Source organism: Mytilus trossulus, chromosome 10, assembly GCF_036588685.1.
Source record: "Mytilus trossulus isolate FHL-02 chromosome 10, PNRI_Mtr1.1.1.hap1, whole genome shotgun sequence".
Lineage (NCBI taxonomy): Eukaryota > Metazoa > Mollusca > Bivalvia > Mytilida > Mytilidae > Mytilus > Mytilus trossulus.
Window position 1 is genome coordinate 59,251,986 of NC_086382.1, and position 144,179 is coordinate 59,396,164.

General features: G+C 31.4%; 3 protein-coding genes and 1 long non-coding RNA gene across 7 annotated transcripts in view; 1 reads left to right on the top strand and 3 right to left on the bottom strand.

Moving 5' to 3' along the window:
- The first annotated feature begins 12,048 nt into the window (after positions 1-12,048).
- Positions 12,049-88,141, top strand: LOC134688280 (transient receptor potential cation channel subfamily M member-like 2). The gene is made up of 33 exons (XM_063548830.1): positions 12,049-12,404; positions 25,696-25,839; positions 26,834-27,148; positions 31,218-31,400; positions 32,169-32,390; positions 33,724-33,916; positions 35,318-35,516; positions 36,281-36,422; positions 36,987-37,080; positions 37,754-37,881; positions 39,316-39,510; positions 42,402-42,557; positions 43,306-43,484; positions 43,955-44,207; positions 44,944-45,040; positions 46,460-46,563; positions 52,240-52,368; positions 65,159-65,302; positions 65,983-66,216; positions 66,623-66,797; positions 67,546-67,602; positions 68,019-68,057; positions 69,679-69,799; positions 70,867-71,071; positions 74,311-74,456; positions 75,200-75,458; positions 75,837-75,931; positions 76,457-76,666; positions 79,393-79,609; positions 79,938-80,057; positions 81,184-81,501; positions 82,339-84,134; positions 85,589-88,141. Exons 1-32 carry the CDS (start codon positions 12,402-12,404, stop codon positions 82,444-82,446), a joined length of 5,184 nt encoding a protein of 1,727 aa, XP_063404900.1. The 5' UTR covers positions 12,049-12,401; the 3' UTR covers positions 82,447-84,134; positions 85,589-88,141.
- On the bottom strand, positions 84,133-85,489 carry LOC134688281 (uncharacterized). Its single transcript, XR_010101800.1, has 3 exons — positions 85,230-85,489; positions 84,715-84,796; positions 84,133-84,221 (listed from the first exon to the last, which is right to left on the bottom strand). It is a non-coding gene; the product is annotated as an uncharacterized LOC134688281 (long non-coding RNA).
- A 39,202-nt stretch (positions 88,142-127,343) lies between the features above and the next one.
- On the bottom strand, positions 127,344-136,157 carry LOC134688282 (uncharacterized). 3 transcript variants are annotated; one of them, XM_063548832.1, is made up of 5 exons: positions 135,997-136,155; positions 134,456-134,765; positions 133,750-133,841; positions 129,205-129,493; positions 127,344-128,679 (listed from the first exon to the last, which is right to left on the bottom strand). In XM_063548832.1, exons 1-5 carry the CDS (start codon positions 136,039-136,041, stop codon positions 128,006-128,008), a joined length of 1,410 nt encoding a protein of 469 aa, XP_063404902.1. In that variant the 5' UTR covers positions 136,042-136,155; the 3' UTR covers positions 127,344-128,005. The 3 variants fall into 3 exon arrangements, with proteins under 3 accessions (XP_063404902.1, XP_063404903.1, XP_063404904.1); XM_063548833.1 differs by having other exon boundaries at positions 134,456-134,776; positions 135,997-136,149; XM_063548834.1 differs by lacking the exon at positions 129,205-129,493 and having other exon boundaries at positions 135,997-136,157.
- Positions 136,158-140,896: 4,739 nt separating this feature from the next.
- Positions 140,897-144,179, bottom strand: part of LOC134688285 (uncharacterized) — a 10,084-nt gene continuing 6,801 nt past the window's right edge. For both annotated transcript variants that reach the window (XM_063548842.1, XM_063548841.1), the window contains exons 4-5: positions 142,495-142,783; positions 140,897-141,594 (exon numbers count right to left, since the gene is read on the bottom strand). In XM_063548842.1, coding sequence (XP_063404912.1) covers positions 140,921-141,594; positions 142,495-142,783 — 963 coding nt within the window. In that variant the 3' untranslated portion in view covers positions 140,897-140,920. The remainder of the gene's footprint in view (positions 141,595-142,494; positions 142,784-144,179) is intronic.

Here is a 144,179-nt window from a genome sequence, read left to right on the forward strand (position 1 = left end):
TTACGCTCTTGGGTATTAAATATTCAGTAGACTTACAAGAAATGGAAACACTAAATTTTGAACCCAAATTTAAAGAGATAGAAAGAACTATGAAAAGCTGGTCTAACAAATACTTATCCCCAATTGGAAAAATTACAATAATTAAAAGTCTTATAATTTCAAAGCTCAATCACCTATTTTTAACTTTACCAAATCTTAATAATGGATTACTAAATCAATTCATAAAAAAAAATATTTGATTTTATTTGGGATGGTAAACCAGACAAAATTAAAAGGGAAACAATTGCTCAAATATATGAACTGGGTGGACTTAACATGTTAAATCTAAAACAATAAATCAAAGGATTAAAACTTACTTGGATAAGAAGAATAATCAAACTAACTAATAACAATTGTAAGTTACTAACTTGTACTGAAAAAATTGAATTAAATGAATTATTCTTGGTAGGTCCAAGAACACAAGTGAGAACTTCTTTTTGGTTGGAGGTTTTTAATGCTTGGACTGAACTACAAACCAAAGTAGCTATTAAGAACGAATATGATTTTATCGCATCTTTGGAATAATAAAGAAATTAAAATTGGTAATCAAATCCCTCTGTATAAAAAATTGGCTGAAAAGGGCGTCTGGCTAATAAATGATTTAATTGATAATGATGGACATTTAATGATTTGGCAGGAATTTGAAAAAACCCATATGATATTGATACCAACTTTCTTATATTTTAAGGAGTAATGTCAGCTGTTTATTCCTATATGAAAAGTCTTAATATTAAAAATAATCAGCTTATAAGGCCTTATGGGTCAATTATACCAACTACTATTTCTTTATTTATGAAATCTACAAAAGGATCAAAAGACATGTATAATGTTTTAAATAAAAAAAAATAACAAATACTCATCACAGGAGAAGTGGTCCTTAATCCTAAATAGACATAATATTATTTGGAATAAAATATACAGACTTCCATTTTACATTACTAAAAACCCAAAATTACAGTGGCTCCAATACAGGATTAATCACAGAATTTTGGGAAACTAATAAATTTCTCTACAAAATTAAAGTCTCACAAAACAATAAATTCACTTTCTGTACGGACTCAATAGAAACTATTGAACACATAAACTGGACATGTCCAAAAGTTTTTGATGTTTGGGAAGAACTTAATAAATGGATATTTTCAAATTGAACTACCACTAAATTTAGATATTGTCTTATTTGGGATATTAAAAAAACAGAAAAAAACTACATAAGAAATCTCATAATACTATTAACCAAATATTATATATACAAAACAAAAATGCAATGTGGACAGGTAAATAGTGTAGCCTTAAAAAAATATTTTAAAGAAAATTTGTTTATTGAAAAAGTAATATTTATAAAAATAAACCATTGCAAAGAGCGTACACCTGCTGGAACCCCTGGCTTCAACTAATAGAATGATTTTATAATCTAACTCTCACGTAATAAAAATATCTACCCAACCCATGCTACCTTAGATTTAGATTTTCTATTCTTTTTTAAAATTATTAGTAATATTGTTATACGTTTATAGAAGGATTCAAAATATCAACTTTATGTACTTGTTTCGATTTTGCTGATGTACTATGAACTTATTTACTATAATTATATTATATATGAAGTTCGTTGACAATAAACACATTACAAAAAAAAAAAAAAAAAAAATTAACAGGATTGTAAAGTGACGTTAATGCAACAGGAACAGCTGAAGCTTTCAGAGCACAAAATTCTCATTGGTTATTGGCTAGAGCCTTGTTGACGTGGTATAACTTTTTAAAATGATTAGCCTGTTTTCTGTTTAGCTATGCTTTTGATTTTCAGCAAACAAGAAATTTTAAATGTTATACAAAAACATTAGATCTGAAAGGTTAACAAAATAAAATGTCACTATTTCTATCAAAAAATCACAAAGTGTTTATTCTAATCAAAGAAGAAATGTCTGTTGAATAAAAAAAAACATAACAGAATTGACTATTGCTGGAAATTTAGCGACAGTTACACAATTCAAAAACTCATTTACAATCATTTCTATTTATTTTCCAAAAAAAAGGGTTAGATTAAAGACATTTTGCCTTCAGAAATCAAACGGATTAAGCATTGCTGAAAAATTTAGTGTTACTTACATAATTCAACAACTGATTTACAAATATTTAATTAAAGACCTTTCGCTTTGAATCGTTCAAAAATTACTCAGTTTGTATTCAGAATACGATGAATTAAAAGTTAAGTCCTATAGAAATGACGGATTGTAGATGTTCGTGGTGGAACAGAGTGTATTTGAATGATTCTGAATATATTATATTTTAAACGGGTAAATATGTCAATAAGACAACATCATGACAGAGAATTGGAATATTATCTTAAATGATCAGGTTTATAACATGGGTTAAATGGACCCTATTTTATGGGACACAATTATCTTTGGCTAGAGATGCATCGATCTTACACCAAGGGAAGTTTATGACAGTCAAAAATGTGTTCAATATCTCATCGTACGAAATTTATATGTTTGCCCGAACAATTACAGTATCTAAATATCACTGTACTTCCTTTAATGCATTCGTTATGCTATGTTGTATTAGTGTACTTTTAATCCATAAACTCAACTCTTAGGATGTGTTGCAAGATTTATAACTAAAAATAATAATTGAGAATTCATGAATTAAATTTATAAAGGAAAGGGGATACATAATTTCGATAAGGTAAGAAAATAATGTTTCTGATGTAATTAAAACGTACATTTCAGTTAATCAAACAAAGTAAAATTAGGAGATGGTATACGATTGCTAATGAAACAAAAGTACAAAGTGTTTTTTTAAACAACTTATTTTTAGTTCTTTTATCCTGACAAATGCCCGACTCGAAATATTTTTAACCAAAACAAAAAATATAAATCCTGGAATTTAGCACCCAATTCAGTACATTCAATGATTGAAGCGTTCAAAAGTCGTGGTATGTATGTATCCATTCTTTGTTGATATTGAATAAGCTATTAACCTATTTTGCACTTACAGGGAAAAGAGTAGAAAAAATATTTTTTGAAAAAACTTTTAAACTTTTGATGATGATCTTTGATTTTTTTACATTACGAAAATATGTAACAGAGGGCGAGAGGATATTTATTTATTCACCACCAAATTCAGTTTAAATTTTTCTTCTATGTTACACTTCAAACTGTAGCAACGTCCTTAGGTTACCTTTACCTTTATATCAATGCAAATGATATTGTTAGCATCTAAATTACATTCATTAAGATTTGAAGATAGCTTTGGTAATTTAAGCTTTAAAGAGGCTGACAATAGAAACCATCGCATAATAGACCTGAGGTAACCTAAATTCACAAATTTACGAGCATATCAAAACCAGTATCTCAGACTTCATTCTTTTTAAAAGTCACATTTAAATAACAACTTCAACATCCATCTTTTGAGAATATATAAACAATGATGCTTTTCAATTAGTAAATTTACAATTTGTGTCTATTACCATTAATATCCGTCATGTTTGATCATACAGCACCTTATCAAAAACATAGAAATAGATCAATTTGAAATGTCTTGACTTCTTTATAATATGTTACATGCTACTATTCTTTAAGTTCATTTTCAATACACCAAATAGAGACATTGTCGGTATATCAGAAAGAGATATTGTCAATTCATCAGAAAAAGGCATTGGCAATACATCAGGAGACATTGGCAAAACGTCAAAAAGAGGCATTGGCAATACATCAGAAAGAGGCATTGGCAATACATTAAAAAGAGGCATTGGCAAAACACCAGAAAGAGGCATTGGCAATACATTAGAAAGAGACATTGACAATATATCAAAAAGAGGCATTGGCAATAAACCAGAAAGAGACATTGTAAATATATCAAAAAGAGACATTGACAATATATCAAAAAGAGACATTGACAATATATCAAAAAGAGACATTATCGGTATATCAGAAAGAGATATTGTCAATACATCAGAGAGAGGCATTTGCAATACATCAGGAGACATTGGCAATACATCAGAAAGAGGCATTGGCAATACACCAGAAAGAGGCATTGGCAATACACCAGAAAGAGGCATTGGCAATACATCAGAAAGAGGCATTGGCAATACATCAAAAAGAGGCATTGGCAATACACCAGAAAGAGGCATTTGCAATACTTCAGGAGGCATTGGCAATATATCAGGAGACATTGGCAAAACATCAGAAAGAGGCATTTGCAAAACACCAGAAAGAGGCATTGGCAATACATCAGAAAGAGGCATTGGCAATACATCAAAAAGAGGCATTGGCAATACATCAGAAAGAGGCATTGGCAATAAACCAGAAAGAGGCATTGACAATACATCAGAAAGAGACATTGACAATATATCAAAAAGAGACATTGACAATATATCAAAAAGAGACATTATCGGTATATCAGAAAGAGATATTGTCAATACATCAGAGAGAGGCATTGGCAATACATCAGGAGACATTGGCAATACATCAGAAAGAGGCATTGGAAATACACCAGAAAGAGGCATTGGCAATACTTCAGGAGGCATTGGCAATACATCAGGAGACATTGGCAATACATCAAAAAGAGGCATTGGCAATACACCAGAAAGAGGCATTGGCAATACATCAGAAAAAGGCATTGGCAATACATCAAAAAGAGGCATTGGCAATACATCAGAAAGAGGCATTGGCAATACATCAGGAGACATTGGCAATACATTAGAAAGATGCATTGCCACTACACCAGAAAGACACATTGTCCATACACCAGAAAGATACATTGTCCATACATCAGAAAGAGACATTAACAATACATCAGAAAGACACATTGTCCATACACCAGAAAGAGACATTAACAAAACATCAGAAAGACACATTGTCCATACACCAAAAAGAGACATTGTCAATACACCAGAAAGACACATTGTCCATACATCAGAAAGAGACATGGTCAATACACCAGAAAGACACACTGTCAATACACCAGAAAGAGACATAGTCAATACACCAGAAAGACACATTGTCAATACATCAGAAAGACACATTGTCCATACATCAGAAAGATGCACTGTCAATACATCAGAAAGATACATTGTCCATACATCAGAAAGATGCACTGTCAATACATCAGAAAGATACATTGTCCATACATCAGAAAGATACATTGTCCATACATCAGAAAGATGCACTGTCAATACATCAGAAAGATGCACTGTCAATACATCAGAAAGATACATGGTCAATACACTAGAAAGACACATTGTCCGTACATCAGAAAGAGACATAGTCAATACACCAGAAAGTGACATAGTCAATACACCAGAAAGTGACATTGTCCGTACATCAGAAAGTGACATTGTCAATACACCAGAAAGACACATTGTCCATACATCAGAAAGAGACATGGAGTGTCAAGAACTCGTTGGAAGTACTTGATAAATTGCATGCTAATATTGGTGATTTTGAATCTGTTCAAAGTTGTGATTTTTCTACCCTGTATACCACATTGCCTCACATTCTCATTAAGAAAAAATTCACACACTTAATTAAATGGGCATTCAAATAATCAGAATGTGAATATATATGTTCAAACTCTTTTAGGTCATTTTTTAGTAGCAATAAACAAAAAAACTATGTCAATCGTACATGCTTTGATACTATATATGCCCTTGAATTTTTACTAGATAACATTTTTGTTCGTTTTGGGGATTCCGTATATCGTCAGATTATCGGAATTCCAATGGGGACTAACAGTGCACCACTTATTGCGGACCTCTTTTTGTATTGTTATGAGTTACAATTTATGACAAAAATAAGCAAAGACCCATCAAAACAACATCTGATAAACAAATTTAATAATAATTTAAGATATTTGGATGATATTTTGGCTCTCAATAATGACGACTTCAGTATGTATATTAATGAAATTTATCCTGCTGAACTTACTTTAAATAAAGCTAATACTAACAACGACCACTGCCCTTTCCTCGATCTTGATATCTATATCGCAAACGGAAAGCTGAATACTAAAATTTATGATAAAAGGGATGATTTTTCATTTCCCATCGTTAATTATCCGTTTTTAGATGGTGACGTTCCCTTGTCACCATCTTGCGGTGTTTATATATCTCAACTTGTACGATTCGCTCATGTATGTAACAATGTTTTAGATTTTAACGAGAGAAATTTATGTATTACTGAAAAATTATTACACCAGGGTTTTCGATATCACACACTGGTCAAAACATTTACTAAATTTTATCATCGGTATAAAGACATCATTCGTAAATATAGCTCAACATGCAGACTTCTTATACGTTCAGGTATTTCACATCCATTTTTTTATGGAAATATTCTTTATAAAGCACAAAGGTGTCAGTATTCACATCAGAAACTTACAAAACCTTTGAATAGACTTATTAAGAAGGGATATAATTACGATACTGTTGTCAAGTAATTAAAGATTGCATATTTTGGTGTTAATATCGAGTCACTGATAAGGTCTTTGCGTCGGAACTAAACACATTTATTCTAAAAACAGTTGTTGGCATGACACGGGTTATGTTCTTCTCATATATGTTATGATGGTATGATACTAAACCCCTAACGGGAAGGATTGTGCCTGATGTTCATATGATGAAATCATAATCTTTCAGTCAGTTTAATTGAAGTCTAGCTGGAGCTGGCATGTCAGTTAACTGCTAGTAGTCTGTTGTTATTTATGTATTATTGTCATTTTGTTTATTTTCTTTGGTTACATCTTCTGACATCAGACTCGGACTTCTCTTGAACTGAATTTTAATGTGCGTATTGTTATCCGTTTACTTTTCTACATTGGTTAGAGGTATAGGGGGAGGGTTGAGATCTCACAAACATGTTTAACCCCGCCGCATTTTTGCGCCTGTCCCAAGTCAGGAGCCTCTGGCCTTTGATAGTCTTGTATTATTTTAATTTTAGTTTCTTGTGTACAATTTGGAAATTAGTATGGCGTTCATTATCACTGAACTAGTATATATTTGTTTAGGGGCCAGCTGAAGGACGCCTCCGGGTGCGGGAATTTCTCGCTACATTGAAGACCTGTTGGTGACCTTCTGCTGTTTTTTATTTGGTAGGGTTGTTGTCTCTTTGACACATTCCCCATTTCCATTCTCAAATTTAAGGTCAATACACCAGAAAGTGACATAGTCAATACACAAGAAAGAGACATTGTCAATACACCAAAAAGAGACATAGTCAATTCATCAGAAAGAAACATTGTCAATACACCAGAAAGAGACATTGTCAATACACCAGAAAGTGACAATGTCAATACACCAGAAAGACACATTGTCCATACATCAGAAAGAGACATAGCCCATACACCAGAAAGTGACATAATCAATACATCAGAAAGAGGCATTGGCAATACATCAGAAAGAGACATAGTCAATACACCAGAAAGTGACATAGTCAATACACCAGAAAGAGACATTGTCGGTACATCAGAAAAACACATTTTCAATGAAAGAAACATTGTCAATACACCAGAAAGGGGCATTATCAATAGATTAGAAAAAGACAACACGAAGATTTACTTTAATTCAGATAACTGGTATACCTACTTTGATCATAACCACGCTAGTATACCTAGGTATATCATTACGACACTATTATACATCTTTCGTAATAGTGTTCACTATAATAAGGACAGTGTTCAATACTACTTACTAATGCCTTTCAAGCTTGCTGTACGGTGTGAGCCAAGTCTCCGTGTTGAAGACAGTCTCCGTATTGAAGACCGTACCTTGACCTATAATGGTTTACCTTTATAAACTTGGATGGAGAGTTGTCTCATTGGCACTTAGAAACATCTTCCTATATCTATCATTAGGAACTAGTTAAGAAAATGTCTCATTGTAAGATTGGATATTCGAAGATATGTTTTATAAATTATAAGATTTAGCTGTATATTGATATTATTTCATCCCTTCTCTCATAAAAGAAAGGCACAAATACCAAAGGGATATTCAAACTCATAAGTTGGAAACAAGAGGGGCGAAAGATATTGGAGGGACATTGAAACTGATGAATCGAAAACAAAACTATAAACGTGACTAAAAAAGAAAAAGACTAACAGACAGACAATAGTACACAAAACACATTATAGAAAACTCAAGAATCACTAAGCCAACACTAACTCTACCAAATTCTGGGGGATCTCAGATGCTCCGGAAGGGTAAGCAGATCCTGTGCCACATTTGGTACCCGCCGTGTTGCTCATGCTAGTACAAACCCGGTAACAATTCTTATTCGGAAGGTCACTTTTGTGGAAAGAGAACGAGCTTATGGTTACGACAATTAGAACATATTCGAGGTTATCTGTGAAACAGTTATTCCATAAAGGTCAACAAACTATCGGTGGCGTCCGTAACAGTTTGCAACTTGATCACTTGTATTTCTATATGTAACTCAATATATGAAAGAGATGTATCTGTATCTGTTGTATCCTGTACTTCAAGTCCGATTGAATACATGAAGATGCATTTAACTTTAAATTATATATTGAGGAAACATCATCTTTATAGCGGATCGTGAAGTTCAAGAAATAAATAAAAGAAGCCCCTGTAGGAAGTCAGCCTCATAATGAAGTCGTCAAGAAGAGTAGCACTGTAAAGAGGTCTCTCCACTGAAGCGTTCCTTTGCAATATTTTCGATTTCATCCCAAGTCTTTCCCATGCTCTTCAATTCACTATCAATTGGTCTGTTCCATGTTTCTTTTTGTCTTTAAAGTGTGTGTTTCAAGTCACGTGGGGCGGGTGAGATGTATAGTTATAATTAATTATTGAACAAATATCAGTCACTCTGGTTTTCTTAAAAGTGATTCAACAGTTTACCCACCGGTCACAGATTATCTACTATGAACAGTTCTTAAATTTTTGTGATATTGAATGAAATATGTTTGGGAGACTTTGGCACAATACAAGGCCATTCTGCGAAAGAAATTTCAATATCATGGATTTTTTAACGATTTGTTGAATTTTCTTACGGATTATGTGAGTAACTCGAAATAAAATGTTCATGTCATAGTAAATTTCTAATTTAAATCTTGTATATAGGGCTTGGGTAGTTTTGGGGTTCTTTTCTGAGTTTTCTGAGGGGGATATGCCTTTTATGGACTCATTGAAAACTCCATTCAAGTTAAGTTCAGATAAGAAGAACAGAGGGAATGGTTCTAACTAAGAATAAAATCTTAACAATTGAGCCGGGTGCAGCACGGTAAAATAAAAATAAAAGTCACATCATTTTTATTATAGGTGAAAATCGTTGCAAGTTGGTTGCATCGCCAGGTCTTAAAAATAAAAATAAAAATATAATATTTTAAAGACGTGTATAAAATGTACCGTTTGGCACCGATGCAGTTATGATCTTAAACATGCTGAAATCGGGCTATATGATGAGTCATGTGTTTTACTGTTAATCATGACAATCATGTACGGAAACAGCTGTTAGTATTACCAGTGTTTTGTTATTATGGAAAACAGTATAATAAGAAAATCTGCACAAACTAAGACATCAAACATTAATCCCTGTTATTGGAGTCAAATTTTCATGTCCAGATAAACTTATTCAGATTCTGATTCAGTGTAGTCATCAAATCTATGGATAAAGAAATTGATGTCCCTATTTCAAGTATCAACAAAATTGGATATCCTTTATCGTTCCGAAAATCGTTAGTCAGCCTCATTTCTTTCCAACCTTAGTCAGGTGAGTTTTGGCTGAAATGTTTCCCTTTTGGGCTGGTCTCCGATCTATTTAGCCCATTATTGCAGCACATAACGGTTCTTTTCTTGCTACATTTGTACATCATGAATCCCCCTTTTTATATTTATGTCATCTAAGATATTTTCCATGATAGGATTTCTGAAGTTCATTTTTATACGATTGAATTTTGTATAGCATTTCATAGTCCTGAATATACATGAATCATTTGCCACAGAACGTTATCATTTCATAGTCTTGAATATACATGAAACATTTGCCATTGGACGTTATCATTTCATAGTCTTGAATATACATGAAACATTTACCACTGGACGTTATCATCATTTCATTGTCTTGAATATACATGAATCATTTGCCACTGGACGTTATCATTTCATTGTCTTGAATATACATGAAACATTTGGCACTGGACGTTATTGTTATTTCATAGTCTTAAATATACATGAAACATTTACCACTGGACGTTATCATCATTTCATTGTCTTGAATATACATGAATCATTTGCCACTGGACGTTATCATTTCATTGTCTTGAATATACATGAAACATTTGGCACTGGACGTTTTTATCATTTCATTGTCTTGCGAAATGAACATGAAACATTTGCCACTGGACGTTATTGTTATTTCAAAGTCTTGAATATACATGAAACATTTGCCATTGGAAGTTTTTATCATTTCATTGTCGTTCGGAATAAACATGAAACATTTGCCACTGGACGTTGTTGTTATTTCATAGTCTTGCATATACATGAAACATTTGGCACTGGACGTTTTTATCATTTCATTAGCTTGCGAAATAAACATGAAACATTTGCCACTGGACGTTATTGTTATTTCAAACTCTTGAGTATACATGAAACATTTGCAACTGGACGTTATTGTCATTTTATAATTTTGAATATACTTGAAACATTTGTAACTGGAAGTTTTTATCATTTCATTGTCTTGCGGAATAAAAATGAAACATTTGCCACTGGGCGTTATTGTTATTTCATAGTCTTGAATATACATGAAACATTTGGCACTGGACGTTTTTATCATTTCATTGTCTTGCGGAATATACATGAAACATTTGCCACTGGACGTTATTGTTATTTCATAGTCTTAAATATTTGCCACTGTACGTTATCATTTCATTGTTTTGAATATACATGAAACATTTGGCCCTAGACATTATTATCATTTCATAGTTTTGAATATACATGAAACATTTGGCACTGGACGTTAAATCATTTTATAGTCTTGAATATACATGAAACATTTGGCACTGGACGTTTTTATCATTGCATTGTCTTGCGGAATAAACATGAAACAGTTGCCACTGGACGTTGTTGTTATTTCATAGTCTTTAATAAACATGAAACATTTGGCACTGGACGTTTTTATTATTTCATTGTCTTGCGAAATAAACATGAAACATTTGCCACTGGACGTAATTGTTATTTCAAACTATTGAATATACATGAAACATTTGCCACTGGACGTTATTGTCATTTTATAATTTTGAATATACATGAAACATTTGCCACTTGAAGTTTTTTATCATTTCATTGTCTTGCTGAATAAACATGAAACATTTGCAAATGGACGTTATTGTTATTTCATAGTCTTGAATATACATGAAACATTTGGCACTGGACGTTTTTATCATTTCATTGTCTTGCAGAATGTACATGAAACATTTGCCACTGGACGTTATTTTCATTTTGTAATTTTGAATATACATGAAACATTTGCCACTGGAAGTTTTTATCATTTCATTGTCTTGCGGAATAAACATGAAACATTTGCCACTGGACGTTATTGCTATTTCATAGTCTTGAATGTACATGAAACATTTGCCACTGGACGTTATTATCATTTTATAATTTTGAATATACATGAAACATTTGCCACTCGGAAAGTTTTTATCATTTCATTGTCTTGTGGAATAAAAATGAAACATTTGCCACTGGACGTTATTGTTATTTCATAGTCTTGGATATACTTTTTGCCACTGAATGTTAAGCCACCCTCAATAAATCAAAACTATTATAATATGAGTTTATTTTCCAGCTGTTCTAGCTCATGTATACAAATTGTCTAATAAACAAAACTTTTATTGGCTTATGAATTATTTACAATGATCTACAGTGTTTTTCGCTTGCTATTTTCTACACTTGATTTATTCATAAATATATTAGATACATTCATAAATACGTATACAATAGGAATATGCATCACTGTTTGGAGCTTAATGTCCATACTGGATTTAAGCCAATCAAACGTTGGACATTATAAATTAAATGTAAACAAAAAGCACGTGCTTGGAAATTGTTTATTTGCACTGACCGATCGGGTTTGGTTATTGACCTGTTCTGCCGTAGATTAAGCTATTAACTTTCTTACACTTATAGCGTTAACATTTGCTTACAAATATATAAGTAACTATCATCATGACAATTTAATTTGCAGTAGAATGGACTCGTGAACCTTAGATGACCCCCATCACAAGGTCGATGTTCCAGCTGGCGGTACTTCGACAAAGGATAGTGAACTGATTAGAAGTCGATTCCATAATTAGCACGGTTGATTTGTATCATGATTAAGATGTAATATATAAAAAGGACAGTTCCCAAAATGGTAAGCCTTTTAGTTTACTTTTGGTGATTGGCAATATACTGCTATTTTTTACTGTTCCAATATTTCTTTTGAAGTAATTGCATAATCGATTCGTTACATAATAGAATGTTTATACCACAGTGGAAATGAAAACACTAAAAATATATGGTTATCAATTTATATTATATCTGAACTAGTGTTTTATACAGATTTTATACTTTGGTATGACATCGCAAGGAACTTTAATTTATTTTCCATTGTTTGATATTTTGTGTGTTGAATGATATCTACAGCTCTATTTATTTTTAACCTTGCAAACAAAAGTACTGTGTTGATATAGGTTTTATGTCAAGGCTACAGTTTCAAGGCCGTTTTAAAAGGCCTCATAGTGAAATGAAATTGGTATCTTTTAGCTGATTAATGCATAAAATTTAAAATTACACAGCAACAAAAACATATTTAGCTTATTTTAGCATAATAAGTATTTTATCCTTGACATATTTGTGATTCACCCAGCTAGAAAATAGATATTTGAAAGGCATAATCAAAGATAAAAATACATTATTTATTAAATACTACACTCTTAGATCAAAACAGGTTCACCATTCAGGAACTCTCTTATGTCTTTCATGTAAAACTAAAATAGTAAAATAACAAAAGTAAACAGTAGTTATTTTACAAATAAATGTCTTTAAAGTATATAACATAAATGTATTCTATTGTGTGCAAGAAACTGCAAACATTTCTGTATCTAAGGGAAAAAAACTTTATTCAATTCAAACAAAGAATAACAATTAAAAGTAGAATTTTTATTAAAAATGTGTTTCATATATGAATTATATGCTTTATGATATATGATTTATAACTAAAACATATTTAATGTGTTTAACGCATAAGATTTTAGGTCTTGGTTCTTGTGCAAAACAATGATTATATAGATACAAGCCCCTTATAATAAAAATAATTTGAACTGAACAAATATTTGCTTAGTTTAAACATTAGTTAAATGATGTATAACTACATGTAGGTTAACTTTAAATAATTTGTAATACATGTAGTCTATAAGTACACATACCGTAGATTAAGTAGTTAAAACCTGATTAGTGAAGAGTTAATTAAACAATTAAGAAATTAGAAATTATTATAACAAGTGATTATAAAAGATTATTATAACCACAAGATTTAATATATATGTTTAATGAAATATGATTAAATCTTGATTTTTTGACATGTCAGAATTGAAAGTTTAAGTGTTGGATACATTGTACATAGAGGAGAAAAATGAACATACAAATATTTGTTAAGATCAGTGATACCTGTGTATCATTAGTTTATGAAACATTTATACACCTACCTCTCCATTTTCTGCCTTCATTTTCCCCCATTTATTGAAACTACTTTAATTTTCATAACAGAAAGAGTTTAAATATTATATTATATATTAACTTTCTATTCACACGATTTATAAAGAGCCTTCTGTGGGAAATTTTATTTTAGGAATAGGCTTTTGGGTACAGATATGTACCTTGAATCTCCCCCCCCCCCCCCCCCATTATTCATATTGAGATCATGAAAACCAAATACAATGCATTCATATCTTTCATTTCTCTTTGTGTCCTTCATCTTGATTTACATAAAGACCTTGTTGAATGAAATTGGATACCCTGCATTTATCAAATGGTCAAATCCCCCTCCTAAATTGTTAAAAACTGTCATTGTATTGACAAGGATATTTTGGGGTAAACTAAGTACACACATTCTGGTTATTGCCCTTATAAAGGTGAATCTAATACTAATTAATAGTTGATGTTTATAAAAGTCTCAGTAGTTAGAGGTGTTTACCAATCCACCTTGGTCATTCATATCAACAAGAAATAAGTACTGATGCACTAAATATAGACTCTAATTTCGAAGATAAAATTATAATGACCCATTGACATATTATATCTTTGTGAAATAACAATTCAATGTTGTATTTGTTATATATAAATGAAAGACTCCCCTTGTGAGCAATACATTTACAGCTATTACATTAATGCTAGCAAGACAAATCTTTGTTTGGCTTGCTTGCTTTGCTTGTATCAATGTTTGCTCAAGCATGGCAATTAAGATAGGCGGGGCTTCAGATTGTACACATCATACTTGAATTTTATTGGACGAAGAACCAAATAGCTATTCGAACACACCGGCCTACTCTGATGTTGTGATTCATTATACATAGGTATTTCATTTGACCCATATATTTCATCTTTTAGTACTGTGCTTTTTTTATGTTATAAAGTCAACCTGTAGCTTTGCTATATGAAAATGATAGAATCTGAAGCGAGATGATGTATCAAATATTCTTGCTTTTTACGTTTTCAAGACAAAATATTCACCTCAAACACACCCTAAAATATTAGAAGGTGCACTCGATTTTCTAATAAAAGGGATAAATTAAGTAGGGAGAAATGACTTAATTCATCCCTTTTATTTATTATGTCCATTGTAATTGAATATTGCGCACTTTGGATTAATTTTTGCTTGTAAACCTTCAAACTGATTATTTTTATTATGTTGGATGAAGAAAATTCATAACCTTTGATTTTTTTTTAAATCACTACGGACGGAGAACATTTCAATCTATAAGTTCAATTATTTCCATGTCTGTCCTTCAAATATGTGACTCAAGAAAAAAAATTACAAAAATTGGTTACAATCGTTACTAAAAGAGAAAATCGGGTGCATCTTTTTATGTTAGTGTGTGTTTGAGATGAATTATTTGTCTTGAAAACCTACAAATCAATACATCATCTCGCTTCAGATTCTATCATTTTTATATAGCAAAGCTACGGGTTGACTTTATAACATAAAACAAACACAGTACTAAAAGATGAAATATATATGTCAAATGAAATACCTATGCAATGAATCACAAAATCAGAGTAGATGTGTTCGAATAGCTATTTTGTTTTACTACAAGTACTTGATGGCAGTCTTTTAAGATGGATGATGAAAATGCATATCTTAAAGGAAAAAAAATGCAATTTTTTGGCTGCCATTTCTACTATTGCACTTTATATTTGTCATCCTGTGATGTTTTAAAATTTAGTGTCCTTAACCTCAAACATAACTTCCAATAAATTAAGGTATGATGTAAACAAGCTGAAGACCTGCCTATCTTAATTGACATGCTTGAGCAAACATTGATACAAGCAAAGCAAGCAAGCCAAACAAAGATTTGTCTTGCTAGCATTAATGTAAAAGCTGTAAGAGTAGAATGATTATAACACTTTGAAACTGGAAATATATAGAAATTTATATCTATGCTTATCTCACCACTAATTTCAAGTACCTTGTATTTCTGTATGACTTAGGTCAAACAAAATAGGACAAACAAAACAATACATGTTTTCTGCTAATGCTACTTTAGTCCTACCCTATTTTTTATAATTGTTAGTGTCTACCCTTTTATGCCATTTTGGAACAAGCACTGTTAAAGTCAGACTGATTCCCTAGTAGTAACCAACTGACAAATGTTTGTTAAATAAAATGATATTGCCTACCTGCTTACCCTATTTTTCACCATAGCAGAACACGTGTATTATTATTTTTTGCCTTATTAATAGGCAGGATCACAATAATGTTCAAGTTTATCATTAAAGGGGCATACTCTGTCAAACTCTCATATTTGATTTATAACATACTAAAATGTATATGTATAGTTAAATTGAAGGTCACATGAATACAGATTGAATTATTCACTTGCAAGTGAATAAAACATCAGCAATGTTTTGAAGCTTATATATTGACAAAATTGAACAAAATTGGCTGCAAGAAGTGATTTTTCATTTCATTATTGAAAGGACAAACCTGAAGTATTTCTATTTTACAGTCAACATTAAAAAAGTTAATTGAAGGTAAAATTACATCCAAAATAAGGAATAACTCAAGGTCCTCTAATTCCTTATTTGTAGGAGTATCCCCGTGGTGGATCAAGAGGGGGGGGTTAACTCCCCTTTTTGGGGGAATCAATGCATTTCAATAGGGACATATGTTTGAATGGTTGAAACCCCCTTTTATCCTAGGTTGGGCCCCCTTTTGAATATGACTAGGTCCACCCCTGCATCCCCACCTTCTAACATCAAATCTTGGCTCCTGACTTGCTTTGTTATACATGTACATTGCATTTTCCTCTACAGAAAAAGACTAACATGTAGCTTTCTTTGTCTGATCTCACAGGTGGCTTTTATTTTATCACTATCAGTGATAGGTACAAGGTAGTTAATCTGTATGAATAGGTAATTAACCTGTCTCCCTGTGCTATTGTTATAATCAATTAGGCAATTATTCTGCCATGTTGTATTATGATATCAAACAATATTATTTGTAGTGATAACACTAAGAGTAATGTATATGTAAATGTAAGATATAAAAAAAACTTTAAAAAAAACTCTTTCATGACTCTTCCATGACATAATGTACAAGGTGACTGGGTGATCTTCATAATAAGTGGGGTTTAGTTTTTTTGTTTTTTTTTTAGGAGGGGTGGGGGGGGGGGGGGGTGGGGGAGGATGGAACAGGGTGTATCAGTCAACATTTGGTTGATTTACCTGGTTTAAAATAAATATTCTTGGTACATCGGTTACTATAAAACTGCCAGTCATTGTTTTCTGCAGTATACTGATTGAAAAATCTTTCTAATAAGTCTTTCTTTTGAACCCCTACATTTACTTGTGTTTATGTATATAAACATACTATTAACCGGGAGGGTTTCGGTTGAAGTCTCAATGATTATTCATATTGATTAATACAGCCAATAGATGTAGGAAGATGTGGTATGAGTGCCAATGAGACAACTCTCCATCCATGTCATAATTTAGAAAGTAAACCATTATAGGTCAAGGTACAGCCTTCAACACAGAGCCTTGACTCACACTGAAAAACAAGCTTTAAAGGGCCCCAAAACATTACTAATGTAAAACCATTCAAAGTCTAATCTATATAAAAAAAACGTGAAGCGAGAATCACTTATAAACCATGTCAACAAATGACAACTACTGAACATTAGATTCCTGACTTAAGACAGGTGCAAATAATTGTGCAGGGTTTAAAGTTTTAATGCTACCAAACCTTCACCCTTATCTGAAACAATAGTGTAACATCAGAACTTAAAAATATACACTTTAAAGTATCAATTGGAATAACTTAACTCAATTAAAAGACGTAGTAACACAAATAAACAAACATGTACTAAAGTCAACATGTAACTTTAAACCCACAATTTGTTCCGTTATTGTAAGTCCAATATTGCTCAAATATGTAATCACACTGCAACATGTGAACATAATCATATTTGAGTCATGAACTATCCACCACTGTGAATAAAGTTTAATCACAGATTTATAGGAAAACAAAAATATAAACCATACTACTTTATAATGCCTATTTACAAATGGAAAAATTGCTGCCCTTTTGTTACTGTTTTACCTTTAAAGGTTAGCTTCAACCAAATGTTATGAAACTTATACACAATGCTTATTACCTCAAAATACAGATCAAGGTTGAATTTTGGTGTTGTCCCTTTCAATTTTTCTCAAGTTATGTGGCAAGTTATGCCCCTTTACAAATGGAAAAATTACTGAATTCGTTTGTTATCTAACTGAAGTTTGCTGCAACCAAATATTATGACACTTATACACAATACTTATTACCACAAAACTCATATCAAGTACAAATTTGGATATTTTCTGACACGTTAACCCTTCTTCTGAATTATGTCCCTTTATATCTACTAGTGTATAAGTTGGGGCATCATCTGTGTCCCAATTTATTTACTTTTTTTTTTGTAAAGGATAAGCTAAAACATTACATATAAATTTTAATCATTACTGATACAAATGTATATATAAACAATATTATTACTTGATGATTTTCTATTGAGTTTTATCTTTTTGTTATCATATTTTTTTCATGGTTGAAATACCAAAAATCTTCAAAAAAAGAATTGACTTTCATATAAAGAGTTTTCTTTCATGGTATGATGCAAGCGATGTGATTTACTCTGTTTACATAGCCATACAGTGTATTCCTCAAGAAGATTTTATTTAATTTCCCTTGGCTTTATAGCTGATTTCATTGCTTTAAAAGGAAACATTAAACATCTTTATATGTTTATTATTACATTTAAAGGATGTTAACTTGTATGATTTAGTTTTACATTATTATTATTCCTTTTAAACCCTCAAGGCATTAAGGTCAAGGCAGATTTAAGTAAACTGTAATATTATTTTAATTTCTCAAGCGAATTATGTAGGTGTTGCTGTCCATCTATGGGAGTTAATTCAATACCTGGTCAATTTGCTATTTGTTCCATCAAATCTAACTGTTATCATGGTTATACTGATTATAAATTTGAGCAAACAGCTGTAGTTGAACCCCAGTCAAGTCATCAAATTCATGAAATCAATGCAATGGGATAAAATAAAGCATGACTGATTCTTATAAATTCGTATAGAAGACTTTTTAATTAAGGAATTATGAAGCAATTGGTTAAAATGTCTTTACCAACTGAATAGTTTGATTTGATAAAACAAATTGCATTTTGGTCAGAAGTTTTTTTTTAACTGCCATAGGTGGGCAGTAACATGTTCATTTTAGCTGGTGAAGTAAGCAAATAAAATCACAAATCAATCAAACAAATTCCACAGACTTAAATTTCCTGTTAGACAAACCTTTACAAGTTCACTTTACACCATATGATCAAAGACTGCAATGGGATTTTTGATGATTTTATTACAATCTTGTGCTGAAGCCATTGTTCATGCAAATTTTAATAACTTATGTTCAGCTTGTCTGAATTATGTTAGTCATCTTTTGGTATCTATTGACCTATTGTCTTTTGTCTCTTAACTTTGTAAAGTTCCTACTCTCCTGATCTACAAATACAATTTTAATCAGAATTCTGAGGAAAAAAGCATGACATTATGGTTCTTAATAAAACACTAACTTCTTCATTCCTTTTCCATTACTGATCATGCAAGGGGCAGTCAAGGTTGCTAAAAACTTTCATTTGTTGTCTTTTCAATAAAAAGCATGGCAGCCTTTTGACATCTACAGTTGAATGTTTTTTTTCTGATGATTTTTAAATATCTTCTATTATAAAACTACTAACTCAAATATTTTGAAACTTAAAAGAATGATGAAGGGTTTACAATGTCCCCCTTTTCCTGCCATCAGATTATGTTTTAAAAATAGTGGCAATGTTGCCTCATATATAGGTTCTATTTTCTCTGAAAGTGATTTGCTCATATGTACCAAACTTGCCAGAACAAATATAAGTAAGGCCTGACATTTATAAAAGTGATTGATTTTATTCTTCTGCCAGTATTTTTTTCTTTCACAAAAACTATAAGGTTTCATAGTTTGAAATTTACTAAGAATGATGTGGAGGCCCTATATAAATAAGCACCATTTCTACTGGTTGCAGTGATACATATCAGAAGCTCAGACGTGGAGTACCAATTTTTTTTTTTTTTTTTTTTTTTTTTTTTTAGATATATATACCCTAATATGACTTAATAAACTATGTCTTTGAAATACACTCATCATTTCAAATATTGAATGATGTACAATGTAAACAGAAATCATCTACCTTGTCAGAATTTGATATTTAGAAACTTGTATCTATTTTCTATTAGCATGGTAAATAAGATTATAACCTATACCTTTCTTTATCTGATCTTATGGGTGGCTATCTTTGATAGGCACAAAAAAATTAACATGTATGAATGGGTAATCTACCTGTAAAGGTAAGCCAAGATGATAACAGGTTATACAGTACTTACTTACTTTCTTTGATATTGATTGCAACAAACCAATGGTAACTTTCTTTTAAGGGGGATAAATCATATAACAATTTTATATTCAGTATTTGTGAACATTTTGGAGAAGATGTAAAATGATGAAATCAAAGTACCAGATAAAGCTTTATGCTTAAAGTTTGGAATATTTATATAGCTTTTACATAGCTTTGAGTAGATGTGACTACTCTTTGATTGGTATCTTGTAATTTTTTCCTTTTTTGTAAGTAGTGGTTTAATGCTTAGTGTAAGACTACTGAGTGAATATGAAGTAAGATGATGCAAATTTCCTGTAAAATATATAGGCAAAGTTCTTTCTTTCTTTTCAGCTCCCCCAGCTAGCTTATATGTGAAGGGTTCATAAGTGTTACCCTTGATCTTCAGTCTTTCCTTTTTTCTGTCTTTCTGTCTGTTTCCATTTTATTTGAAAGTTTGGGCATTCATGTCCTCAAAGCTCTTACATGCATCATTATATGCCTGTTCTCCAAAAGTAGCCTGTAATCAAATGGTAGTTGTATAGGTTGTTGTCTGCTATAATATTTTTTCCTAAATGAATCTTAGCATAATTCAGGCTGTTAGTTTAATTTTCACTTGGTATCCGTCTTACATTTGTAACTTTAAAAAATCTTCTCTGAAACTACAGTATCTACAGTATGCTAAATGTTGAGAAATTTAGTTGTATAAATGATGTATGGCATGTCCTCTACAATCAATCCTCATGCTGTTCTGATGGGTGAAACACAAAAGTCTTTCCTTACTTTTATTTTCCTATTGTTCTATCAGTCAAGTCAATTTGTCTGTTGTTATGTAAAGTAATTTAATTTTTTGTGTGTGAACAATTTTGACCTTGAATTTTGAAAATATCCCTTTGTATACTAATACTTCATGTAGTATCACCTCACTGTACATTGATCCCTGTTCAAGTGGCAATGTAAACACATTAGTATTAGTATGTACTGTAACTGAACAATAATCTTTGGTTAAGTGACTGTGTAAACACAGAAGTATTTACTTTATCAAGGTCAACTATAAGAAGACGAAACACTGAAAAAAATAACCCCTTAGAATAATTGAATGAGGCTTCAAAACTATTATCATGGTATATTTTTATGTTTTGCATTAAAATCATTACTATTATGGAGTTGTTTCCCCTTTACAAGCAAAGTCCGAAAAAAACTGATACAGTGTTTGTTTTTGCATTAACGTTTTATTTGTGTAATAGGAAGTTAAGACATACTTCAAATATTGTTCCAATAAGACCTCTTTTGTCCTCATATTGTCGTATAAAAAAACAAACTGTCTCCTTTTTTAGCTGTTTTTGCCTTTTTTGCAAATATTTAGCTTTTATTATATTTGCTTTGATTTGATAATGATCTGTTAAAAATAATGAGTTAAATTGTTCTATATTCCCTACTAATAAAAATAATAGCCATTTGATTTATAGAAATTTCAGGTTTTCAGCCCTGACCTTACAATAATGATAATGGGGTGAAATTTGTTAGTTTATTTGTCTATCTTGTAGCAGCTTAAAGTTTTGGGTCAAAGTTGTTTAAACAATGAAGTTGTGGTCAAACTTAGTAGACATAGGCATTAAGATGTGAACAAATGAAATTTTTATGCCAAATGAGGATGTTGACCTTGATTTTAAGGATTTTAAATATGGACCATAATTTGGTATTCAGCCTTTGGTTTCTTTTTGTATCCTTTTTTATAAGTTCTAAAACTTTAACTTTTATTCTGTAGGTTGTGTTGGTGTTAGAATAGTATTAATGGAACAATTGAGTTTTTCAAGAAAAAATTAATACATTTTGATTCAACGTTTACGTGACAGGAAACAAAACAGGAAACCAATCTTTATTTTCTTTATTTTGCACAATATATTTCAAAAGACATAAATGAACACCATTACTAGTGTTACTTGCTTAATGTTAATATTTAAAATTTATTTTCAATGTTAAATTAAAGTTTTTTTTTAAACGCGACAGGAAACCATAAGAAACCGAAAGCATTTTTTTAGTTTTATTTTATTGCAAAATCTGCTTAAAATAATCGGAACAGTATACTTTTTGTTAAAATCCGTCTTAAATGTAACAGTATTATAAAACTTCTCAATATGTGCTTGATTTGAAAACAATTAGTACAATTTATTCAGAAATTTCAATATTTTTTTCATTGATACAGGATACCATAATTGTTGTATCTTGATATTTTAGCCAAAAAAATGTATTTATATTTAGTTTTGAAATTCCAGCTATAAACAATTTATTCCAAATCATTGGCAATGCAAAATTCTTTAAATCCAGTAAAGAAAAAAACTTTTAACTTGGAATTTAAATCTTTAAAATAGGCACCATGTGATATTTGTGACCTGTACACCATCTACATGGTTTCCACATTTTAACCTACTTTAGTGGGCTAAAATCAATAAAGTACTTCCTTTCAAGACATGCATGGTAAAAGTTTACTTCTCCTTTCACAAGTTTATTGCGTTTCTGAAAAGTGTTTGCAGAACATGAATAAAAAAAAATAATTAAAAATTGTGACAAAGATACCAACTTTGTACATTCCAAGTGTAACGGTATATTAACATGTATTTTTAATTAAATTATCTTTATTCACCTAAAATATCCAGTAATATTTACTGCTGAAGCAAAATCAATCCAAAGAGCATCAGCACAATGATAAGAGACGTAATTTCGATTGAATTTTCCAAGGACCCTTTACATCAATATCTGGAAACGAAATGGTTATAACATTTGTCAAATCTGAAATCGATTTTGTCAAGTCATTGGGCATTTATTTTCACACAAGACCGTATGTATCATTATGCACATAGGAAAAATAATAGAGCCCCGGCGCAATCTCTTTGAAAATTGTATTTTCCTTTTTTAAACAAGACGAAACAAGTTTACCCATTATGTTTGCTAACATCTCGTTGGAAACAAAAACAATGTTTAGACCTAGTATTTCGTATATCCAGCCGTAAGGGCGTGATCACATGTTAGTCACATGTTTCACATATGACCGGAAATGATTAGAACTTAATGACAAAAACAATTTTAATAAAAAAAAAGGAAATAACTGGACTTCTGTTTCGTGTGAAATGTAACGCATAACGATAACGTCATTTTCTTACTTAAATATTACGAAGAACAAAACTAGAATGTAAATCCTCTCTGATTTACCTGTTTGAACATCTCGCAAGAGTTCATATTTGCATATTGTTATAAAGAATTCTATTACAACAAAGCAGATTACATCATCTAAAATTTGCGTTATGAAATCGGAAACTAAAGTAACGCTAGTCTGCTTACACCTGCTACAGAAATACTTATAGTTCTCAGCATTTTCTTCTGACTATTCTTATTGGTCGATGTTCTTTATTATTTGAAAGCAAAGTTACAAATTTGCCGGTGATGATTATCTATAAATCAGTCAGCGTTTTGCACTTCAAAAGTGAAAAGTAACGCGAGAAACGACACAAAAATACAGTCGTATAAACTTTGAAATTTGTTAATTTCAATTTTTTTCTAGGGACGAGTAGCATACACTTGTATGTTGATAAAAATAAAGTCATCGTTAGATGTAGTTACAACTTTTCTTACAGTAATACACATTTTTATCACTTTTCTATTGTTATAGGAAACGAGCCCAATAGCAAATTAATGTCCATATATATATTAAATGCAAGCAGGGTATTGTTGTCTATGGACACACATTCTTGTTTTATTTATATTAAAAAAAACGTAATTTGAATGATACAATTGAAAGAAATATCAGTTTTATGCAATATGATGAGGCTAAGACTATCTTTATAACTATAGTACATGTATACATAGAGCTGATCAAACTTTTGTAAAAGATTTTTCATAAAAAAGTGATAAAATTTTTAAAAGCACCAGTTAAAATGCTACCTTACATTTTGTTGCAATTAGTTATTGTCAATTTATAATATATAAAAATAAAGTAACAATTTTCCAGCAATAGTATGTGAAGAACAGCTGTGATTTGTATGATATTTCCATTTTATTTGACGCATTTTTCATCATTAGAGACTTTTCAAATTTAAAAAAAAAAAAAAGTGGGGGGAGGGATTATGTTGTGTATGTTAAAATGGTTGCAAATAAAATGAAATGGTAGCAAATAAAAAAAAATGTTAAAAATGTTATGCAAAGTATTAGTGTTTGTCCCACATGAGATGAAAAGCACAGAAGCAAGTCTTACAGGTTGCAATAAACCATAAGTTTGTATGGGCACGGTCATTTTATGAGCATAACATGGTATTCAGAACCAAGAATATGGCTAATCCTGATTGGTTCATATATGGACCCCTTATTTGTTTATTATTAGAGACTTGGTTCATTCTGCATTATATAATAGGCCAAACAGATTTATTTTCCTTAGCCCTAATAGAAATGAGATGTCTTTTCAACGCTTAAGGACAAGACACATATTTTTAAGTGCAATATTGATAGGCATCAATGGCAGATAAGTACAAAATATGTTAAGAAAAGCAAGGTGAACCTAAATTTTTTAGACCAAAAAATACTGTCTGAATAACTTTTCTGTAATTATAGCAAGGTTTCGTAAAAAGAAATCAACTTTCTAAAGTCTGTATCTCATAAAAGGCTATCATTTACCCCTATGAGGAAATTAATTGTTTATTTCAATCTGCATGTTATAGTTGTTGATATTGGCTGCATCATCAATTGTTAAAGTTTGTGGTGAGGTCATGCAAGGAAGACTTATTTGTGTTAACAGTTTATTCAACAGTCATATTCGGTAGCCTGCATTTTAATCAATTAGGGGATGATTAGCTGTCATCTTCAGAATAATTACTCAATTCTGGGATATTTGTAACAAAATTAGAAAATTTTATAACATCAGTGTTTAGGTATAATAAAGTTAATTTAGACATCCTATTGTTCAGAAACTAAACCAACGGTTGTCTGGTTGTCCGACTAAGCAATGTCTTCTCCAGTGTAGTATATAATTAATATTTATACAGTAAAAGATAATTAACCTGTCTGCTTGTGTTGTTGTGATATAATTGTTTGGTAATATAACGAATAATCCATATTTTGATAATATAATGAATAATCATTTGTGTGATTACTATGTCAGAGTAAATCATTATTAATGCAATGTAAGGATATTTGTTTTTATAAGCTCTTTGCCCTTGTATTTTATGTCTCTGCCCTTACTGAAATGTTGGCTGTTAATATTCGTATGTTTTATAATAATTGGTCACCTATCCTTGACCTGTGATGTTAAGGGTGGATCTAGAATAAGAAATAATGACAACTTGGAATCTTTAATGGTTTATTTTGTATCCACTCCAAACAAGAAAGTGGTAAACAAATATTTTGCTACTCCATTAAAAACTGATTTATGCTATTGACTATTCTACACATCTGCAAAATCTAAAAAGTTTACTTGTTATGACCTTGAACTTCCATTTTCTTCTGCAGGATGAGAAAAAAGACAATCTTGATCCTATTGAAGTGATTATACCTAATGGAAATCATAGTCCAGGTGTGGCATTTAAGAATGGACCTTCATCAGAAATCCCTAGTCCAAAAACTGGTACAAGCCCACATATTGATGCACTACAGGTTTGTATAGGGACTAAAACCAGAAACCTCAAAACGAAAGATGGTAAAAAGACTGAAGTGAATCAGCCAAATGCAGCTATGCGCACTATTTTTCAGGCACTCCTCAAGTTTGTACATATCATGAAATCTCAGTGCTTACATGTAAATGGCTGAAAAATTAAAATTTTTTGTCCACCTTCTTCAACTAACTAATAAACATAAAAATAATTTCTGTAATCTACAACTTTCTCATGGTGAAAATCACCTTGAAATAGTTTACATGTATGATAATGAGATAGCAATTAATGTTAAACTTTTCAGATTTATTTGACAAGTATTCATAATCAGGTACTGTAGAGGGGGTCTCATTGGGGGGTTCCGATCCTGGATCCCGCTTACTGTTTTGTCAGATTCCTGTATCCCGCTTACTGTTTTGTCAGATTCCTGTATCCCGCTTACACTATATACGTAAGCAATTCTCATTTTTTTGTCATTTCCTGGGTCCCGCAAGACCTCATTTCCCGTTTTCACGACACAATGATTTGACTTTCACGTGTCAAGCTTACAAAAAATCGGCAATCCCGCGTCACGCTTAAAACCCAATGAGACCCACTGTAGAAGTACATTGTCTCAAATCATCAACCTTTTTAAAAACATTTCAGAGACCTGAAGAAAAAATAGAAAAATGGACAAACAATTAATCCACCCAGTTGCATTATAAGTATTAATAATTAATAAAAACATTGCAATTATTTCTGAATTTACAGTATTGTACCAGTTAAACATGTTAAAGAAGATCAGTGTACAAATCTTGTACTTGGTAACTAATTTTAGTGCTATTTACATATACTTTACCTTCTGTGTCGTTTTAATTCCATCAGATATTTTGTTATAGGTTTTGTTGAATGTTTATTATTAAAACATTAGGCAGTTTTTACATTATTTATTGTTAAACAATTAAACATAATACATTTAATTTGTAAATTGTTTTTGGATATATAATTTTGTATTGTAGAATTTATTCAGTCTTGGACCACCTGACTTAGCAAATGACAAATATTCCCCAGAGCTGTCAAATGAGAAGCACTCTCCATTGCTAACACATAAACCTTCACAACGAGTAAAATTTCCTGCCTATGATAGAGAAGCTAGTAATGAATCCGATGCTGATATACAGTTCTTCATGGGTAAAAATGTGGATGAGATTCAGAGAACCGTTAGATCTCTAGGAGATATCTCAGTTGACACACAGAACAGTGATACATACCAAAATGCACCTTTCAAATGTGGACATCTCAAATTTGACAGCAAAAAAATTGAAAACTTTGAGGTGAAGAATATTTTCTTGTTTTTCTTTTATTTCTTTGTAGCCCAAATTAATAAGAAAAAGATTGTATGCTCATTGTTGAAGGTGTTATAATAGTGACATATCTTTGTTAATGTCTGTCATTTAGTCTCTAGTGAAGAGTTGTCTCATAAACAATCTTTTTTTATATATATATTGCCATGCACATGCATGGCTTCACCTGACATTGAACTCATTTCGTGGATTAGCAACCTTGGTTAAGTTTTTGTGGTCATGTTTGTATCTCAGATACTTAAAACAATTGGTCAACTTTATTTGGTGCAACCAAGGATATCAGGAGTACTTGTATGTTTGTCAGAGTTTATTGACCTTTACTTCATTTTCATGGTTGATTGGTCAACACTAAGTTTTCATGGTTAGATCCCTCTCTCAGATACTATAAATAATAATTTTTTTTGGTGTATATGGAATGATTGTTACTTGTTTATTTGTATCTTCTAAGGTTCATCTGACCGCAGCCAGTTACAAGTAGTTTTATCATCCTGGGACCTTTTTTAGCTTACTGTTTGATATGGGATTTATGAATTGTTAATGGGCACACATGTTCTTTAGTTATTCACATTATAGTGGGTATTTATCTCACTGGCCCCACATCTTCTTATGTTCTTTTAAGTTTTTCATACAGTTCATCAATATTTCTAGTACCATTTGTTAACTCAAAAAGATGTTTATAAACGTGGACTATTGTGTTCATGAACTGCAAATGAACTATAATACTTATGACATTCATAAATTATTTTTAATCCTTTCAAATGTTCAAAAAACATTTACTACATTGAAAAAATAAATTTAAAACATCAGGTAAAGATAAATGAATCCATTTCACTGACACCAAATGTGAAGTTATGACATGTTTGATTAGACACAAACAAATTTTTTGATTTACAATTTTCCCATTCGATTTCAATGTACCAGCAATAGTTAGAACTTGTACCATTACAAACTAGTTTTTGGTGGCATCAGCTGGTCATCTGAAATCTAAATCTCATTTAGATAAATGGAAAGTCAGTGGTTTTTCATGGACGCATTATTTTTTAACCTTTTAGTGATGTCATCATTTATATATTTGATCTTATTGGCATTATTTGCAAAATCACTGATCGCATATAGTAAACATATGTCATATCATTTGTAATGATTTTTATACGACCGCAAATTTTGAAAAAAATTTCGTCGTATATTGCTATCACGTTGGCGTCGTCGTCGTCGTCGTCGTCGTCGTCGTCATCGTCGTCGTCGTCCGAATACTTTTAGTTTTCGCACTCTAACTTTAGTAAAAGTGAATAGAAATCTATGAAATTTTAACACAAGGTTTATGACCATAAAAGGAAGGCTGGTATTGATTTTGGGAGTTTTGGTCCCAACATTTTAGGAATTAGGGGCCAAAAAGGGCCCAAATAAGCATTTTCTTGGTTTTCGCACTATAACTTTAGTTTAAGTTAATAGAAATCTATGAAATTTTGACACAAGGTTGATGACCACAAAAGAAATGTTGGGATTGATTTTGGGAGTTTTGGTATCAACAGTTTAGGAATTAGGGGCCAAAAAAGGGCCCAAATAAGCATTATTCTTGGTTTTCACACAATAACTTTAGTTAAAGTAAATAGAAATCAATGAAATTAAAACACAATGTTTATGACCACAAAAGGAAGGTTGGTATTGATTTTGGGAGTTTCGGTCCCAACAGTTTAGGAATTAGGGGCCAAAAAGGGACCCAAATAAGCATTTTTCTTGGTTTTCGCACCATAGCGTTAGTATAAGTAAGTAGAAATCTATGAAATTTAAACACAAGGTTTATGACTATAAAAAGGAAGGTTGGTATTGATTTTGGGAGTTTTGGTCCCTACAGTTAAAAAGGGGCCCAAAGGGTCCAAAAATTAAACTTTGTTTGATTTCATCAAAATTGAATAATTGGGGTTCTTTAATATGCCGAATCTAACTGTGTATGTAGATTCTTAATTTTTGGTCCCGTTTTCAAATTGGTCTACATTAAGGTCCAAAGGGTCCAAAATTAAACTTAGTTTGATTTTAACAAAAATTGAAACCTTGGGGTTCTTTGATATGCTAAATCTAAAAATGTACTTAGATTTTTTATTATTGGCCCAGTTTTCAAGTTGGCCCAAATCGAGGTCCAAAATTAAACTTTCATCAAAAATTGAATAATTGGGGTTCTTTGATATGCCAAATCTAACTGTGTATGTAGATTCTTAATTTTTGGTCCAGTTTTAAAATTGGTCTAAATTAAAGTGCAAAGGGTCCAAAATTAAACTAAGTTTGATTTTAACAAAAATTAAATTCTTGGGCCTCTTTGATATGCTGAATCTAAACATGTACTTAGATTTTTGATTATGGGCCCAGTTTTCAAGTTGGTCCAAATCAGGATCTAAAATTATTATATTAAGTATTGTGCAATAGCAAGTCTTTTCAATTGCACAGTATTGTGCAATGGCAAGAAATATCTAATTTCACAATATTGTGAAATAGCAATTTTTTTTTTAATTAAGAGTTATCTTTCTTTGTCCAGTATAGTAAGCAAGAAATATCTGCAAGATTTTTTTTTAATTGGAGTTATCTTTCTTTGTCCAGAATCAACTTAAATCTTTGTTATATACAATATACAATGTATATTCACTTTTTACTACCAACTGATAAATTTAAATAATCTTTACCATTCATTGATAACAAGCAGTTTTTTTACATCTTAATATTTTATGATGTATTTAAATGAGTAGTAATTGTTGCAAACTCCATTAGAATATTTTAATTGAAATTAGTTTTGGAATAAGGGAAAGGGGGATGTGATTTAAAAATTGGGTTCAATTTTTCTCATTTGAAATTTCATAAATAAAAAGAAAATTTCTTCAAACATTTTTTTAAGAGGATTAATATTCAACAGCATAGTGAATTGCTCTAAGAGAAAACAAAAATTTTAAGTTCATTTGAATACATTCATTCTGTGTCAGAAACCTATGCTGTGTCAACTATTTAATCACAATCCAAATTTAGAGCGGAATCCAGCCTGAATGTTGTGTCCATACTTGCCCCAACCGTTCAGGGTTCAACCTCTGCGGTCGTATAAAGCTACGCCCTGCGGAGCATCTGGTTATAGTTCGTTCTTATGTTATAAGACTGTCCCAGGTTAGGGGAGGGTTGGGATCCACTAACATGTTTAACCCCGCCACATTATTAATGTATGTGCCTGTCACAAGTCAGGAGCCTGTAATTCAGTGGTTGTCGTTTGTTTATGTGTTACATATTTGTTTTTCGTTCATTTTTTTACATAAATAAGGCCGTTAGTTTTCTCGCTTAAATTGTTTTACATTGTCTTATCGGGGCCTTTTATAGCTGACTAAATGCGGTATGGGCTTTGCTCATTGTTGAAGGCCGTACCGTACGGTGACCTATAATTGTTAATGTTTGTGTCATTTTGGTCTTTTGTGGATAGTACATCTTCTTTTTTTATATATTTGTCATAATTATGATAAAGAGGTGAATACATTAACATGTGCTTTTCAATTGACCTAAAAAAAAATAACTGAACCTTGAGAAATATATTATTATTTTATTAAACTTTTTGGTCTAATGCTTTTCCTTTAATACTGTAGATTCATTATTATTTGTTTCTAATATGGTTACTTTTTTTTTATCTTGGGTTTGGAAGCATAATCCACCAGAATATTAAAATAAGGAGATGTGGTATGAATGCCAATGAGACAACTATCCACAAAAGTTCAAATAAAATGGATGTAAGCAGTTATAGGCAACTGTAGGGCCTTCAATAACTGTTCAGTAGAGAAAACTAACGGCCTAATTTATATTAAAACAATTTAAGAAAAACAAATATGACAGACATAAACCAACTTCAAACCTTTAAATACAGGCTCCTGAATTGGGACAGACACAAAAAGAATGACACGGAGTTAATATTTGTTTGTGAGACTTAAACCCTCTTGCCTGGGAAACTGGTGTTACATCACAACCATAAAAATCAGTTGCAAAGGATATTTTATGTTTAATTTGTTTTTCTTTCCAGCATAAAAAGCATTATGTGTGTGTTCCCTGGGATGCAACTCCATATGAACTAACATACTTTATGGAACGCTTTTGGAACATGAGGAGTCCTAAGATAGTGTTATCCATTATGTCTGGTGTACGTAATGAGAAGATATGGAAAAACCCAAGATTGAGAGACCAGTTTAAGAAAGGTTTGATAAAGGTATAAAGAATAATTTCATTTACTACTATCTTTCAACAACTTTAAAAAAAACAAACCCAAAAAACACTATTTCTTCTTTTATAAAATTGCAGGTCTATATAGTAACCACTAAACTTCCTCTGTCTTTCTGTCCATCCAAACGACATGTGAAAGAAAACTTATATCAAAGCTGGCTTTGCTTTTATGGATGGGAGGGATTTTGTATTTGGTTTTCAGCATATTAATGTTGAGTCTTAGTGGAATAATTTAAAAAAAAATACAACAAAATATTGCCATCTAGTTCAATTGTTAAGATATAATAATTTAATTTTTATAAAACGTCTTCTGATTGGCTGATGTTATTTTGTTATGAGCCCATAGACACAATTAAGTCATGTGACCATGACGTCATCAACGTTTTTTCATGGTTTTCTATGGTTTTAAATGGAATTTAGAATTAAATTATAAGAAATGACTGTAATATCTTTTCTGTCTATTGGAAATAACATAAAATATGTGGTGCACACTGTTAAATGTGTTAAGTGTGCACCAAATTTTTTATGTTATTTCTTCATAGACAGAAAAAATATTACAGTCATTCCTTAAATAGATAATTTTGATGATGAAATAAAAAACTTGCTGAATTGAAACTATACTATGAATAAACATTAACATAGTTTACTTCTTTTATAGAGTTTTATCTTGCTAAGGTGGGAAATCAAAATTAACCTTCACATACAGAATTTTGGATGCATGCATACTTGTTTTATTGAGTTTTATCTACATTAGGCAGCCAATTCTACAGAGATGTGGATTGTGACTAATGGAGTAGATAATGGTATAGCCAGTATAGTGGGTGAGGCTGTTAATGAGGAGAAATTCATCAGGACAAATAGCAGAGTTGATCTTAGTCAGCTTAGACCTGATGCTGTCAAGAAATTTCATCGATTAACTGTTATAGGAGTTATACAAAAGCAGAAAGTTGTTTACAATGATCAACTTGATGGTTCTGTAAGTTTACATGTTTTTATACAGACATGACAGACATGACAGACATGACAAACATGATAGACATGACAAACATGATAGACATGACAGACATGACAAACATGATAGACATGACAGACATGACAGACATGATAGACATGACAAACATGATAGACATGACAGACATGACAAACATGATAGACATGACAAACATGACATGACATGACATGACAGACACATAGATGACAACATTTACGATTTTTGCGTAGTTTATCCGATTTTGCTATAAAACTACGCTATTACGATCAAAGTCGAATAGTTACGGCTTACCAATCATCACTGTTCAATTTTATAAAACACGGATTTTTATCATTACTTTTCCGTCCTGGTCCGGTATTTAGAAAACGCAAATGTAATGCTTCCAGTTTCTCTGGAGTTATCAACCTATTGTTGAGTAACTATCTGACTTCCGAAGAGGCAACCTTGCATTTTATGAAGTAGCTTTCCCTCTTTCTCTTCTTCTCCTTCACAAAACGAAAATGTACAAGTTGAGAACATCTGAACAATTAATTAATGGAATACATACTACAGACAACATGTTAAACGACAAATTTTAGTGCACATCACCTAGCAAACACTCGTCAGTAATTTTTATTGGTAAATGCACGTTTATGAATGATTACTGAAAACTTTTCAAAAATACGGAAAATGTGATAGTTTGTTACTGATTGGGACAAAAGGGGGTTGGCATCTATGCAGACATGATAGACATGACAAACATGATTTAAAGTTCATTTTAGATCTGTTGTCAACAAGTACAATTCATTCTTTTATTTTTGTTGTAATGATTTTTTTTTTAATAGCTTTATAGTAGGGATAGGGGATAATATGTTAACTATTGGACCATCTGTGATTATGAATCAAAAACAGATGTTGACTTTAAATATTTTAATAAAATGCAGCAACCCAAACCCTAAGAAGTGTAATTGCATTGACATATGTACGTACCTGTCAGGAGCCTGTAATTCAGTGGTTGTTGTTTGTTTATGTGTTTTTCGTTCAATTTTTGTACATAAACAAGGCTGTTAGTTTTCTCGTTTGATTCGTTTTACATTGTCATTTTGGGGCCTTTTATAGCTGACTATGCATTATGGGTTTAGCTCATTGTTGAAGGCCGTATGGTGACCTATAGTTGTTAATTTCTTTGTCACTTTGGTCTCTTGTGGAGTGTTGTCTCATTGGCAATCATACCACATCTTCTTTTTTATATTAGTGTCCTTGGACTGTTTTCTACAACTTGGTAGAGTTGTTGTCTCTTTGACACATTTCATGTTTCCATTCTCTATTTTTATTTCAGGAAGGATTGACACTCACCAATGAAGGTTGTAAACCAAATAAGGATATTCATGAATTAAACCCAGATCACACACATTTTATCTTGGTGGAATCAGAGACGGAGGATCATTACATTGACTTCAGGTCTAATTTTGAAAAGCAGTTGGAATGTCAGTTGGGTCGACCTAGACGTTACAAACGACTCCTTAGTTACAGTAAGATACTGTGTATTTATTATTATTTTTTGGATACCAATTTTCATGACTTTCATGGAAACAGGTGAACAATAAATCTAGATGTTCATCAAATTACAAATTTTCTATGAGCTTTGTATGAGGAGATTGGCAAAACCTTCAAATCAAATATCCACAAAAAAGGAAGTTTTCCTCAATCCACTAAAATTGATACCCATGTAGATGATGAAAGACAATGAATCCAAAGTTACTAAGCTGTTAAGAATAGGATTTTGTAAGAGAAGCAAATTTTTATGCATTTGTCTTGGGAACTTGATTTTGTAAATTGTGCGTACTTTATCTAGACATGGAAATAATTCATGTGTCTTTTCTTAATCATTACCACATATTATGCAATTGATTCATTCACAAAAATCATGTGACAATTTTGGCGGTTATTTTTTTTCTTCTACCAAATATTCATGTACTGTGGAAGTACTTTAATTCGTGGGTATCAATTTTCGTGGTTTAAGTAATATTTACATGTTCATGCGTTTTTAAATTCGTGGATTTTTTTTTTTTTTTAAATAATAATAAAAAAATGAAAGCCTTTAGGAACATGAGAAACGAACGTTACAAATAGTCTGGATTGAAGGAATTTGCTAAGTAAACATTGACCCGTGTAAGTCGTAGTGATAACACTAATTAACCCATGATAAAGTGATCAACAGATTAAAGACCATCAAAGGTGTTAATTATGCCATCAACATGTCACCTAAAGAATACATTCACATACACAAATGCTATAAATGTATCTTGAATTGTCAATTAATTCTTATCAAAATCAAGCCCAGCATGAAATTATTATTTCACATATGTACAGAACTATGAGGATATAAAATGAACACTTTATCATTCTAGCATATCAATACCGGAAAATCTGTTTTTCAATGATCAAAAAATATTTTTTATGAGAATTAAAAGATCAAAAGTTGTACAGTTTAGGTTATTAAAGATTAAATTGGTATAAATCTGCATGCGGTTGTAGTTTTGTGACTGCCATTAAAGTATTCTCAGATTTGGCGTTTTTCAATATATTCTCGATCATCTCAGTAGTCAAACCTACCGATGGGGATCGTTCCATGTCTTGACTTGGACAATGGTTGTTTTATTTCGTTGGACACTTAAATTCGTGGATAAGGTCATCCACGAAAACCACGAAAATTGGTACCCCACGAATAAAAGTACTTTCACAGTATCTCACAATAGCTGACATAGTCTTGAAACATGCGATTATCTCCTGTATGAAATATAATTTTTAGATGGACATCAGAAGAAAAAATTCTAACAACACTTAAACCTATTAAATCCACTTGTATACCATAGGTCACAATCCAATTGTATAAAAAATTGTGATTTTTCAGAGAAATGATTTTCTTGCAGATTCTGATGAAAATGAGGCTGAAGTTGTTGAGCCTCCACCACAAACCATTCCTGTTGTTGGATTATTAATTCAGGGAAGACCTCAAAAAATAGATCTAGTTCTCTTTTATCTGCGCCATAAAATGCCAGTGGTTGTTGTCAAAGGAACGGGAGGCTGTGCTAATCTATTGGCTTATGCTATAGAGGAAACTCAAGACAGGTGAGAAAACTTAATAGATATAATCTTATACATTAAAATAAGTAGCTGCAGTATGACATCCATTATCACTGAACTAGTATACATATTTGTTTAAGGGCCAGCTGAGGGTTTCCACCGGGTGTGGGAGTTTAATTTTGATTGGAGACCCGTTGGAGGCCTTTCGGCTGTTGTCTGCTCTGTGATTGAGTTGTTGTCACTTTGACACATTCCCCATTTCCATTCTCAATTTTATGTGGTATGATTGCCAATGTGACAACTCTCCAAAAGTGACCATATGACACAGAAATTTACAAATTTAGGTCACCGTAAAGCTTTGAACAATGAACAAGCCCATATTGCATTGTCAGCTATAAAAAGCCCCAAAATGTATACAAATAATAACCCAAAAATTTACAGCCTAACTTTTTAACAAAAGAATGAAAGAAAAACAAATATGTATGATATCAACAAAACGCAACCACTGAATTACAGGACATGACTTTGTACAGGCACATAAAAAATGTGGTGGAGATATGTTTTTAGTAAATTAAACTTATCATATCTACCCATATGATAGTATATTTTCTTTGTTATTAGTGGTAAATTTAACTTTTGAAAAACTTTTGTTTACTGAAAATAATTCACATATATTTTCTGATGAAATAAATGAAGAAAAGTATAGAAAACTTCAATTTTTGATAGTCACTTATAATTAACAAGTATGGTTGTATATTCTGGGTATATATTTCAAGATTTAAAATTATTGAAATTTTATTATTTTGTAGATCCGTTGCAGAAGTTGGCCATTTGAGTCCTGAATTACTAAAGTTGATAATTCACAATTTCCCTGATGATTTTAATAAGAATGATTTTGCTCGTAATGCTTTCAGAGATAAAATTATTGAATGTGTTACTTTGTCAAAAGAGGTATGTTTTCACATCTGTATTTAGTATGATGTATTAATTTCTCCTGTTGAAAAAGGTACTTAATAATCAAATCAAAAAATTGTAAAACTACCAGAGATCACATTTATCTTGTTAAAAAATACTAGTACATAAATGGTAACATGAACAATGAAAAACATCAATAAAAGTAGAGTTTTGAGGCCCATTAACTCCAGCTGAAATTGTTTAAATCTTGAGCTGTGACAAGATAACTCTGTCACATGTATGATCCATTGTGACCAAATGCTTGAGATTTAATCCTGTGATTGTTTCTGTGTGAACCTAGATAGATTTCCTGTGTCAAAGGGCATTAGCTGTCATAGCCATGATCACTGATTTGACTTCAATTATCTGATTCATTATTCATTATATACAATACCACCCATAGTGATTTAATTCTGATGGCTTAATGATTGAAATCAAATTTCATTTTGATTGATAGAAAAGATCAAAGGCCTAAATGTTTACAGTTTTATTGTAACCCCATTATTACATATTATTAATTCATTTTTACAAAGCCAGTGATCTTTTATTGTTATATTTCAGGATGATAGGACTTTTATGACAGTAATAAATACACAGGGTGCGGATGGAAACTTAGCTGATCTTGACAAGTACATACTAAAAGCTCTCCTAAAAAGTAAGATACAAACCTTTTAAGTAAGGTTTAAAAAACATTGAAAACTTTCAGGATAAACTAGTTTTTAAAACAGAGTTTCCTTGAAATGAATTGATAGGTCTAAAGTTAGTTCACAAGGGTCAGTTAGTAGTAATCGATTTCTTATGAATCTTCAAATATTATTGTCATTTTCTGTTTGGAAATATTAAAATTGAGCACTCTTCTATCTGTCTACTGAAAACAAAGTTATTATTTCAATACTTATTGTCAGTGGTAAAAATAATATCTCATAACTCTCAATAATAATGATCAAAGCCTGGGTGGTCTCATGTTATCCTACTCGCTGCTGATGTGGAAGGTCATGTATTCAATCCCTGGTTGTTCAAACCAAAGACTTTAAATTGATATTTGTTGCTTTTTTGGCAAAGCTTGACCCAAAGGAGGAAGAGCAACAACTGGTTGGCTAATAGTCAGAATAATTTGTCATGGTAGATTAACAGTCTTAATATGTTTCCTTGTGACCAAGCATATAAAGTATTGGTCTAGTACTTTATAACATCTGTGTTGGATGCCAATTCATCCAGCCATCCCTTTTATTATTTTTGGCTTAGAATATATTCTAGTTGAATTTTAATGGATTCTCAAACCATTTGGGATACAAATTTTAAGTTAAAGATTTTATTGTGCATTAAAGGTGAAATAAAGAAAAGTTCAAGATGGAGAGAAAGAGCTTACAAAGATTTAACTTTGTTGTTGGACTGGAACAGAGCAGATTTGGCTCAGACAGAAATATTCTCATCTACAAATGTGTCAAAAATCAAGGTATACTTATAATACATAAAGTTATGAAGGATATAGTATGAATGATACTAGACTATTTGTTGCTGTAATATTGAAGAACTTGTCAAAGTGACAATCTTCTTATGATCTTTGCATCGTTTCAAGGGTTGAATGGTTCTTGCTAAGTTTTTTGTGAATACAATTTTCAATTCCATATACTGTTAATTCAGAAATTATTGCGATTTTTTATTATTGCTAAAAGTGCATCAGGGCTATAATCGCAATAAATTAAACCTGCATTTTGATTTTTATGCCCCACCTATGATGGTAGATGTTTTCTGGTCTGTGCCTACGTTCGTTCGTCCGTCTGTGCGTCCGTCTGTCTGTCCCGCTTCAGGTTAAAAATTTGGTCAAGGTAGTTTTTGATGAAGTTGAAGTCCAATCAACTTGAAACTTAGTATACATGTGCCCTATGATATGATCTTTCTAATTTAAATGCCAAATTAGAGTTTTGACCCCACTTTTACGGTTTACTAAACATAGAAAATGATAGTGCAAATTTCAGGTTAAAGTTTTTGGTCAAGGTAGTTTTTGATAAAGTAGAAGTCCAATCAACTTGAAACTTAGTGTACATGTTCCCTTTGATAACATCATTCTAATTTTAATGCCAAATTAGAGAATTTATACCAATTTCACGGTCCACTAAACATAGAAAATGATAGTGCGAGTGGGGCATCTGTGTAATGTGGACACATTATTGTTTAAATTTTAATTAAACAGGATTTTTCTAATATTGCAAAATTCAATTGCATTTTAGTCTTAAATGGCAAAATCGCAATACCGGTAATAAATGCACGCAATAATTTCTGAATTAGTAGTAGTATAAATTATATAATTGCAAATATCTAAGTTTTTATTTTATTATCTATATTTTACACTTTGTTTTTATAAATTGGTGTATTTAAATTTTTGTCAAGTATCCTGCATAAAAGGTTTAAAAAGGGGCCATATTGTTAATGTTGCCTTGTCCAATTACAATATAAAATTGATAATGGAAACAGGGAATGTATAAAAAAAAAAACAACCTAACCAAACAGCAGAGTACAGCTGAAGGCCACCAATGGGTCTTTAATACAGCAAGAAAATCCAACACCTAGAGCTGTGCCCCAAGATTGCCCCTTAACAAAGATGTTTACTATCTCAATATTTCTCTTTCTTGTTCCCATGTATTCCTGTGTAAGTTACTAAATACAAGTATAATAATTATGATATGTAAGTAAACTAAAAATGAAAATTTGATTTCTACAAAAAATACTGGACTTGTTACTGTTTACCACTTATGACATACTACATATACATGAAGTATATATTTTAAGTTTTGTTGCACAGAATGCATAAGGATACTAATTAATTTCCTTGTTAAATACAAGGTGCTATATTAAGTCTTGACAAAATATTTCCTGTTTTGAATTTTAGGTTGATAAGACATTATTTGAGAAGTCACTGATCAGGAAAGACAGAGAGGAGTTTGTCTCTTTGTTTCTGGAACAAGGGTACCAGATCCATAAATACTTGAACCATAAGAACCTGAAGTATTTGTTTGAGAGAGCTGAGGACTCAGAATTCTTCAGCACTGTTTGTCTGGAGGGAATTCTGGGTAAACATTACATGGTAGGTTTTTAATGTTGTTTCAGTTTTTCTACCATTTGATTCATCCAATCAAAAAATACATCTGTTAGTTAGAATGATCTTAAGGTAGATTGTATCATTATGTATCTGGCTATCTAAATGTCTTCCATTGAGCTCACTTAATTGGTGATATTGTAGCAGGAACAATTCTGCCTAAGATTCGGGGATGCGGACCACAGCTAATTCTAGTTTGTAAACTGATGTGTACGGAAAACGACTGATGCCAAATGTGATGCGCTATAATAAATCTAAGTAAATAAAAACCAAAAACTGAAAACAATATATAATTTAATCAGTAAAGTACAACTGTTATCATGTAAAGCCAAAACTAAATAGAAATGGAGCAGTCAATGACTTCAAATTAACCGTTCTAAGGAGGCATGTAGCAAATGCAAATATAACCGATGGTTGGAAAGCTTGGCTTTCCTTGGTTGGACTGAATATCAGTCCTAAGAGAATTCAAGATAAGAATCTAAAATGAGTTGTATAAAATATATAAGTTTCTCAAAGAAGGTATAATCAAAGGTTTCGCGACGGTGCAAATATTAAACTTTACAATATAAATAAATATCTTTAACCAAGGAATTCAAACATCAAAAGCTATGCAATTTAACAAATATATACTGAATAAACTTCATGTAAATTCTCAAATAAAGAAATATGAAATTTATAGTTTTAAACAAGGGAAATAATAACGACATAATAATCCTAACTGCCACATTCCTCCTCCTAAGACAAACAATAAATTTCATAAATAAAGTCTGCTCACTGAAATGTCTATCAAATTGATGCATCTGCAGCACTAAAAACGCAAGATTTAAAAGTCATGTAAATATTAAATCAAATATATATCAGTCAAATCTAAATAACGAGAAAGTTCAAACTGTTCAATGGAGACCACTTCACTAATCTGCAACCCTCCTCCTCCCTTCGAAAACAAATGTATATGGAATAACATTTGATACCTAATGTTCAGATTGAATGTTTTTGAAACACATGTAATTATATCCATTTTAAATTAATGTCACTGTTTAATGCATACACAAACACACTTTGACTCTAGGTTCAAAGGGTCATAACGGACGCGACTTGAGGTCTTCTTGGTATGTAGGCTTCAGATTCCATGGTGGTCCGCATCCCCGAATCTTAGGCAGAATTGTTCCTGCTACATTTGGAAGTGCGGGTGGGGTGTGGAATTCTAAAGCAGCTTTTCTGGTTTGTAACTGATCAAAATTATTTATAAGAAATGTAGCAGGAACAATTCTGCCTAAGATTCGGGGATGCGGACCACAGCTAATTCTAGTTTGTAAACTGATGTGTACGGAAAACGACTTATGCCAAATGTGATGTGCTATAATAAATCTAAGTAAATAAAAACCAAAAACTGAAAACAATATATAATTTAATCAGTAAAGTACAACTGTTATCATGTAAAGTCAAAACTAAATAGAAATGGAGCAGTCAATGACTTCAAATTAACCGTACTAAGGAGGCATGTAGCAAATGCAAATCTAACCGAGTGTTGGAAAGGATGGCTTTCCTTGGTTGGACTGAATATCAGTCCTCAGAGAATTGAAGATAAGAATCTAAAACGAGTTGTATAAAATATATAAGTTTCTCAAAGAAGGTAATCAAAGGTTTTGCGACGGTGCAAATATTAAACTTTACAATATAAATAAATATCTTTAACCAAGGAATTCAAACATCAAAAGCTATGCAATTTAACAAATATATACCGAATAAACTTCATGTAAATTCTCAAATAAAGAAATATGAAATTTATAGTTTTAAACAAGGGAAATAATAAAGTCATAATAATCCTAACTGCCACAATATACTAGACACAGTGTAATTTACATGGTAATTGCTATTTTAAATTATTTAACTTCTACTTGCTTGGCACTGATTGTGGACTTCTAATACCTAGTAATCAGTGCCTCAGTACTAGTATATGAAAATGAAAAGATGTGGTATGATTGCCAACGAGACAACTTCACACCAGACACCAAATGATGAATATGCTAGCAACTAAAGGTCAATATAGGCCTCAATGAGCAAATACCACACTGCATACCAAGCAATATAAAAACATGGATAAATGTAAAACAATTCAAACAAGAAAACCAACATCTTGATTTATGTACAAAATAAAATGCAAAACAAATATGATATATAGAAACAAAACAACAACCACTGAATTACAAGCTCCTGGTTGGGGACAGGCACAATATGAAAACAAACTGTAAAACAGGTAGAAAAGGGTAATCTATACTAAAATAAAGCTAACAAACAAAAAGACTAACCACACGAAGTACCAATCCAAGAGTATTTGCAGTTACTGAAAACTAGTTCAAAGCCAATAACAACTATAAATAAAACATGTATCCAAGACGAAGTAATCAATCAGTAGTCATCCAATGAAGTTAATGCAAAGAGGGGATAAACAGTCTGTGAAAAAATATGACATTATACAATTCCAAAATATAAGTATGTACAGGATGTCGGACAGTACGCATTAATAGTGGTATAGCAATACATATTAAGTATATTTTATTTGATAGTTGATACAAAATCAATTATCCTTCCAATAAAAACAGTATTCAAAGATCTTTAATTAAAGGATAGATAAGTTTCATGGATCCTATCATAGTAAATTATATAGGCTCTTTAAAAACTTCACCACAAAAAAAATGTGATATCCCTTTTGTATGAGTTCATTTGTGGAAGAAAACAAAAATTCAAACCATTGTAACCTATTCTGTTTTGTTCAGATAACATGTAGCTTTCTAGAAATTGCATAGTATTTTCTTCATATAATTATTATTATGCAAGAGTCCATTGGTGACTATATATAACACATCTTTCGTTTTCAGATTCCTGACCAGCCACTCCCACATGACTTTTTAATCAACGATCTAAACAAACTGGTAGCTAAGTTATCTGGAATCAAGGATTTTATTCAACCATATGAATTATCTATGAATTCTGCAGAACTTTATGTTTTAGACCCTGCTGTAGCTGAGAGAAAGGTACATATCTAAGGAAGACATTTACACATATTATTGCATACTGTGGATTCAGTCATTTTCTTTGGTATCAATTTCCATTGATTGAGGAGAACTTGCGTTTTCATGGAAATTTGATTTCATGGTTTTGCCAATCTCTGCATACAAAATCAATAGAAATTTTTTAATTCATTGGTCATTTGAATTCGTGGTTAACCTGAACCCACAATTAAAATACATGAAAATTGGTATCCAATAAATATTTATGAATCCACAGTAGCTTGCAAGTGTATATGGTATTGAAATTAGGATGACTTCTATAAATGATACAACTACCAATTAGAACCAATCAATTCAAGAGTACAAACAGATACCTAAATCTAGAATTTATCCCAATGTCAACTAACTTATAAATCATGTGTAAAGATTTCATAAGCAGTGGGAAAACAGCATGACCTTTTGCTTTTATACATGTACTGAAATATTTAGACTATGTTTTAGAATTGTTTCTTATCTATTTAATATTTGCTGGAATATTATTTGTCAGTAATTGAACACAACTCAGTCTTCCTGTTGGTTTCACTAGCTTCAACTGAACAATTTTGTAGAATATGTTCTTTTCTGTCTAATGTGAAGAACTTTTTACTCAACATAGCCAACAAATGAATTACTCTTAACATGATTATAATTTCAAAATGTATGTAACTTTATTTTGTTTTATTGATTTATTTTATCTTACATTTAATACCTTATTTAATATTTCTTATTTTAGGCAGTAAACTGTCTTATTGTATGGGCTGTACTTTTAAGTAGACCTAAACTAGCCAAAGTTCTATGGTATAGGTGTGATGAACCTATCCCTGTGGCTCTGATCTGCAGTAATATATACAGAGAACTGTCTAAATGTCCAATGGAAAGATCTCAACGGACTGATATGGAGGAGCGGGCAAAGTAAGACAAATTTAAAACAATTTATTATCCAACCTTTCATAAATGTATTATGGATAAAGAGGCCAAACAAAGAGGCTAATACATTTATTTGTCCCTATATTTTAATGGTTTGAAAGATATGCAATAATAATAATATTTAGAAATTTATATCAAAAGGTCTTGGATGAGGTAGATAATAAGCACTCATCAACTATTTTATACAGAAATTATTCCACTTGGAAATAGAAATTATATTGATAAGTGCCCTGTAAGCTATTTCACTGCTATCATTTCTTGTATATTATTTATTAAAAGTTGAAAAGAACCCAAAAAGCTTTTTGAAGTTTTTGACCTTTGACGGATTAACTATGTGGACTGACAGACAACATTTGAATGATGCTTTAGTGATGCAATCTATGCTTCATGAGTGTTTAATTGTTCTCTCACATATTATTATCACATTGTTTTTATACATTTTTATTTGTTTTCAGAGAATTTGGTAACATGGCTTTAGGAGTGTTAGACATTAGTTACAGAGATACCAGTGCCCAGGCCTACTCTATGCTATGCAGACCCCTACCAGACTTTAATAACAAGAGTACAATAGAAATAGCTCACAATGCTTATTATCTGAACTTTATTGCACATCCATGCTGTCAGAAGTGGCTAACAAGAAAGTTATATGGATCAATCCAGATGAAGGAATTAAACTGGGGTATCTGTAGATTACCATATTGGTTTAAGGTAAGCAAAGTATTGGTTAAGTAGTATTCAGATGTATCTATGCAATCTTAATAAGCCTAACCAAATATCAATGCATACGTTTTTATATTTTCATATTACCAATTTATTTCTCTGGATTTTATCATTTTTCGACAGGTTACCTGTCCTGTGGTAAGACATTCTAGCTATATAGTACTTTGTAAAGTAAGAGCAACCGAAATAAGTAAAATAAAACATATAATCAGTGTAATTTGAGGGGAAAGTCTACTGTTTTCCAATGATTTTGCAATGCAAAGAAAATATTAAACAGTTATTTTCCCCACAAATTGTACACATTGAATGCTTGATTTTACTCTTTTACATTGCTCTTACTTGATTTGGTACCATGATGTCCAACCGCAGTGTAGGTAACCAGTCTAAAAAATATAAATTTCAGAGTCAAAAGTTGGTAATATTAAAATAGTCTATTTTGAATTTTGTAATTCAGAAATGGTTTTGGATGTTTGATTACTGTGAAAACTACAGTAAAATATATGTAGCGAAAAATTAGATAAAAACTTTAAAAATGTAAATAGCATTATTTGATTGCAGATATAAGTCACTTTTGTGTTGATAGTCCAACAAACACGCAGTAATGAATATTAATGCACTATATAATTTTTGAATAACCTTGAATGTAAGAATCTCTCTATTCTGATCAATCCTTAATCAATCTCTGTTTTAAGTTATAAATTGTAACAGATATTTTTCTTTTTAGATTTTGTCCAGTGTTTTTCTCATCTTTCCTATGTTTATTTGGATATCATTTGTTAATGATGGAAAGAAGAAAGAAAAGAAAGGAAGAACAACAGAAGGTAATAGCAGTAATATAAAGTAAAACTAGTGGAGATAAATTTCATAAATTGTATACATTAATTTTGCATTCTTAGTAGGATCATTAGTCAAAATGATCTTTTGACAAAGTTATGCTGTCAGCTTAATTTGAAATATTTTAAAAGAGTTATGGGACTTTGACAATATATTGTACTAGCTATAGTGCAACACAATGACTCCTTGAGGTTCTAAATGCAACTCCTTTAAGAACATTTTACAAAAAGTTTGCAAACATGGTAGGATTGTTTGCCATTCTATATAGTCAACATTTGGATCATCATTTTGTTTCGTCCATGTTGGTAATAAGTTTGGGGACTCATTGCTAAGGGGTATTAAGTTTTATATATTTTTGTTGATCAGTGCCCCACGAAATGGGCTTACATTATTTAACTTTAGTTTACCTCAACTAAATGTTATGAATCTTGATATACATAAAGCTTATGACCACCAAACACAGATCAAGTTAGATTATGGGTAGGGCCATTTTCACTATTCTGGAGTAATGTCCCATTATGGTAATGGTTATGAAAAAATGCTAAATTAGCTATATATTTACAAGCAAGGGCATCAATCACTGATTGAATTCTTGAAAAGTTTCAGTTATTCTAGATAACATAAATGAGTAAGATATCATAATTTTTATTTGGTAAAATTTTATTTAGTGTTCTAAAAGCCAAACAACATCATTGATACAAATGGGATGGCTATAGGGATAATAATTGATACAAATGAGATGAGCATAGGCATAATCATCGATACAAATTGTCCAGGTATAGGCATTATCATTGATACAAATGGGATGGCTATAGGGGTATTATTTGATACAAATGAGACCAGCATAGGCATAATCATTGATACAAATGGGACAGATATAGGTGTAATAATTGATACAAATGGGACAGGCATAGATGTAACAGTTGATACAAATTGGACAGGCTTTGATGTTATTATTGATACAAATTAGACAGACAAAGATATAAGAATTGATACAATTGGGGAAAGGCATAGGTGTCATAATTGATACAAATGGGAAAGGCATACATAGGTGTAATAATTGATACAAATGGGACAGGCGTAGGTGTAATAATTGATAAAATTGGGACAGGCATAGGTGTAATAATTGATTAAATTGGGACAGGCATAGGTGTAATAATTGATAAAATTGGGACAGGCATAGGTGTTATAATTGATAAAATTGGGACAGGCATAGGTGTAATAATTGATCAAATTGGGACAGACAAAGGTGTAATTATTGATAAAATTGGGACAGCCATAGGTGTAATAATTGATACAATTTTGACAGGCATGGTTTAATAATTGATACAAATGGGACAAGCATAGGTGTAATAGTTAATTATGAATCTAGGTCACACATATTCACATCAAAGTTTTTATTACAGAGTCATGCTCAAAGGATGATGACTTTTCTGAAGCATCATCATCTGATGAGGAAACAGCCATCTTACCAAGGACAAAATCAGAAGTAGAGATGGAACTCAACAATGTAAGAGACATTCTGCATTTAATTACTATATGATAATTTATATAGAAAGGGCAGTTAAAAATATTGATAATTCAAATGCACACTTAAGGTAGCACAATACAAAGAATTTATAACTCCAACTCCCAAGTTTTAAAATGCTGTAACTTTCTTAATAATGCTTGAAAATTTATAAAAGTGGTAGTTTTGGATAGCTAACAGATTACTCTTTCAAACTAATGCAATGTTAGTATTATGCAACAATTATGTAACGAATTATAATGTTAACTGTGTCTAAAATATTTTTCATCAAATTTCCACTTTCAATTGAAATTAGCTTCTGCATAGGTGTCCCTAGAGGGTTGATTTTATTATATGTTGTTCCTATGGCCATTATCTACAAAAGGGTGTCTCAGATTTTCAAAAGAATGTATAGAACAAATTTTACACCTAATTAAACATTATCTTCTTTTATGTGGTTAGGATGTTTACACTAATAAGAGATTTATGAGCGAATGGAATCCCATAGAGACAATCTGAGACACCCTTTTGAAGCCCATGATGTGTTGATTAAGATTTCGTTGAAATTTTCTGTATAGTAAAAGAGATGACAGAGCTAAATTCATTCAAGTGAACTTAGCCAGATTTTGCCACTAATTATACATAATGATTGCATAATAAAAATATTGCATTAATTTAAAAGATTAATCTGTTATCTATATATATATTCCTCTTTTATTATTTTCTATGCATTCATAAGAAAGTAACAGCATTTCAAAGGTTAGTGATTGGAAGTAAAAAAATCTTTGTATTGTGCTACCTTAAAAGATGTGTACAGCTATTTTATTAAGCTTACTTGTATCTCGAAATTTAACGAAACTTTTAAAAATGTTAATATTTTATACTGGTATTGAAATTATTCCAGTATTTCATTTTTCAGGCATATGCAGAATGAAAATTTATGGTAAAAATATTGGTCTTTTTATTTAGGATTTAAATGCATATTAGTGATTTAAAATTCAACAGCCATAATTTATTAGAAGTTGAATTAGAGTTTAGAAAACGTGTGAATTGGTTTTTTTAAAATTAATAATATTAAAACTTTTTTTGTGTCACTTGGTTTCTGTCTCAATGACAGAAACCCAACATCTTGTGTGTGTTTTCCCTTCCATATTACATAAACAAGTACCTGTTTTTTTATATTCATTCTACTTAATATTTGGTAAGTAGGTTAATGTTGTAAGTTTAATGTAAAATGGTGCATGCTTTATATAGAAATATAGATTATTTTAATTATTTATTTTTTCTGCTTTAGATTTGGTAAAGTATGGAGAAGGTACATTTTGGTGCTTATAATTGTAAATATATGAAAATAACACTATTTGATTAAGTGCTTTTTTCTTAATTTACCTTCATGAGGAATGCTCAAACCAAATGTTTGAAAGCCAATTATGGATAAGACCTAAACATTTGTATTTATCGAAAGTAGTTTGATAATGAAAATCAGATTATGAAGTTATTTTGTCACTTTAGTTCTCTACCATCAAATGAGAAAGAAACTTATGTTAGTACCTAAGGCTTAATAAATTTTTGACAATAAGTAGAAATAAATCTTAAAGGGAAAATTCACGATTTTTTACTTATGGTTTAAATATGTTCATTATGACATAATATATATATTCACAAAGTTTTATCGCTATATGTGCAGTAATAAAGGAGAAATTCAATATTTAATGAAAAAATATTAACTACTTCCTGTAGGTCGTGACGTTTTCTCCTGGTTTTTGCATGCCGGGATTTAAAAAACAATCATTAAAAGTCTTGGTTTTTAATCATATTTTAACGTAATCGTAAGCGCGCCAATGACTTATGCTTTATCTAATAACCATCCGATAATAAGAAGATAGAACGCACATACGTTCAATTGTACATATTCATGAGATAAATTTTCTATGTTAAACGTATATATTCGAATTATTTTTGTAGACAACACAAAAAGTTATAAATTGATTTTTAATTAATGTATTTTCGGACTGATAAGGTGAACAAAGAAAAGTACAATAATCTGTAAAGACAATATGTTGGTGTACTCTTATTGACCTTTTACTATCTCTGCTATGACTTGGTTGATACGATGTGTGTATTCACGGTTCTGTAGCAATACTCGTAGATGGCTTGTTGAAAGGTAAATTGTTATTTGCACTTCGGTATTTAACCACGCCTCTCGGGCACACCTTGCCAGGTGTGACTGTCTATTCGGATCAGTGAATTATAAGACAAGGGGAGCATCCAATACACATATTTAAAATATATATTCAAGTTGGTGACAAATAAAAATTGATTGCCGTGGAATTATTTAATTATGTTTGGTGCTATTATTTATTTGAATTCAAATAAGTTAATTTACTAAGAAATACACAATTTTTGGTTAAAGACGGGAAACTTAATTCATATGTCCGATTGAAATGATTTACACCTTTTGTCCTTGATTGATGTCTAATAAAAAGGAGAACTTAGAAATTATAAATAGCTTTACCAAAGTATTTTTATTTGTCTTTATTAGGCAAATAAATGAATGAGAACACTTAGATTTAGACTGTTTAAAAGCCACGTACAAATTAATAACTGGAACTCACTGAAGATAACTCTACCGAAGCGGAATATAATATGAACGAATAAAGAAAAAATACTTTTGTACTTGAGAAGTCTTAAAACATTGACAGCAAATTTAAGGTCTTCTTGGAATGGAATCGAAAAATTACGCATAGATATTCTTTATCAAGTGTGAAAAACGTCAACCAAATTTAATCATAATCAGGGACGTCCTTATTAAAGTAGTCTTCAACTCACAACGTATAATACTTAATAACTTTTAGACCAAAGATGTTTAAAAACAAAAGACAACGAATTTAATGTCATCTTTCCCTATTTTTGAATGTAATTATAAGTCTGTTCAACTGGCAAGAATACCCCTAAAGCGGACAAATATCTGACAAGCAGTTTATTCTTTAAATTTGCTGTCATTGAATATCAAGAAAGAAAATAAATCCCGAAAATGATTTGAAACTTTAATACTCAATAGCTTTCCTAGAAAATATTCACATCCCTCGGGGATTATTAGTGTACGTCCAGTTGCATATGTCGGAACAGTTGTGGTGATGACGAATTTCTTTCTTTATTCGAGAACAATCTAATTGATATATAAATCTGTGATTTTACTATGTTCATAACTTCGATGAACCAAAGCAAGTTATAGATCGACCTGTATTTAAATCAAATTGGTCCTCTTCTTCTTCTTCTTCTTTTGGTATACAATAGTCTATCGAATTGGATGATTACATACTGTTGGTATACGTGGAAAAGTCTATTTACAAAACTTTTACCCCAATTTGCACAAAATGTATGTTTCTTTCTTATGTTCAATGTATACATGTATATATTTTAAATTGCGTTGTAGTTCCGTAACTTTCTATCCGGGCGTATAAACGAATCTTCGACAAGTGCGCACATTTTTTTAATCAACATTTCTGGAATGATCCAACTATGTCCTTTACTATTGACAACGAGTAAATATTACATTGTCCCAGAGACATATACCAATTACAATTATATGTCTCTGATTTTCCACAAATTAACCCTTGGAAAAAATACATATATTTGTATATCTTCAATTTTTTTTTTTTTTTTTTGGTATCATTTTTTTTTTTATAAATAATATTCTTTACACCTGAAATTTTATTTATAAACAAGCGTATGAGTTAAGTAATGACTAGTATATTATATCACTTTCGGACACGCAAGACAGAGATGTATATTATACATGCACCTGATAGTTCAAAATGGAAAGTTATAAGTTATCGCCCATGTACACTGATCAATACCTACAGAAGTGAAACGATGCATGAACTTGCAGGCCCGACAGGAAATCGCTTGAATACCTGGTCGTGTCACCTTACACCCCTCACAATACCTTTGGGAGTAATACCTTAAGCCATGCGGGTGATCAGTGGAGCGAAGATCCTAATTTATTTGAATAAAGTATATTACTTTAAAGAATTATGAACGAATTAGATTTTCGAAAACAATTTTCACGGAACTCTTATTTATGATTTGAACTTTGACTTTTTAACTAATTCCAATATTAACAGTTTAAAAATAACAGACTATATGGTTATTAAAAATATAAGAACATTTTCCGAATCAATTAGTTAGTTAGTCAGATAAAACAACCGTACGATTGACAAGATATCGACACCTAATTACGACAACATCGGTTACTGTAGTTTTGTTTCTTTATGGTTTATAGACATATCGTGATTTTCATTTGGACAAGATAACAAAATGGAGGAACGCAAAGAACTGATACTCAAAATTTAAAATCGATGGTGATCTCTTATCTAGCGGAATAAAACTTTAATATTTATAAATTTGAGCATTTTTATACAGAATGGACATAATATGAATTTTTGATTTTTTTGCGAAGTTTCCCTTTAACAAAGATTTAAAAAATCATCAACATTTTTATGCCCCACCTCAATAGTAGAGGGGCATTATGTTTTCTGGTCTGTGCATCCGTTTGTCTGTCCTTTCGTCTGTCTGTCACGCTTCAGGTTAAAGTTTTTGGTCAAGGTAGTTTTTGATGAAGTTGAAGTCCAATTGACTTCAAACTTAGTACACATGTTCCCTATGATATGATCTTTCTAATTTTAATGCCAAATTAGAGTTTTCATCCCAATTTCACGGTCAACTGAACATAGAAAATGATAGTGAGAGTGGGGCATTCGTGTACTGGGGACACATTCTTGTTTAATTCTTAATTTGATAAAGGTTTGTCAAATTATCTTGACTGTTTTCAGCATAACTACGTTTTACTGACTTATATTATAACTGTGGATTCATTATCATTCGTTGGGATGCTAATTTTCGTGGGTCTCGTTGGTACAGGTGAACCACAAATTCAAATGTTAAGTGAATTACAAATTTGATATAGGCTTTGTTTACAGAGATTGCTAAACCACGAAATCAAATATCCACATAAACACAAGTTTTCCTCAAACCACAAAAAATGATACCCACAAAAATAAATGGATCCAGTACTTTACTTATTATTTCTCTAAGGCTTTTACTGTTGTTGTATATACATGTTATTATTTCTTACATCTCAGAGGATAAAACTATTTTTTGTATACATATCTTATTTTATATTCATATACTTCATTGTTAAATTATTTTTTTTCGAAATCCCTGAAAGGTTGATTTAATAAAAATTTCCATACTAAATATTGCTCTTTTTCACTTAAAATTCTCTTAATTGTATGCTTCACATTGAAAATCTTTCTTCATGAAATATTCATTTTATTGTTTGGGTCATTTTGGGCCCTAACAACACTTGCTCCTTTATAAAGTAACATTGAAACTAATTAATTCCTATGATCAGACTTTTAACTCAAATTGAAATTCTTCAACATATGTTATTTATGACTATTATAAATTCAGAAATTATTGCAATGTTTTTAATTTTGCAAAAAATGCAACAGGCGTAGGGTTATAATCTCATTTTGAAATTTTATACATCAACTAAACATGATTTTTATCAATATCACAAAAAATAAATTTGCATTTTAGACTAAAATAATAGAGTAAATGCACACAATAATTTTGAATTTACAATATTTAGAAGCTTTCCGTTTTGCATTTCAGTTGCAAAGGAGGAAATCAGTTAAAAAGTTTCCAAATTTGTTCAGACAGAAGAGGCAGGAAAAAATCCCAGTGTCAAGAAAAGTCCAGATGTTGTGGACAGCACCTATAACAAAGTTCTGGATTACTCAGGTAAATACATAGCAGGTGAAAGAATTTTAGCATCGCAAAACTTTAAAATTTTAATGACTTAAAAATGCAAATTTCCTAGGAATCGATAACACTGCTTTTGATTTTGAGAAACAAAATAAAATCAGAATTTAAAGTAAATTATAAATTCAAAAGAAACTGCACATATCTTCAGGGTTTGTTCTATTAATCAGATGGCAGGAAATCACTACATTTTATTACCTGCAAAAGAGTTCATATACAGTTTAATTTGGCATGACAATATTTCTGAATAATCTCTTATGAGGACATTATTATTGTACAAATAAAGAGGTCTTCAGCTTGGATTAGTTAGCGGATCAAGAGGGGGTTGGATTCTGGGCGGTTGGAACCCCCCCTTTTATTTGACAATCAATGCATTTAAATGGGGACATATAGTTGGAACCCCCCTCCCTGCTTTTTAAAAATGGCTGGATCTGCCCCTGGCATTACTGTTATCAGCTCACCGGGCCCGAAGGGCCTAGTGAGCTTTTCTCATCACTTGGCGTCCGCTGTCTGTTGTCCGTCGTCTGTCGTCCAGCGTTAACTTTTACAAAAATCTTCTCCTCTGAAACTACTGGGCCAAATTTAACCAAACTTGGCCACAATCATCATTGATGTATCTAGTTTAAAAATGGCTAAAAATAGAACATAGGGGTAAAATGCAGTTTATGGCTTATAACTCAAAAACCAAAGCATTTAGAGCAAATCTGACATGGGGTAAAATTGTTTATCAGGTCAAGATCTATCTGCCCTGAAATTTTCAGATGAATCAGACAGCCCATTGTTGGGTTGCTGCCCCTGAATTGGTAATTTTAAGGAAATTTTACTGTTTTTGGTTATTATCTTGAATATTATTATAGATGGAGATAAACTGTAAACAGCAAAAATGTTCAGCAAAGTAAGATTTACAAATAAGTCAACATGACCAAAATGGTCAGTTGAGCCCTTTAGGAGTTATTGCCCTTTATAGTCAATTTTTAACCATTTTTCGTAAATCTCCATGATCTTTTACAAAAATCTTCTTCTCTGAAACTACTGGACCAAATTAATCCAAACTTGGCCACAATCATCATTGATGTATCTAGTTTAAAATTTGTGTTTTTTGACCTGGCCAACCAACCAAGATGGCCGCCACGGCTAAAAATAGAACATGGAGGTTAAATACAGTTTTTGGTTATTACTCAAAAACCAAAGCATTTAGAGCAAATCTGACAAGGGGTAAAATTGTTTATCTGGTCAAGATCTATCTGCCCTGAAATTTTAAGATGAATGGGACAACCCTTTGTTGGGTTGCTGCCCCTGAATTGGTGATTTTAAGGAAATTTTGCTGTTTTTATACGACCGCAAATCTTGAAAAAATTTTCGTCGTATATTGCTATCACGTTGGCGTCGTCGTCATCGTCGTCGTCGTCGTTGTGGTCGTCGTCGTCGTCGTCGTCCGAATACTTTTAGTTTTCGCACTCTAACTTTAGTAAAAATGAATAGAAATCTATGAAATTTTAACACAAGATTTATGACCATAAAAGGAAGGTTGGTATTGATTTTGGGAGTTTTGGTCCCAACATTTTAGGAATTAAGGGCCAAAAAGGGCCCAAATAAGCATTTTCTTGGTTTTCGCACTATAACTTTAGTTTAAGTTAATAGAAATCTATGAAATTTTGACACAAGGTTTATGACCACAAAAGAAAGATTGGTATTGATTTTGGGAGTTTAGGTCCCAACAGTTTAGGAATTAGGGGCCAAAAAGGGACCCAAATAAGCATTTTTCTTGGTTTTCGCACCATAACGTTAGTATAAGTTCATAGAAATCTATGAAATTTAAACACAAGGTTTATGACCATAAAAGGAAGGTTGGTATTGATTTTGGGAGTTTTGGTCCCAGCAGTTTAGGAAAAAGGGGCCCAAAGGGTCCAAAATTGAACTTTGTTTGATTTCATCAAAATTGAATAATTGGGGTTCTTTGATATGCCGAATCTAACTGTGTATGTAGATTCTTAACTTTTGGTCATGTTTTCAAATTGGTCTACATTAAGGTCCAAAGGGTCCAAAATTAAACTTCGTTTGATTTTGACAAAAAATGAATTGGTTGGGTTCTTTGATATGTTGAATCTAAAAATGTACTTAGATTCTTGATTATTGGCCCAGTTTTCAAGTTGGTCCAAATCTGGGTCCAAAATTAAACTTTATTTGATTTCATCAAAAATTGAATAAATGGGGTTCTTTGATATGCCAAATCTAACTGTGTATGTAGATTCTTCATTTTTGGTTCCGTTTTCAAATTGGCCTATATTAAGGTCCAAAGGGTCCAAAATTAAACTAAGTTTGATTTTAACAAAAAATAAATTCTTGGGCCTCTTTGATATGCTGAATCTAAACATGTACTTAGATTTTTGATTATGGGCCCAGTTTTCAAGTTGGTCCAAATCAGGATCTAAAATTATTATATTAAGTATTGTGCAATAGCAAGTCTTTTCAATTGCACAGTATTGTGCAATGGCAAGAAATATCTAATTTCACAATATTGTGAAATAGCAATTTTTTTTTAATTAGTTATCTTTCTTTGTCCAGAATAGTAAGCAAGACATATCTTATTGCAAGAATTTTTTTTAATTGGAGTTATCTTTCTTTGACCAGAATCAACTTAAATCTTTGTTATATACAATATACAATGTATATTCACTTTTTACTACCAACTGATAAATTTAAATAATCTTTACCATTCAGTGATAACAAGCAGTTTTTTTACATCTTAATATTTTATGATGTATTTGAATGAGTAGTTATTGTTGCAAACTCCATTAGAATATTTTAATTGAGTCTATTTTTGGAATAAGGGAAAGAGGGATGTGATTAAAAAATTGGGTTCAATTTTTCTCATTTGAAAGGAGTAGGTCCGGTAAGGACTCATTTTGGCCTCAAATTTCAGTTTCATCTGACGAAAGATTTTGACCACTTTTTAAACACTTAAGTGTCTATTTCACTTGATTCAATTAGTTTTTGTGAAAGATTTTAACTAATTTAGTCATTAAAAATGATCCAATTCAAGCTCAAATATGACAAATCTCTCAAATATGCCAAAAAACGTCACTTTTCAGATGGTTTTTGTCAAAAATGAAAGTGGCCGCATCCGTGTTCATCCACAACCTTTATATATGTTATGTATTATCATAAAATACAACTTACATTTCAATATTAAGGATGAACACGAATGCGGCCACTTTCGTTTTACACGGAAACCGTCTAAAATTTAACTAAAATGATAGAATTTTGAAGATTTCAGTAATTTAGCATGACTTAATTGTGCTGCAACCAGATATATGTGCATTGTATTGTCAAAAACAGTCCATATTCATGTAGCAGAAGCATTCAACTGTCCAATATATAACTAAAAGTTTACATTTTAACAATTTTGTAAAACTGTTATATTTTGGGGCCAAAAAGTGGTCTTACCGGACCTACTCCTTTCATAAATAAAAAGAAAATTTCTTCAAACATTTTTTTGAGAGGATTAATATTCAACAGCATAGTGAATTGCTCTAAGAGAAAACAAAAATTTTAAGTTCATTAGAACACATTCATTCTGTGTCAGAATCCTATGCTGTGTCAACTATTTAATCACAATCCAAATTTAGAGCTGAATCCAGCTTGAATGTTGTGTCCATACTTGCCCCAACTGTTCAGGGTTCAACCTCTGCGGTCGTATAAAGCTACGCCCTGCGGAGCATCTGGTTGGATATTATCTTGAATATTATTATGGATAGAGATAAACATTAAACAGCAAAAATGTTCAGCAAAGTAAGATTTACAAATAAGTCAACAGGCCCAAAATGGTCAGTTGACCCCTTTAGCAGTTATTGCCCTTTATAGTCAATTTTTAACCATTTTTCGTAAATCTCCATGATCTTTTACAAAAATCTTCTTCTCTGAAACTACCGGGCCAAATTTATCCAAACTTGGCCACAATCATCATTGATGTATCTAGTTAAAAATTTGTGTTTTTTGACCTGACCAACCAACCAAGATGGCCGCCACAGCTAAAAATAAAACATGGAGGTTAAATGCAGTTTTTGGTTATTACTCAAAAACCAAAGCATTTAGAGCAAATCTGAAAGGGTGTAAAATTGTTTATCTGGTCAAGATCTATCTGCCCTGAAATTTTAAGATAAATGGGACAACCCGTTGTTGGGTTGCTGCCCCTGAATTGGTGATTTTAAGGAAAGGAGTAGGTCCGATAAGGACTCATTTTGGCCTCAAATTTCAGTTTCATGTGACGAAAGATTTTGACCATTTTTAAACACTTAAGTGTCTATATCACTTGATTCAATTAGTTTTTGTGAAAGATTTTAACTGATTTAGTCATTAAAAATGATCCAATTCAAGCTCAAATATGAAAAATCTCTCAAATTTGCAAAAAAACGTCACTTTTCAGATGTTTTTGTCAAAAATGAAAGTGGCCGCATCCGTGTTCATCCACATCCTTTATATATGTTATGTATTATCATAAAATACAACTTACATTTCAATATTAAGGATGAACATGAATGCGGCCACTTTCGTTTTAAACGGAAACCGTCTAAAATTTAACTAAAATGATAGAATTTTGAAGATTTCAGTAATTTAGCATGACTTAATGGTGCTACAACCCGATATATGTGCATTGTATTGTCAAAAACAGCCCATATTTATGTAGCAGAAGCATTCAACTGTCCAATAAATAACAAAAAATTTACATTTTCACAATTTTGTAAAACTGTTATATTTTGGGGCCAAAAAGGGGTCTTACCGGACCTACTCCTTTTGCTGTTTTTGGATATTATCTTGAATATTATTATGGATAGAGATAAACATTAAACAGCAAAAATGTTCAGCAAAGTAAGATTTACAAATAAGTCAACAGGACCAAAATGGTCAGTTGACCCCTTTAGGAGTTATTGCCCTTTATAGTCAATTTTTATCCATTTTTCGTAAATCTTAGTTAACTTTTACAAAAATCTTCTCCTCTGAAACTACTGGGCCTAATTTTACCAAACATAGCCAGAATCATTATTAGGCTATCTAGTTAAAAAATTGTGCTTTGTGACCGGGCAAACCAACCAAGATGGCCGCTACGGCTAAAAATAGAACATAGGGGTAAAATGCAGTTTTTGGCTTATAACTCAAAAACCAAAGCATTTAGAGCAAATCTGACACGGGTATAATTGTTTATCTGGTCAAGATCTATCGGCCCTGAAATTTTTAGATGAATCGGACATTTCGTTGTTAGGTTGCTGCCCCTAAATTGGTAATTTTAAGGAAATTTTGCTGTTTTGGGTTATTATCTTGAATATTATTATAGACAGAGATAAACTGTAAACAGCAATAATGTACAGCAATTTAAGACTCAAAAATAAGTCAAAATGACCAAAATGGTCAATTGACCCCCTAAGAAGTTATTGTCCTTTATAATCAATTTTTGTCGAGCCTGCAACTTTTGTTGCAGAAAGCTCGACATAGGGATAGTGATCCGGCGGCGGCGTTAGCTAACTTCTTAAAAGCTTAATATTTTAGAAGGTAGAAGACCTGGATGCTTCATACTTTGTATATAGATGCCTCATGTTACGAACTTTCCATCAGTCACATGTCCAATGTCCTTGACCTCATTTTCATGGTTCAGTGACTACTTGAAAAAAAAGTTAATATTTTTTGTAATGTTAAATTCTCTCTTATTATAAGTAATTGGATAACTATATTTGGTATGTGCGTACCTTGCAAGGTCCTCTTGCCTGTCAGACAGTTTTCACTTGACCTCGACCTCATTTCATGGATCAGTGAACAAGGTTAAGTTTTGGTGGTCAAGTCCATATCTCAGATACTATAAGCAATAGGTCTAGTATATTTGGTGTATGGAAGGACTGTTAGGTGTACATTACCAACTGGCAGGTGTCATCTGACCTTGACCTCATTTTCATGGTTCAGTGGTTATAGTTAAGTTTTTATACGACCGCAAATTTTGAAAAATTTTTCGTCGTATATTGCTATCCTGTTGGCGTCGTCATCTGCGTCGTCGTCTTCATTGTTGTCGTTGTCGTCGTCGTCGTCGTCCGAATACTTTTAGTTTTCGCACTCTAACTTTAGTAAAAGTGAATATAAATCTATAAAATTTTATCACAAGGTTTTTGACCACAAAAGGAAGGTTGGTATTGATTTTGGGAGTTTTGGTCCCAACATTTTAGGAATTAGGGGCCAAAAAGGGCCCAAATAAGCATTTTCTTGGTTTTCGCACTATAACTTTAGTTTAAGTAAATAGAAATCTATGAAATTTAAACACAAGGTTTATGACCATAAAAGGAAGGTTGGTAATGATTTTGGGAGTTTTGGTTTCAACAGTGTAGGAATAAGGGGCCAAAAAAGGGCCCAAATAAGCATTATTCTTGGTTTTCGCACAACAACTTTAGTTTAAGTAAATAGAAAATAATGAAATTTAAACACAATGTTTATGACCACAAAAGGAAGGTTGGTATTGATTTTGGGAGTTTAGGTCCCAACAGTTTAGGAATTAGGGGCCAAAAAGGGACCCAAATAAACATTTTCTTGGTTTTTGCACCATAACTTTAGTATAAGTAAATAGAAATCTATGAAATTTAAACACAAGGTTTATGACCATAAAAGGAAGGTTGGTAATGATTTTGGGAGTTTTGGTCCCAACAGTTTAGGAATAAGGGGCCCAAAAGGTCCAAAATTAAACTTTGTTTGATTTCATCAAAATTGAATAATTGGGGTTCTTTGATATGCCGAATCTAACTGTGTATGTAGATTTTTAACTTTTGGTCCTGTTTTCAAATTGGTCTACATTAAGGTCCAAAGGGTCCAAAATTAAACTTCGTTTGATTTTGACAAAAAATTAATCGGTTGGGTTCTTTGATATGCTGAATCTAAAAATGTACTTAGATTCTTGATTATCGGCCCAGTTTTCAAGTTGGTCCAAATCGGGGTCCAAAATTAAACTTTGTTTGATTTCATCAAAAATTGAATAAATGGGGTTTTTTGATATGCCAAATCTAACTGTGTATGTAGATTCCTCATTTTTATACGACCGCAAATTTTGAAAAAATTTTCGTCGTATATTGCTATCACGTTGGCGTCGTCGTCGTCGTCGTCGTCGTCGTCGTCGTCAGTCGTCGTCGTCGTCGTCGTCGTCGTCCGAATACTTTTAGTTTTCGCACTCTAACTTTAGTAAAAGTGAATAGAAATCTATGAAATTTTAACACAAGGTTTATGACCATAAAAGGAAGGCTGGTATTGATTTTGGGAGTGTTGGTCCCAACATTTTAGGAATTAGGGGCCAAAAAGGGCCCAAATAAGCATTTTCTTGGTTTTCGCACTATAACTTTAGTTTAAGTTAATAGAAATCTATGAAATTTTGACACAAGGTTTATGACCACAAAAGAAAGGTTGGGATTGATTTTGGGAGTTTTGGTTTCAACAGTTTAGGAATTAGGGGCCAAAAAAGGGCCCAAATAAGCATTATTCTTGGTTTTCGCACAATAACTTTAGTTAAAGTAAATAGAAATCAATGAAATTTAAACACAATGTTTATGACCACAAAAGGAAGGTTGGTATTGATTTTGGGAGTTTCGGTCCCAACAGTTTAGGAATTAGGGGCCAAAAAGGGACCCAAATAAGCATTTTTCTTGGTTTTCGCACCATAGCATTAGTATAAGTAAATAGAAATCTATGAAATTTAAACACAAGGTTTATGACTATAAAAGGAAGGTTGGTATTGATTTTGGGAGTTTTGGTCCCAACAGTTAAGGAAAAAGGGGCCCAAAGGGTCCAAAATTAAACTTTGTTTGATTTCATCAAAATTGAATAATTGGGGTTCTTTAATATGCCGAATCTAACTGTGTATGTAGATTCTTAATTTTTGGTCCCGTTTTCAAATTGGTCTACATTAAGGTCCAAAGGGTCCAAAATTAAACTTAGTTTGATTTTAACAAAAATTGAAACCTTGGGGTTCTTTGATATGCTGAATCTAAAAATGTACTTAGATTTTTGATTTTTGGCCCAGTTTTCAAGTTGGCCCAAATCGAGGTCCAAAATTAAACATTGTTTGATTTCATCAAAAATTGAATAATTGGGGTTCTTTGATATGCCAAATCTAACTGTGTATGTAGATTTTTAATTTTTGGTCCAGTTTTAAAATTGGTTTAAATTAAAGTGCAAAGGGTCCAAAATTAAACTAAGTTTGATCTTAACAAAAATTAAATTCTTGGGTCTCTTTGATATGCTGAATCTAAACATGTACTTAGATTTTTGATTATGGGCCCAGTTTTCAAGTTGGTCCAAATCAGGATCTAAAATTATTATATTAAGTATTGTGCAATAGCAAGTCTTTTCAATTGCACAGTATTGTGCAATGGCAAGAAATATCTAATTTCACAATATTGTGAAATAGCAAATTTTTTTTTAATTAAGAGTTATCTTTCTTTGTCCAATATAGTAAGCAAGAAATATCTGCAAGAATTTTTTTTAATTGGAGTTATCTTTCTTTGTCCAGAATCAACTTAAATCTTTGTTATATACAATATACAATGTATATTCACTTTTTCTACCAACTGATAAATCTTTACCATTCAGTGATAACAAGCAGTTTTTTTACATCTTAATATTTTATGATGTTTTTAAATGAGTAGTAATTGTTGCAAACTTCATTAGAATATTTTAATTGAAATTAGTTTTGGAATAAGGGAAAGGGGGATGTAAATAAAAAATTGGGTTCAATTTTTCTCATTTGAAATTTCATAAATAAAAAGAAAATTTCTTCAAACATTTTTTTGAGAGGATTAATATTCAACAGCATAGTGAATTGCTCTAAGAGAAAACAAAAATTTTAAGTTCATTTGAATACATTCATTCTGTGTCAGAAACCTATGCTGTGTCAACTATTTAATCACAATCCAAATTTAGAGCGGAATCCAGCTTGAATGTTGTGTCCATACTTGCCCCAACCGTTCAGGGTTCAACCTCTGCGGTCGTATAAAGCTACGCCCTGCGGAGCATCTGGTTGGTCTTGTTTTCAAATTGGTCTACATTAAAGTCCAAAGGGTCCAAAATTAAACTTAGTTTGATTTTAACAAAAATTGAAATCTTGGGGTTCTTTGATATGCTGAATCCAAACATGTACTTAGATTTTTGATTATGGGCCCAGTTTTCAAGTTGGTCCAAATCAGGATCTAAAATTATTATATTAAGTTTTGTGCAATAGCAGGTCTTTTCAATTGCACAGTATTGCGCAATGGCAAGAAATATCTTATTGCAAAATATTGTGAAATAGCAATTTTGTTTTTAATTAGAGTTATCTTTCTTTGTCCAGAATAGTAAGCAAGAAATATCTAATTGTAAGAATTTTTTTTATTTGGAGTTATCTTTCTTTGTCCAGAATCAACTTAAATATTTGTTATATATACAATATACAATGTATATTCACTTTTTACTACCAACTGATAAATTAAAATAATCTTTACCATTCAGTGATAACAAGCAGTTTTTTTTACATCTTAATATTTTATGATGTATTTAAATGAGTAGTAATTGTTGCAAACTCCATTAGAAATTTTAATTGAGATTAGTTTTGGAATAAGGGAAAGGGGGATGTGATTAAAAAAAATGGGTTCAATTTTCTCATTTGAAATTTCATAAATAAAAAGAAAATTTCTTCAAACATTTTTTTGAGAGGAATAATATTCAACAGCATAGTGAATTGCTCTAAGAGAAAACAAAAATTTTGATTTCATTAGAACACATTCATTCTGTGTCAGAAACCTATGCTGTGTCAACTATTTAATCACAATCCAAATTTAGAGCTGAATCCAGCTTGAATGTTATGTCCATACTTGCCCCAACCGTTCAGGGTTCAACCTCTGCGGTCGTATAAAGCTACGCCCTGCGGAGCATCTGGTTGTGTTTTGGTCTGTTTTTCTTATACTATATGCAATAGGTCTACTATATTTGGTGTATGGAATGATTGTAAGGTGTACATGTCTAGCTGACAAGTGTCATCTGACCTTGACCTCATTTTCATGGTTCAGTGGTCGAAGTTAAGTTTTTGAGTTTTGGTCTATTTTTAGCTCACCTGGCCCGAAGGGCCAAGTGAGCTTTTCTCATCACTTGGCGTCCGTCGTCCGTCGTCGTCTGTCGTCGTCCGTCGTCGTCGTCGTCCGTCGTCGTTAACTTTTACAAAAATCTTCTCCTCTGAAACTACTGGGCCAAATCAAACCAAACTTTGCCTCAATCATCATTGGGGTATCTAGTTTAAAAAATGTGTGGCGTGACCCGGTCAACCAACCAAGATGGCCGCCACGGCTAAAAATAGAACATAGGGGTAAAATGCAGTTTTTGGCTTATATCTCAAAAACCAAAGCATTTAGAGCAAATCTGACATGGGGTAAAAATGTTTATCAGGTCAAGATCTATCTGCCCTGAAATTTTCAGATGAATCGGTCAATCGGTTGTTGGGTTGCTGCCCCTGAATTGGTAATTTTGAAGAAATTTTGCTGTTTTTGGTTATTATCTTGAATATTATTATAGTTAGAGATAAACTGTAAACAGCAATAATGTTCAGCAAAGTAAGATCTACAAAGAAGCCAACATGACCAAAATGGTCAGTTGACCCGTTTAGGAGTTATTGCCCTTTATAGTAAATTTTTAACCATTTTTCGTAAATTAAAGTAATCTTTTACAAAAATCTTTTCCTCTGAAACTACTATGCCAAATTAATCCAAACTTGGCCACAATCATCTTTGGGGTATCTAGTTTGAAAAATGTGTGGCGTGACCTGGTCAACCAACCAAGATGGCCGCCACCGCTAAAAATAGAACATAGGGGTAAAATGCAGTTTTTGGCTTATAACTCAAAAACCAAAGCATTTTGAGGAAATCTGACATGTGATAAAAATGTTTATCAGGTCAAGAACTATCTGCCCTGAAATTTTCAGATGAATCGGTCAATCGGTTGTTGGGTTGCTGCCCCTGAATTGGTAATTTTGAGGAAATTTTGCTGTTTTTGGTTATTATCTTGAATATTATTATAGATAGAGATAAATTGTAAACAGCAATAATGTTCAGCAAAGTAAGATCTACAAATAAGTCAACATGACCAAAATGGTCAGTTGACCCCTTTAGGAGTTATTGCCCTTTATAGTCAATCTTTAACCATTTTTCATAAATCTAAGTAATCTTTTACAAAATCTCCACTGAAACTACTAGGCCACAATCATCTTTGGGGTATCTAGTTTGAAAAATGTGTCCGATGACCTGGCCATTCAACCAAGATGGCCGCCACGGCTAAAAATAGAACATAGGGGTAAAATGCAGTTTTTTGCTTATAACTATGAAACCAAAGCATCTAGAGCAAATCTGACAAGAAGTTAAATTGTTAATCAAGTCAATATCTATCTGCCCTGAATTTTTCAGATGAATTGGACAACTGGTTGTTGGGTTGCTGCCCTCCAATTGGTAATTTTTAAAGAAATTTTGCCGTTTTTGGTTATCTTGAATACTATTATAGATAGCGATAAACTGTAAACAGCAATAATGTTCAGCAAAGTAAGATCTACAAAATAAGTCAACATGACCTAAATGGTCAATTGACCCCTTAAGGAGTTATTGCCCTTTATAGTCAATTTTTAACAATTTTCATTAATTTGGTAAATTTATGTAAATTTTTACCAAATATAGTTCTCTGTTACTAATGGGCAAAGTTCATGATAGATATAATTGTAAGAATCAAAATCGTTTAGTAAAGTAAGAACTTCAAACACATCACCATCACCAAAATACAATTTTGTCATGAATCCATTTGTGTCCTTTGTTTAATATGCACATAGACCAAGGTGAGCGACACAGGCTCTTTAGAGCCTCTAGTTCTATTACTTTATGCATTAGTCAACTATATTTGGTGTATGGAAATATTTTATGATCTATATGTCTGTTATGCAGGTTTTATTTGACCTTGACCTCATTTTCACGGTCCATTGCTAAGTGTTAAGTGTTTGTGTTTTGGTCTGTTTTTCTTAATTTATAAGCAATAAGTCAACTATATTTGCATGATTTGTTGTATTGAAGAATTGTTAGCTGTACATGTCTGCCTGGCATGGTTGTTCTGACCTTGACCTCATTTTCATGGTTCATTCATCAATGTTTCGTTTTCTTTGGTTAATGTTGAGTTTATGTGACAGTTGTAATAAAGCTTTATATTTAAGTCTATCAACATAATATCAATGATTAGTAAAGAAGGCGAGACATTTCAGCGTGTGCACTCTTGTTAACAATTTTCATAAAATTTGTAAATTTTTACTAACATTTTCCACTGAAACTACAGGGACAAGTTCATTATAGATAGAGATAATTGTAAGCAGCAAGAATGTTTAGTAAAGGAAGATGTACAAACACATCACAATCACTTAAACACAATTTTGTCATGAACTGTCTGCTTCCTTTGTTTAATTCACATATGCCAAGGTGAGCGACACAGGCTCTTTAGAGCCTCTAGTTATTTGTGTTATATATAATTAGGACAGGTAGTTTGAGGATCCATATACTTTTTGTAAGTTTGAAAATTATATTCTCCTACATATGGGACTTTAAAATGAGTAAAATAGTCACTAGTAGATTTTATGCAAGTAATAACCAATAGTTTTGACAATAATAAACATTACTCAATGTATTGCATACAGTAATTCAGAAATTATGCCATGCAGTTATTATTACTATAATGTGATGATTTTATTTTTCAGATGTTTTATTTTATATATCTTGGTCTATTCTGCCTGGCAGTGTTGTGGCCAACATGTGGAAATCTATATTTAGATCTTATTGTGTGGGTTTGGACTGTGATCATTTTGTTAGAACTCATAAGACATACATATGTCAAACATCAGGTAAATATCATTACATATAACAACTATGACAATAGATGTGCTTACAAGTTTCCTTGTAGTTGGCGATTTCTAAAGTCATAAAATGTAAAACCCTAGTAGCGGGATGTTTCACATGAACAGAATTTATTTAAAAAAAAAGTTTAAATAACTTTTTGTAGACAAATTTCTTGACAGGGAGCTAGATATCACCTGAAACAATTTTGATGACTGTTTAGATACTTGATGTTTATGCTTTGTTTCTTGGAAGTAGAAAGTCTTGGAATGGACATCTCTATCTGCTTTGTGAGGGAGTTTTCTTCAAAATCACAAAATATTCCTGAGCTTGGTTAGAAAGGCAATGTCTCTACTAGTTTATATTAATTGATATATTGATAGCTATTACTGGCAAGTTTCTCATCATTTCTATCAGAAGTAAATTTTGTATTTAAGCCAGGCGCGCGATTCGTCTACAAAAGTTCATCAGTGACGCTTTAATCCAAAAAAATTGATAAGACCAAATAAAGTATGAAGTTGAAGAGCATTGAGGACCAAAATTCCTAAAAAATATTGCCAAATGATGTGTAAATTGACCATATTAATTAAACATTAAAATCAATTAAAACAAATGACATGACAATTTCAAATCTAAAGTTATTCTTCTTTATAAATGTTTATATTCACATTATTTTTCTTCTTTGCAGATACATAGAGGGATGTCTTTGTTATACAATTTCTTTGAAATGACAGTGATGATAATATTCCTGATAATGTATCTGTGTTTACGTATTGTGCCGTCCTGGATCAACTTCTCAGACATATACATTACTAAGACAGTGCTTAGTGTGGGCCTCATCTTCTTTTTCTACAGACTGCCACATATATACTTACCTATTAGTCCAACTCTTGGGCCTATGTTGGTCAGGATTAACAGAATGGTAAGTACTATGTGTGGGCCTAATCTTCTTTTCTAAGTAGTAGACATTATATTTGTCAACATTTTGAACCTTGCTAATGCTCAGTGTAAAAATATTGACAAATGCAATGACTACCCATGTTAAAATGAGCATAGAGTGCATGACTAGAAAGAATTATTTCTTAACTCACATATTTTTATAAACAACTATAACAATTTTGACATGAGAAAATATTGAAATAAAAGGAAAATTAACTATAAGAAAATGTGCTTTCTGTAATTTTATAATAGAACTGGATCTGACATTAAATGCAATATAACATTTGTTTTAATACTCTGCAATATAAGATATTTCATTCATAAGACAATCATGGTTATCCACTGGCAGTAAGAACATCTATTTATATTAGCAACAATTTCTCTTTCAGGTTAGTGTTGATTTTGTTTCCTTCATCAGAATGTTTTTGATCTTCATGGTATCCGGTGGTGTCACAATTCAGGCTATTCTGTATCCTAACTATCCACTGGGAAAAGAATTAATTAGACGAGTAATTACAAGACCATTGTTTGCTATGTTTCTCACACAGATTGATGATTTGAGTGGTATGCTATGTTATGTATTGTTTTTATGCACCTTATTTATATTTGTCCATCATTACACCACATTACAGACATTCTTGTAAAGTTTGGACAAAATGTATGATGCTTTAAAAATAAAAATGATAGAGGTATGAGTTATGAGGTCAGTTGTTCAAATTAGGTTTTGATTTAAGTGCAGTAAAAGGTCGGTGTGAATGCATTAGTGATGTTTTTTGCAGCAATTTTCTCAAAGGTTTATGACAACATATTCTTTTTCTTTTATCATGATTAATTAATTACGCTGTCACTACTTTGTCAGAGCATTTGACTTTAAATGTTCTTAAAAGTATGTGGATTATGATATATTAATTAGACAGCAACCCAATAAAACAAAACAAAAACAGTATCTAGAGGTTGCTAAAAAGCATAAAAACTGTATGATATTCATAAAAAGAAGTTCATAACAAAATGATGAGGAAGACAATGATAAAAACGATTTCAAAGAATGCAGTTATTAAGCTTTGGATTTCAAATATTTTGGCCAAGAGCATCACTGAAGAGACATGTATTGTCGAAATGCGCATCTGGTGCAAGAAAATTGGTACCGTTAATTTTATTATTAATGGAAAGCTCTAACTATTGACCTGCTTATATAAGATGATGTTGTGTTTAACTATAATAAATTTGGCTATTTATTACTTTTATTGTATTAAGGCATATATTTATTATTACTTGTTCATCAAAAACTGTTGATGATCACTTTCTGTTTTAGGTTTTGATGACTGCACACCAAAGTATGACAACCTAACATCATCCTATTGTGTGAACAGTAAGATTTTTATACAATTACAAATTTAACTAGTTTTCTAGTCGTTGTACACAATATATAGAGGGTTATCAACTGACAAAGTGCAGTCTAATTGATCTAGACATTTAAGTTATTTCTTAAAACATATATTAAACATACTTTTCAGATCAAATCTATGTAAGTGACTGCATGCCTGAAAAAAAACAATTTTAGGAGTATATAACTATAATAATATAGTTCAAGATGAAGTCCAATCAACTTGAAACTTAGTAAACATGTTCCCTGTGACATGATCTTTCTAATTGTAATGCCAAATTAGAGATTTATCCCATTTTCACGGTCCACTGAACATAGAGAATGATAGTGTAGATGGGGCCTCCATGTAATTGGGACATATTTTTGTTTTTCATGAATCATATGTTTTATTTTTATTTTAGATCCATTCCAGTCAGCAGGCTCTCACATGTATAAACCTGGTAAGTATTTGTTAGAATCATATATCTGTCAACATGTTCAATAACTCAAATTTGCTGAATTTCTTAAGTTATTTTAACACAACATGAGGATTGCTTGAAGAAAGCTAATTTCAGTTTAGACCACTTTCCTGTACAATACCTATTTCACAATGCTTATGTTATTTCATTACAATAAGAACTGATTTTTCAACAAATTAATTTACACTGATAGACTTACAATTAACCAGTGTAACCCATTCATGATAATCTACTAATGACTGACCTGATAAATATGTTTCCTCTACTACAAATCCAGAAAAATGTCCCCTTTTCTTATTAGCTCACCTGGCCCAAAGGGCCAAGTGAGCTTTTCTCATCACTTTGCGTCCGTCGTCCGTCGTCGTCGTCCTGCCTTAACTTTTACAAAAATCTTCTCCTCTGAAACTACTGGGCCAAATTAAACCAAACTTGGCCACAATCATCATTAATGTATCTAGTTTAAAATTTGTGTTTTTTTACCCGGCCAACCAACCAAGATGGCCGCCATGGCTATAAATAGAACATAGGGGTAAAATGCAGTTTTTGGCTTATAACTCAAAAACCAAAGCATTTAGAGCAAATCTGACATGGGGTAAAATTGTTTATCAGGTGAAGATCTATCTGCCATGAAATTTTCAGATGAATCAGACAACCTGTTGTTGGGTTGCTGCCCCTGAATTGGTAGTTTTAAGGAAATTTTACTGTTTTTGGTCATTATCTTGAATATTATTATAGATGGAGATAAACTGTAAACAGCAATAATGTTCAGCAAAGTAAGATTTACAAATATGTCAACATGAACAAATTGGTCAGTTGACCCCTTTAGGAGTTATTGCCCTTTATAGTCAATTTTTAACCTTTTTTCGTAAATTTCCATATCTTTTACAAAAATCTTCTCCTCTGAAACTACTTGGCCAAATTAAACCAAAATTAGCAACAATCAACATTGATGTATCTAGTTTAAAATTTGTGTTTTTTTACCCGGCCAACCAACCAAGATGGCCGCCATGGCTAAAAATAGAACATAGGGGTAAAATGCAGTTTTTGGCTTATATCTCAAAAACCAAAGCATTTAGAGCAAATCTGACAAGGGGCAAAATTGTTTATCTGGTCAAAATCTACCTGCCCTGCAATTTTAAGATGAATGGGTCAACTGGTTGTAAGGTTGCTGCCCCTAAATTGGTAATTTTAAGGAAATTTTGCTGTTTTGGGTTATTATCTTGAATATTATTATAGATAGAGATAAACTGTAAACAGCAATAATATACAGCAATTTAAGACTAAAAAATAGGTCAAAATGACCAAAATGGTCAATTGACCCCCTATGAAGTTATCGTTTTTATAATCAATTTTTTTTACAATTTTCATAAAATTTGTGAATTTTTACTAACATTTTCCACTGAAACTACACGGACAAGTTCATTATAGATAGAGATGATTGTAAGCAGCAAGAATGTTTAGTAAAGTAAGATGTACAAACACATCAAAATCACCTAAACAAAAAGCCTCTAGTTTTAGAATTTGCTGCTTCTATAATTTCTGATTATTTTTTTATTCAGTTTGTCTTTTATTTTGACTCTTTGTTTTGTGTTTTGTTTTTTAGAACCAGATGTTGCCAATCTTCAGAAGTGTCCAATGTCCAGCCTGAGTGGTTATGTCATCACCATACAATATCTACTCATCTGTAAACTGGTGCTGGTCACTTTACTTTTTGCAATGTTTTCGTAAGTTAAATTAAAAATTGTAAAAAGGACATTAAATAATCTGTTTGAAAGGTATTTAATTTTATAGAGCCTGATAGTGTAAATGTAAATTTCCTTGAAAACTGTTAATGAAGGAAAATTGTATATTGCAATTGAGATTAAATAAAGTATTCAATTTCAAAACTATTTATTGAATATCTCTGATCCAAATCATGATATTATAATTGACCTGTGTCGGTCAGTTACACAAATTTGTCACATTTTTCGCAAGACTATAAGTCATAGCCCTTTGATACATGGGACCAAACTTCATCTTATGTCTCATACTGTGCTACATATTTTCTGTGACTTTACTTCCTGTTTGCTAAAAAATTGTTTCATGGTATATTAAATCAGCTAAATTATAAAAAAATTAGTCAGTAAAAGTTCACAATACATCTTATTTACAAAAAAATATTTAAATCTTTCATAACAACAACATTTTATGTACGTCTGATAAATTGTATATTAATAGCAGTATAAATTACTTATCAGTAAAGAATATGTTTTTGTCCTCCACAGACAAACTATTGGGAAAGGGGAAAAAGAGGCAGCAGCTATCTGGAAGTTCCAGCGTTATTTGTTAATTATTTGTTTTGTCGTCGACAGATTAACTATTGGGAAAGTAGATAAAGAGGCAGCAGCTATCTGGAAGTTCCAACGTTTTTTGTTAATTATATGTTTTGTCCTCGACAGATTAACTATCCGGAAAGAAGACAAAAAGGCAGCAGCTCTCTGGAAGTTCCAACGTTATTTGTTAATTAAATGTTTTGTCCTCGACAGATTAACTATCCGGAAAGAAGACAAAAAGGCAGCAGCTATCTGGAAGTTCCAGCGTTATTTGTTAATTATATGTTTTTGTACTCGACATATTAACTATTGGGAAAGGTGATAAAGAGGCAGCAGTTATCTGGAAGTTCCAACGTTATTTGTTAATTATATGTTTTTGTTCTCGACAGATTAACTATCGGGAAAGTAGACGAATAGGCAGCAACTATCTGGAAGTTCCAGCATTGTTTCTGAATTATATATGTTTTTGTCCTTGACAGATTAACCATTGGGAAAGTAGACAAAGAGGCAGCAGCTATCTGGAAGTTCCAGCGTTATTTGTTAATCATGGACTTTGAGGAAAGACTGTGTTTTCCAGCTCCTTTAACAGTCATTAACTACATATACATTCTCATTCAATACATACACAGAAGGCTATCATCATGTAGACAAAGTTGTATCAGCTTTTGTACCTGTACAACACAGGTAATCATTTAAAGAATAAGTAATATTAAATTGAGAGAGAGGGGGGTCAAATTCTGAAATCCCAAGTATATTCTTGCCTAATCATGATTTCACAAACCGTAATCTGATTTTTAATTATTTTTATGTTGCTCATAGTATATTGTATATGCAATTGGCATTAACAGAAGCCTTCTTATCTCAAATTGGAACATGACTTAATCCAACTTCAGGGCTGACAATAGCAGGGCTTATTTACTCAAGAAGGTTTAAAAAAAAACCTGTTTATGTTTTTAATTTGCATAAATGATATCATTTGTCAGATACCAAAAATTACAAATTGTAAAAAGAACACATCCAATATTTTATGGAAATATTCTTTATAAAGCACAAAAATGTCAGTATTCACCTCAGAAGCTGAAAAAACCTTTAAATACACTTATTAAGAAGGGATATAGTTACGATACTGTTGTCAGGTCATAAAAGATTGCATATTTTTGCGTTAATATTGATTCACTTATAGGGTCTTTGCATCAGAACTAAACATATTTATTTAAAAAACAGTTGTTGGCATGACACTGGTTATGTTCTTCTCATATATGTTATGATAGTATGATACTAAACCCCTCATGGGAAGGATTGTGCCTGATATTCATATGATGAAGACATCATACCTGCCAACTTTTGAAAATCCCCATGGGGGTTTTAGCGTGCGACAACAATTTCAAAGTTTAAAATTCTTTGCGACGACTATTTTGCGCGTGCTGTTTTGTAGTCTAGAAAAAGTGTCATATTTGCATGATTTGTAAGATGAGCTTACATCCCTTTTTTTTAAGTTTATTTGCATGATTCTAGTTATTATATCAGCAGAAAATATGAACATGTAGCTGTAAGACCAGGAATTATTTTCATGTGTAAGGATACTAAATAGTTGTTGACTTTTCCAATTTAAAATTATACACAAAGAAGGACCTTTATCAGGTTGGGAACAAAACATAGGGATCCCCCCTCAATGTTAGGACAAAAAAAAACATTTTTAAGTACAAATGAACACACTTCATATTATTTGAAGAAACTTTTCCCAAAGAACTATACATCTTATGATCTATCTGGTTTATATGGTCAACACATGTCCAAAAATTTTGATATGTTCTTGGCCTTATATCTTCTTTATTATTCAAAATAATAGGACTCTTCATTTAGAAAAGCTGTTCCAAATATAATGGCAGAATTTCCCATTTTGAAGTAAATAAATCTATATTTTTCTATTTTATTTTTTACAAGAGTGACCCCTTGACTAAGGGTAGTCCCTCATTTAAGGGATTCCTCATGTTGATGTTGGGGGGGGGGGGGGGGTCCATGTGAAAAATAATGAATAGTACATTATACTTTAAATGATTGAATACATAAATGAAATTATGTTACAGCAAGTGTACATGTAATGTCAATAAATTAGTGAATAAACTACTATTTATTATATCAGACCTGCCAACTATCCCGATTTTCGCGGTATCATCCCGATTTTTACCCCTCAACCCGAATCCCGATATCGGGATTGTAAAATTAGTCAAAATCCCGATTTTCAACAAATGTACCCGAAAAAATTATGGTTTACCGATTTCGAAGTTTTTCTGATCAATTTAAAAATCAATCATTTTACCTGGGGGACATTTTATGACAATTTAATGACCCTACGCTAATCAACAGTCACACCAGGTGTCATAATTAGTGGTTGTATGTAATCAGATTACCTAATGGGTCGTAATGGTCCTCAAAATTAATTTGTTTACACAAATTTGGTCAAACAGCCTTTCAATTTTAATCAATTTATCATACAAGCACAATTTGCAACATTTGCCGTAGTTCCACAGCAAAATCATAATTAATTTAAAACTGAGAACTGTAAAGAACTCTAAAGAAAACATTGTTTATCTTGAAATCTGTTTAATTTTTGAACCAGACATCGTGTGTCTGTTGATTTAAAATCGACGCCATTTTGTATACACTTCTACTGTGTTACTGTATAAGCCTCCGCCGGTAAGAGCACCTCTGAATACAAAGAAAGATAACTAAAATTTTATCCATTTTCTCATAGATACTGATAAGACCATGAGTAAGACTAAATCAAAATCTGTCTTCATCCTTCTAACTTTAGGATATGTAGTTTGAGGTGTTTTGAGTCAAGGTTCATAGATGAGAAGGTCTTTGGAGGGGGGAAAGGGGGGTCTCTACTTTGAATACTTTATTTTTAATGCCATTTTCTCTATTCCTCAGTTATTTTGTCAATTTTATGATTTAATAGTACAAGAATCATGCAAATAAAAGAAATCAAGGCCTACAAGCTCATCATTAGTATACCAAAAGAAAAAAGAAGAGAACTTAGACTATTTTAGGAGTAAAAAACAATGTTCACAGAAAAGTTGCTTAAATTGTAACCCTTAAAAATCTTGTCGCGCGCTAAATCCCCCATGGAGATTTTCAAAAGTTGGCAGGTCTGTTATATTCATGGTAGTACTGCATCATTGAAGTTTGTCAATCAGCCATGCTTTTATTCTTATTCTGTGTAAGAACCTCCTTCCAGTTGAAAAATTATTTGCCATGTTCACGTTTTTACAATTGTGATCAACAAACAGTGGAATACAACACAAGTTCAATATCTAGCATGTTAAAACAATCTTGAGAGAAAACGTTTTTGATTGGCTGATTAATTTGATCATGAGAAACACACAATTTGATTGGCTGAACACGATTTTCCTCCATTGGACACAGTTCAAAATCGAGAACAACAATATTTTTCGTGTAGATTTTCACCAAATCGTGTTTTAGAGGGTTTTTCAGGAACACAATCGTGCAATCGTGACAAAGGGTCAAAATCGTGTAGTACACGCCTAAATCGTGAAAGTTGGCAGGTATGAGACATAATCTTTCAATCAGTTTAATTGAAGTCTGGAGAGTTTGTTCCTTCAATATACTGTCAGTTTTTTTACCTAAAAATAGAACAATATAGGCTTGTATTATACATACACCTTTTTATATATCTCTGTTATTAAATTATGCCTAAAATACACAACTACAAATAATATGTTAATAAACCCATCATAGATACCAGGAATGAAATTTTGTGTGTTTTTCATCTTCAAAAGACTCATCAGTGGCACTTGAATAAAAAATAAGTTAAACAAGCAGAATACTGTACAAGGTTTGAACCTTATTCTGTATAGATTTAGATTGAATGCTGAAAATTTGACCTTTGTCTTTCACAGAAGAAAAAGATGAATTTGAGTCATACAGTTCAGAAGTTAAAAAGATCAGAGGATTATAACTACTGGAAGAAATGTTCACATGAATATGTCAGTGCCCAGGAAGAACAGACTGAAGTGGAGTCTGTTCATAAAATGCAGGCTCAAATGTAAGCTACTAAGTATAATTATTATGCGAATGGTTATTATCAATTTTGTTTGATTAAATTTTAATCAATATATTTTATAAATTAAAAAAAGGAGAAGTATTACCATAGATTTCCAAGGTGACAACTAACCATTAAAAACCATTATTTGCAAATCTTCCAGACCACACCAATGTATAAAGTGTAAAAAAAAAAAGAACATTAAAATGCCCTTAGATGACCAGTTGTAAGATTGATCAATAGGCTAATTAATACTGCCACAAAAAAATAAAAAAATAGGTCTTATTTATCTACAACTTACTCAAAACTTGCATTTATTAATTTTGACAAATGCATAATATAAATATACAATACAAATCCATGAAAATTAAAAACACACAAATGATCAAAAGTTATAATTGCGTATAAAGTCACCCAATATACTGCCCCTCTAAAAGAAATGAGAGAAATAATGGGAAAGATTTAAAAAGGATGTTTGAATAAAAAAAATCTGCAGATTTTCTTCTCATGTTTACCTACTGATTAAATATCATACATACTGTTGGTAATTTGTTGGATTCTAATTTTCGTGGCTTTTGTGGGTACAATTAAGGGAACCATGAAATTAAATGTTCAACGAATGACAAATTTTCTATAGACTTGTATGCAGGCTTCAGCAAAACCATGAAATTAAATATCAAACTAAAATTTGTATCCACAAATGAAATGAATCCACAATGTCACAAATAAAGTGTTTTCTATTTAAGATTACAAAATTTGCAAGATGATATGAGGTTCCAGAGGAAAACAATGAGGCAAATGACAGACAGAATCATGGAGCTAGACAGAATGATGCACTCCAGTAGAATGTACTTGGAGAGTATCTCTCATAAACTTGACAAGAATGATGTCTTAGGAATATCCACAAATAAAGGTGGCCTGGTCCATGTGGCAGCTAGACATTCACCATATCCAGGTACCAGTTTAACCAGGTTCCAGGTGCTAGACAAGGATGTCCCATGGAATGTAAGATATTTGAATAACTAGGCACTTGGAGATGTAAAAAATGGCAGACTTTTTGAAATAGTTGAAAGTCCAAATTTTATTCCTACCAAAAACAGTTTTGGATTCACTGTTTTAGGTCTTACAGCATTTAAGAATGGCTATGACATTAGAAGGAACATTTATCTGGTTTCTTAGTTGTTTTAACATCCGGCTGTTGAATTAGGGTCAATTAAAAGAATTTTCAACAACGAGCAAAGCCAATACTGAAAATCAGCTTTATAAGGCAAAAAAAAAAGACATTTATACAAAAAACTAATGGTCTGATTTAGGTAGAAACATCAACTTTTACATCAGTTTTACATTTGAGCATTAAAACAAACATTCATATTTTTTTTACAGAAAACCTGTTTAGTTTATGACCCAAAAACATTTACTAAACCAGCAGATACCTTTGCTGATGAAGAGAGGATTTATGTGGATGAAGATATTTTAAAGTATGTATAATAATTTTACAGTTTATTTGTAAAAAAGAAATTGAATCATACTTTTTTTTATGTTTTTTATTATTGCAAATCTTTTTTGTATAAATAATTTTGTTAATTCATAGTTAAAAAAACCCGACTGCTTTAAGTTACAAATATTTTTGTTTTTAAAAGGATGAAAATGTTTCTTATTTCAAGATGTTTATTTTTGGTCTCTTAATTTTAATTTTAATTTTTTTACTCCCAGTTGTGCATAGTTTCTTTGTTGAAACTTTCATCATATCATTCATCTTCTGTAAACCTATTAATTTTTTGCACTTGCTTTATTTTCACGTCTTTTGTGAGTAGAATAATTATGTGAATATATAAAACTCTGATCTTTCCCAATTAAACTACATCAAGTTCTTTTTAAAATCAGGAAATTAAATCACTGCAAAGTTGACTAGAAATAGCTCAAGGCGAAATAAAGCATTAAAGAAAATAAGCTGGTTTACAGTAATTGAAATTATCGTTGAAGCATTTTTTGTTTGTTTTAAGCATTACATTGCAACAGCAAGAAAGAGAACTTTTAACAGAAGAAGAAAGAGCTGTGTTACCTCGCTTGCCAGTTCTCAATATGGTTTGGAATAAAGTTGTAACACAGAAAGTTCCTGGAGTTAAAGGAAAGAGGATGTTTGATAGGAGGTCGTGGATTATGATGGATAATGAGATGTGTAGATATAAGATTGACCCACTCGGTCTTCCTCTGTAAGTAATATATAGATATAGGAGATCACAGATTTTGATGGACAATGAGATGTGTAATATAAAATCAGTGTTCTCCCCAGGCCTTTTTAGCGTCGCAGTACCGTGACGCTATTATTTCTTCACGTGACGCTATAATGATTTACGCAACGCTATAATTATTCTCAGGATGTTAATTTTCTCGTTCAGAAAATTACCACTTATGATCATAAAAAAATACATCACCTTTAATTGTAATCCCTTCAAGTCGGACAATAGAGGCAATTTAGAGTGATTAAATAGGTGTTAATTGCCCTTTTGGTGATAATTGTTTGAATAGGAATACCCCAAGCTGTCACTTGTGACATGATTAATACCACGTGGTCTGGAATTGTAAATTTCGACAAGGAGAAAATTTAATCAGAAAATCATAAAAAAAATCGTAATATATGTTTGCAAGATGAAAATTCAAAGAAACAAACAATTTTTATCTTTTCAAAAGAGGTTGAGTCATATCTTTTTATGACTTTCAAAATACAAGTATTACTTTCTTTCTGTACCCTGTAAGTAATATATAGATATAGGAGATCACGTATTTGGATGGATAATGAGATGTGTAGATATAAGATTGACCCACTCGGTCTTCCTCTGTAAGTAATATATAGATATAGGAGATCACGTATTTGGATGGATAATGAGATGTGTAGATATAAGATTGACCCAATCAGTCTTCCTCTGTAAGTAATATATAGATATAGGAGATCACGTATTTTGATGGTCAATGAGATGTGTAGATATAAAATTGACCCACTGGGTCTTCCTCTGTAAGTAATATATAGATATAGGAGGTCATGGATTATGATGGATAATGAGATGTGTAGGTATAAGATTGACCCACTCATTCTTCCTTTGTAAGTAATATATAGATATAGGAGGTCATGGATTATGTTGGACAATGAGATGTGTAGATATAAGATTGACCCACTGGGTCTTCCTCTGTAAGTAATATATAGATATAGGAGATCACTGATTATGATGGACAATGAGATGTGTAGATATAAGATTGACCCACTCGGTCTTTCTCTGTAAGTAATATATAGATATAGGAGATCATGGATTTTGATGGACAATGAGATGTGTAGATATAAGATTGACCCACTCGGTCTTTCTCTGTAAGTAATATATAGATATAGGAGATCACGGATTATGATGGACAATGAGATGTGTAGATATAAGATTGACCCACTCGGTCTTTCTCTGTAAGTAATATATAGATATAGGAGATCACGGATTATGATGGACAATGAGATGTGTAGATACAAGATTGACCCACTCAGTCTTCCTCTGTAAGTAATATATAGATATAGGACATCATGGATTTTGATGGTCAATGAGATGTGTAGATATAAGATTGACCCACTGGGTCTTCCTCTGTAAGTAATATATAGATATAGGAGGTCATGGATTATGATGGATAATGAGATGTGTAGGTATAAGATTGACCCACTCATTCTTCCTTTGTAAGTAATATATAGATATAGGAGGTCATGGATTATCTTGGACAATGAGATGTGTAGATATAAGATTGACCCACTGGGTCTTCCTCTGTAAGTAATATATAGATATAGGAGATCACTGATTATGATGGACAATGAGATGTGTAGATATAAGATTGACCCACTCGGTCTTTCTCTGTAAGTAATATATAGATATAGGAGATCATGGATTTTGATGGACAATGAGATGTGTAGATATAAGATTGACCCACTCGGTCTTTCTCTGTAAGTAATATATAGATATAGGAGATCACGGATTATGATGGACAATGAGATGTGTAGATATAAGATTGACCCACTCGGTCTTTCTCTGTAAGTAATATATAGATATAGGAGATCACGGACAATGAGATGTGTAGATATAAGATTGACCCACTCTGTCTTTCTCTGTAAGTAATATATAGATATAGGAGATCACGGATTATGATGGACAATGAGATGTGTAGATATAAGATTGACCCACTCGGTCTTTCTCTGTAAGTAATATATAGATATAGGAGATCACGGATTATGATGGACAATGAGATGTGTAGATATAAGATTGACCCACTGGGTCTTCCTCTGTAAGTAATATATAGATATAGGAGGTCATGGATTATGATGGATAATGAGATGTGTAGATATAAAATTGACCCCCTCGGTCTTTCTCTGTAAGTAATATATGTATTTTTTTAGTCCTTTTATAGCTTGCTGTTTGATGTGAGCCAAGGCTCCGTGTTGAAGACCGTACTTTGACTTTCAATGGTTTACTTTTACAAATTGTGACTCGGATGGAGAGTTGTCTCATTGGCAATCGTCCTCATCTTCTTATATCTATTCATTCAAACATATACAGTGCTTTAGCTAAATCTAAAGGGATAATTGTCGTTTTTTCCTTAATGAAAGTTATTAGATGAAGAAAATTTTTAAAAATCAATACCGGTAGATGTGGCATAATGAGACTGCTCTCCGTTATAATAGAGACCGAATGACATACAAGTTAATAACTATAATATTTAATAAGTGTTAGCATGGTCTCTTGCCTCAACAATAATTTAAATGATTGAATAAATTAATGCAATTTTGCTGAATTGTAGTATTTTTGAGTTGTAAAACTGTTAAACATGACATTTCTTTGCATATCACAGATATAAAAGGGTTTCATTCAAAAGATGCATTTTTTCTATAAGTTTGAAAATCTTGTTTTTCTCCCAGGAATCCGATGGGTAGGACTGGCCTAATAGGTAGAGGGGCGTTGTGGCAATGGGGACCCAATCATCAAATTTTAGCTGTGTGTACAAGATGGAGAAGAACAGACAGTGCAGACGGACAAGCACCAGGTTTTCTGTATGTTGAAGGAAAGAAAGTAATGGAATTCATTGCAGTGAAAAAGAGTGATGATGGAGACGAAACTAGCTTTGGTTTACCAGGGGTAATCTTGTGTTCTTTGTTTAATATGTTTATGACATCTACAACTTTAATTTTAATGTTACATGATTTTTTGTTTGGTTCATTTCAGAATTAGATGATCACCAATACTTAATGTACTTCAATTTGTTAACTTACAGTTTTACACAGTTTAAATGCTTAGTTTTCTGTTTTAAATGGTTAAAAACAGTTTGATAATTATTTCTTCAAAAAGAATCATTTAGGAACCAAGTATTGGATTATTCAAGTGATATTTGATTCAAAAGAATCGTAGTTGCCATTGTTTATGGATTTGGACGAATTTGACATCCTGACTAAATTATTTATTTAAGGAATATCTTCATGGTCTTGTATCACGGTACAGCACTTTGATCCAAGCCTTTAAAAGAGATGTATTAGATGAACCTGATGGCCAGGGTAAAGCTAACTTAGACCAAGGGGACTTAATACAGGTAAATTGTATTTGTAGTTCAACTTAGACCAAGGGGATTTAATACAGATAAATTCTATTTTTAGTTCAACTTAGACCAAGGGGACTTAATACAGGTAAATTGTATTTGTAGTTCAACTTAGACCAAGGGGACCTAATATAAGGAAATTCTATTTGTACTTCAACTTAGACAAAGGGGACCTAATACAGGTAAATTCTATTTGTAGTTCAACTCGACAAATAAATATAGCATTTGTAAAAAGTACAACACTGTGGATTTATCTATTTTCATGGGTATCAATTTTCGTGGATCCAGGAAAACTTGCATTTCGGTGTATATGTGATTTCGTATATTGGCATTTACCTCTGCATACAAAGCCTATAGAAAATTTTGGATGATCTCAGGTGCTCTGGAAGGGTAAGCTGATCCTGCTCCACATGTGGCACCCATCATGTTGCTCATGTTATAACAAATCCAGTAAATAGTCTAATTTGGTAGGTCTATTCATGAAAGTGAAGGGGATTGTAGTTACGAGGTAAGGAACATATCATATATCATCTGTGAAACGGTTATACCATAACTGTCAACCAACTTGTGATGGCGTCCGTAAAATTTACAAAGGGATGATCTCAAATTCACCATTTGGAACTCTTGGTTGAATAGCTTCCTTGTGAGAGCAACCCTCAACTGTCATATTCTTGACTGGGTACAGGTTTTTCCTTATCTGGAAAATTAAATTGTGGATTAAACCTGGTTCTATAGCTAGCTTGTATGACAGTCACATAAAAATTCACTGTATTGACAACAATATGTGAGCAAAACAAACAGTTATTGATAAAAAAAATTTATTAAAAAGTTTTAAGATACACTTACCGCATTCAGATTTGCAGGAACAGAAAATATCTTAAATAATGGACATCACTCAAATATGATTATTCATATGCATTTATGGACAATCTATCAAAATATATATAGTTTTGCTGTAATTTGATATCAGAGTAAATTTGAAGTGCACCATGGCCTATAATAAATTTTGTATTTATTAAAGTTTGGTAGGTTCACCAATAAGAATTTACACTGCATGTAAAACTTTTGGCAGTTTTGATATTGACATGCTTTGATGCTTGAGATATATTTTTGTTTTCAGTATTTTTCTCAGTTTGCTGAACTAAATCTTGGCAGCATCACTAATTTAGGACCTAAGATACCAGGAACCAATCTGACTCGTTCAGCTTCAAATCCCTGTCTGAACAGTGCTGCAGCTGCCAACATTGTTCCAACTTTTACAGCCATGTCAAAATCTAGTTCTAAAAAGACTGATATAGATTCGACAGGATTCAGTGCCTCTCAAGTTTATAAAGGATACATTGATGATCCCAGAAACACAGATAATGCCTGGATAGAAGCAGAAGTTTGGAATTTCCATTACGATGCTGGAGATATATACGATATCAAATTACCAGATGTAAGTTGAATTACCAAAATAAATAAAGAATTCTCAGACTTATTTCTTCTGAGTAAGATGTAAACAGTGCCCAACGTGGTAATTATCTATTTTTCTAAAACTAAAATATTTCACAATTTGATTGAGGAAACGTTTATTTATAAGAACAGCTGTTTCTTTATTATATAATTTCATTCCATATGCTAGGCCACAGTTATTTCATGGTGCATTTCATTTAGACAATATATTCAAATTAAAAAATCACACCTGCTTTATCTTTTAAAGATTTTTAGTGTAGTGTACTACTATTGGGACAGATTTATTCTTAAGTATATTAGTTTAAACATATTTATTTATAATGGATTGGGAAACAAATTATTGCAACTTATATTAATCCCTTTCCACTTTGCAGGTGCCAGTGCTACCTTGTAGCGGCATTGGCCTGCTCTTTTTCTAAATCTACAAGGGTGTCTTTAACGTGCAAGAGATAATTAAGTACATTTTACAATGCAACCTGTTCATAACTATATTTACGATTATCTCCTTGAAAATTTAACTATTTAGTGTGAATAAGAATGATAAGTATTTTAGTCAGCTGTAATAAAGTAGAAGAATTGGTTTCTTTAAGATTATAACGGAAAATTCTTAATGTAATGTTCCAAATGGATATGATGGTAAATTACACAAAAGACATGTTATCAATATGTGTTTTATCAAAATGATCAGAACAGGTATTATATAAAAGCCATTGTTTTTTTTTACTCATACATATAGTGTATATTGATTGACTTGGACTAAATAATATATTGGTCCAAGATATTTATCTGAACTTATTCACCAATTTGTTTTTGTTTACAGGACTCCAACAAAGTAATGTGGAAAGAAGTTTCTCCGAATGTCAGGATATATGGAAATGAAGGCGTCATTGTCCAGGAAGCTGCTAAAATTCAGGATGCCTATTTTTGATATTTATGTAAAAAACAAACCAAAGAAATCTAATAGTGCATATATGATGAAAATAATTATAACTTGCTGAAATATCCCAAGTTGTCAACGAAATTTACAGGCGAAAAAATATGATTCAAAATATTTTTACACACAGATAGTTGCCTTATTCATGACATTCCATTTATCAATTTTTTCAAAGAATAGTGCTGGGTGCTAGGTATGAAATATCATAAATTTTATAATGTTTTAAATTTTATGAATCATTCATAACTCAACTAACCATACATTTAAATTCAACATAATAAAAAATTCATTAGTTAATCGATTCATTGATATTTTTACATCATTAAGAGTTTTAAATAATGTATTCACTATACATTAATTCATTATTTCCATATTTTTGCATCATTTAAGAGTTTTTTAATGTTTAAAAAACCAACCAGGAATATATGAATATACATTGTGTACCTATCCTAAGTAAGATCGTTGTGTTTTTATGTATTCAAGATGATTTCTTTCTAGTCTATAACTGCGCTCAGACTCTCTAAAAACAGGACATTGTACTGTGTTTTAATCAGTAAGCCTCTAAAGGATTTAATGTAAGCCTCTAAAGGATTTAATGTAAGCCTCTAAAGGATTTAATGTAAGCCTCTAAAGGATTTAATATGTTAACTACTGTGGAATAATTGTTATTCACTGGTTACCAATTTGTTGGAAAATTTGTGGTTAGAGGTAATTTGAATGTTTAATGTAGTTCACTTTTTTAGGGTTTGTATCTAGACTTTGACAAAACATGAAAATTGTATTGATATAACAAGAAACATATAATTTTTCCACAATCTATGACAAATGATACCAACAAAAGTAAACGACATGATAAGAATCTCTTTAGAGTTCATGTTTATGTAATTGTCAGTGTTCTAGCCTGGATCGTCAGGATAAAAAAATAAGTTTGAACTTTCAATAAACCATGTAATGTTGTGTTGCGAGAGATTTTTGACAACACTTGTGAAATTAAAAGTTTTAATTAATGATTAGACTACTGTATGCTTTCTTTTGTAGTCACTTTCTTTCAAAAAGCAGAGCTATTAGGAATTTCATGTCAATTTAATTTTAAAAATAACACCAACTTCATTTAGAAATGCATTATTTTTCCTAGATTCAAATTCACAAACATAACCAAAGTTGTATTCTTGATTTTTGTAAATATTCATTGTTCATGAATCAATGTAGTTGGTTTACATTTAAATTTGAAATTATGTAAGTATTAACAAATTTTCTTGCAAGCGGTCTATTCTTAATAAATATTATGACTTGCTTTAATGAAAAAAAAATCAGGTATGGGACCTTAATTGCTGAAAGTCTAGGAATTATTGTAAAGTCAACTATAGTAAGATGTAACACCATCAAATCATAGTACATCACAGCGATTTCATAGGAAAGGGGGAAAAAATGTTCAATTGAATTTGACATTAGTAGGAAATTAAACTTTGCAGTGAAAATGTTTTCAAAGACCATTCTTTTTTAGTTTGGTGTTTCCATAAAATATTTTTGGAAACTTGAGGTTAAATGATTAAATCACCCAGTCCTGTTATTTGCATTCATAAAAACCAACCAATAATTTCTGCATTTTCAGTATTTCATTTCAAGAAAGACAAAAACAAAGTTAAACAGGTACAACTCAGTTTGAATTGACCAGTTGTAATGTAACAGGGTCGGTTCTTGGGTAAAGATATAACAAACTCTGTTTAGGGTTCGGATTATTTAATATACCAGTAGTATAAAAATAAACTCTGAAATAACAATATCACAATTATAAATAACGGTTCTATTATAAAACATAAGTACCTTAAGTTATACATTATCCCATATATTTATGGTAAAATACAATGCACTTTAGTACTGTGTACTATACTACGAATACATATAATAGACATTCAGTGAGATGATGTTACGTGAACTTTTAAATCTCATTGTTATACACTATGCAAGAATGTAACCCTTGATCGTAAATAATATACTATATAGTGTTTACTGGTTTACTATAAGTACGGTACAAAACTAAAGTTAAAACTGCGAACATAACATTAAACTGATCGGAACATAATATATTGTTTGTTCTTTACATACAATTACATTACAACAATAATTAAAATGTAGATACTATTCTCATAAAGACTAATTAAGCCAATATATTAAATACGCTTAAAACCGCATATTTAAAGGGAAATAATCTATAACGTCTTGTTTACAACATTACATAGTTAAAAATAGATTGACTCTTACCACTTGTGGAGTGAGTTCTTACTGGCAAGGACAAGGCACAGTTCACAATGTATACTCTGTATATAATTACATCAATGGAGTCCTAAAACCAAAATGCAATCATAAACATTCGGACTCGTAAAATATTAAAATATACGATATGACAAAATAACTCCAGTTCATTTATAGTTATACTTCTATCATTACAATGTATAATATAAGTGTACTAATAAATATCCACTTTAACACTTTTCCTTATTTTGTCTAATATGCCGCCATTTATGAAATATAAATTATCTGTATCAATAATCAAATAGCTAAGCAAATATCTTGTTCTATATTCTATCGTGACAAATTAACGGTAGATAATAAAATACATGTAGCACGAAGCTAAATAAAAGATTCTCGGGTACATCTATCATACTTATGTAATAACCAAACTTTACGAGGAGAACGAAGTCATACAATAGAAACTTTGCTAAATTTATCATTTACATGTAAAAAATACTAATTATACAATAAAGAAGTTAACTTACATCAATATGTAATATGTTGTGTCCACAATGAATTAAAACCATAACACAGTTATATAAATCGGGATACAATATAATGCGACTGTAATTGTCAAGTTCCCGTGTAAATTATACCTGGTCAATACAAAATATAAATTGACCGCGAAATCACAATGACCAATCAAATACGTAATTTAAAGTAAGAACCTTTTGAATATTCATGAACTCAATATAAAAAGTAAAGTGTAGATTTGATTTAAATAATAATATTCCTTTATCAAAATTCTAGATTTAAACGTTATAATAAATGCAATTAATTAAAGAATTTTAAAGATATTTTTACTATTATTTTATAGGCGTAAAAATGACACTACTACAGTAAGAAAATAAGTCAATACCTGTGTATGTTTTGATGCAAATAATCGAATCTCAAATAACAAATTAAAGCTTTTATCCTAATGCTAGCAAGTAAAACAATTTGTTTGCTTGCTTGCCTTATTTGTATCAATGTTTAGAATTTAGATTGACATCTGCAAAAATATAAGTAGACGGAGTTAAACCTGTATATAGATAAATTTAATTATGTAATATTCAAATTTAAATATAATGTATATACAAATGGAAGTTTTTAATGACCTTGACTGGCTATACAGCCCTTGCACGGACGGTTAATGTATACACGTTAATTGAACTCTGCCTTTTTATATTGTTTGCAGATGTCAATCTTCAAGAAAATACTTGAGCAAACATTAATACAAACAATGCAAGCAAGCAATCCTAACCAAACTATTAACTTGCTCGCAATAGGATAACAGATTAACAAAACAGGCTACATTCTACTTTACTTTTTATACCTCATCTTCGCTACCTCAACCATTTAAATGTATATACCTACCTCAACCTTTATTATATAGATATATTTTTAGTTTCAATTGTATGAATATAACTACACATCTACAAATGTAATTTGTAAAAGTGCAAAGGGGAGAAGAAGATAGCCATTAAATGATGCAATGAAAGGGAAAATGTTAATTTGTTTGATCATAATAGGGTCAAATCCCATTATTACATTGGTAAAACGAATGTATTGATTTTTTAAAACTTATGTACTTTGAATTACAGTCCCGATACCATTTATTGTCTCACTTGTGAAGAATGTCACAAAATAAGCCATTGTTGTTACTTTTCATATTTAAAAAGATATTTAGATTTTGATATATATATAAATATACATGTATATAAACATTTGTCTTCTACTCTGGATTCATTATTCTTTTTTGGATACCTATTTTCATTGGTTTCATGGGTTCAGGTGAACCACGAATTCAAACATTCAACGAATGACAAATTTTCTATAAGCCTTGTGTGCAGAGATTGTCTAAACCACGAAATAAAATACCACCAAATAAGCAAGTTTTCCTGAATCCCCAAAAATTGATACCAACGAAAAATAAAAATTCACACTAGTTTGTGTCTAGAGGTCTTTTAGTTTTTGTGTCTTTAATTGTCTCTCATTGATATCCATCCCACATCTATCATTCTTATATTCATCCAACAAGTGTTTGGTTCATGCAAAATAGCTTTATATTCTACATGTTTCTAAGCTTTTACAAATAAATTTCATAGTTCAAGAAAATGTATAGTGATCTACACATATTATGTCCGAGCGGGTATGTGATTGGTAGAATTATTATGTATATTTTTTTATGGACACGGGTGGTTTTAGAATGTTTATGTTCCAGAACCTATGAGTATTTGGACCGTACGCCGGACTGTATGCATACTTTTTCAAAATACTCATACGGCCGGACCGTACGCATATGGTCTGATTAAAATTAAGAAGATGGTCAAGTTTATTAGATACAAATGCATAGAACAGATCAACATAACTTAACTCTCAAATTGATATAAAAAAAAGTTCAATTGTAATTGAAATAAAAACTTTATATTTTAACTATTTGAAAACATCACGCTATTTAAAAAATCTGTTAATCCCTTGTATTTAGCATGTTGATCAGTAATGAATTAATTGAAATATGATCACTGAAATTGAAGATATGGGAAGTAAACATAATTATATGAGAGGACAATTGTTTTAGAATATTTAGCAACTTTACAAACAAATGCTAATGCAAAGGAACATGCATGAACTGCAAACATGTAAATGTAAAGAAATATTATGTTACTTGTGGTAGCATGTGTCACCTTGAGCAAGAGTACCAAAATAGGATACAGATATACAAGTAATCAAATATTTAATTTCAATTGTTGGTTTGTTCATTTTATCCATTATCCATCTAATTTTAATCATTTAACAATTTGTGTAAAATTTAAAATAAAGATTGTCATAAATGTTTGTTTAAATTTAAACCATATGATCCAATAACATGTACGGTCAGCTCGTACTGGACCTAGATGTATATTCATACGGTCCAATCATATGGTCAGACCGTACGAGTATAGGTATACAGTCCTAACCGTACTGGTACGGTCCAAATACTCATATGGTCTGGAACATTTACACATAAGCTGAGTTACATAGAAATCGACCTTGTGCCAATAAATAACAATCTGTTAACATATTTTGGGTTAAAAAAAATTATGCATACTTAGTCTGTAACTGTTTGAAAATTGAGTTGATATAAGAACCGTACAAATTATACCTGAATTCCTCATATATTTCAGAATTGTATGTTCCAAGATAAGTTTTATACATGTACAAGTAAATGTACAATTGCATAAGGTCGATTTCTATCCATCGCAGCTCACATATTGGTCTATTGTTTAACATAAATATGACTTCCATTTAGTTGTATAAGTTTTACATGTTATCAATATCAAATGTAATTTTTAATGTATATTATATTCATGTGCTTTTTGAAACCAAGAAAATTTGTCGTTTTATACACAGATTTTACATTATTAGCAGTTTTACCTCAGATTTTCTTGAAAAATAAATGAAATGAATATTGTCTGATGTATTTGTTTTGTCATTATTATTATCATCATCATTTTCATTATCATCATCATTTCCATCATCATCATTATCATATTGCTTGATATCCTATCCCTTCTATCATTTGATAGCTCAGAATAATATTTGACAAACATTCTTTTTGGGGCATAAATGCTATTTTATATGGTCGATATTGCATAAATAAACATAAGATCTTCACCTAATCTATAGTAGTCTACAGTAATCTGATGTACAGTAGTTGTCGTTTGTTTATGTAATTTATACGTGTTTTTCGTTTCTCGTTTTTTATATAGATCAGACCGTTGGTTTTCCCATTTGAATGGTTTTACACTAGTAATTTTGGGGCCCCCTTATAGCTTATTGTTCGGCTGAAGGCTGTACATTGACCTACAATGGTTTTATTTTATAAATTGTTATTTGAATGGAGAGTTGTCTCATTGGCACTCACACCACATCTTCCTATATCTAGTAACATCATTTTGTTTTGGACATCTTTTGAGTGAGAATGTTAACAATGTGCTATTTTATTGGAAAGAAGTTGAGCCTATTTCTTGAAACAACTGTTATAAGATTCGATCGAAACTAATTGTGGAATGGAAAGCCATATTATTTCAAAGGCATAAAAATGAATATAATGCTGATTTTTGCAATGTCTTTATGCCTATGCCTAATGGTGTAGGGCTAGGAATTAAATTTTATCCTCATCAGTTCCTTTTATTTTTTCAAATCAAAATTACCAAGCCCTTTGGAATTACTTTTAAGGTCTATTACACATCAGTATAGATTGAATTTGACATAATATCAAGGAAAAATTTTGCTCCTTGTTTCTAGAATTGATTTTATATTTTTATCACTTTTTTATCAATAAATTGTAAAGACCATCTTCTTTTTTTCAAAATGTTTTTTATTTCTTCAATTTTACCTGTCAGCCTACTTTTACCAGAGTTTAACAATCAGAAATAACAGATATTGTATATTGTAGACTTGATTTCAATGAAAAGTCTGTATAAAAGAGAGAGAAGTTTCGATTGGGGTGTTGGAAAACCTACCTAATTAAACAGACAAAATTGTGGCAAAAATGTAAATGGGGAAAGGACATACAAACATAACAAATATAAAAGAAAGATGTGGTATGATTGCCATTGAGACAACTTTTTTACAAGAGAACAAATGACACAGAAATTATCAATTATAGGTCATCGTATGACCTTCAACAATGAGTAAAGCCCAAACCGCATCATCTGCTATAAAAGGCTTTGAAATGACAAATGTTAAACAATTCAAACAAGAAAAATAATGGCATACTTTGTTTACAAAAAAATGAACGAAAAACAAATATGTAACACAGCAACAAATGACAACCACTGAATTACAGGCTGTTGACTTAAGACAGGCACATACATACAGAATATGGTGGGGTTTAACATGTGAGCTGGATCCCAAACCTAACCTAACCTAGGACAGAAGTGTAATAATAGAACATAAGAACGAACTATAAAAATCAGTTGAAAAAGGCCTTACTCATAAGATGGATACAAAAAGAAATACATCGAACAAAACACATAATGGACGTAACTGGGTAGTTGTAGATCCTAACAACAAAAATATTACATAGTAAACCATCTCATTAATGAATGCAAAGAGATTGCTTCCTGAGTACTTGGTGTTCATTTTGATTCAACATTCTTATTTGTAACTGGCACCTGAGATCAAAGTCTGAAATTTTATTTTGCCATCAGAACTGCTTCTAATAGATTATTACATGGCATTTTCAATGTGGCCCTGGTATCAGCCCTAGACTCCCATATCAAGCCAAAGGGCTGATACCACGGATCATATGGAAAATGACATGTTATAATCTATTTATCACAAATTTTCAAGCACAAGAAAAATATACCATATACCAAATTATGTTTGATATTTTCAACAAAAATTTAAAAAAATGTATCACAGTGAGTTTACAAAGTTCGTATCACAGTGAGTAAACAAAGTTAGGTGAAAAGTTTAACAAATAATTAACAATAAGTAAACTGATTCTCAGAATTGTAAACATTAAACGACTTTTAAAAGTGTTACATTTCCAATTAATGCTGCGGAAGAATACCATATCGCTACTATAATTTGGAAATATGTTCTGCTTGAACTTTCGATGTCATACAACAATCGCTTTTCCAGCGTGGCATACTTACTACAACCAGCAAAAAGTTGTGTTATACAGTCTAAATCACGTCACCATGAGAAAGTAAATGAAAATTTTTGGAATTTAGGCAATTCTGTTCTTCCAACTTCTAATAAAGCAACACATATTGGAATATGTCGTACAGACGATGATTCGTGTTAAGCAACAATAGATGAGAATTTAAAGAAAGCAAGAAGGACACTATATAGTTTAATGGGGGTTGGACTTTGTGGTGAAAATGGACTAGATCCACAAACTTCAATGTCAATAATGAATACTTATATTATACCGATAATGTTTTATGGATTGGAAATAGTAATCCCTAGAGGAAGATGTTTAGAAACTTTAAATATCCAATTTAAGAAGTTATTGAAACAATTGTTATCTTTACCAAAAACAGTAGCAGATCCTGCTATATATATGATTTCTGGGATGTTACCTGTAGAAGCTCAAATAGATGTAAAAATTTTAACTTTTTATGGAAATATTACTAGACAAGGAAAAAATTCTATTGAATGGCAACTAGCGGAAAGGCAATTAAATGTTAAATCTATTAATAGTAATAGTTGGTTTAGTTTACTGAGGAAAATATTTTTGAAATATGAACTTAATGATCCTGCACAATACTTAGTTAATCCAATTAGTAAATACCAATGGAAAAGGGAAATAACTTCCAAAGTTCAAAAATTCTGGATTGAGAAGATACTGAATCAAGCAAAACTTTATACCAGTTTAAGATACTTATCGTTGATATATAAACCAGGACAATGTCATCCTATTGCAAATACAAATACTATGAATTCAAGGGAAATTATTAGAATTCCTACAAAATTGAAAATAGCTACTGGGAGTTACATTCTGCAAACAGTTAGAGACAAATTTAAAAGTAATACAGAACTGTCTATATGCAAACTGTGTAATGAAACAGAAGAAACTTTACCACATTTCTTATTAACGTGTAAAAGTTTAGAAGATATCAGAAAACCAATTTTGGAAGATTTAATTAATTCCTGTAGTGAAGAACTAGCTGCTTTTAATATGAAAGGTGAACATTTTGACATTTTACAACTGATCATAGATCCCTTTAATTACATGACAATGTTAAGAAATGAAAAAGTTTTTAAAGTGATACAGAACATTATAGATCCAAAATGTAGGCGATTATGTTACAATCTCCATTGTGAAAGATATAGACTGTTGAAATTAGATGATATAAAGAAAAAGAAAAGAAAGTAACATTTTATGAATCCTAAGTGTCAATTGGTTGTCTACTCTTAAACAGTGATATCTTTAGATAAATATTTTAGATTTTAAAATATTTAATGATTTGATGATATTGACATTAAGTCCAATTTTATCGTCAAGAATATGATGAACAATGTAAATAGTGTATAGTGATATTGGTGGAAGATATTTTTATTCATGATGTGAAAAACCAATACTCGGAAGAGGTGTTCCTACATTGGCAGAATATATATTACAGATACAGATATATTTTCTAAATTCTTTATGACGTCAAAATTTTACGAGAACTTTTCCACTGTTAATTTTTACTTTCTTTCTACTACAGCAGATTCGTATTTTTTGTATGAATTTATAGTGGAGCGGCGAATGTTGAAAAAGTCGCTTAGTTAACGATTTTAAATTACCTAAATACCTCATGGAATTTTAAGGTCTTAAAATGTTTATCGATTATTCAGCTTTAGAAAAATATTTGTCGTCAATATCAAATGTGGTACAAATGACGTTAAAAATAGCCTTTACTGACGTTACCCAACTTGCATCGAATACCCCACTGCCGTTTCGATAGTCAAATTTCACAACAAACCCGTTCTAAAAAATAATTTTTGAATGAAATTGGTAAATACAGTTATTCGTGAACTTCATACAATGTAAGGGCATTTCCAAATAGTCCTAAATTTAATGCTTAATGCATCTGAAAATGGTTGAAAATAACACTGTATAAATCATCGTTTTTCATCTATCCATTATTTGCACGTGCAGTATATGTGTATTTTAAAGGCACAACAGTGAAGCCGCCGTATAATACTTTAATCGACCCGATTTACTTTTTGAAGTAAATTCCTAATAATATAAATATTTGACTAAATATCAGCTTTTTATCCAGATTTCAAGTCCGAATATTTGTCACAGATTTACCGACATTGTTGTGGTTTCTAGTTATAGTCACACATTCATCGATTTAGCGAAGGTCATTTGTAGTCATTTTTAAGCATATTTCTTGTTCATTTTATAATTTCCAAAGCCTTGTGATTAATTTATGTTGTTTGGTATTGTTGTATACTCGTTTTTGTTGAATTGAACTGGGAAAGTGAATTTGATTTTAGGGTTCGTTTGGTTTTCAGGTGTGTTTGATTTGTTTTTTTATTCAATCACATGGACAATTTAACAATCTCGTTAAAACTGGTCCCGCTAGATGCCAAAAAAAAAGGAAAGTGGAAGTTTGTGTTGACAAATGCATTATCTGCGATTCTGTTGTTGATGAAATATTAAAATAACATCAACAGAATCTGGATGAAAAAGTCTGATTACTGCTGCAGCAAAAATACGTGATGATTTGTTCAGTTATTTGAACGAATTCTGCAATGAAACAGCAAGTGAATTACCCGTATTTAGGTATCATAGGTTATGTTATAAAAGCTACACAAGTAAGCAGAATTTAAAATCAGTATCAGCTGAAAAGGAATCACCAGATATAGGTTCCGATTTATCTATAATGAATTGTTTGGTGCCTAAAAAAATGATCACAATACATAAAAGTGTATTATTTGCAAAAAAAAAATCATAAAAGGGTGAAAACATTACATACAATTTCATTTGCTGAAAGGTTAGTCAATCTTATAGATGCTGCTTTTAGAGCATGTGACGATGAAATGATTAATCGAATATAGCAAGATAATTTGCTCAATAATGCAGTGTATCACGCAGCATGTCTGACCACAAACTTGGCATATAGACCAAAATCCACTGATCAATCTGCGTACGATTTGGCATTTAGCATAGTTTAAATTATAGACAGAGACCTTAATCTTGACAAAAAGTCTCTTGTTTTATCATCACTTTTGACAAGGTTTCAGTCATTTTTACCTGATAAAATAAGTAAGACATACTGTAATTCCTCTAAACATAAGGCTAAACTTGAGAGGTACTACAGGGATGCCATTGCCTATTTTGCTCAACAAGGACAATATAAATCTAGCATTGTATTTGCTAGCGATATTTCCATTGGAGAAGTTGTTAAGACAGCGAATAACATCAAAGCATAATTAAAAATGGTTGAGATAAAAGCCGACTTAAGTACATGTAGCTCCACCAAAACCAACGAACAAATCGGTATGCAAGTACTTTATGAAGCAGCCTCAAATTTATGACAAAACATGGAAAATGTTTATATATCTAGGGATTATTACCGTGCAAATAACCAAGTACAAATGCATATCATTGGAAATATCAGAAAAAATGTTGTCAACCTGTTTGATAAGTTTTGTTACTTGTCTCTTGAAAAAGTCTTTTGAAACATTTTCTTCAGTATCAATGAATATTTCGCATGACATTCGGAGAAAATGTGCTACTCTCGCAGAGTGCCTGGTGTCAAATTGTAATAACATAATTACTCCATTTAAAGTCTTATCATGCCGGTCGTTCAAGCTCTGGGTGGGTGTGACTTCACTTCAAGTTTTTTTTTTAATCGGTTTAAAGTCGATACTTAACCTCTTTAGGACAAAACCAAACCGTTTCGGTAATCTTGTAGCATTAGGTCACCTTATGGCCTTCAACAATGAGCAAAGCCCAAATGGCCATACCGCAGTCAGCTATAAAAGGCCCCGATTAGACAGTGTAGAACAATTCAAATGAAAAGCTTTCGGCATGAGAATTCGTATTTAAGCATCACGTACTACGTACAATGTGACAAAGCAAAGTAATGGCTCCCCATGTGCCTTTGTTGGAAAACTGCGCAACATGACAAGTAAGAGCCAGTTTTCTTTGAGGGACAAATGGCATCGGACTTTCTACAAGATATAATTAGTTCATGTAAGGGGGAAAACATACTAGGCAGCACGTGTTTGCAAGGAGCAGGGTCTTCCTTGCACTGATTTATGTTTTTGTCAAAATGTAGGTAGTTGTAATGAAATATCATGAAAATAGTTCTTGTAATATTTGGTAACTTTATTTTAATTTGCTCCATGTTTTCGACGTTTCATTTGGTATGAAAATAAACTCATCATAGATACCATAACGGTTATGTCTCAATTTTAGGAATTTGTTCTACAACACACTTGCACCAATTGAGTAACATATCAAACTCCAATAACTATATTATATAAAAAGGTATCTTGTATTGAGATAGTTTGAATTCATTTTCAGAAAAGTCAGTATCACGTCGAATCCTTGAAAACTGAAACGATTTTTTTCATGGCTGTTTATTTGATTTGATTTATTAACTATGCATTTCAGATACTCTTTGAAAACCTTTTAACTATTAAAGTATTCAAGAAATGCCATTTGTCGATGTCATTTATCAATGTTTATATGTTCCTATTTTCCATTAGGCATTAAAATTTGTATGTACCATGGACTACCTTCAAAAAAGTTAAATAAAACGTTGTTCTGACGTCATATGCAAATATGAAAAAGATTTTGTATGAACTAACGTTTTTCTACATAATACTACTCGTATAAGTTATTAAATAGATTATTAATTTTGAAAAATATCAATGGTATTGTGTCTCTAGATGAAAGTAGGATTTTTTTAAGTGATGACCTTTGACCTTGATTTTCGATATTATTGTACCAGATTTGATATTGACGACACATATTTTCCAAAAGTACAGGATTTCAGCTTTCCAATGAGCTATTAAAATCCCATGAGGTATTTAGGTAATTTAAATTTCTAAAATTGTCCTCTCCGCCGCTCCACTATTATACATGCATCGTCATTTGATCTGTGAAAAACCTCTCCTGATCGTTTTGCTGCTTCGGATGGCAACTGGTTTACAAATAGATTTTGATTGACAGGTTGCCAGAAGTTAAACTCGGGGCTCGATATGGATTTCGAGGGCTGATATCGACATTGACCCCGAAGGCTGATATCGACATTGACCCCGAGGGCTAATATCGACATTGACCCCGAGGGCTGATAACCAAACGTGATTTCCGGCTATTATTTGCCATGCAAAAACGTACATATCAGTACAACATATGGGATATTTCAAATTATATTGTTTGTGATAACTTTTAATGGGGGAAACGTGAAAGGCTATTTGTCAATATTTAGATAATGTAAAAATATGCAAAAACAAATGATTTACTAGTCTTGCTAGTTAGAATTGTGAAATGTCCCTTTGGTATCTTTTACTTTTCTTATAATACAAAAAAGAGGAAATTGCCAGTTAGAAGACCAAGTAAAGTGTTCAGGATGACTTTTATAGTGTAAACTGTTTTCATTATTGATGGCATATAACTATTTCCTTAATTCTTACCTGATTTATCCTCTTACTGACATATCGATTTTCTTTTATTTAATCAACATGTGGTTCGTTTAATCTCAGTGTTTCATTTGTAAGAAATCGGTTAAATGATCTTTTTGCAGATCATTATATCGTCTAATCATTAGAGAAACTGATTTTATCATCAAATCGTGTGCAATATGATATTTATCCATTTTCGATAGTTAAATTTTGAATATTTAAAACGCTGGGAGAGCCTTACGTTCTAAAAAGAGAAGGGGCTATAATGGCCAATATTGGCCTCAATTTCGAGAATTCTACTTATTCGTATGTGTATGGCTTTCTTTTTCCATTGGACACATTCATTTTATGAAAAAAATGTTTTTTTTTGTAGTTATGACTTCACAATGCCGTGTTTTGACAACACTGGCTTTTCACAATTTTTTTTACGAAAAAAGTATCAGCGCATTCTTGCCCCACAGAAATATTTTGTCAGAGCAATAATAGCAACAAAATGCATCTTATTTTGAAATATTTTCATGGGGCAAAGCTGCGCTCATACTGAATTTTAATTAAAAACTTGCTCAAAAACGGCATCAAAGTTCTAAAATTATAGTCCGTTTTTCATATATACCGATATCGGACTAAAGTTTGGCCATGAACAGATGTATTATTTTAACATGTTTTTTTGTCAATGGTTGATAACAATAAAGTTTGGCTATAGAAAGTAAATAACAAAGTGTTTTTCTTCATATTAAATTATAACATAGCCTCTCAAGTACAGCCTAGCCCTTGTCGTCTATATTTATTGTAAGTGATTATGGAACTGAAGCACGGAATTTTAAGTGTTTCCGTCTTTTCACATTTATTATCTCTTGACTCTTACGAAAAAGAGAAATGAAAACAAAATTTTAATTCTATGATTTCTTTTCTTTTAATTTAATTAATTATTGCTTCAAAGTTATTCAAAACTAAGTAAAACGGAACACAAATTACAAAACACGTATAAATTCTACAGCACAGCAGACGAAAACTTCAGTTTCCATTTTGCACTGACGTCTGTTTGGTAAAACGAAAATAATTTAGACCATGACATAATCAACAATAATGAAATGGCCATATCTTTGATATAAACAATTTAGTTGAATCGTAAATAAGAAGTAAAGAAAAATTGTCTCGAGTTGATAAATATCGTATTACACATGGCAAAACTTTGATTTCTGGTTTCTGGACAATATTTTTATACGCCCGTCAAAATTTTGACGGGACGTATTATGGTATACAAATGTCCTGTGTCCGTCCGTCCGTCTGTCCGTCTGTCTGTCCGGCGTAAACATGTCGCACCGTAACTTGAGAACAACTTATCTAAATTTCATGAGACTTAATACAGTTGTTTTTTATGATGGTCAAATGATCTGTATACTTTTTGGTGAAAATAAGATTTAAACTTTTTGAGTTACGGCACTTTGTAACTAAAACAGGGGTGTGTTTTTTTTCACATGTCGCACCGTATCTCAAAAACGATTCTTGATTATTGCTTAAAACTTTACACACTTCTTAGTTATATTAATCTTAATATCTGTATGCTTTTTGGTGATGATTCAAAATTTCATTTTAGAGTAATTGAGTACATGTATTTTGTAAAAAAGGGGGAGGGTTTTTTACATGTCGCGCCGTATCTCAAAAACGATTTATGATTATTGGTTAAAACTTTACACACTTCTTTGTTATATTAATCTTAAGATCTGTATACTTTTTGGTGATGATTCAAAATTTCATTTTTGAGTTATTGAGTATTTTGTAAAAAAGGGGGAGGGGTTTTTTACATGTCGTGCCGTATCTCAAAAACAATATATGATTATTGCTTAAAACTTTACACATTCTTTGTTATATTAATCTTAAGATCTGTATACTTTTTGGCGATGACTCAAAATTTTATTTTTGAGTTATTGAGTATTTTGTAAAAAAGGGGAGTTTTTTTTTTACATGTCGCGCCGTATCTCAAAAACAATTTATGATTATTGCTTGAAACTGTACACACTTCTTTGTTATATTAATCTAAAGATCTGTATACTTTTTGGTTTGATTCAAAATTTTATTTTAGTGATATTTGTAAAAAAAAAAAACAGGGTGGGGGGGGGGGGGGGTTTCACATGTCCCGCAATGTCTCAAAAGCAATAAAACTTTCTAAGAAACTATTTATGATAATGGCATAAAACTTCCACACAAGACGTCGGGCGCATCATGCGCTCATGGCGCAGCTGTTTATTAAGTTAAGTGTATGGATCGTTATAATTGTACCAAATGCCTCTATACCCTTGCAGTTAGGTTGGGATTTATTTTTTGGGTTATTACCTTAACCGTCTAGGAAAAATGGATTAAAACAAACTTTTGTAATACTTCGTTTATATTGCTTATTTCTTGACATATTACAATTGAGTTTAATTCAAAGTTTTTAATTTTGTGATTCTTTAAATTAATATGCTGAATCTAACATGTATTTAGAATTCCAAATTTGGACCTTGTTTTTGAATTGGTTCATATTAAGGTCTTGAGGTCAAATGAAACTTTATTGTATTTAGATTTTTAATTTTTGACTTGTCTACAAATTGGTCCACATTAGAATCCAAAAGATCCAAAATGAAAGTAAGTATGAATCTATAAATAAATAGAATTCTTATGTTTTTTTGTTATACTGAATCCAACTGTGTATTTAGATTTTTAATATTTGGGATTTGACGCTTGGTATACAGATGTATTTTTAAAGTTTTCAGACATAAGTCAGTGACTCATGTTGAAGTAAGTCATTATTTTGTTTGAAATTCATGACAAAGACATCAACTAACTGGAGCTGGATGGTAAGTATAACTTTTTATTTCACAGCACTTACTTCTTACTTATAACCTTTCACTAGTAATTTGTTAAAATATTTTACCAGATGATCAGTTTGCAGCAATTTGGTAAACTGTTTTAGCCATTGCTATTTTGTTTCCCAAAAGCCGATCGAAAAGCCAGTAAAATGAGCATAAAGCATGGCATAAAATAATCATTTCTTTATTCTAAAAGCAAACCATTAAGCCGTAAGCATTCTTTAAAATCAATATCTTTTTTTGTCTTCACCTCTTTCAGACTTCAAAGATTATGTGACCAATAAGATCTATACAGCAATTTTTTTCTGGTTGGTTTTGCAGTTTTGTGCTAAAACAATGAAGATTGAAAAGAATCATGATCAATCCAATATGTTCTATTATGTTTTTTCTTACTTTGTGACTAAAAAATACAAAATCTTGAAGATATTGTCTTGATTTGTGCAGTACGTTGCAACTTATAAGAGGGACGAAAGATACAGGAGGGACAGTCAAACTCGCAAATCGAAAATAAACTGACAACGCCATTGCTAAAAATGAAAAAGACAAACAGACAAACAATAGTACACACAACATATATAGAAATAATAAAGAATAAGCAACACGAACCCCACCAAAAACTAGGGGTGATCTCAGGTGCCCCGGAAGGGTAAACAGATCATGCTCCACATGTGGCACCCGTCGTGTTGCTTATGTTACAATAAATCCGGTAATTGAATTTACAACTTCTTGCTCTTTATGACACATTTTTTTCAACATCTGAAACGGCAGCAACTTATATTAATTGCATGACATTATTTGATTGGAATAAAGACAAACAAAAGATACTCAGCAAAGAGTTTATTTTATATCATTGTATTTCTGTTTGCCAGATATTTGATATGCTATATATCTCAAAAAAGGGTGAAAGTTAAACATATTATTTTGGTATCGCCTTTATAGAAACAACCAAAAATAGTGTTTCTTATCCAACGAGTGCATTACGAACTTGTATTAAAGCCTAATATTTCATATCTAATAAGCAAAAGGTAAACATAAGAGTTGTATCTGTCTGTCAAAGTTCATCTAACCTTGAGTTCATCTTCATGGTTAATTGGTCAATGTATTATGTTGAGTTTTTGAGATAGGTGGGTTATTACTAATACTGTTACTTAATTGTGTATGGAATGATTGTAATGTATTCATGTCTCTCTAGCAAGGTTCATCTGAATTTGACTTCAATTTCACTGATCGTTGATAATGTTTAGTTTATGTGATACTTGAAGTTAAACATTTATTTTAAAGACTGTCAACATTAATTCAATCATACTCAGTAAAGTAGACAAGCCATTTCTGCATGTGCACGTTTGTTTTTTATATTTAGATAACACTTTATAAAAAACAATATTCTTACTTAACTAATTTCATAAGGGGACCTACAACCTTTTCCAAAGTATGGTGTTTGGTATGTTTTTTTTACGGAAGTTGGGATTGATTTAGGGGTCATCGCAGTAACCGTATCGGAATAAGGGGCTAGACAGGGGCATACACACTAAGACTCTCTGGTTTCCGGACAATAACTTGAGTATACATGTTTTAAGTCTATTGATATCTATTAAATTATACCACAAGGTTCCATACAAAAAAGGAAGGTTTGAATTTATCTTGTTGGTTATGAGGTTCAGAATAATATGGACTAAAAACATAATTTTATAATATTTTGTAAACACTGCTTATTTCGTACAAATTTAAATGAGGGTTAATTCAAATTTACGATTTCTTTGGTTCTTAAAATACTGAATCTAACCTCATATTTTTATATTTTTGGTTTTTGGCTCATTTTCAAGTTGGTCCAAATTGGGTTCCCAAGTAAGACGGCTTTAAGATTTCAGCAATTATTGAATATTTGGCGTTCTTTAATATGCCGAATTTAACCATGCATTTATAATTTGGATTTTGTGCCCAATTATCAAATTGGTCCTCCTTGAGGAACAACGAGTGCAAAATTAAACTTTTATTTGATTTTATAAAAAAAAAAATGAATTCTTGGACTTTTTTCATATGCCAATATAACCTTGTATATAGCTTTTCGATGTTGTACAATGAAAGGTATATGTCAAATTTCATTTTTTTTTAAATGTTTATAGACCATACTTCTATGCTTTGTCAAAAATTTAATTACGAACTCAGAGATGTATTGCACTGTCAGTAGAAATTTAAAACAATTCATAGTTCAACAGATTCATCATCGTATTCCAAGTTTTTTTTTGCTTTAGATTTGTTTTTGTATTTTGTATCTGCTTAATAAAAAATATTCTACTCCCAACAAGAATTTTTCAAAATCATGGTGGATTTTAGTTTATTTTTTTCCAATTCTAAACAAGGAACTTAACTTTTCTACACTAAATGAGAGAGCAAAAATATATGGAAAACATCAAACTTGGCTTTGGAACAGTTATTAACATACTAAAACATTTTTCATAGTATAATATAGTATACTAAGATATATATAATAAATATGCACACACAAAAAAAAAAGAAAAAACCACAACAAAAAACCCAAAAACTGAAAACACTGAAATCAGTGACATCAACAAATTGCACAAAATTCAAAATATTAAAAAGAAATTAAAACTTAATGTCATTACTATAAAGTCAAACTAATTTATAACAAAGTAAAGATCATTTAAACGTTTATAAATTTCAACTATTTTTTTTTACTGTCGCTTCAATCATTTTTCTGGTATTACTAACATGACAATGTTCTTTGGTAATCAGTGGCAAGAAAGTGATCAGAGCAAATTACGTGTTGTTGACCAGGATTCCACAACTGTTTTGTTTTACCATCAGTTCTCCTGATTGCGACCCTCTATTTTATCATCATTGTCGGATCACGGGGAAATCGATGTCCCGGAAGCTTTTAACCCAGGCATACAACATCTTTGAATCATTCTATAGTTTTACAATGCTTGAAGTACATTGTACATATACATATCACTTATGTTTGTTAACGAGATCGCTGGTTTCAAATGTCCGACGCTTTGTAAAAAAATCGCCCGATTAACTACCGATGGAACAACAACGCCATCTATCGCCTAAAATATGAAGGATAATTCTTAATTGATTCCAGATCTTTACATCACATATGTTCTCATAAAGTGAGGGAATTAACTAATATTTGAATTTTCAAATGAAATGCGTTTTGTAGGAAGTTCTACTGTTTAAGTTGACATCCTAGTAGATTCAGTAGTATTGAAATACTTAGTATTTGAAAATACTTTTGTTACCAACTACAAACCATGTTGTCTGATATTTTGTAAGCATTGTAAGTTAAAGAAAAAAACAACCAAAATACTGAACTCCGAGGAAAATTCAAAACGGAAAGTCCCTAATCAAATGGCTAAATCAAATGATAAAACACATCAAACGAATAGACAACAACTGTCATATCTCTTACTTAATACAGACATTTTCAAATGTAGAAAATGGTGGTTGAACTTCGTCATATGGGCTAAAGAAACACAAAACATGGCACGTACAAAGCACACAAGCAAACAATGAAAGATATTACAAACAACACATTGATATAAAATAATTGTGTAGTTCAAAGTATTTTCAAATTCATAATAGAACATTGAGATAATGGCCTTTTAATAGAAAAAAAATATATTGACGGGATGTTTAAAAGTACAGAGCGACGTAATATTACCAAAGAAACACGAAAAGTCACTCTTACAAAGCACACCAGCAAACAAAGAAAGATAATGTTTGAGTTTTCATCATGAGGGCGTTAAGTTCCTTCCTTTTGCATTGCTTTGATGATATATATATATATATTTTGTTAGTGATTTTGAAGTTATAATATTTGAATATACATTAACGGTTTCATTTTCTACTGCATCAGTTATCTTCACGTATTTATGTTTTTTTTCTAACTGTTCTGTTGTAAATCAATTCATATAATAAAAGTTGATCATTTCAAGCTGATAAAAGTTCTTTGTGCACCAATAACTTATTTATGTAATTTCGTTGGTTTTGAACTGATATTAGGTATACACATTAGGAAAATTTCTTACTAAGTATATAATTAACATTAATTCTTCACAATGCAGGCACATCAAATCATACAACTTTTGAATATAAATATATTATATATTGAGATTTAAAATGATACTGCTGTATGTGACTTATTTATTATACAAAATTACATATTTGATAATCTACAATTATATCCTACCGTAGTCTAAGATCGTTCATCTTGTCAGTTCGTTAGGTATTTGTGTTTGAACTTAACACACGGGGAAACTCCGCATTGATGTCACTACGGTACTTCTGGCGTAGAAAAACAGTGCAAAATACGTTTTTTCTGCACTTTTGAATAAAAAACCCTTTCTAAAGGTAAGTTTTCATTGTTGTTCTCAATTATTGCCAAAAACTGCCAATTTTCTAATGCCCGTTTCAATCCCAACTTCCGAATATTTAAAAACATTCTAGAACTTCACAAAATCCCATTTCCGGGCCTCCATTGCTTTGTGTACATTCCATTCAGCGTCATCAATCTTGTGGCAGGCAATACAGGTCAAGCAAATCGTATTTTTAGGAATTTAAAAATGACATGCTCCTTACCTCTTTCTCGATTTTCCCGCGAAAAAAGCCCAACCAAAATGAAAGGAAAACTATATGAAAAAACGATGTCCATGCCATAATTTTGAACAGGCATATAGAGTTGGTTAATGAGAATCAATTTACATTTATTTTTCATAGAATTTTCTTTTTATTCATTATAAAAAGATCGATATTCTGACCATCATGACTGTAAGAAAATATTCATACAAAATTCCCTTGATGTCAAAAGGGATGGCAAAAAAAGAGTTTTCCTGTTGAATAAAACCCAGAACTATTGCAAACTATTTTGAAGCAATATCCCAGAAAGAAATAACGTAATTGCCGTAGACTGGAAAATCCCCTAATTGACAGTAGAGCAATTTGATTGGATATAACGAATTGACATCACGTGATTTTGACGCCATTGAAATTTTAATGTAAACAAACAAGGTCAGAAGGTTCCGTTTGGGACATCATCGTACATTTAGTTACTGACAAACAATTACGAGTTATCAAGCTTGCCAATGCATGGTTATAAAAAATTAAAGCTAAGTCTACAGAAAAAATAAGAAAAAAATAGTCTTAGTATAACGACTTATCATTACACCTGGATATACGAACTAATATCAATGTAAAGTAAAAAATCAAAGAATTAACATTTAGATATAGTATGGAATATAATTAATTATATAGTTATATGCAATTTAGAAGGCACTCGCCTCGTAAACACGCCTTTCTTTGATTATTAAAATCTTATCGGAATTACACGTTGGAATCCATTTGATTGATTTGCAAACATATGTGCTAGTTATTCAATACGGGAAAAAAGTAATATTTTGTTTCAACCATAGATATTTTGAAACATCTATAGAAAAAAAAAGTTTCTTGACTTACAGGAATACACGTATGTAAATATTTACACTGTATTTGGCAAAACCTTTTGGAATTACGACTCCTCGATGCTCTCTTACTTCGATTTTTTTTTACCGTTAACCGATTTAATTTAGTGTTTTGAAGACGAAGTATTAACGATATCATGTAACAACTGTTAAGTTAAGAAAATTATCTATTTGCAAATCAGAACAATTATGATTTAAGAAAATTGATAACTAAATAATTAACCAGTGCACACTGAGAACACACATACTAAACAAAAAGGCAGATATTCAGACATGCATATAGATAAGATATTAACAAGAAGTAAAATGCCTTTCTAATTTGACAACAGAGTAGATGTAACAATTACTTCGTGCTACTACTCCTGTTGATATTCCTTACTTTGAAGTTGACATGGAATTGAGAAATGTCGAAGGTAAAAAAAACCTGGTTAACGTCGTTGGAACTAAACGTGTCAACTACGAAGAGGAATGAACATTTTCCGTATAAAAAATCAGTATAAAAATATACATAATAATATCCTGTTACAAATCCCTCCGTTTTTCGAGATGCCATCCAAATCTTATTGTGAAGATTTTCTTTCATTTCCCTTGATGATATGCATATCATAAACCTATGAAACACGACGAAGAGCTGAGTAAACTTTAAAAAGACCAAAAACTACAGTAAAGTACATACAACACGTTTTGTATGAAATACAGATAATCATCAATTGATAATAATTTTCAAAATTTAAAAGCGGCAAATTTGAAAAAAGCACATCATTTGCAGATCTATTAATCATGTTTTAATCTAATTAAAAAATAAAAGATCAAAAGTAAAGCCCTATAAAAATATCACTGTGTCTAAACCACACCGGCAGAATTTGATCGGACTCGATGGTATCTAACGTCCGGCACAATGACGGAACATCAATAGACAGAAGAAAGATAGGTTTCTCCTTATTTTCTTATTTTTTTAATGATATCGAAGAATATATATACATATACAACTATTTTCTATTGTGAGATGCAATATTTTCTACAACCGTTCTATATTAACGGAGAAATAAGTCAAAATGCATGTCAAAATGACGAATTGAGTGAACCTTGCCTCGAAATTGTTTATTTTCTCTTTAAATTGTTCACATTGTACGGAAAGAAAGGTACGGGAAGATAGATACTGACACAGAGATTGCAAAACTAGTCATTATGAGCATCTCAATACTTGTATTTATGTGTATGGAACGAAAAAAATGGGTCATGTCAAATAAAAATACACCGGTTTCGTCATTGTTGTTTACTACACAACACCCGGTTTCGTCTATATATATCACCCGGTTTTTTATATTTGTTTAAAACCAACAATTTATAGAAAGCAACGTTAACACGGATCTGAACATTGTCTTTCGAAAGAAATTTAAATAAATATGTATTATAAAGTAAACTTGGCGTGTTTACATTTATTTACATAGGTAATTATAGTACTACACATTTTCCTAATGAAAGTCGTATCCGTTATTTCACTGATCTTCAAACTAATTTTAAATGGAATATAAATACTCAATTGCAAACACTGATATCTAATTATTTTTTTTAACATTAACATTATGATATTTTTTTTATATAGGTTTTGAGATACATCGCAGTATGTGACCCCCCCTTTTTTTTTACAAAGAAAACCTAATTAACGCTTAAAAACAAAATTTAAAACATCACCTTAAAGTATGCAGAAGTTAAGATTTATATTACTAAGAAGTGTGTAAAGTTTGATGCAATAACGATTAACCATTTTGAGATATGGCGCGACATGTTAAAAAAAACACACTCCTGTTTTACTTACAAAGTTCTGTAACTCAAAAAGATTTAATTTGATTTTCACTAAAAGGTTTACAAATCGTTTGACCATTCCAAGAAATAACTTTGTTAAGTTTCATGAAAACTAGATAAGCTGTTCTCAAGTTACGGTGCGACATGTTTACGCTGGACAGAAAGATAGACGGATAGCTAGACGGACGGACGGACGGACCGAATGACTGATAGATGAAGGAACGGACGGATGGACAGACGGGTGTGTACAATAATACGTCCTGTCAAAATTGGGATGGGCGTGTAAAAACGCAAAGAAATGAAAAAAAATCGTAATTAAAGGTCAATAAGTTTTACTGATTAGGATATCGGCCAAGTCGATTTATTTGTATATTTGTCTGCCTTATCGTTTTCCTATATAACTTTTATATATATTTGAGAAAAATGTATAGAAATCGATAAAAAGAACTTGATTTTCGGTATTTATTATAATAAACATAATCCAACTCACATAATCCGATTTCCCGGGTGTCCCTGTTTTCTCATTTCTTACAATATTTTAATTCGAGATACATCGCAGTATGTGACCCCCCCTTTTTTTTTTTACAAAGAAAACCTAATTAACGCTTAAAAACAAAATTTAAAACATCACCTTAAAGTATGCAGAAGTTAAGATTTATATTACTAAGAAGTGTGTAAAGTTTGATGCAATAACGATTAACCATTTTGAGATATGGCGCGACATGTTAAAAAAAACACACTCCTGTTTTACTTACAAAGTTCTGTAACTCAAAAAGATTTAATTTGATTTTCACTAAAAGGTTTACAAATCGTTTGACCATTCCAAGAAATAACTTTGTTAAGTTTCATGAAAACTAGATAAGCTGTTCTCAAGTTACGGTGCGACATGTTTACGCTGGACAGAAAGATAGACGGATAACTAGACGGACGGACGGACGGACCGAATGACTGATAGATGAAGGAACGGACGGATGGACAGACGGGTGTGTACAATAATACGTCCTGTCAAAATTGGGATGGGCGTGTAAAAACGCAAAGAAATGAAAAAAAATCGTAATTAAAGGTCAATAAGTTTTACTGATTAGGATATCGGCCAAGTCGATTTATTTGTATATTTGTCTGCCTTATCGTTTTCCTATATAACTTTTATATATATTTGAGAAAAATGTATAGAAATCGATAAAAAGAACTTGATTTTCGGTATTTATTATAATAAACATAATCCAACTCACATAATCCGATTTCCCGGGTGTCCCTGTTTTCTCATTTCTTACAATATTTTAATTCGTTATACACTTTATAAGATAAGTGGAGAATCTAGATGACGTATAGGTTGCACGCCCCGACCCCACCTTCGGTTGCCAAAACTATATTGATTCCTGTATTTAACGATTTTGTAAAGCAAAAAATAATCAAAATATTGTTCGACTCGCTACGCTCAACGGTATGTACAAGTTGATCGAAATACGCCCACTTTGAAATAAACTGAATCCCTCTGTCCGTATATATTGTCAAAATATATTGACCAACGTCAGTGTACGATCATCATAACACAATGGCGACAGTACAGACTCGTTTTTTTTAATAATGTTAACAAAATAATTATTATTGAATTTTATCGATGACCTGACACTATTATACTAATTTGTACATAGCAGTATAGTTACAATTACATGTAGTGATAAATAAATTTTATTTTAATGCATGGTAGTTGTAATCCTACATTCTATGTCGATTATGCATGCATATAAATTTGTCTTATCATCAACTTTTATCCTTAAGAAGATTTATTTTTAACGATGGAAGAAAAGATTACATACATGGAATGATTAAATTACTTATAAAGGTGTCCATTCTTTTGTGCGAGAAAATCACATATCAATTGTGTGTTTCGATTTTTAAGACCGTAAACTTTAATTTCAAGTTTAAACATGTTCAACATATTTTCCCATAACTCATATAGAAAACGCATATTTAAAGAGCTTTAATCTCAATATGCTGTTAAAAAAGTTCGGAATGCAAAGTAAAATTAAAATATATGAGTTCTATAAGAGTAGGAATTTGCTTATTATTTATTTGAATCTGAGACTCATATAAATAATAAGCCGCTGTCCGGTGAACGAACTTGTTTTCGAACGACCCACAAAACTCCTTTTGAACTCTGAAATTAAATAATCAATTATAATGTAATGCGATTATGATTTTTTTTATTTGACCAAACCGGGTTATGCATTTTAAAATCTATGACGAAACCGGGTTGTATACATTGACGAAACCGGCCAGTTCCATTTTGACATGACCCATTTCTTTCGTTCCATACACAGAGTTACATTTATTGAGATGCTCATAATAACTAAATTTGCAATCTCCGTGTCAATATCTATCTTCCCCTACCTTTCTTTCCGTACAATGTGAACAATTTAAAGAGAAATTAAACAATTTCGAGGCAAGGTTCACTCAATTCGTCATTTTGACATGCATTTTGACTTATTTCTCCGTTAATATAGAACGGTTGTAGAAAATATTGCAACTCACAATAGAAAATAGTTGTATATGTATATATATTCTTCGATATCATTAAAAAAATAAGAAAATAAGGAGAAACCTATCTTTCTTCTGTCTATTGATGTTCCGTCATTGTGCCGGACGTTAGATACCATCGAGTCCGATCAAATTCTGCCGGTGTGGATTAGACACAGTGAATATGGAATAAAGGTAAACATAAAACGGGTTTCAAAAATTTATAACATCAGATTGAATATTGAAAATGTCCGTATGTTCTCACCAGAACCAAAGGATTGGGTTTGAGATACTCTGGTTCGCTAACAGTTCACAAGCAGAGGTGTCAATCCAGTTTAATTACAAATTGTTCTGCATTTGCTTCCCGTTTTGACTATTGATTATCCTCAATGACGCGTAAGGTAAACATATTTAAAAAGACATTTTTCAAAACCTATTTATTTCGATAAAGTGATTATAAAACAATATAAAAAGTACATAAAGACATAAAGACTAGCCAAACCCAAACAGGGAATCAAAGATATATTCCCGTAAAAATTAATTAATTTTAATAGTAGGTAAAGTATGTTCTCCAAATAATAATGAAAATATTTTCTAGGTCTGATCTTACTGGACTTTTTTTAACCCATTGACGTGACGTTGGCTAATAGATAACCACTGGTTTCTGTTTCTAAAAGCAATTTTTCTTGAAGTGATCGCTAAAATAACCTCATCAGTAATTCTAAGATGTTCGCATTATTTGAAAAAAAATGAATTAGATAATATAATGAGTTTTGTTCAAAATGGGAATAAGTACTCATAAGTTGATTTTGGCATTAAAAGTTTTATTTTCTAGAAGCACTGGTACTGGAGCACCGTATTTTAAATCTATATTGTATCACTGTTGAGAACATATAGACGAAACCTCTCTTCTACCAGTTAATTAATATGGAAATCGATAAGTGGACTACAGTTGTTAACCTTTGTAAACATCAGTTACACTGTTTTTATAAGATAATTGAAAACATATTTTCTTTGGTATATAGCAATTGTATTTCTAAATTGTATTAATGAGAATGAAATTAAAGTAGAGTATACTTATAATGTGGTCAAATTGGCACGATTTTAATTTAATATATGAGTATAATTACTAACTGACTGTATGTATGCTTCTAATTGATTGCAATTGTGAGTGCGTCATAATAGAAAATGAAGTGGTAATTTTAAGATGACTAATGATAAAGTGTTATTGAGAAAAGCACTATTTCTGAAGAAAAAAAACCCACCACATCACGATAGTTTAAGTAAGTGACCGATTTAGCTGTTTTTGTATTTATGATACATATTAGATATTCCTTATTTATACACATACAAGATTAAAACACAAAACCCCTTTTAATTTATATTTCAAAGATTCTAATCCTTCGCCTAGTATAAATAGAAAAAAAGACAAACAAATTTCAGAAACACAAAATGCCAAAAAAACACAAAAGATAAGTTCGTCTGAATACAAAAAGTAGAATCACAAAAAATACTGAACTGTCATATTTCTGACTTGGTACAGGCATTTTCTGATGTTGAAAAGGGTGGATTAAAATTCGTACTTTGGCTAACCAAACCTCTCACTTGTATGAATGTTCCACAGATTTTATTCAATTCTATGCAATCTATGATTACTAGTATCTTCTGTGTACTTTAAGTTACTCGAGCGTACCATGCTGATGTTTAGATAATCAAAACCCATGAACAGAAGAGAATACATTAGGTCGAACTGGTGTTCTTTGCCATTTTTTATTATAAAATAGCAGAGAACCTAAAGTCCATATTTCAATAAATTTAGCACAATTTGACGAGGAAAGCAATTAACTAATGTGTATTTTTATTTAAAAAAACTAATTTATAACATTTTTACTTATAAAAATTAATAGCTTTACGAGCGTCAATTGTTTTGCTTGATTTTTAATGTTTTTGAAATTGATGTATTAAGGGGAGGTAACTCTGAACTAGTACATTTTCTTAAAGAATCAACATAAACATTTGCTATTTTATATTTCAGCAGGAAAAAAAGTACCGTGACTAAATTTTCTTTATCATTCTTTATCTGTTTATTATTCTGAAATAATTTTCTTAACGTTATCTTTTCGTATTTTTTGTTTTACTATTCTATCATTTAGTTAAGCTTCAACGTATGTAATGATGTAAAATCGAATCCGATAATTCTCGAGTTGCTATGTAAGAATCTGTTTCTTGAAAGATAAATCAAATAAAGTTTCATATTTAGTAAACCCCAATCCTCTATCGTGTCCCTGTGTGATTTCAATTTGAAATTGATGTGCAAAATCTTTATTGATGCATCTCTGGAATAATTGAAGCACACATGTGGCACCCATTGTGTTGCTCTTTGAAGTTATATCCCGGAGATAAGTCTCATTCAGTAGGTTACACTAAGAACAAAAGAGAGTGGGATTGTGGTTACGACGATTGGAACATATCATTATCATCTGTACATGTTTGCGCCTTTCCCATGTCAGGAGCATCTGGGGTTGAAGTCATAAAACATTGCTCAGTGCTCGGAGCACAAAATTCATGCACGAAACATGAAATCAAGCATTTTGATTAGTTGATTTTGGAGTATGAGTACAAAAAAACCCTGACTCGAAAGTTTTATGACTTCAAGGCATGGGCTTTGTTTGTCGTGTATGGTTCTTTTTTTCAAATTTTTGTTCGTTTATATGTTTCGGAGTTTATTGTGACTTCTATTTTCGCTTAACTTGAAAATATTTATGTCTAGGGGCCACTTAAGGCCAAATTTTGCGCGCGGTATTTCCAGCTGTGTTGAATACACATAGGTGACCTTGAGCTGTTTTCTGTTCTTTGAAATTCACATTCTTAATCTTATTGCTGATTGCATTGAATAATGCTACATGTTTGTCTTATTAGAAATTGTTACATAGGTGGACTTGTAATTTGCCTGTAGATGTGAACAATTATACAGTATAATCGTACTGTTAACTTTATGATACATTTGAGTCTGTCGCACACAATTATAAGCCTGGTGTCTTTGAAAAATTATGTAGACATTTTTGTTTCACAGGTGACTTTGTAATTGGAACATTTAGTGATAAAGGTATTTTTTTTATAAAAGCATTAATAACTGATTATCTTATATATAAACATAATTTAAACTTTGTAAAAATTAATATCATACTATACTTTTTTTATATTATTCTCGTTGGAATGGAGATATTAAAGGACTAAGGATATATCCGTTTAAAATTAAATGATCGTTGATAGTTTTATTTAAATTCAACCACCTGTTTCAAAACTAATGTTTTGTTTTTTGTTTTTCCATTTTTTACAAAGATCAAATGTACAACTGCTGTAATTAATGCAACATTATTTGAATATTTGAGGAAAATAAAAAAAAAGTGTCTTATGGTTTCATGGGTAGAAGGTTACTTTCGCACTTACCTAAACCCCACATGTTTTCATACTATATACCAGATTCAATATGATTCATTCTTTTTCGAAGTAGTGGCAAAATGAGTTTTTTTCATTTTGGTAGAACAATTAGTTTCAATAAGTCCATGCACATTTTAAAAATTTATATTATTCAGTAAATAAAAACAAAACATGTATTAATTAATAAAAAAAAAAGTCAGCAATAAATTGTTTATTAAATATTTTTTTCAAATTCTTCGTTTATATATATGTTGCTTTAGCGTTTATTTTTATTTTTGCACTTCAGTGCTTATGTTGTTCCGTTGTTGTACTCTTATAGCTGATGTGTTCCTCTGGTTTTAAGTTTTTAACCCGGATTTGTTTTCTTTCAATCAATTTATGACCTTTGAGCAGCGGTATACTACTGTTGCCTTTATTTTGCAGTATGGTCATTTTATTTTACGAATAGCAATTGTCCACAATCTACAAATAACGAACCGTCTAATAAATTTTATAATCAATTAAGATATTCACAAAATTGAAAATAGAAATAAACTAGTCGAGTACATGTCAGGCCTTCGTTTGGGAATGTCTCAGACATTCATACCCGGTTTAGCTTGAATAAAGTAAAGGTTGAAAATGGATTGAGATTGTTTCAGAGTTTTGAGATTTTCAAATATGATCTAGATTGGGGCTCAATAAAAAAATCAGTACAGTACATATAAAAAAGAAGATGTGGTATGATTGACAATGAGACAACTATCCACAAGAGACAAAAATGATACAGACATTAACAACTATAGGTCACCGTACGGCCTTCAGCAATGAGCAAAGCCCATACCGCATAGTCAGCAATAAAAGGCCCCGATATGACAATGTAAAACAATTCAAACGAGAAAACTAACGGCCTTATTTGTATAAAAAAAAATGAACGAAAAACAAATATGTAACACATAAATAAACGACAACCACTGAATTACAGGCTCCTGACTTGGGACAGGCACATACAGAAATAATGTGGCGGGGTTAAACATGTTAGCGGGATCCCAACCCTCCCCCTTACCTGGGACAGTGGTATAGCAGTACAACATAAGAACGAACTATAAAAATCAGTTGAAAAAGGTTTAACTCATCAGATGGACAAAAATACAAGTGAATTGGCCGGGTACTTGTACATCCCGACAACAAAAAGACACTAGGAACAGATCTGAGAGTACTCGCAGTTATCTGAAAGCTAGTTCAAAGCCACTAACAACTGATAAAAAAATCATGCATCTTAGACTAAATAATCAATCCGTACACATCCAACATCCAATGGATTTAGTGAAAAGACGTCATAAACAGTCAGAGAAAAACATGACCTTGTGCAATGCCAAGTTACAGGTATCGACAGATTTTAGATCAATGAATGTGTATATGTATATAACATACTAGTAATATTTAGTTTGTTTTTAATTTACTGATAACACAATCAATATTTATACCAATAAAAACAATATTCAATGATCTTATTACAGTGTTGAGTTAGTAACCTTTTAGAATAAGTTTATTTAAAAGAGCGATAAGTTTATAAGGATCATTTCTAAATTTCCGGGCACGGTTAACAACATTTCCGTAAAAATGAGGATGTGCTATCCCGTTTGAAATAAGTTTTCTACAGGTACAACCAAACTTCAAAACCAAATCTTTATATATATGGAAAAAATTTAGTAAAGGTTTTAAGTAATTTATGGTAACGATATCCCAGTATGGTTAAGAAGGGGTCAAGTAATTTATAGTAAAATGCAGACTTATTCAAAATGGTGGAGTAAGAATCAATAAAGTCGCGTATAAATACTACTAGTATTCTTTTCAGACTTTTACTTGTTTGAATTGTGGATATCATAAGGTGGTCATTGTTTGGAACCACAACTTTCATGTTTGTTATAAAAATGAAATTGAGAATGGAATAGGTAATATGTCAAAGAGACAACAACCCGACCAAAGGGCAGATGACAGGAGAGGGCCACCAATTGGTCTTCAACACAATATGAAAATCCCGCACCCGAAAGTGGTCCTCAGCTTGCTCCTAAATAATTATGTGTACTAGTCAATAGAAGTCACCCTAAACTATTAAACATATAAATGATCAAAATTAAAAAAAAATATTTGTACATCTCTTTTTACTTCAAGGGTAAATAGAAAATGAAAATATCATCTACTTAAACATCCATATATTTGCTTAAAAAAGGGTTATACAGTTGATCATATTACGATTAAATTGCGAAATTAACTACTTAATGCGAGAAGAAAAACCTAGGTAACAGCGATATATGTAAAAATTCAAGTATCATTTTTACTGGTATAATCTAAAGCTGATAATTTCTGTATCATTTAGTCTATTGCTGAATGTTGTCTCATTTGCAATAATACCACATCTTCCGTTTTATATAATATAGTCAATTATCACCAAACAGATTCCAATGAATTTCGTCCAATAAGTTATCAACAAGATGCAGATTAAAGTAGGTGGTGAAAATGAGATATATCACGTGTATATCAGATCAATTCAACATAAGTATTTACTTTAACATCATCTATATATGATCAAAATACTAATTGCATTATACATGAAAGGTCTTTCTTTACAATCAAGGTTCGAGGTAAGTCTTATAATAATTTCATAAAAAAATTAAAACGTCAGGCATTGATTTAGTTACCCCCAATTAATTAAAACGTTTACCCCATTCTTTCATTCATATGTATGGCATTGGCAATCATACTACATCTTTTCTTATATATAAATATTTGGTTAGAAAGTACGGCTGTACCTGTACGGTTCTAATAAAAAAACCGGGATATAACATTTTAATTTTGACGGCAATGCTGTTTAAAAAGCGCTTACAATGTAGATACCACCCTCGTAAACTCATTGATCCTTTGAATACACTTATTTTAAAAGGTTATGAACATAGTAGTAAGGCAACAGTAGTAAACCGCTGTTCGAAAATCATAGATCGATTGAGAGGAAAGAAATCCGGATTACAAACTAAAATCGAGGGGAACACATCAACTATTGGAGTAAAACAACGAAAAAACAGAAACACTGAAGTGCAACAAAAAAAAAGACAATGCAACACACATAGAAACGAACTATAAGATAACCACTGCCATTTTCCTGACTTGGTACAGGTAAAGTCTTGAAATATTGATTTTATTGTATAAGCATGTTTTTTCATAACTAAAAGAGGGGCGAATGATACCAGAGGAACATTCAAACTCATATGTCGAAAATAAACAGACAAAGCTATAGCAAAAAACGAAAATAAACATAAAGACAAACAATAGTACACAAAACACAATGTAGGAAACTAAAGACTGAGCAACACGAACCCCACTAAAAACTGGGGTTGATCTTAGGTGCTAAATATATCGCTATACTGTAAACCAACTTATTTTCGAGGGCTATTTATTTTTGTGACTTTCGTGAGTAGAAAAATAACGCAAACATGTCGCGAACATGTAAAACTTGGATCTTTCCTTATTAAACTATAAGAAGTAAATTAGAAAATCGCCAAATTTAGTGGACTTAAAAGGATATAAAATAAAGTCTTTTTTTTTCTCGTTTAAACTTTAAACATCAGAGTTTCTAAGTGGCGAAATTGCGTATTTTATGAATATACTTAACAATAATGGAAGCAAACTCCTAACTTTATTAACAGTATTATAATCAATGAAAACATTCATATGAAACTGAGGCCAAATGACTTTTAACATAGATTACTGTAATAAAGGTTAGGATAAATTATATAAACTATAATGTATACAAAATGTTTAGTCTGATATATATGAAAAGTTTATATAATTTAAGTCAGAGTATTTGATTTTTTTTAGATTAAAATCAGGACTGCATTTAATAAGCAATATTAACAGTTGTTCTCGTTATTTTACAGTCGAATGCATTATAATGTTTTAATTTTCATTATTTACATACATGATCATTTTATAGAAAAGCTAATGATATTACAAATTTTATAAATAATATCATTAAGATGTTAACAAGACATTAGGCTGTCAGACATCGAAATATTATTTTATTTATATTAATAACGTCTCATATATTTGCTTTAGGCTTTCAACTTCTTCAATTTGATATACAACCACAAAACGAACAAAAAATTGCCTGATTTTATGATCTTATCACTAGAACTTATATATCTATATAGGATAATTTTTAAACCCAGATGAAACCTTACTTAAACATGTTATAGTCAAAGATGCCTATGTAATATATCTTTCAATGCAAAGCATACAAATTTTGGCAATAGTTATCAAATGTACAAGGCTTATAATTTAATACTCCAGACGCGCGTTTCGTCTTCATAAGACTCATCAGTGACGCTCAGGTCAAAATTAATTTGAAGTCAGAAAACCAAACAAGTATAAAGTTAAAGAGCATTGAGGACTAAAATTCCAAAAAGTTGTGCCAAATACGTGCAATATGTGGAATTTCGAACTGCATCTTTATATAGAAAAACAAAAATGATAAATGTTATTTTTACTTTTCTAGAAATACAAGCAGTTTAACATATGTGAAATATGTCTATAAATGTGTTAAATGTCATTATCATTTCCGTTTTATTGATATATTTAGTTTTTCAGTAGATCAATTCGATATGAAGCGGAAATTAAGGTCAAATTACAAACAAGTGTCAGTTGCACATCCTCTTTTTCCTTTAGAATGTTTGTCACACAACACTCATATCTAAATGATTAACTCAGCGATTATTTTCATAATATTAACAGAAACACTCATAGCAATATAATAAGATTTTCTAGCAAGATTAACTTGATGGTTATCCCGGTAAACGTAAAAAGCCAAATTTGTCAACACTGTTTACGTACTAGATATCGTTGTCATTCCTTTTGAACTGGCAAATAATTCCTTTGATGTTGGGCACATAAAACTAAAAGTACTAAAGTAAATTCTAATGCAACATAGTATGTAACGCTGATTTTGATTGGATAACGCCACCAAAATTGATGCTATGAAAATATATGCACAAGCGCAGACGATGTATGACAGATTTTAAATGTATATTTGAAGGTTTTTTTCTATCAGTTTCATTAGAACGGAAATAACAATATTGTATTTTAAGCTCCGACGGCATCAATTGGTGATTTGATGGTCGCAAAAACCCGTTTACTAGCTCCGCTAACGCGTCACCAGTAAACTCAATTTGCGACAATCAATTCACCAATTGGTACCGTCGGATTAAAGTACAATACTATTATCTCCTAAGCATATTTAAAACCTGTTTTTAAATATAGTATTTGTTTTATATAATGTCTTTGTTTTTTATTTCCCCTTGTTAATCTTATTCAGTTTTAAATTATCTGCATGGAGGTGAATACATGATTAAAATCAGTAATTGAAAATGAGTGTGACAATTTACTACATTACATATATCTTTCAATTATAGCAGCTCAAACCTTTCTTTTTTGCTCACGAATATGATGTCACCCGATTGAGACCTACGATCAAATTTGTAATTTTAATTAGAGATATGATCAGCAGGATTACTTAAGTTTCTGGAGCAACTTAAAATGACCATTATTCTTTACGCAGTTTGTGTCAAGCAGCCTTTAGTTTCTATGTTTCGTGGACTTGTTTGTCACGTCTTTTTTTTCTTTTTTTATCATTGCTTTGTCCGTGTCTTTTTTTATATAACATCTTTGAATGTTCCCTTGATATCTTCCATTTCTTTAACGTGGCTGTGAACGATAGTTCAAATTCAAACTCAATGTTGATTAATTCTAGGCAGACCTTTATCTAATTGTTGATTGGCTACAATTCTCAGCATTAAATTAAGACATATATGTTTGATAGAAAACAAATCCCTTTGAATTTTTTGCAGTTTTTGTACAGTGTTATTAGAGAACATGATTTCCTGCCAGTCATGTAGAAAAAATCTCTCGAATTAAAACAGAATCTTTCATTTGATAGTATCCGTTTCGGAAAAACAGACAACAATAAAAGAAGAAAACAATATTCAAGTCTGGTAGATTCTTCAATTTCAAACATAAAATCCCCATTTCTTCATAAACTTACATGAAATGAAAATTAATTTGTAAAATACAGTAGCTATGGAAGAGGGTGGTAATGGGGGTACCTTCATGGCGAATCACGGTAAAAATTCTTGCCAAATGACGTTAACGATATTTTTTGATGAACGACGATAAAATGTACACTTTTTGTTAGACGATAAGAAAATTGACTGATTTTTACGAAATTTTCCCCCAAAATGACGGTAACGATAATTTTTTGAGACCTCTGACGAATAACGATAAGAATAGTTTAACGAATCACGGTAAAAATTTAACCTATTTGACGCTAACACTAGCTGAAAATGACCGTTTGACACCTGACGGTAAAGGGCATTACTATCCTCATGGAAATCAAGACAACCTTGTACTATAACAAGGCAATTTCATTAAAGGAACAGTAACCACCGCAGTTCATATGATTTGCCTCATTTCTCTGTTAAACAAAGTCTCGATTTAAAATAGGTCATGGATTTGTCTGATGTCTTTGACTTATTAATTCCCCCTCAGCAGATGAAGATATATTGAGGGCGCAATTATCGAAATATATAGACAACACTATGATATGAAAATCTTCATCCATTTTCTAAAAGAAGTGTGCAGTTATATTTTGTATAATATGTACTACTGTAATATCTTTTGTTAGATGACTTTGTTGTAAAACAGTAAATAGTAATAATTTGAATTCAAGTTTATTTGATTGGTATATTTTTTTCTGATACACAATTTCATTCAAGAGTATCATTTCAATATTATTACTTATCTTTACTTTTAAATAATTGTTGATTGTTGTTTATGGATGTCAATAACATTATTTATTTTAGGTGTATGCACCTTCAAAATGTCGAAATTACTGACATGATTTAAGTGAAGTCTGTTTTCTTAACGTTCATTGGTGAAATTTTAGGACAATACAAAATAAATCACAGATATTCTACAAAATGACTTAGTTGATAAAAAACATAAACGATTTTATCAGGACTTACTATAAAGTTCTGTATTTTTATTCCTACTTTTCTTCATTGTAGAAAAAACATTGCCTGTATAAAAATATATGATTTCAGATAATCAAAGACGACAGGTATTGAGAAAGAAAAGAACATGAACGTAAGTTAAAACGTTAGTGTAATCCTCTAACATTAAAGTTGCTAAGATGATTTCAATAAGCGATATTGATCCATGTTCAGAAATATTCGCATTTGTTTTACGTTGTTTATGAAGGAAAATTGAATGTTTACTGTTTTGTATCTCTCTGATATGATAAATTATTCCGATAGACTTAGCTACTTTTCAATAGATGCGTGAAATCATGATTTGAACTCTTTGTAATTTTAATCTATTTTATCAAAATAACAATCACATTTAAAAAGTAAAATCACAAAAATACTGAACTCATAGGAAAATTGTTTTTTTACCCTTTTTATTTGTTTTACGCTTTGTGTTCCTGGATAATGTTCCATTAACTCTTACAAAATACCCACACCAAGAAACTCTTTCAGGAATTTTAAGACTTTAAGAATAATACTTCTTGAATAAAGACATTATAATATAATGTTGTTTGTAAGTATGTTCATTTTAATATTAATCCAGTAGGATATATTGATTTTCATTAGTAAAACTAAATCATGTTCAACTTGGTAAATCTCGGCTTCTGTCCTAAATAATATATGGATAATAATTGATAGTTCTTATGAATTATTTTCAAAGTAGTGCATGTTATTATTTTTTGTCACCATATGGTTATATCTATTCTCGGCAAAACACCAGCTCTCAGAAAGTTCTTAAGACAAAAATAAACTCATCTAAGATAACATGTTAAAAATTTGCACACCGTACACGCGGTTCACGTACATAACACTTTAAAATAGCGAAGTTGAAGAGCACTGAGGACTCAATATTTTGGGTTGACAAAAATCCCTTTGCAAAGTCTGTTTGAAAATTCAGTTGATATAAGAACACTTTAAAACAGAGCAAAGATCATGTTTTATTAGGTATTTGAATGTTCAAAAAACCAACCGAAGCCTTATTCGTGTAAATTTATACGTGCGCTTGTATCAGGTGATTTTCTATCCGACACAGCTCATATGTTTTAATTCATATCTAATTCGTATTTGTGGTAAACCATGAATGATCAGTGCATCCATCAAGGAATTGACCGGTTACAAACCTTTAAATTCCTAGAAATGTCAATAACAGGATTTCTACCAAAGGGATGGCTTACATGTAGCTGTGCTTGGCAAAACGTTTCGGAATTGTAGGTCATAAATGATCTTCAACTTAATACTCTATTTGGCCTTTTTGCTTTTTTGTCGAGTGTTACTGATGACTCTTGTGTCTACAACACACGTGTTCGATGAACAAAACTGTAAGCCTGGTAACTTTGTTGCATGAACAATAACACCCCACTTTTTTATTTTCAAAGAACTCTGTATGTACCGTCATAGAAACGCATACATGTCTATGAATTGAATTTGTGTTGCTATTTTATATGTATTTAGCGTTATAAATCGTGGAAGAAAAAATGAGAAACAACATAATTTTTTTTAAATCTTTTTTTTTTTGTAAAAAAAGAAAAGGATTAAATGTCTTAAACATGTTCATTAATCTGTATTATAAATTAATTCCAAGCAAGGTTTTTTGTATAACCAACAAATGGCTTTACAATTATTTAATAAGATATATTATTCCTACATTTTTGAATATTTGCTATAGGTTTTGAGTTCAATCTTCTTTCTCAAGTAGATATAAAATTTATTAATTCGCGAGCAACGGACCATTCATTAATAATTGAACATTAAAACAAACTCTGAGTAATCAAGTACAATCAGTTATATTCAGTAAATAATACTTTTATCCTTTTCAGGAAACAGGTCCCGTTATACTTATAACAGACGTCAATTACAATATTACAGCCTTACTAACAATTATAGCTGGAATTACAGTATTGGTCAACTTAGTCTTTGTCATTATCAGCTTTAAGGCTATAAAACGAAATTTCCATCATCTTACAATATTAGCTCTTTGCCTCAGCGATATGGCTTTGGCAGTTTCATCAATTATAAATACTTTGACAATTTTATTAAAGTCGTCAAATGCTGGATTTTGCCTCATGCAGATATTTTTACTAACGTTCGGGTTACAACTAACCTACAGCCTAGTTTTGCTTTTATGTTTACAGAGGTATTTTACAGTAAAGTCGTATAACTTAGGTACAATGCAAAAATTTGAGAAAAATAAATTTGCATATATTGGTGGGACAATCATTGTTGTGTTTATATGGTCATTCATAGGAACAGTTCTGACTCCTCACGAAACCAACATTTCAGAATGCAAACCGTTTATATTATATGGGGACAACTTTTTTATATTTACTATAACAATTTTTGCGCCAGTTACAATAATCATAGTATCTTTAGTCTTATTATCAAGTATTACTAGTGTTCGTATATGGAAAATGTTTTTCGCTGTTAGAAGAATTGCACCATTGACAGACTGTAAAATAAGTATAAATGCCACAACTAGCTTTACTAATAGAATATCTACTGATGTCAAACCAGATTTGTACGACACATATCAATCTAACAGAAGAAGTGCATATGACGAAAAAGAAACACATCAACAGAACTCCAGAAGGATTGTTGATTTAGAAGACATTGATCTCCAAACATCTTATTTGAGCAATGAGAACGAGAAAAATATATCTGTCAAGAAAAAAGAATGTGAACGGATTGAAGTAAATGACCAATATGCTTTAAGCCTGAATACAAATAATTTAGAACTCCAAAATAGAACCTTACAGACTGCTCAGATTGGAAACCTTGACGTACATATAAACAGAGGAACAAACCGGGATTTGTTTGTGCAATTTGAAGGTAATCAGTATAATTGTAAAGAAATTATAACCAATTATAACTCTAATAACCAGGTTGAGAATGAAGACAACTGCGATGAAAGTATCAAAGCACGAACTGAATTATCTAAGGCAAAAACAAACTGTTTTACAAACCAAGCTTCAAAAAGTGTAGGGACGGAGAGCATACACATGAGAGTTTTGCCATATGAATGTACACATAAAGCCACAACTAAAAGCAAAATTTCAGTTGATAAAAAGTTGTCACCAAACAAATCTTGGGAAATTCGAGCACTTATTTCTAGTACAATAATTGCAGTATACACAGTTGCTTTGACAGGGCCATTTATCACATCGTATTGGATATCTGTGTTCTCTTTATCATTGATAACATTTAGAATAAGAGTTTTACTCTTTATTCCTTTACTTATATATTCCTTGACTAATCCGTTTCTATATGCCTGGAGAATACCTGAAATTCGAAACAGATTTAAGACTGTATTTAAAAGAAGCACTTAAATTAGCAGATTGTATTGCTTCTGTTAATTGCTAGTCTTAAAAAGCTAAGAATCAATTTTACCAGACATATTCATAAATCTGACATTAACAATCTCATCTTTAAATATCGACAAGAATTAAGTTTGAACTACTTCTGCACTCGCTGACAAGAACATATTTGTATTCCAGACAGCAGCTGTTCCGTTATCTGCGTAAATGAAAGTATAGTTGATTATACGGTTAACACATTCCTCAGGAGCCAATAAGTTACATATATACAATTTGTAATTGAAAGCTGATTAATAAACCAGTATCTCCACGTAAACTTGAAATTCATTTGTAAACTCACCATTGCTCACATAACACAGAGATATCAATATCATTAACTAAGACAAACAATTATAAGTTTGTTTCTTTTTTATACTTGTTTATAGGGTGATTTAAATTTTTTATCAGAATATTGTCGTACTTTGTTCGTCTTAACATGATACACTTCAAAATGAAAATTAATTTGGAACACAACAAAACTATATCTTAAGGTAGATCATAGGTATAAGTTTCACAAGATAGATTTTTTTTCTTTGCCTAAATAAAATGAAGATTTAACTATGTTGTTATCAAAAATATAAAAGAAAGGATGGGTCACCGTTTTCAAACTATGAGTCGTTGGAAATTGCTTTAATTGGCTTAGAAAAAAACACATGTATGTTCGTAAAAAGAAATCTTTGCGATAGAATTTTGAAATAATTTGTGAGAAGATGGGTTTTATATCATGTTTAAAGAAAATAACAAAAAATGGTGTCACTAACTTGTTTTCTTGCTACAAGTCAAAATTTAAAAAAAATCCCTATCAGTCCAATGTAAATTTTTCACTAAAAGAGTTATCTCCCCTTAAATGGCTTAGCTAAAAAAAAAATGATTTTAAAACACCAATGTTTGGTATTTGTTTAAATACATTGGATACTACAACAAATCAACAATTGTCCTCATATGAGAGCAATCTGGCCAATAAAAGTGCACATCGGTCTTCGAATTTGCAGATTTGGGCAAATAGCTATACTGATTGTGTACTGCGATAGTACAATCCAAGATGGCGGTACAATATGAATATACATAAAACGCAACGTACAATTTCTAAAAAAACATATAAAAACAACGTCTTATTATAAAACATGAAGACAGAGGTGGAAGTTTTGAAGATTAAGACAACTACGGAGAATTGTATGGGTAATTATTTTCATTAAATTTGAAAATCTATAATCTTTGATAGGAATCACATATCAATTAAAGTGTTTAACTAACATTTGTTTTTATCTTTCAGTTATTAGATTGGTTTTTAAAATATGAATTTGTATATCCCGTTAGTATCATTTTCCTCTCCCGAATGATTAAATTCCACTCTAGATGTAGATGTCCATATTCCATCACCGGATAATCCTTAGATATATTTGTCCAGTAAGTATACACGGCATAATGAGTCGAGCATTACGCTGTGTTTTATGTTAGCTAGCCGGAAGAATATGATAAAGTCTCTATTGTCTCGGTCATCCGTTTGCCATTGCCAAAATGTACGATATATATAGCTGTATCATGTATCGAAATATATCGGGATAAGGTTCGCATTGCAAACACTCATATGCAATGGAATTTTTTGAAAATTAGAAAACGTGTTTTATATTTTTGGGATATCCCGCGGTGAAGCTTAGGTTTACTCTATAACAGGTTTGTAAAAGAGAGACGAAATTTACCAAAGGGACAGATAGACTCATAAATCTAAAACAAACTGACAACGCCATGGCTACAAATGAAAAAGGCAAACAGGAGAGAGACTCTAGAATAAAGGCTTTTTCATGTAAAAGAGGAATTATGAGTTAAATAACACCGTAATTGCTGATTTACCACATTATCTGTGCATGTATCAAAATACAAGAAAAGGTAAAATCACAGATACTCGGCTGTGTAATTTATAACTTCTATTGGAGCTACCTAAGAAGTGGAGGAACTTATTCTCAAAGGAATATTTAAAAGCATGCAAATTCTAATCATTACTATTACTCACTATTGCAATGATAATATCAAACTTAATCCTTTCAAATATCTATTCAACAGACTGTAATGGTTATATTTTGCAATTAAGAAGAAGTAATAAGATTGCAAATGAGACAACTATCCACCTACAAAGTTCATATGAAGTGGACGTAGGCAATTATAGGCAAACGTATGGCCATCAACAATGGGGAAAACCCCATATCATATATTCGGCGACAAAAGGCCCTGACTTGATAATTAAGAAGCCATTCAAACTAAAAACTAACAGCCGGGTTAATGTTAACAATAATAAACGAAAGACAAATACCATATTCACCACTGAACTACAGACACACACATAATATGGCTGGGTTAATTATACTTGCTGTCGCGTCATATCTCTTAATTGGGACAATGGTACAATATCACAACATCAGAACAAACCAAGAAAATCAGCTGAAAATTACTTAGATCGATACAAATCAAGATAACAGCTAAAAAAGCCCGAATGAATAAAGTACAGATATAAAAGCACTTAAAGTTGCTTCAATTTTATTTCAAAGCCGTTAATATCTATAAATAAATCAGACGACTAAAAGCATGTACAGTTGTAAACGATGGCGAGAGATAAGTAAAGGGACATTTAAACTCAAGTCGAAAAATAAACTGACAACGTCATTGCATTTAATGAAAAAGACGAAAGACAAACAACATAATATACAAAACACACTAAAGAAAACTAAATACCGAGAAACACGAAACCTACATTAATATAGGGGTGACTTCAGGTGTTCTGAAAGAAAATGAAGATTATACTCTATAAGTGGCATCTTTCGGTTGCTGCTTCAAAGACAAAAGTGTCATTTGATTAAACATATTTGGGGGGGGGGGGGAGGAAGACGAATGAGATTGTGGTTATGACGATTGTTAAATATTTGTCATCATCTGTAAAACTACCCAACTCATGATGGGGTCTGTTAATTTTTCGAAGGAGGAAGTTCTTACCACACCACCTTGAACTCTCTGTTCAATTGCTTTCTTGTGAGCAGTGACCCTCTAACAAGGAAATAGTGAAAGGTAACGTAACTCCTTGAATATAGTAGCAATTTGAAAACATAAATTCATATGCAGGCGCTGTAGAAATATTGCTACATAAAAATCGAATGTTCACAATTGGGAGGCTAAAATCATCTTTTTGCCGTGTACATATTTTCTTTCATTTGAACCTCATTGTAAACTTCTAGCTATAAGTCAAGATATAAGGACCACTTAGTTGAATCTGAAGTTTTTTTTATTCAAGTTAAATGAAGTAAAATGCGTTCAACGTAGACACGAAACTTTCTAGTGGGAGGACATAATCGATCTATCTTGGTACACTGATATATTAAACTCATATAGGTTAAGTTAATAAAACATTTTTTTATTCCTATTAATATTAAAAACAGGCAGTCATTCAAGGCTAATTAGCTGAGGAAAACGTGATTCCGCCACTATAAAAAAACACCAAGACGACGAAACGACAAAAAGTCAACAAAACAATACAAAATAAATTAGTCTATTTCAAAACAAACATTTCATGAACTTATATTGATTGATTTTCATATAAAATCATAAATAACATGACCGACATTGACCACGGTTTGTAGAGTAAACAGTTACTGAGCATATATAGCATTAATGAATTGAGAAAATACGTAGTACAAGAATAGATCTGATGTCTCGTTGTTTCGTGGTCTCTATGTAGCGTGATCGTGTTAGTGCTGGAGGTCGCGACTCGATTTAGTCCGGGGAAAACGAAGGACGATTGAATGCTGCTACTTATTTGCCAATCACGCGGAATTTAAAGATAAGATCAAAGACTGGTCGGCATGGATTTTATTTGTACTGCTACCACCCTGTGAACTAGTACGCTAAAATGTAATTCGTTGTGTCCGTCTAGAACCAAGGAGGGTTTAAGATTCATTTCATATGAAACATGTTCTCGTCTATATGCATTTAAGTTGCCTTTGGATGTGATGCAGCCATCTATCATTATTATCATGAATGCATACAAATGGTAAATAACACTTTATAAATACCGCTCGTCCGTTGCGCCTTAAGCTACAAAATAGTCTGAAGGGTGTTAAAATACTGTAATTACAAAATTTGAAAAAAAAAACCGATAACGTCAAATGAAAAATGTAGACAACAACATTTGAGATTTATGTATGCTTATATATGCGGATGCAGTCATACATTGATGAATGACTTAGGTTTTTTGTGCAGTGTCCAACAAGAAATAGCATAACACACATAAATATATTGTCCGGTTTGTATAGCGGTTTTTTCTCCTAAGGAGTTGATATGGTTTTGTCGAGTTTGACCAGGTTTTATGTATTGAATATAAATGTGAATTAACTGACATTATTTCTTTAAACCAAAGCATAATAAAACTATGAAAGGTAATTTAGGAATTTCTTGTCCTAAATGCTTTCGTTGTTCGTACTTTATTTGACCTTTTTAACTTATTTTGATTCGATCGTCACTGATGAGGTTTTTGAAGACGGAACGCGCGTCCGATGCAAATACAAAATTTCAATCCTAGTTTCGATGATGAGTTTAGTTACAACCACTTTGTCGACGCTACTGCTGTTGGAGGTTTTTTTTATAACCCGAGAGTATCACGAGCGTTACTGGTGAACCTTTGGAAGACGAAGCGCGCATCTCCTGCAAATACAAAATTTTAATCCTGGTATGTCACATACATCGTTTGAAATTATAAAATGTGCGAATACTTTTGTTTCCAATATGTGACATACAACAACGGGTATAGTAAACACGTACATGGACTCTACATATCTTGCATTAATAAACAATCCATATTTTTCTATAACAGTTCGGGACATACATAGTCACTGCGCAATATATATGTAGATAAAAATACAATCATGTAAAGCATTTACCATACACAAAAGGAAAACGTTTTAAAAAGAGTATTATTTTTGTCAACAAATACACAAACACAACCACGGGGTGGGGATTAACTTCGTCTTTGTTTTGGTAGGGATGTGCCATTTTTGCCTAAAAAAAGTACCCATTTTAATATAACATTCACTGAAATTCAGTACCTATAGTTAAATAAATATTTAGGAAAGAATGACCTATACTTATATACTAATATACAATATCTAAAATTTGACCCATTCTTATATAAGCACTAACTCATCATCACTCATACTTTATAAATGTACCAGCTACCCTTAAGTTTTTATATATGACATCGTTTATATATGATATGTAGATCATACCTTAAATCTATATACAGTTATCAAACGTGAATGCATTTGAATAAAGGATGTCATTTAAAAGGAGGGTCATTTTTATATTAAATCTCGCAAAATTATGAACTATATTTTTGACACATCCCCGTATACTCAATAATAGGAAGTTATCACCCCGTAAGCACAACAATTATAGTAAACTGCTTAGATTTATGTATATAAAATACAATCATTTAAAGCATTAACGTTACACAAAAACAACAATTATATTAAACTGCTTAGATATTGTTGTATATGTAAAATCACTACTAGTATAATGACTGCGTATAGATATTTTTATATAAGACAAATGTACATATTTTAAAGATTGCAAATTGTACAATTTTCGTTTTTAGGAATGCCGTTTGGTCTACTTTCTCCTCTTCCCATGACAGGTACCCAATTGAAATGTCCTTTCCGTTTGTTGATTATTTTACAAATATTTATGGCTTCCGTATACAGAACCTCTATTCTAAGACCACTGGAGTGACATACAATTATGTCATTTAATGATTCTGATTTCTTTATACAGACAAACGGATTATCGTGTATATCGAGTTCCTTTAGACGTTCCTTACAGAAATTATCAGCAGTGGAATCTTTTCTAGTCAGAATCACTGTTACATAATGAACTTTATAATGACAATAAAAGTCAGCAAAATAAAGATGTAGATTAAGTTGGAAAAAAAACCTGGCAGAAATATGTAATCTTAGTGGTCCAAATGGAGAGCAGGGTAGAGGCATATTCGTCTTAGAATCCACAGCTGTACTGAAAAACAAACCATCTAATCGACCGTTTATTACAGAGCAAGGATCACCGTTATTATCTTTTGAGTAAGGTTTCATAATTCCCCTATGGTGCTCGGTAATCGAAGCAAAATATTTTTCTGACTTGTTTCTATAGAAATATTCAATCGGGCGGAATTTGCCTGTCTTTGCTTTTATAAACTGAGTCGTCTTATTATATAGTGTTTCATATTCTGCTTTTGTGAAACCTGAAATTAAAAAAAGGTATTATGTATTTTATTAATTCACATATAAAGTCTGGTAAAAGTTAAAAGGATTATTGTTAGTTTGAAACTATAAGATGAAATTACATCTATAAGGGCAAAAGTGCGCATTTCGTCTATATATAACTCATTATTGGCACCCGAACGAAAGAGTTATTTAAACCAATTATTTCAACGGTGCGAAATACGACATTGGCAATCTTTTAAAATTCAATCTAGCTTAAATCAATTGAAAAAAGTGTCCATATAATACATTTTCTTATGCAGTGCATGTATGTTAATTGTGTTGAGTTAAGAGTCCTTATTCTAAAATAAATTGAATATTTGTAAGTTTGAGAAACATCGAAATTTGCTACCTACATTCAGAGACCAACTTACAAATACTGATGTTATATTATTTGAAATAGAAATGCACTTTGATCATAATTCGGTTCAAGTTTGAAAAAAAATGTCAACCTTGATAAAGTTTGAATCATACATATTGTATATATATAAAAGTCTCCTACTTACAGGTTTTGAAATTACTAATGCTGGTGTTTATTTCTAATTTAGATATGCGCATCTGCTTGCTGCCTTTCAAAATACACCCAACGATAACCTTAACTTCACAAACTGTAGCAACGGGCAAGTCTAAAGGCAATGTAAAGTCCATTTGTTGTCCGACATGAATAAAAACATCAAACCGGTCCTTTGCTTGTTTAAAGAATATTATCCATCTTTTTTCATCTGCGAAGGTTGTGTTATTGTGAAAAGTATATCTTGAAACAGGTATATGGTTAAATTGCAAAGGAAATGTGACCTGGAATGACAAAACTATGGTGGCCGGTTAAGGCCATTTCGCGTTTTCGCGTTTTCGCCCATCATATTATATAGGGCGAAAACGCGAAAACGCGAAATCGCGAAGTCGAAAACGCGAAAACGCGAAAACGCGAAGTCGAAAACGCGAAGTCGAAAACGCGAAAACGCGAAGTCGAAAACGCGAAAACGCGAAATATTTTTTCTTTCCGATTTCGCGTTTTCGCGTTTTCGCGTTTTCGACTTCGCGATTTCGCGTTATCGCCTTTTCGCGTTTTCGTGATTTCGCGTTTTCGCGTTTTCGCGTTTTCGCGATTTCGCGTTTTCGCCTTTTCGCCTTAAATTATAGGTATATTGATCCAATATCCACCCGTTTATAGTATGGATCACATTTCCGACCTTACATTGATTACGTGCTACGTGTACAATGTTTCGAGTTCTTTCGGAATTATATTCCAGGTAACTCTCTTCAGAGGTCGTCCGTTTTATTTTTATTTTTTATTTTTATTATTATTATTATTTTTATTTTTTATTTTTTATTTTTATTTTTATTTTTATTTTTAAATGTTTGTTTGTTTATTATTTTGTACATTTTATTTATTATTGTACCTTTTATTTATTATTGTTCGTTTTATCAACGTATGGATAACTGGTTTTGGTTATTGTTTAAGATACGTTTCAATATGCATTTTTCATTGTCAACGCACCTTCCTTTGGTTTTAGTATAACTGTCTAATTAATTTCTATTGGGAGACATTGATTTATTTCAAGTGTTTCTTAACGATTTCCCCAATGTTCCTGTTTCTTTTGAATGCTATTGTGGGTTTTTTATCAAAGAGATTTTTGAACTGTGGGTTGTCTTGAATTAAATGCCAATGTTTTCTTATAATGGTTTGTAAATTTTCCGCATTAGCGTGGTATTGTGTTATGACAGATATATTATAGTTATCTGTGTTTTTGTTTATTCTTGTTTCTTTGTTTGTTAATTTGTTTAATCTTTCTGTATGGGAAATATTTCTTAATATTTTATTTACAAAAGCGATTTTGTAACCTCTTTGTATTAATTTTTCTGTAAATAAGTTTATTCTTTCATTAAAATTGTCAGGATCAGAGGTATTTCTAAGAATTCGTATTCCTTCACCTTTAATAAAGGATTTAAAACAACTTTTAGCGTGGTTAGAATTTTGGTGTAGATATTGGAATTTTTCAGTTGGTTTTGTGAAACATCTAATATCTAAGATATTTTCTTTTTGAAATCTCTGTCCTTTATACGTTTCTAAGTCTAGAAATTTCAAACTTTGTCTGTCAATTTCATAAGTAAATTGCAGTAGGTTGTGGTTTGTGTTTGCTATTTCGAAAAGAAGTTTAACTTCTTCCGTAGTACCTTGAAATAAAATATATCCATCATCCTTCATACGTTTATGAAATAATATTTTGTTTTTGTGTGGAAAGATGTTTAGAATTTTATTTATATGTTGGTATATAGCTATATAAAATAAAAATAAAACGGACGACCTCTGAAGAGAGTTACCTGGAATATAATTCCGAAAGAACTCGAAACATTGTACACGTAGCACGTAATCAATGTAAGGTCGGAAATGTGATCCATACTATAAACGGGTGGATATTGGATCAATATACCTATAATTTAAGGCGAAAAGGCGAAAACGCGAAATCGCGAAAACGCGAAATCGCGAAAACGCGAAAACGCGAAAAGGCGAAATCGCGAAAACGCGAAAAGGCGAAATCGCGAAAAGGCGAAAACGCGAAATCGCGAAAACGCGAAAACGCGAAAACGCGAAATCGCGAAAACGCGAAAAGGCGAAAACGCGAAAAGGCGAAAACGCGAAATCGCGAAGTCGAAAACGCGAAGTCGAAAACGCGAAAACGCGAAGTCGAAAACGCGAAATCGGAAAGAAAAAATATTTCGCGTTTTCGCGTTTTCGACTTCGCGTTTTCGCGTTTTCGACTTCGCGTTTTCGCGTTTTCGACTTCGCGATTTCGCGTTTTCGCGTTTTCGCCCTATATAATATGATGGGCGAAAACGCGAAAACGCGAAAACGCGAAATGGCCTTAACCGGCCACCATACAAAACATAATAATTAACCTACAAATGAAATGGAATCTTTTGGTAAATTATTCGTTTGTTACTGATCTGAAATGACGATCATTCAATTAATTGGCTAAAAAAGAAAAAAAGTTAGATATACTTTAAGGTCAGAAACCTGTTGTTCAGTGGTTGTCGCTTATTGATGTGGTATATGTGTTTCTTATTTCACGTTTTGTAAATAGATTCGACCGTTGGTTTAATTGTTTGAATGGTTGTACACAAGACAAATTTTGGGGACCTTTATAGATTTCTATTCTTACTGAGCCGTGTTAAAGACCGTTCTTTGACCTTTGATTGTGTACTTTTACAAATTGTGACTTGGATGGATAGTTGTCGCATTTACACTCATACCACATCTTCTTATTTATGTTAAAAAAATGTTATACAGTTTTGAATAAAGTGATGATAGTAAAGATTCAGTAATCCGTGTTTAAATACTTTACCGATGTGAACAAAGGATGTGGAAGATACCAAAGGGATATTCAAGACTAAAAAAGGCGAAGACAAATTGAAAGTGCTATGGTCAATAACATAATACAATTAAAAAAAATCATGCCCAGAAAACACAGCTGAAGAGCAACACAAAAACTACTTGAACTCAGGGATAAATCTATTCAATTGATGGAAATCAAGGCAACACCCGAACACCTACTTTATCGCAATTTTACAGATCAGAGACTTTTCTGGTGAATGTTTCTAAAAACAAAAGACCACACAAACTATCGATAGTCAGTTGAGACATATAGACATCGTATTGGTTAACCAATTAGTGATAACCACTTACAATGTAATGTACATAACATGCGGTGAATATAATGAAAGAGGGACGAAAGATAGAAGGGACAGTCAAACTCATATATTGGAAACAAACTGACAACGGCTAAAGATGAAAAGAGAATTAAACAAATAATAGTACACAAAACCGAACATAGAATCTATAGGTAAGGCGATACAAACCCCACCAAAAACTGGGGATGATATCAGGTGCTTCGGGAGAATAAACAGATCTTGCTCAACATGTTGCACCCGCCGTCTGTGTTATTATTCGGTAAGTCATATTCGTGAAAATAGAACGCGGTTGTAGTTACGACGTAAAGAACATATCAGAAATCATTTGTGAAACGGATATTCCGAAAAGGTCAACCAACTCGTGATAGCGTCCGTTAAAATTAACGAAGGAATTGTTTCAACTTCACCATTTAGAACTATTGTAGTGTAATAGCTTACTTGTGAGCATAAAGGCTATATACAAACGTCTAGAATTGTATTCCTTCTATGATTGAAAATTATAAATGTATGTGTACTAGTATGTTGTTTTATTTAACATGTTACCAAGTATAAAGTTTTGACTTCTTTTAACACAAAAAGGGTCTTGCTAAATGTGATATAAATATTAGAGTTTCTAATCAGAAATATCATTTTCCTAAAATATCAATATTCCATTGTAAGCATTTTAATTTCTTGATTGGCAACATATTTGCTATTTTTGGAGGACGCAATTTTAGCAAACAATTGGATTTTCCATAGGAACAAACTGTATCTCTCTTCTTGTTGCCGTGTACCTTTATTCATATTAGGTATACCTCATCTATTTCATCAATCCTGAGATACAGGATGCAACAGATACAGTAAACTATGAATCATCTCTTAACCTACGTCTACAAATTGACAACGAGGATCGATTGAAAACAAATCTTAACGATAAGAGCGATGATTTCATCTCTCCAGTTTTGAACTTTCTGTTTCTAGTTAGCAACAAGGAGCGCCTGTATATAGAGTTTTTATCTCTCAGTTTATTCGATATTCCGGGCTTGTTTTCCTAGCATGATTTCCTTGATAGAGGGTTGCTGCTTACAAGAAATCTGTTATTCCATAGATGATAGCATGTATGTTCCGTACGTCGTAACTACAATCCTGTCCCCTTTTCCCAAATGTTACTTACCAATCTAGACCTCGCTATTAACGGGGTTGTACTATCATGACCATCACGACTAGTTTAAAAGAGGGACGAAAGATACCAGAAGGACAGTTAAACTCATAACTGGTGAAATAGGATCTACTTATCATTATTGAACATCCATGTTTGAAAAATATTTTTTCTTTTTTTATAATTGACATGCAAATTTTTCTCCGTATTTTTAAAATGTTACCTCTGTGATATTTCTTAATGGAAATTGCAAAGACTTTACTTTATTTAACTGCATTGGAATATTTGAGTCTTTTCCATTTTTGACCATCGCAACTGAAAATTAAATTAGAGTCAACTATATAAAAATCTCAGCAATCAATTTCTGCAATCTTATTTCAAACATTTAAAATACAATTCTTTTAATTATATTTTATTTGAGTTTTTTTTCGCCTGTTACATTAGGCGAAAGTCTTTATCATATTTCACATTTCTAATTGATACAGTTTGCTATTGTCGAGACATTCTATCATACCATTGTACAAGACTTGCGACTGTAAAGTATTTTATTAGCTTTTATGCATATGTAAAAGAACTTCCAAACTTTTACCAGCTCTTTTTTTTAGTATTGGAGCTAGTTGTGTGGTTAACCTGTTTTCATTGATATAGCAAATATAAATATATGTATATATCAATTTTGTTGTTTATCATGAAAATGGCAAATTTCACAGTTCAGTAATATATAGTGAGATTTATTCAATGGAACCTTTGTGATGTCTGATGCTTGCTTTTTCAAAGTCAAACGAAACTATATTTTACCTGAAAAGAATGTTCACAACTCCTTTTCAGCATATCATGGTGTATTATAAATAAGATTGATATTGATATTGTTATTGTTTTTGATTTTCATTCTGAAATCGACACACTTATTAATATTTTAAAACGTTTACCAAAAAATCGTGTGCCTCCATAGGATGAAACCGAGTAAAATTCTTCCGTCTCGTTTTCTGTTTTCAATCCATAGATATCCAGGTAATAATAATACCCTGATCCCGACACAAAGCTCATTGGTAAGTCATGCTCATTTACTGTGACATCAGCTATCATTGTTACTCCACTGATAGATGGTGTATCGGGTCGTAAAATTAGAAGTAAACAGTTATTGTTTTCTGCTCCAGAAACATTGAAATGTATCTCTCGTTTCCCATCGTCAATTTGCCCATGAAAGATGATTCTATGAGTTTTTGGCATATTTCTCCTCTACAACAAAGCTAGAGTTAAGGGAAAATCTTGATCAATGAGTTTATGCACTACCAAACAACAAAACACTGATTTCAATGCTTTAAGGTAGTTCATCAGGGGTATAGAAAAAGAAAATGACAGAATTTTCCCTTACTTTGCAAAAATGAAGATTTTACTCTGCTTTTAAAAAAAATGATAACAGTACGAGTCGTTCAAAATTTGCAAAATTTGCTTAGATTGTATCTATGAGACAAAAGGAGTAGGTTCGGAAAGGACCGATTTTGGCCTCAAATTTCATGTTCATCTGACGAAAACTTTTGACCACTTTTTAAACAATTAGGTGTCTATTTCATTTGAATCAATAAGTTTATGTGAAAGATTTTAACTAATTTAGTCATAAAAAACGCACCGATTCAAACTGAATTATGAAAAATCTACCAAATATGCCGAAAAATGTCATTTTTCAGATTGTTTTTTGTCAAAAATGACAGTGGCTGCATCCGTGTTCATCCTTAACCTTTATATATGTTATGTATTATCATAAAACACAACTTACATTTCAATATTAAGGATGAACACGAATGCAGCCATTTTCGTTTTACACGAAAACCGTCTAAAATTTAACTAAAATGATAGAATTGTGAAGATATCAGTAATTTAGCATGACTTCATGGAGCTAGTACATTGTATTGTCAAAATCAGCCTAAATTTATGTAGCAGAAACATTCTACTGTCCAATGAATAACTAAGAGTTTACATTTTAACAATTTTGTAAAACTGCTAAATTTTGGTCTTTCTGGACCTTCTCCTTTTATAAAATAAAATATGAGAAGATAGGTTTTGTAATATATTTTCAAAAAACTAAAAGAAAAAAGGGTGTTACCGAACTGGTTTTCTTATTTTCTATAATTAAAACTAGAAAATTTCCCCATGTCCAGTATAATACCCGTGAGGACTGATTAGAAAAAAGTGAAGTATTTATTTCATGAATCAATTTATATATAACAATTCCGTGATTTATCCATAAGGATGAATTCATAGGTCAGTGAGAGATCCGTTTTTTTTTTAAATTGTTGTGATTTGAGTAAACATGTCAATAAAGAGAATAAGTTGAAATATTATAATAAAGAAACGTTATTGAACAAATTAGCTAAACAGAATTGATATGATAATTAAATAAGAGAACGATACTTGCGCCATTCGTCTGAATGCCTCCTTTAAAATAATGATAATTTTTTTTACTAATTACCTTAATAAGCGATAGTCGGTAGTTAATGAGAAAACCGTATGCCATACGAAATTTACTTCCTCAAATAACAACCGTAAACTGAAGTAGGCATGCGCATCAATAATGCCATTATACAAGAAAACAGTTTTCAGAAAATCTTGTGACCTGTATGTTAAAATTTGTTAAACAACCGTGGCTACATGAAATCAATACTAGAAAAGAAAATACATTATTTGTTATATTATGCATTGTAGGTGATTTTAATGTATTTTAATATGTAAGTGATAAAAGTAAATACAAACAAAATAAAGTGACATTCTCTTTTGTAATAAAGGAAACATAAGTTTAGAAATAATTGATAATGCTATTGTAAAAACACGGAAGACGACAAAAAGACTAAAGAAGTTAACAAAACAATACAGAATGAAAAAAAAATCTAATTGAAACAAATTATATAGCAATAAAGGTTGGCGTAATCCGAACATCAAATATAATAAAAAAGACTAATTTGATTCAATACCACGGTTTTTAAAGTAAATGATAAATGAGCATATGTTATCATTAATAAATTGAGGATATTACGTTATCCGTATATATACCGCTGGGGTGGTCTCTTTGTTGCTTGTTTAAATTCGATTCCAGGCGAGATTAAACCAAGGACTTCACAATTGTAATTTGCTGCTTCGCCGCTAATTACGTTATAGTTAAATATACCGGCAAATCTGGTCAGCAAGGATTCCGAAAGTGTGTCTTTCTATGTTGTAATGTTACACTATTGTTGCAGGTAAGGGTGAATGCTGGTACGTATTAAAACATTTAAACCCGCTGTATTTGTTTCCCCGTTTCTGAGTCAGGAACTTGATGTTAAGTAGTTGTCGTTTGTTGATGTAGTGCATCAAGTGTTTTTTGTTCTCATGTTGTTTTTTTTAAAGATAAGACCGTTGGTTTACCCGTTTGAAGGGTTTTAAACTAGTCATTTTGGGGTCCTTTATACAGTCATTGGACAAAAGTGAGTTCCCAGTCAAAAAAAGTCCTATCATTTCAACTAAAATCGATATTTTTCAAAAAATATTACGAAGTAACTGTATGAGCGATTTTCGTAAATATAGATACCAAAAGATGTAGAAATGTGTGAAGTTTTATTGTTTATTTGGTTATAATAATATTCATACTCATTTTAATTTTCTGACGAGATGAACCTAAAGAAAAATATTTCTTGAAAAAATTGCTTTTAATCTAACCAAATTAAAATCGTAAAAATTTGCATTTGTGTTTAACTCATCAGATGATGAAAACGAAACTCCAGAAAATTATGACTAAATAAACAATAAAACTTCAGACAATTTTACATCTTTTGGTATCTATTTTATAAAAATCGTTCACTCAGTTACTTGGAAATATTTTTTTGAAAAATATCGATTTTAGTTGAAATGATAGGATATTTTTTGAGTGAGAACTCACTTCCGTCTCATGACTGTAGCTTACTGTTCGGTGTGAGCTAAGACCGCACTTTTACCTTTAATGGTTGAAATATTGCACTGGCACTCATACAACGACTTCTTATTTCTATTCATATGTAAGTCGTCGTGTCTATCTAGAAGAAATCAGTTATTAAAAACAAATTTTCATAAACATGTTCTCTTTCGAAATAACCATATAAAATGCTAATGGTTAATGCAGTCATCCACTATAATCATGCATGTATGATTGCGGGATGAAACTTACACTTTATAAATAATGTGCGTTCAATGCGTTAATTGACTAGTTGTGTGATGTGTATTAGTACTTACCGTACTAATAAAACTAAATCAGATAACACAATAACGTAATATAAAAAACTTGTTAACAGCTACATCTAAGAAGTACGAAGGCTCAAATGCGCGGATGCAGCCAAACAACAATAAACGCATGTTTAGATTGGATCATGTCTAAGACCAATAGTCGGAACACCGATTTATCATTGGTTGTAAATAGAGTGAAAAGTTAAACCGTAGCTTAGAAGTTTGGCATGCCACATAACTATGTTTAACCCACAATATTTTTCTTTAAAAAAGTCCTGTACCAAGTCAGGAATATGGTCATTGTTATATTATAGTTCGGCTCTGTGTGTGTTACATTTTAACGTTGTATTTTTTTTTTGTGTCGTTTGTTTCCTCTTATATTTAAGTTTGCATTCACATTGTTATAAGACGTGTCACGGTACTTTTTTTTCCAAATTCATGTATTTAGTTTTGATGTTATATTTGTTATTCTCGTCGGATTTTGTCCAATGCTTAATTCGTTTCTGTGTGTGTTACATTTTAATGTGTCGTCGTTCTCCTATTATATTTAATGCGTTTCCCTTGGTTTTGGTTTGTGACCGGGATTTGTTTTTTCTATCGATTTATGAGTTTTTATTATGGGTATACTACTGTTGCCTTTTTATAGAATTAATATAAAAAACACCTTAGTAAACGTGACAAAAATATAAGCATCACTTACTTTGAAGGTGTAGTTCTTAGAATGTGTAATGAAATTTGTTTTTGGAGAACATTCCTGAATAATTTTTGAACCAGCATTTTTTCTTTAGGTCAGAATACTTTCTAGTACTGTGAAAGTACTTTTATTAGTGGGTATCAATTTTCGTGGTTTGAGCAATATTTACATGTTCGTGGGTTTTTAAATTCGTGGATTTTAGTTTTCTTAAAAAAAAATTGAAAAAATTAAAGCCTTTAGACACGAAGTTTGCAAATAATGATAAATCTTGATTGAAGGAAATAATTGCAAAGTAAGCATTGACCTGTGTAAATAGCAGTGACAACACCAATTACCCAACATAAACAAATGCTATAAATGTATTTTGAATTGTCAAATAATTCTTATCAAAATCAAGTCCAGCATGAAATTATTATTTACCATGTGTACGAGAACTATAGCGATATAAAATGAACACTTTATCATAGTGGCATATCAATACCGGAATTCTGACTTTCATCGATCAAATATATTTGTATGAGAATTAAAAGATCAAAACTTGTACAGCTTATGTAATCAAAGATAAAATTGTATAATCTTGCATGCAGGTGTAGTTCTGTGACTGCTGTTGAAATATTCTCAGATTTGGCGATATTCAAAACATGCTCTTGATCATATCAGTAGTCAAACATACATGAGGATCATTCCATGTCTTGATTTGGACAATGGTTGTTTTATTTCGTTGGACACTTAAATTCGTGGATAAAGTCATCCACGAAAACCACGAAAATTGGTACCCCACGAATAAAAGTACTTTCACAGTAATGCATAAATGTAACGAAAAATTAAAATATATTTTTTTTAAAGTACTGTAACGAATAATGGTTACCTTTTGTGTCTTTTCATGCTCTGATGTTTCATTGACAATCATTTATGTGTACTGTATTCTTGTCATGAATTGTTGTCATTTTTGTGTTATATTTAACATTGCCATAAAAGCTCGAGGTTTGGCTTGCACAAAACCAGGTTTAACCCACCAATTTTTCTTAAAATGTCTTGCGCCAAGTTATAAGAATGGCAATTGATATCTCTTAGTTCTTTTCTCTCTGTGAAGCATTGTCGTTTGTTTTTGTTGCACTTCAGTGTTTCAGTTGTTTCGTTGTTTTTCTCTTGTAGTTGGTGTGTTTCTATCGGTTTTTGTTTGTAATCTGGATTTCTTTTCTCTCAATCGATATATGACTTTCCTAGTTTTTGGTGGGGTTCGTATTGTTTATTATTTGGTTTTCTATGTTGTGCCATGTGTACTACTGTTTGTCTGTTTGTCTTTTTCCTTGTTAGCTATGGCGTTGTCAGTTTGTTTTAGATTTATTAGTTGACTGTCCCTTTGGTATCTTTCGTCCCTCTTTTTTAATCAGAAGTATTTTACTGTTGCCTTTAAATACCACATCGTGTATTATCATATTTTTTTAAACGAAAACGAAATACACGTATACACTAGTTGTTAATGATGTATCTATACGTTTCCTTAAAAAACTCGATGTTTATTTGTGTAGTTTGTTTTGTTAACATATATACAATGCATATAAAAGTAAGTTTGACGGAAAATCTGACTGATTGTTTTCATTTGCCAGTTTTCTAGATGTTTAAATTTGTTTGTATTTCTATCCTGCAATTAAAGAGAAAAACTAAATGCTTGTTAACATTGTTAAGATAAGACATCCGATCTCGCATAGTTAATCCTTGGTCAGATAGTTACAATATACCAATGATTAAAAGAAAAAAAAAGGATATGGAGTATCAATCATTGATACAAAATGAGCAATTACACAGCAAACACACGTTTTATTGCTGTTAATTATTTTATTTTAAGTCACAGTCAGGCCTCCAGCATTGAGCAAATATAAAATATCACCTCATTGCATTCTTGAGACGGCCCATGGCTTCCACTTGAGAGGACTTCCTTTCCAACATAATTTGGATAGATTTTAAAGACAAAAATTAAAACAGTTGGCCAGCAAAATCAATTAAATCGTTGTAGGATTAAATATGACTGCGTCCATTTATTGCATCTGCATAGGAAAACCTCAGTACATTGAATGATTTTTACATTTCATCACCAGTATTCCTTTATATAAAAATGATCGGATTTAGGCTATTTCATTTGAACATAAATGAGTAAAAATTCATCAATCGCTTGATTTCTCTCGTTGCTGTAATGGAAATTAGATACACAATATGTGTTCTTGTGGAATCGAACTTCTACATAACAATAAAGGAGGGGATATGCTACCAAAACACCCAACTAAATTTTTAAAACTAAAAGAATAACAATATCGTTATAGTTTATAAAACCCATTCATCTTCAAGATAAAAAAAAATATGAAAAGGTTGTTTCTAGGCACAATATATGCATAAAAATGATCATCAAAACGTTTATTTGTCGCAATTTTTTGTACTCCGTTTGCTCATACATATTTACCAAAATAATATCTTAAAGGTTGCAAATTTTACAGTTTTTATTCTTAGGAATGCCATTTTTTCTACTTTCCCCTCTACCCATAATATGTACCGGTTCGAAATATCCTTGTTCTTTTCGGATAATTTCATGAATATTTATGGCTTCCGTATACAGAACCTCTATTCTAAGACCGTTGCCATGACGCACCATTATATCATTTGACCTTTTTGATTTTTTTAAATAGACAAATGGATTATCATGTATATCGAGTTCCTTTAGACGTTCCCTACAGAAATTATCAGCAGTGGAATCTTTTCTAGTCAGAATCACAGTTACATAATGAACTTTGTAATGACAATAAAAGTCAGCAAAATAAAGATTTAGATGTGGTGTGAATAAAAAACTGGCATAAATATGTAATCTTAACGGTCCAAACGGAGAATATTTGAATGGTTGACCTGTCTGGAAATCTACAGTTGTACTGAAAAATAGACCATCCAATCGACCGTTTATTACAGAGCAAGGATCACCGTTATTATCCTTTTTGTATGGGGCCATTATTCCACTATGGTCTACTGTAATCGAAGTAAAATATTGTTTTGACTTGTTTCTATAGAAATACCCAATGGAGCGGAAATGACTTTTCCTTCTTTTTATAAATTGAATCGTCTGATTGTAAAGTGTTTCATATTCTGTCTTTGTAAAATCTGAAATCAAATGAATAATCAATATGTAATCTCATAACGCGTTTCAAAGGCTACTTACACGAACAATTTTAAAGAATGAAGTTAAAAATTATGAATCTATGAAAAAGGAATATGTGATTAAAATGCAAGTATTTTAAAACTGATATACATTGACATTGTCAAATGAGTAGACATGAACAGCTATTGAGTTCCTGAATTTGCAAAATAGTTACACTCATCAATTTCGAAATAATGATAATTGAAAAAAAACTTTCTAAACAGAAAAATCGATATATTACAATGACGTCATAAACTTTTTGAGTCTTAAATGGCTTTTTAATAGAAAGTTGTTTTTGATCAATAACTTAAGAGCTAGTGTTATCACAAGAAGATGTTTTGCCAACGTAAGATATATTGTAAATATTGTAAATATATATGACTATAGTTATCAAAAGTACCAGGATTATGACAACTTTCACCGGTTAAACAGTATTTGCTGGCTATTTCAGGGTACATAAAATCAATCCCTGTATTTGTTAGGGTTTATGATGATAAGTCTTTTATTTCAGTGATTTCTTTCAATTTTCGAAAAATATGATGACAAATTGACTAATCGCATTCTCTCTTTGCCAAATGTAATATATATTAGTATACTTTGAATGGTTTATTTGAAAAGTTGTTATTTGAATGAAAAGTTGACTCATTGGCCCTCACACCACATCTGCCTATATCTATTTGAGTTATATTTCTGGTTTGTTAAGTGAATAGTTATACGTTTCAAGTATAAGTAAGGTTTCAAATAACAGTTTTTAAAACGTGTGCAGCTCTTATGAAATTCGAATTAAACACACACAATTTACACTTTTGCATGATTGTCAAAAATTCAGTCAAAAAAATACAACTCTAAACGTTAATACTTACAGGTTTTGAAATTAGTTAGTTCGGTATTCACTTCTATTTCTGTTGTGAGCATTTTCTTGCGGTCAAATACAATGGATCCAATGATTACTTTTACTTCACAGATTATAGCAATGGGCAGGTCGAAAGGCAATGTAAAGTTCAATTCTTTTCCGACATGAATAAAAATGTGTAATCGATCCTTGAATTGTTTAAAAAATATTATCCATACAGTGTCAACTGTAAACTTTGTTTCGTTGTAAAAAGTATACTTTGATACAGGAGTATGATCGACTTGGATCGGGAAAGTGACCTGAAATAACAAAATTAAAACAATAAATTGATTACGACAGGAAATAGTTTTGTCCACTTTTAGGTGTTTCTATTTATCATAGAAGGTAAACTAACACAAATACGGAACTCTAATTTTAAAATAAGTGATATTACAAACTGAAAAATGAAAAAATCAAACATATCAAACATATCAGACCTGATTTGGGACAAGCATTTCCTTATGTAAAAAACGGTGAATAAACCCTGGTTATATAACAAGCAAACCTTTCACTTGTAATCTATTATATTGAAAATAATTGTGTGATAAATCAAACAGACAAATAGGTAAAATGGCAAAAATAGGGGTATAGCAGTCAACATTGAGTATAATATTGATCACGTTAAAAAAACATCTATGTCAACAAAGAAAAACAAAATGACATGTAAAAGTACATACGCAAAGTTTTCCTTTTTTTATTTTTATAAAGCGATGTAGATAGCATAGAGTAGTAGTTATACGTGTAAAGATACGTTAAAACTAATTTAGACTTGATGGTTAAAGTTTTCGTTTCGTATGTGTTTAGCTTTGATGCTTCATGGCATACTAATATCATTAATATTAACAGTACCAAAATGAGAATTCAGATAATTAATGTCTGTTCTGGTGATGTCCGGGGACGACCTATTTGAAAATCTATCACCTACTGAAAACGTTTGAAGAGCTGATAAAAATAAATGGGAAAAAAGTATAGCTAAATTTGAAAAGGATTCGAAGCTTAGCATGAGGGATAAAAATTCCTAAATTTAATTTTAAAGTATTTATACGGCAAATTTCAATATACTAACAATATCAATGTGTTGATGCCAATACTGAAGGACTAGTTACAAGGCTGATGATTCCCGCAGGGACTAATTGTTATGAATCATTATAAATATACTCAGGTTTTGCGAATAATCATGTTTTAAGAATAAATATCAATTTAAAAAAATGGCTAGAAGTATTTATAAGCATTGCAAAAGAAAAACAATCAACATTGGACAAATATGTATGTATTGTTCATAAACGTTTTAATTAATTAAAAACATTCAAGACACATCTAAGCGAGCGGATTTCAGGTTTGTAAGCTGCAAATAATGCAAGAAGACTTCGAATCTAAAAGTTCTAGATAAACTTAGGTGACAACCAATTATGTAACAATATCTTGAGTTTAATAGAAATGTACTATGTGTTAACATATACGTATAAAATCAAATATGTGCAAAATTTTAAATCAAAATAAATTGTGAAGCACTTAACTTAACGTGTAATACTACCAAATCATGGTATGTCACATCCGGTTGTATACGAACAAAAGGTCTAAAAATATTCCCTTCAATTTGACAGTTGTAGAAAATTAACGCTGCATTTCAATGCACTTAGATTTTTCTGAGTCATA

Bases quoted from the DNA above. Each gene is read 5' to 3' on its own strand.
- LOC134688282 (XM_063548832.1), bottom strand. From the start codon at position 136,041: ATGGCATACGGTTTTCTCATTAACTACCGACTATCGCTTATTAAG. The intron at 129,494-133,749 runs GTAACATTTTAA...TTGTCATTCCAG, and splicing joins CATTAAGAAATATCACAGAG to GTCACATTTCCTTTGCAATT. The intron at 128,680-129,204 runs GTAAGTAGGAGA...TTTTAATTTCAG, and splicing joins CATTAGTAATTTCAAAACCT to GTTTCACAAAAGCAGAATAT.
- LOC134688280 (XM_063548830.1), top strand. The intron at 35,517-36,280 runs GTGAGAAAACTT...ATTATTTTGTAG, and splicing joins ATAGAGGAAACTCAAGACAG to ATCCGTTGCAGAAGTTGGCC. The intron at 43,485-43,954 runs GTAAGACAAATT...ATTTGTTTTCAG, and splicing joins GATATGGAGGAGCGGGCAAA to AGAATTTGGTAACATGGCTT.